Genomic DNA, 144179 nt, shown 5'->3' with positions numbered 1-144179 from the left:
ACAAACAGCAACGGGGACACTCTGTACCCAAGCTGGGATAGAGGACAGCAGAGTTCTGACAGCAACAAGGGCAACCCTAGACAAATCGGCCACTCTGATGGTGTGACACTGACCTGGCTGGGTTCCAACAACCAGTGGCCTTTGCATCAAAGTCTGGAAATTTTGGGGAAAGAAGTTTAAATGCAAATCAACAAGAGTAGAAAAAATAAGAGAAACCAAATGGTGCCAGTGAAAAACCCAGGCATCCCTTTAATTTTAAATCATCCAACAGCGGAGTAATATGATGTAATACTAGAGATTTCAGAAACTAAATTGCTACACAAATAACATGATCTCATATCACTTAGTGATGGGGATGTATTCTGAGAAGTTGTCTCTAGGCAGTTTCATCACTGTATAAGTCACCTTTTTGTTACTAAAACAAACACATGAGCTGACTAACATATAAGGAAGAAAAGGCTAGCTTACTCAATTTTGTAAGTTTTAGCTAGTCCATAACCCATTGACCCCAACTGTTTCGGGGCTGTGGTGAGCCTGTGCATTGAGACAGGAGATGTGTCAAAGCAAAACCATTCACTTTGTGCCTCGGGGGAGAAAAGGAGACAGAAATGACTGGCTACACAATCCCTGTCAAGGGCACAGCCCCATTGACAGGAAGTCCTTCCCTTATACACGACCTCTTGAGGACTCCATCTCCACTGCCACCTCCCAGAAGTGCCTTTCGTCAGGCAAGGCTTTTGTCACATACACCTGTAGGGGACACCTAAGGTTCAAATGAGAGCAGCCATATCATAGAATGTAATTCCACGAGCTAACAGAACCATTACAGTAACTGAAATGTGATATAAACATATACGTTGTCTGAACTATATTTAATTTATGATCGAATAGTGAAGCCAGTCTGGGCAGCTGTGTGCCTTTCTTTGGATCACAGAGACAGTTGAGATGAATACAGTTGGATCCATCATGGGTGAGATTTTTCCAGAAAAGAAAAACAAGCATGAAGGGCAAGGGAGCCTTGAGTATCGTCAAAGGGTATATGCAATGTTGTTGAACTCTGAGCTCTGCTGGGAGGCAGGGAAAGAGGGGCCAAGACAAGGCCAGGACACCATGACCCTCGTGTTTTCAGAGGACTGAAGATTGGCCTCAGGCAGGAGGAGGAAGAAGCAGGGCTGAGAGAACGTCGGCATCAGTACCCCTGAATGTGGAGATGGAGGTGAGAATCAGATCCAGTGCATGCTCTCTCATGGGTGGCTGGAGGAGGAGGAGGGACCAATCAGGCAAGAGCTCGAACAAGCTGAGGCTACTGCCGTGTGCATTGCCATGTGTGCAGGGATGTCCTGGAGGGGATGGCAGTGCTCGGAGGCCAGATGCTCAGGCTGATGTGTGACAGGAATGACCAGGAATCACATAAAGGACAATGATAAGCAGTGGTAGAGCTGAAGAAGTAGGATTACAGGACAGAACAGCAGCCTTAGGCAGGAGCAGAAACCAAGAGCAAGGAGTCCAGGAGTTCTGGGTCCTCGGTACAGAGACACAGAAGGGAGGGTGTGAAACCCAAAGGCAACAGCAAGGAGTGTCGTAGAGAGGAGGCAGAACCTTTGAGCACAGATGAAACTCGGGGGGATGGAGAAGGCTGGGGGGCAGGTTTCTTTTATGAAAAAAAAAAAAGGACCTGAGAAACAAACCCAGAAGTCCAGGGCATTACTGTTAAATACAGACAGGAGAGAGCAGCCCATAGACTGCAGAGAAAATACCTTAAACATCATATAGGAAGATAGACGTGGGGGAACAGGCCTGTCCAAGTTCTTCGCGTCCCTCTAAGTATGGAACTCAGAAGTGAATTCCAGGAAACATTTGATGACTTCCAAGTATCATGAACGGATGACTCCCTTTCCTCTAGACTTGTATACATACCCACGGTAATTAATGCGGGGTTTAAAAAGGTGTCAGGGCCCATTCCAGCTTGTTTTTAATGTGGGCCCCTCTTGTAACATGCTACAGCCAGTTGCCTCTTCATCTATTTGCATAGCTCATTTCTAGATCCTAAATATACCACCACCCTGCATTTATCTTGAGAAAGTGTCCTGGCCACCCTTCTTTTTTAGCAGTGGTTATTTTAAAGCTCTCTGTGTCAGCGGGCTGGAAGTGGCCTTCCTCTCCACCGGGGTAGTGGCCAGTGTGCTCTGAGTTCCCTTTATGCCAGTGTTGTGCTTGAGGACACATCTGCAGATGTCCCCAGCCTCGCTGGTTGCCTGCCAGGCTGGCTGTTGTTTCCTTGTATGAGGACACTGCAGTGGTGGCTGGGTTTAGATCATCTTTATTCTGCCTTTTGCCAGGATTTAGATAACCAATTTTGCTTCAGATCTTATTTCAGGCTTGTAGATATGTATAAACAACGAAGATTTAATTTATCAGAACCCGTTCTATCTTTTTAAATTTTATATGAATTGATGTCTCAGGGTGTGCTGGATAAGCATGACTGACAGTTTGATGGTCTGGAAAAGTCCTGGGAGATTAACAAAGCACGCTCGAGTGTGTCTGTGACGCCATTTCTGGAGACCATTAGGTCATAAGGGCTGTGTCATGATAAGTGGGTTAACCTTTCACAGATTCAGAATATGAGGGTGTTGTCACGCATTGATTAAACATAGGACATGAGGGCTAGTTGGAAGAAGCATGCCACTTAAGGGTGTGCCCTTAGGGCCTATCTCTTGCCTTCCTAACTTCCTCCTGTTTACTCCCTTTTCTTGTTTGTCCTTATTTCCAGGCTGTCATGATATGAAGTGAGCCCTTCTGTTCAATCATGCCTCTCCACCACAATGGACTGACATTCCTGAAACTATGAACCAAATGAAACTTTCTGCCTTTGAGTTGATCACAATGGGGAAAGCAATTAATACACAGGCTCTAACTAACCATCTAGGAGCCTGTGAGGTGTTGGTGTAATTTGCACTGAACAAGAATACCACTAAATAGTGAAAGAAAGCCTGTAGGCAGAGTTGAGAATGATGGAAAGGATATTCCAGAGCATGTACAAGTCTTCCAAGACCCAAAGGCTGGTGCCTCTTCTCCTGTGCTGGCCTCGCCTGTGAGTCACTTTTAAACGCTGTGACAGCCATTCTCATGTAAATCCTCTTCCCTATAGTCCTCTTCCCTATATGAAACTGTAGCCCCACTGAGGGAAGAGATGCTGACCAACTTACTGTTAGTTCACCCGTAGTATCTTATATATCTTACAGAATGATATTTGCTCAATATTTATTTGCAAATAAGCATTTGCTCAATATTTGTAGACTGAACGAACAATAGAGGGCACTTGCAGCAGAAGGGAGTCCAGCACCAACTTGGATTTCTGTTGGGTAAAATAATTTGGTGCTAATGGAACTTGTATTTCTTTATAAGTAATAACTTTAAATTTTTTAAAATCAAAAGCATTTGGTAAGTAGAAATTAAGAAGATCTGGTGAGTAAGGAAACCCTGGCATATTTCCTTTAAAGTAATGGGGTAGTCTGGGAGTCACACACCTCCCTTCCTGTTTCAAATCTGGACAAAACGCAGAAATGACTGCTGGGCAGTTCAGTAGGTCCTCACCTCATGTGATAACAGCAGGGCAGAGAGGATCACATGCTTAGAAGCCTGCCTCCTTTTCAGGACTTCTAATCAGTCTTAAGATGTGCAGAAAAGCAACAAAACATGCAAGTCAGTACTTAAGGACAAAGCACATATTAAAAATAAATAAGACTACTCAGGAAAAGTTACATTGATTCACCATTCAAAGTTGATATTTTGTATGCTGTCACTACACTTCATTACCTAGAGCAGGCTAGGAAAGCTGTTACCATCGAGAATAGCTTCTGCACCATTTGTTCCCATTAATCAGTAATCTTTGGAGGGTCAGTTGATCTAGTGCACTGAGCCCTAAAAGGTTAACAGAATCATAGGATTCTTCATATACATCTTGGCCATTTTCTGTTCAGAACTAATATAATTTCTTAGTTAATGCAAAATGCATTAGCTACCTATCTGAAAGACAGCATCTTCTTGATGTTGTTCATACTACATGAAATGCAAAAGAACAGAGGAGGAATAAAGACTGGGAGAGTCACAGCCTCCCACAGCTCCTCTTCACCATGGCCTTCTACATGGTAACTCACCAGGACTGGTCTATCTAGATGCTGGGCTTCTCCACTCAACTGAAGAAGACAACAATAACTTCAGCCCATTGCCTGGTTGGGTCTGGCACGATTTCTTCAATTACAGATTCAACGACTCTAGAGGGAACTTTGAAAGGTGGGAGACTACAGAACTGGTGTAACCATTGTGGCAGCTTGGATTGGGCAGGGATTCTGGCACCCTGAGCCAGAGAATACTAAGTGTTACAGTTTAGATAAAAAGGTATTCTGGCAATTGGGAGTCAAGGACACCACAGGTCACAGTAAGCATAGCAGCTTACAGTCCTGCTCCAGGGAAAGGTTTCCCCAGTGTAACAGCTCTACTCCAGCAGGAAAGGGTTTCCCAGGGATTAGTTCTGGTCCCCTGGAGTGTAGTATAACAACTCCTTTTCTGCTTCAACATGGGCAGGTTCCCCAGTGAAAAGTGTTAATGTCCTGCTCCTCTCTGTCCCGCCCAGGGTCCTCTCTGCTTCTGGGAAAGAAGGTCTCACCCAAGCCTCATTCAAGATTCATTGGGAGGGAGGAATCCAGGAGAGTGGCTGTCCTCTGCCAGGATGACAGATGACAGCTGGGCAGCCTGACAGCCAACTGACAAACACGTTGGCTAGACCTCCTGCTAGGGACTGGTTTCCTGTACAGGTTTAGGGTAAGATTTGGCTCTAGTTTCAGGGCCGAAGTGTGTTTCTTTCACTGGTCCTTTTTAGCCTTTTGGCTCTAGTTTCAGGGCCAGGGTGTATTTATTTCATTGGCTCTGATTCCAGAAACAGTGTGTTTCTTTAGCACTGGTTTCAGGGTCAGAGTGCATATCTTTGGTTCTGGTTGCAGGGTCAAAGTGTGTTTCTTTGGCTGGCCATTTATCCCTTGAAGGGTGGAACCAGGTTAAAGAACATCATTACTGACCCATGATAAATCCTTTCTGAGTACTAAACACAGTGATCATCACTTATTAACACTTTTCTCTATGTTAGGTATTATGCTTAATACTAAAACAGTGTAAGATTTCTTTTCATTTTGCACACTCTGGGGTTTATTATTGCCCTCATTTTAAGGATGGAGAAACCCCAGATTGTGAAGGAATAAATGACTTATCTAAAACTCACCTGGTTGGAAAATGGTGGAGTTTTAACATTAGGCTAGACACACATTATCCTTAAACCATGGCCCAGTGTCAAACTTGGAAGACAGGGCTGCCACCTTGGGCCTTGGGGCATAGGAGTATGGACTTGAGTTTTAAATTGGTTGTCAAAATGCGAGACCCTACTCATTTCTTTTTTGCTTTTAGAGACAGGGTTTCTCTGTGTAATACTCCTGGATGTCTTGGAACTCACTCTGTAAACCAGGCTGGCCTCAAACTCACTGGGATCTGCCTGCCTCTGCCTCCCAAGTGCTGGGATTACAGGCATGTGCCACCATTGCCCATAAGCCCTACTCATTTCTAACTATCCATCTTTATCTTTACCCAAGATATACTTGGTGGAAGGATGATCATGCAAATATTCCTTAGAGAAATAGGTTCTGGGGGCAGACCAACTAGAAACTGCTGCAGTGAAAAATCACCACCAAAGACTTAGACTTTACAGTAGAATCTCAGCAGCTCAGAAGAGCCTGGCAGTAGGGAAACAGCACCCACTCTGGTGTTCCTGCACTGGTTAGTGTGAAGGTCCTTCTGTTCCGTTAGATCTGCTAACTGAAAGGTCTGGGTCAGGGCTCAAGGGGACACTAAGATAGGTTGCTAGGGAGTGAGTTTATTGGAAGAGTTATTAATACTGCAGACAGACAGACAGACAGACAGACAGGTAGGTAGGCAGGCAGGTAGGCAGGTAGGCAGGCAAGTAGGCAGGCAAGTAGGCAGGCAGGCAGACAATGATATATTGGGGACTCGGAGGAGAGTTCAGACATCATCGCTAGTCAGAGTATAGGGTAGGGGGTGTGAAGAGAGAAATCAAGGTCTACACCACAGAAGTAAAGGTCTTTCCTTACATCTTTCAAGTAGGAAGGTTTTGCAGCATAAACCTACAGCCAGGCTCTCTAATTCTATCCCTGAGTGAGTGAGGAGCAGATGGTATGGCTACCAATAGCCCCTTTGATGTAGACTCACTTTCCTAGATGTCTGTTATCTAGGGACTCAGTGTCTCAGTAGGTGCCTGTGCATATCTGTGACAGGGAAGAGGCTGTTGCATGTACTGTGGCCTGAGCAGCAGCTGGATTCTACTTTATGCTATTACACTAACAGCCCTTAGGATTTGGATTCTGTAGAACATACCCTGCTGTCTCCCTGGGCACCACATTACTTGAATCAAGCTGGACTTTGCTCTGCCCCTTTGGAGCCAAAAGCTTTGGTTTCTCGCTCCAAACACATCTGGCTTCACATTCTTTCCTGCCCTTTAATTAACATTGCTGTTGTCCAAATTAAAAAGGAACAAGTTACATGCAACTTACATGTAAGCTACAACAAGTACAAGTGTCACGATAAGCCAGGGAATGAGAGGAAGGTGGTGAGAGCAGAGGAAAATAGAATGAATGGGAAACAAGAGGTTCAGAGCTCTACAACTATTTCCTTAGTGACACGACAACTTCCAGAATGCATTCACAAATTTCTCTACCAATGAACCATTCCAAAAGAGTTAGCATGATTTTGTGCGAAAAAATTGAAACTCAAATTGAGAAAAACTACATCTGACCATAGGATTATAGCTAGTCAATAAAGCACGTTCTGTCATATAGCTTTGTGGTGTATTGATTTTCTATGCAGACAATTATTAGCTCATTTATTCATTCAGCAAATATATATATTTGAGCACCTGTTCACTGCAAGGATCATTTTCTAATAGTTGATTAAGAACCTAGGGCACTCAAAGGTGATGGTGCTATGGAGAAATACAGCTAAGAATACACCTGTAAAATAGGGGCACGAATTCAAATTCAGTCAATGGATGTGGGGAAACATGGGAGGAAGGCATTTGACCAATTGAAGTGTTCTGTTCTCCTCGCCTCAGCTATTAATTGACTGAGGAATGGGTGCGACCCTAGCTAAGCCAGGCACAGTCCTCCCAATACCTTTCCCCATCAGGTAATGGGGGTGGTTTCTCTCCTTGAGAGATGCTAACCTTGAAGAATGTGAGCCTGAGCCATCTGGAGGCCATCTTGCCTTTGTCGAGGAGAAATGGTACCTGAAGGCAGAAGTGGAGAAGGAAGAGTGAATCTGAAAGAGGAGGAAGCAGAAAAGTGTGTAACATCATGGCTCAACCCTGGATCTGTTTCTACACCCTGCTATAGTCTACGGGCTTTCTAGTTAATCAAATCATGTTTTCTTTCCATTTTTGCTCACATGAGATTCAATTAAAAATTTACATCTTGATCATTTAAAACAAACAAACAAACAAAAAAGGGAATAACCCTGTTAGGCATGACCTCATTTCAGGAGAACACAATTCACACTGTTAAAGTGGTGACGTCAGAGAAGGTGGAATGAGGCAAAGACCAGAAGTATGGTTATTAAATATTTGCTATTTTAATAGTTGCAATTTTTTATTCCCTTCCTTGGCTTTATTGTTCCCCTCTCTTCCTTCCTTTATTTCCTCTCTCCCCCTCTCTCTTTTCTTCTTTTCACATGCTGCCGACTTTTTAAAAAAGCTTATTTTATTTTATGTGTGTAGGTGTTTTGCCTGCATGTATATTTGTGTACCAAATGTGTGCCTGGTGTCCCTGGATCCCCTGGAACTGTAGTTACAGATGGTTGTGAGCCACCGTGTGGGTACTGGGAATCAAACCAGGGTCCTCTGAAGAGCAGCCAGTGCTGCTCTTTGAGCCACTTCTTTGGTCCCATGCCCCTTACTTTTTGTCATCAGTATTTTTAAGTGCTTTGCTTTTCTGAACACAGGTGTTCAAAAAATTCAGGATAGTATAAATAAGAAAGCAAAACTGCCCTAACATTTTACCACTCCAATTTTAGCAAAAACCACATCAGTTTTTACTAAAATTAATCACTATGTACTAGAGTCACACACTTGGAATTTAAAAAAGAAGGAAAGAAAGAAGGAAAGAAGGAAAGAAAGAAAAAGAGAAACACAGCATCTTTCTGTGTATACTATTCAACAACCCACTTCTCCACCAGATAGTACGTCTCATGACCCTTTAAGTCTATATTTTTAGTTATTCTACTGTGGTCTAAAAGGCAAAGATGGTATAAAAATGTGTATGTTAAAAATTTACTCCATTTTTGTTCCTGCCCACAAAATTCTCTTTCATAATAAAAACAGGGACTTTCCTCATGTACTCTTCCAATATAATTTATGTAAATGAAGCAAATACAGATTTACATCATTTCCAACATCCCCTTTTCACACAAGGGGCTCCATCTAACACAAGGGTCTACAGTTTGCTTTTCATTTAACACCAAAGAGGTAAAAATCTCCTGTGTTACCACAGGAGTCCTGTTCAGATTCAGGCATTGGAATGTGTATGTAGTAGTGTCTATTTCAACTGCTCTGCTATTGATGGAGATTTACTCTCAATCTAAAATACAAGGTATCACGAACTTTAATTAGAGTGTGTCTAAAACAGAATTAAAGAACAGATATGAGCTGTTTTCTGAATATTAAAACTGAAGTCAAAGCTAAATATGTTACATAAAGGTGATAAAGCCTTTTATTATTGTTGTTCTAAATATTGTGGTTCCTAGGCAAACATTTGTGAAGGAGGAAACTTTTCATGTCTGTTTATTATATTACGAACAACAAGAATTTGCAATAAAACTTATTCAAGTTGGGTGGTAGTGGTGGTACATGCCTTTAATCCCAGTACTTGGGAAACAGAGGCAGGCAGATCTCTGTGAGTTCAAGGCTAGCCTGGTCTACAAAGCTACACAGAGGAACTCTGTCTCAAAAAATAAAAAATAAAAAACAAGAAAAAAAACCAAAAAACAACAGCAAAACAATCTTATTCAAAAATCATGAGTTTATTCAGGTAATGAGTAATTTATAAGCATCTATCTGGCCAAGATTATTTACTTCAACATGATTGGTAAAGTTAGCTTTAAATTCTATATTGAACTTAGTTTCTCAAAAGGAAGAAAATTAATCATTGCAAGAATGTGTGTAAGGCTGATCTTTAAAATGGTATCTTTGGAGTGATAAACAAAAACAGATAACCACAAAAGTGAAAAAAAAAAAGAATGAGCGAATGAATACCAGGCACATGTAAATCTCATGCCACCTGCTCCTTACAAACATGTGTTCGGTGTTAACCTTGCCTTGCACAGATGACAAATTGGGCCAAAGAGACTGATGTCGTGCCAGAATCGCACATCCATTAAGTCTGAGAGGCAGGGTCCCACACTAACTTCTCCCAGCCTCTGTTCTGTGCGCCTCGCCAGCACATTACTGATTCTCTGTGAACTTGATTGCATGTGGCCTGTGATCATTTATTTGTTGACAATTCCTTTCAGATAAATCACTTCTCTTTAAATTAAAAAAAGACAAATCATTTAAGAGTTTGCAGCTCACAAGAGTAGGCTAGCTATCTTGTGTGTGTGTGTGAGTGTGTCTTCAAGAAAAAAAGCAGCCTTGAGAACCATGATGTATATTAGAGATGGGTTCTTGGTTTCTAAACTTTAATAGTGAGGCAACAGATTTTTGCAGACAAACCATAGTGGCTTACAAAGATAAAGGCAGAAAGATACATGGAGAAAAATCACTTTAGCTAACAGTCTGTTTCCTCTGAAGAGGAAAAATGGGGTAATTAAGGATCCCATCTCCAATTTCCTGTAACACAAGCATACTGGACAGGGCTGGCTACAAACTGTCACTAGCAGAATGTTTATTAGAGACTGATGCTGGAAAATAAGTGTGAGAAAGTAGGGTCCTGCAAGTCACACTGGAAAATCTTAAGCTCAAGGTAGCGCACACTCTAGATGAGATTATACAGGTTAGGAAAAATGTAAAAGTTGAACATGCTCTCTTGGTTCATTAACCTCATCTTTATATTTGTCTATGAAAAATTATTTCAACTTGGAGGTTCTGTATAAAATTTGTCATCACTTTCTGTGATAATAACGACAGTACATACTCATTTGTATGAAATGATATGAAAAATGATGTCAAAACAAAAATATAGGACTTCCCAAGTTCCACCTAATGTTTGGCTGTGAGACTCTGCATCTGCTCCCATCAGTTGCTGGATGAAGTCTCTCTGGTCTCTTTGATGACAACTGTAGGTAGGTTTTGTGACTGGGTTGGTGTCCCAATCCCTCCACCTGAGGCCTTGCCTAGTCATAGAAGATGGCTGATTTAGGCTTTGTGTCCCCCAAGACTCCTTTGCTAGGGTTATTCTAGCAAATTCCATGTAGCTTCTATTGCACCAGATTTCCACTTTGCCCCCTATCAATTCCAGTCATTTTCTCCCAATACTTCCTTCCTCTCACTTGATCCCCACTGTTCTTAATTCCACCTACCCCTGGGAGATTTATCCCACTCCCACTTAAGCCCTCCTTGTAACTTAGTCTTTCTGTGTCTGTGGGTCATAGCATGATTATCTTTTATTTTACACTTAATATCTACTTACAAGTGAGTACATACTGTGTTTGTCTTTCTGGGTCTGAGTTACCTCACTCAGAATGACTTTTTTCAAGTTCTATCCATTTGTCTGCAAATTTCATGACATCATCATTTTTAACAGCAGTGGAAGAGTGTTCCCTTTGCTCCACATCCTCACCAGCATGAGCTACCACTTGTGGTTTTTATCTTAGTCATTCTGACAGAAGTGAGAGGTATCGCTGGATTTGCATTTTCCTGATGGCTATGGATATTGAACATTTCTTTAAGTGTTTCTCAGCCATTTTGTGTCCTTTGTTGAGAATTCTCTGTTTAGATCTATACCCCATTTTTTAATTTGATTATTTAGTTTGTTGGTGTCTAGTTTCTTGAGTTCTTTATATATTTTGGATATTAGCTCTCTGTCATATGTGGAGTTGGTGAAAATCTTTTTCCATTCTGTGGGCTGCCATTTTGTCCTATTGATGGTGTTCTGTTAAGAGAAGCTTTTTCTTTGCTAGCCGCTTTGGTTTATCTCCCGCCAGTTGCCTGGGCTCTGCCGCTTTGTAGTCCCCAAATAAATACACAAGACGCTGTATTAATTATGAAGCTGTTGGCCTTTTCTTGTTTCTTACTGGCTAGCTCTGACTTAAGTAATTACCCCATAATTGTTAATCTAAGTATTTTTCTTACCGGAGAATAGTTCCGGGCTTCCTACCCCATGGCGGTTACATCTCGAACTCTCTTGTGTTTCTCCTTCCCAGAGTCCTCCTGGACTCCTAGTCCCTCCTATATAGGTTTCCTATTGGCTCAACAGTACTTTATTGACAAATGCACAGGACTTCCCCCAACATCTCCTCTTTTCTGTTTAAACAAAAAGAAAGGTCTTAACTTTAACATAGTCAAATTATATATAACAGAACAGTTATCAAATAAGAACATGGTTACAACATTTTGTCTATTAACATTTAGCAAGATTTAAAGAAAATATCATCCATCCCATCCTTGTGAGTCCAAAGTCCTATATGTAGCTTATCTTTTATCATAACTAAGGAAAGCTATAATTATAGCTATCTGTCTTCAACTCCATCAAAGACCGCAGAAGGATAATATATAAACACTAGGATTGACAGAGGTATCTTACTGCCTGGACAGTCACCCGAAGTTCCTCTGTAACGTTGGGGCATCCATCTTCAGCCCATAGGCCACAATGTGTCCAGAAGATTTCTCAGCAAAGCAGGAAATTTCAAACTGTCCATCTGCATTGGCAGTCTGTCAGTCATTTCTCTGTCCTGTAGAAAGTCTCATAGACTCTTCATGAAGCAGGAACCCTGTAAGACTGAGTTCAGCAGTCACTTTCCTGTGGGTCCTGCATGTCCAGATTATACAACAACAGTCAAGCAGTACAGGCAAGAGCAGTTTCTTGCCCAAATGGCTAATCTTGCCATGTTGAAAGCAAACTTCATAACGAGTTTCTTCAATGCCCATCTTCCTCTCAGATGTAATTGGTGCTGCCAGGAGCAGACATTTCTCATTGTCAAGAAAAACCCTAAACCATTTTAAATGCCATTTTCTGAAGGTCTTTGAAAGGTTTGAAGACTGTATATCTATCTCAAATACATCTCTATATATCTAGAAAACCTAACTTACCTAACAATAAGATCTGACTCTTATAAGTAACTATCTATAGCCTGTATTTAATTATGCATTACTTTTTAAAAGATCAGTACACGCACAGTACTTAATCAAGAGGAGAAGCATACATGTCACAAAATTGACCTTGAATTTGTATCAATAAATGAAAAATCATACCCATACCATAATTCCCCTTTTTTCCATTAACAAGAGATCGGCTGTGATCATTAGCCAATTATAAACAATCCCATTTAAATGAAAACAAAGATTTATAAACAAGATGGGAATTAGGACGTCGCTCATTCCAAACTGCTTCATGCTGGAAGGGGGCGCTGTTTATACCATGGGGATCATGACAAAACTCAGAAACCTGTATAAGTCCTTATTTTAGTGGTCTGTAAAGCTCCATCATCTTAGCTGTTTCAGTTGTTGGAACACCTGGTCCACTGCTTCCGGGGGTCTTTGGTTCGTCAAACCACAGAAGCCTGGAAGGAATCCTCAGCTTTTCATTTTCTGTGGAAACATAAGTAAAATCTCCTTTTCCAAGTAACATATCCTTATACTTAAATTTTGAAGTCAAGGCATTTTTAAAAGATAGAAGTTGGATTAATTTAGCAGCATTTATAATCAAGTGTACTTTAGTAGCAGTTCCTTCTTGAGCAATGAAAAAACTGAAAAACACAATAGCGTACAGTATCCAGACTCTCTGTGTATTTTCCATCTTTATGTGGCTTATTTATTTATCTATTATTACTTTATTTATTTTACTTTTATTTATTTTTCTTTGAGACAGGATTTCTCTTTGGAAATCTGCCTGCCTCTGCCTCTGCCTCTGCCTCTGGAGTAAATCCTACCGGCGTGTGCCACCACAAACGCTGGCTTTTGTATTTATATACCACTTTGCCGTTTCATTTTCTCTCTCAATCTCACATATATTTTTAAACACACTGTAAACCTTTAGAGGTTTTGTTCATCCAAGTCTGACTTTACTGTAAATCTTTATGTTTTTCTGGCCATGTGTCTTATCTGTAAAACCATGGCTGTTTTAAACTGCCGGTTTTTCGTCAAGATGGTAGGCGTAAGAGTGATTCCAGCTTACCACATTAGTCCATGCTGACCTCCAGCAAAAGCTGCCACTTCCAGCTGTACGTACAACTTTTCAATTGTTAGCAGAGTCTCTTAAAACAACCTTGCTGGTTTTTTTTTTTAATGCCGAGTCAGGAAGACTCCAGTAAGCCAGCCACGTGAATCTCGGCTTGTCGCTAGCAAAACAGAGCCCACCTGAGAAAATGCTGCTACCAAAAATCTGTGCTTCTCTCTGTTCTTCTGTTTCTAAAATTCCTTTAAATCTTTTGTTATTTTGCGTGGAAATTCAATCCCGCTCCTGACAACCATTCTGTTAAGAGAAGCTTTATCTTTGCTAGCTGCTTTGGTTTATCTCCCGCCAGTTGCCTGGGCTCTGCCGCTTTGTAGTCCCCAAATAAACACACAAGACGCTGTATTAATTATGAAGCTGTTGGCCTTTTCTTGTTTCTTACTGGCTAGCTCTGACTTAAGTAATTACCCCATAATTGTTAATCTAAGTATTTTTCTTACCGGAGAATAGTTCCGGGCTTCCTACCCCATGGCGGTTACATCTCGAACTCTCTTGTGTTTCTCCTTCCCAGAGTCCTCCTGGACTCCTAGTCCCTCCTATATAGGTTTCCTATTGGCTCAACAGTACTTTATTGACAAATGCACAGGACTCCCCCCAACAGTGTTCTTTGCCTTACAGAAGCTTTTCCGTTTCATAAGGTCCCAATTATTAATTGTCCATTTCAGTGTCTGTGCTACTGATGTCCTATTTAGGAAACTGTCTCCTGGGAAAGCGTTCAAGTCTATTCACCACTTTCTCTTTTTTCGGGTTCAGTGTAACTGGGTTTATGTTGAGGTCTTTGATCTACTTGAATCTTGTGCAGGGTGATGGATATGGATCTATTTGCATTCTTCTACAAACTGACATTCAATTGGACAAGCACCATTTGTTGAATGCTTTCTTTTTTCCTTTGTATTTTTCTAGCTTCTATATAAAAAATTGGGCATTCCTAGGTGTGTGGATTTAGGTCTGGGTCTTCAATTTGATTCCATTGGTCAATGTGTCTGTCTGTTTTTATGCCAATTCCATGTGGTTTTCATACTACACCTCTGTAGTACAGCTTGAAATCAGGGATGGTGATACCTCCAGAAGTTCTTTAATTGTATAGGATTGTTTATTTATCATGTTTTTTTGTTTTTGTTGTTGTTGTTCCATATGAAGTAGGTTTTTTCAAGGTTTGTAAAGAATTGTGCTGGAATTTTGACAGGGATAGTGTTGAATCTGTAGATTGCTTTTGGTAGGATGGCCATTTTCCTCTGTTAATCCTACTAATCCATGAGCATGGAAGATCATGAAGGGTTGTTGGATTTTGTCAAAGGCCTTTTCAGCATCTATGGAGCTTGGGAAGTCCAGTGGAGGACAGGGAGGAAGGATCAGAGGAACCAGAGGAGAAAGAAACACCATGAGATCATGGTCCACAGAATCAACTGACTGGAATTCATTGGGGCTCATAGAGATCAGGGAACCTGTAATGGTTGACCTAAGTCCTCTACATATATGTAATGGCTGAGCAGCTTGGTGTTCTTGTGGGACTTATAACTGTGTGTGTATGTGTGTGTGGGGTTGTTACTGACTGTTTTGTCTGCTTATAGGACCCTTTTCCTCCTATTGGGTCACCTTGTCCAGCCCTAATATGATGGTATGTGCCTGGTCTTATTGTAGCATATTATGCCATTTTTGACTGAGAGGCCTGCTCTTTTCTGAGGGGATACAGGGGTAGGGAGTGTTGATCTGGGGTAAAGGTGAGTTTTGAGGAAGAGACTGGGGGAGGGTACAGTAGGGATATAATGTATAAAGGAAGAATTAAATAAAAAACAAAACAAGCAAATAAACAAAAAAAAAACAAAATGCATATGCTTGGGGCTGGGAATGAGTCTTAGTTGATAAAGTGCTTACTATGCAAACATGAGAGTCTGAGTTCAGATTCCCAGTACTCAGGTAAAAAGCATGTGTGGTGTCACGTGCCTGTAACCACAGGGCTCACTGGTCAGTGAAACCAGATGAATCAGTAAGCACCATGTTTGCTGGAAGACTGTCTCACAAAATGAGATGGAAAGCAATTGAGGAAACCACTCAATATCAACCCCTGGCACCCATAGGCATGTGTACATGGACACAGACACACAGATACACAGACATACAGACATACATACAGACAGACAGACAGACACACACACACGACTAAGTTGGTTGTAGCAATGTTGTGTCTTCTATATTTTAGAGACTGTTCAATGTAAGGGCTATTAGTGTTTTGAACACTTATTGAAAGTCTGTTGTCTGAGAGAGATTATTTGAGAGAAAAGGGATCAGAAGCCTGTAAATTGCTTGGATTCTCACCTCATTCTTGCATACTATTTTCTCAAGTTTCCAGTGATAGATGTCTCCCCAGTGATTGTCATAGACGAAAATTGTAATTTTTCTAAGACTACTTAAGCACTTCTAGCCTTGACTGAGCTGAACACTTTGGGGACACATTTTTATTTTTCCAGAAATAATTTATAACTAGTTTCTGGGTTTGCCAATAACTGGAATGTGCATCAAATAGTGCTTTTCTGTAATTATGTTTGTGTTGGCATGCTATTATATGATTATCAAATTTTAAATTACTATAATATACAAGGGAGCATATATTTTATAATGCACTAATTACATGACCCACAGAATATTGTAATTTGCAAGGAAATGCTCGCCTGTGAGTGTTTTCCAAATGCATTGGTGGGAAGTCAGCCCTTGTCGCTCCTCAGCTGCAGAGCACTTACCAAACCCAGGGTGAATTTGAGCAGTGCCAACTTGCAGCACACAGAGCTGGCTGTTATGCCAGACTCTGCTGGTAAAAGAGTGTTAGCCACAGCCTGGCTATTCATCTTGAAAAGAGATCCAACTGAAAGCAGAAATATTAGAAGGAGGGAAAGACTATAACCCCAAGAAAGGATGGATTATAATTGAATTAGAACTTTTCAAATCTGTCTATTTGGCCACTGTTCCTTTGCTATTTTTTTAACCTGAAAACCATTTACACTATTGTTATTAATTTTCAATTCACTGCAGTGTTAGCTGTAGTTTGAATGTTAAATGTCCTTCAAAGGTCCACATGCTACTGGGATACTATTGACAGGTAGTGGAACATTTAAGGGGATAGTTCATTTGGCATGTGCACTTTAAGGACATAATGGGACCTACTTGTCTTTTTTTCCTTCCCAGAAATCATAAACTAATAATAACCCTCTATCCCTCTATTGTGAACTTCCACCATGGTGGTTTGTGCTGCCAGAGATACAAACAGGGCTGAGACAGCATGAACCAAAAACTCTAAACCCATGAAATAAACTAAGTCTTTCTTTTTTATTTTGTTAAAGTGACAGGAAGCTAACATAATGTCTAATCACAAAAGGTCAAATAACATATGTGTATGTATATATATAGAGTTGTAATTTAAGTCAGATCTGGAATACAAAATATTTTGTGTAATCTCAATGGTAATAGGAAGTATTAGTAGATGCGAGCAACGGGGCAGGATCTACAGTAACTGACCTGGTAACTGGCCTCTAGCTTCTAGGGCTACTCTTCAAAAGTTGACAGTGAATGCCACCGTGTGACTTTTAATTCCATAGTTGCCATGCTCAATAAGATAAAAGAAGCAGTGGAGATAATGGTTAATGATGTATTTCACTTGACCAAATATACCTAGCATTTGTTATTTAAACATGTGTGAAAGTAAAGTTATCAATAACATATTTTGCATTATGACTTAACTGACTTTCTGTTCTGTGTCTTTCAAATCCAATGTGTATATTATGCCTTTAGCACACCTTAATATCTAGCCACATTTCTAGTACTCAAAACCTCATGTGGCTAGTGAATAACATATTTGGGAAGCTCTGCTCTAGGTGGACTTCCCAAAGACTGAACCACCTGCTTCTTTAAAATTTTGAAGGCAAAGTAGATTAACAGATTTTTAAAGCCCATTTGTATTGAGGCATAGAACACACAGAGAGATGCACAGATCACAAGTGCATTTTGATGACTTGTCAGAGAGGACACAGTTGTGGGCCTGGAGAGATGATTCAAATGTTAAGAGAATTTGCTGTTCATGTAGAGGATCCAGAACCCACATGTAGGGGCATAACAGCTTATAACTCTGGTTTCTCCTCTTCTGGTCTCTGTGGGCTCTTGCATGCCTGTGTTGTACCTAAACTCATGCAGGTAAGCACATGTACACATAAAATAAACAAATAAACGTTTAAAGAAATGAATGTAGATTGTTAAGAGAAACCCAGTGTTGTACCTGCTCCCTTAGATTTTCTAATAAAACCACATACATTAAAATGTTTTCTCCCTTGCACCTACTTCCAAGCTACACCCACTTACATAATCAGAAAGAAGGTATTCCCAGAATGTTGAAAGCCAGTCTTTTTCTGTGGTACAGTTTTATCTCTGGCCATGAACTTGGATAATGGAGCCTTAGAAATATAAAAAGTCCTCATGGTACCAGGACAGAAAAGGAAGGTTAAGGAGTGACATCAATGATTACTTAAAATTTGATATGCATGAGACCCCACACACACACAAACACATTACATTCTCTCTCTCTCTTTCTCTCTCTCTCTCTCTTTCTCTCTCTCTCTCTCTCTGTCACACACACACACACACACACACACACAGACATACACAGAATACAGATCAAGTAAGTATGCTTGCATGCACACATACACCGAAAGAACATTCACACATGGTTTCTACATTTTTCCTGGTTCTCACTCAGTTTTAACCATATGATAATGTGGACTCAAATAGCTTCTTAATCTGCTTTCTTTCTTTACAGTCATTAATCTATGGATGAGAAAGTTCTCATTTATATCAACTTTCATGGGATGCTGTGAAGACTGTAAATGTTTTTAGTCAGATGGGTTTCCTCTTGTAATAAGAACTGGGTATACCTTTTATGCCCAATAAACATTTTCATAGGTGGGAGGGGAAGAGGCAGAGCAAATATCCAAGTGTTTGTGTAAGTCTGCAATACTGGCTAGGCCTAAGGTTACTGGATTCAATGTCTTTCTGGAATGTGATAGATGCAATGTTTTACTTTAGAGGAGGGTGCAGGAAGGGTTCGGATGAGTAAGCATGAAAGCGGGGAGTCAAATACTGCTCAGTGCTCAGCTAGAGATCAAATTATACACACTCTGCTGTTTCCTCCAGGAGTTTTCTGTGGGGGTGTCAGAACCTTCCTCTGAGAGTGGTCTCTCTGGGAGCACACACTTCAACTGAATAGAAACCTTCATTCCCACTATGAAGGGTGTGGCACCCTCCCTATCTCTTTCTGGCTCATCCTTCTATTGGAGCGACTTTCTTCAGAGTTAAATGTGTCCCAGCTATTTTCAAGCACCCGAAGAATGAAAGATATAATGAGGGCTAGTCTGGCACATTGCTATTTAAGTGGTTAAAGATAGAATAACTAAAACCCAATCTTTCCATAGCTTTGTGACATTTTTGCCACACCCAGTTCTGGAAAAGTGAAATGATTCTACAGTGCTAGTGAGGAGAGAATGAGGTTGTATATTCTCTGTCCTTTTTCATAGAGTGTGACTTAACCACTGCCATGTCTACATGTTTGTATGTCTGCATGTGATGGAGTGCCTTATTATCAATGAATTGGAGTGAGCCCAGGGTATTAAATATTTCCGGTTCTACACAAAACTCATGGGGGGTTGTTGCTTGCCTAAAGACCTCCTCTAGGAAATTCTGAGTGGAATAAAGACATCAGAGCATCCAGGAATGAAGTGAGTCAACATAGCCATGATATTTATATGCAAAGTAGATTGGAAGACAAGGAAGAGCTGAAATTACTTTAACGAAAACAATGTTGACTGGTAAAAGCATATAATGCTGTGCTGCCTTGAGAGCTCTGTGAGCTCCAGTAGGGCAAACAGAAGGAGAGTGCTAACTTATCTGCATTTAGCAAGAAGGGACAGCTATCTCTGTGAAGGGTGTCCAATTGCAGGAGGAGTTAAGGCCTGGGATAACCCTATGAAACCCAGCAACCTACACTTCAAACATGAGGCAGAGGAGGAAGAGAGAGATGGCGACATGCAAACGCCAAAGAATCCAAAAACAGGCTCTTCCTCTCTGGAGAGCAGGCAGAGGACACAGCTGAAACCTCAGAACCCTGCTTTGTGTACACTCTCCTCTAGCTGAGCTCATCACCGTGAGTCCCACCCCTTCTACCAATCAGCCGCTCTTGGTTACATATAAAGTCAGACTCACAGGTGCAGGCAGTGGTGGGCGAAGCATTCACCCACATGGTTTCCAGATACACAAAAATCAGTTCTGGTTCCAGGCATATTTCCCTGACACCCTTGTTCTCTCCCAGTGACCTTTACTTCAGTAAATAACATGATCTTGTCTCTGGTTACCCTGCCTCTCTCATGTCAGTGCCCTGGTTTCTGTCATTCACCAACCTCGGGGGTTCTAGATCCTGTGCATCTACATCCATCTACTTCCCTCTGCTCCTCCTGACTCTGATGATATTATCTCAAAACAAGATTTCTTTCACACCAGCCATTTTCCTGCACCGAACTTAGGGCCTCCTCCTGTACGCCAACTTTTACAGCGTGAATAGGAAATGTCCCTCGCAAACTCACTTGAACTCTTTGTCTCCAGCTGGTGATACTGTTTGGAAAGGTTGTAGACACTGTAGCAGTGGGGAACATAGCTAACGGAAGTAGATTCCTGGAGTTAGGCCCTTCCCAGTGTCATTTCCCCAGCTCCTTCCTCTCCTCTCTACCCATCTACCACGATGTGAACAGTGTCTGCACCAGGCTGTGATTGCCACGATGCTCTGCCTCACCATGGGTCTGGAATCAACAGGGCCAAGCACTGTGAACTAAAGCTTCTGTAACTGTGACCCCAAATAACTTCTTCCTCTTAAGTTGTTTATGTCAGCCATTCTGTAATAGTGATGGGAAAGCTACTAACACATCAAGTAACTATGAAAAACACAATCTGTCACAGCTTAAAACCCTTCAGAGGCTTTCTGTTTCTCTAAAATCAGCTTCAACACACGAGGCAGCCTGCACCAGGCTGTGCATAAGTGGCCGATTCTACATGCCCCCCACCCCCGTGCATGCACACCACATACTCTACATTCTTCTGCCCACCCACTGTAGCCCCTTTAATATCCTTTCATGCCACAAGCCTTTGTGTGTACTGACCCATCTGCCTACATGGCTCTCCTCGGGAGGTATCTCTTACTCCCAGATCTAGGGTAGGAGCCACCAGTATGGGTATCACTGTTCAAATCTTCTCTGCTGATTACTAGGAATCATAGGAACAAGGGTTTCCCAGATTCCTGTACTTTTGTGCTAAACATTTGAAGCTGGCAGGGCCTTAGAAGCCTTCAAGTGAAGACCCTCAGACTTTCTTCGAATCACTCCAGACTTCTGTTTCTCTTTCTTCCTCGCAGTGGGTCATAGACGCTAAAACTGCTCTTCCTCTAAGCAGAGTATATAATCTAGTAGGGTCAACAATCTCCCTTTCCCTCTGATGACTCCTGTTTCATTTCAGAGGGATTCAGTGTGAGAAGGAAAAGTTGCTGCACAGTCAGGCCAGGGAGAATCTGATCTGGCAAACCTTGGCTCACATCCTTTTATTCAATTATATATTTATACATATTGACTTGAATGGGCATTAGAGTGATAGAGGTGGGTAGGGAAAGGAAAGCAAAGTTCCTGAAATGGTGGCTTCTTGTTGCCAGAAGACAATGCAGGGAAAACAGCTGGAGGCACAGATGAGGAGGACCCAGCCCTGCAAGATACTCAAACCAGGCTCTGCGGAGCTGATTACATACTTAGGACATCTCCCATTCCAAAGGAATAACACTGTTACTCTTACTCTCCTCTGGATTGGTCTAATATCTTCCAAACATTATGATTCTTTGTTTATGCCAGGGAATGAACTCATAAATTGGGAGCCATCACCCCAGTGCAGAGTATCTTCATGATAGCTGAGAAAGGGATCATATCCTTCTTGCTGTACAATATATAGCTGGGGATAAAACAGATACCCAGTAAGTGAAAGTTTGCTGAAGAATGAAAGTAATAATGTTTGAAAAGCTAGCCAGTCATCCCAGAAGAACTAGAAGGAAATACCTAAGCAAAGATATAATGAATAATAGGGACTCAGGAATCAACCCAGGTTTAGTAAAACTTGAGGTTGGAGACACAGATATCCAAAATTCTACCTGGGCTCAAGACCTCTGACACTAAACACAGGTTTGTTTGTTTTGAGGGGGATTGGGGTGCCCTTACTTCAGAGAAGCTGGCTACAAATGTAAGGGTTTCCACAAACTCTTTTAGAGTTGGTATTTGCTGGAGAGACAAATAGGGAACTCACAATGGCACTATAATTATAGTTATAGGTCTATTGTGACAACAGACACAGGTCAGAACCAGTTAATGGAAAAATCTCATAAGGTAAAGCCTGGACCTGGGAAGGTCTTATAAACCAAGGATCCATGGTTTTAGGGAGATGGCATCTCCCCTGCCCTATGATGATGTATGGACACACACACACACATGCAGTGTGATGTTGACATAAGACCTAAGAAGCCCCCATATTGCTTCTGGGGTGCAAGAATGTCCTTTTGGTCCTATACTTCCCTAAGTACACAAAAGCCAAAAATTAAGGGAAAATAGACTGATTAGACAGGCACTATCAACATAAATATTGTATTTTTTGCTTACTGTAAACCTCATGGTATAATTTCCTATCAAGAATATAAAAGGCAGAGAGAGGGGCAAGAGTTAATATTACTGATTATGAAAATAGAAGGCAATGCAGCAGAATTTAATTCAGCCAAAGAACACAATATTCTTGCCTTACCTGTTCCTAAAGATTTAGAGTTCCCAAAGTGTTCTCGATGCCCTACCCCTTGGATTAAGCCATAGTACTAAAAAAAGTAAAAATAATTAAAAAACTGAGTGGCAATTAACAGAGACAAAAGATTATTCAACTGGTTTTATTTAAGAATTAAATTATCCTAGAATTCATTTTTTCAGCACAGCAGAAACATAATTTACATAAAATTGATATGCTAATTAAGATTAATCTTGGAAATCTGCTGTGATATACTTTGCTAATAAGCATTATGATATTTTCTGAATTTGAAAATTCATTATTGAATAAATAGCATATTTTTGCCGATTTTTCCACTTTAATAAAGGCAGAAAGTATGGTGTGGAAAATTAAGGAGAAGAATTTTGTCCTATCAGAAGGATGTGTTTAAACATATTTATCCATCAGTGTGGTTTGGGCATTGTTGATGCTCCATATGCTGTAAAGTTGGTCCCCACAGTGGTAATGATATGAGACTCTGAAGAGAAGGGGCTTAGCTGAAAGTCCTGAGATCACTGGAATTCCGATTACAAGAAAGGATCAAGGCATTTTCCCAGGGAAGCTGTATTGGTTACTTTTCTATTGCTATGATAAAACACCATGATCAAGAAAACTTATAGAAGAAAGCATTTAATTTTACTTATGGCTTCAGAAGGGTAGAGTCCATGATGGCAAAGAGAAGGCATGGGGCCAGGAACAGGTGAGAGCTTTCATCTCAAACCAGATGTAGGAGGCAGGACACAGGGAATAGTGAAATAACTCCTTCAACAAAGCCACACCTCCCAATCCTTCCCAAACAATTCCATCAACTAGGGACCAAATAGTCAAATATACAGGGCTTTCTTAGTCAGAATGCCACAAAAGCCCTTGGTAATAGTCAAGAGAAGACAGCTATAAAGGTAGCAGACTGTACCAACTTTTGTTTGGGCTTCCTGGATTGAGATACAGTTTCTGTGTTACTTGTATTATGACTGCCTGCCACAGGCTCTTCGCATACCATGTGCTATACTGCTTGGATCTTGAGCCTCCAAAACCATGGACCTATTAAGCCTTTTTATTTACATAAGTAGGGGCCAGTGAAGTGGCTAAGATATTAAGAGTGCTTGCTTTGAGCCTGATAACCTAAATTTAATCCCTAAAACCCACAAAGTGGAAGCAAAGAACTGACTCCTACAAGTTGTCTTCTGACCTACATATATACTAATTTTACTACATATGTTCTACGTGGCTTACGTTTGTTCTTATATATGAATTGCTTTTTCCTCCTTTTTCCTTTATAAATCTTCTCTTTAAGCTTTTGGTTTAATTACAGTGTATCTTGGTACATTATTCTTTATTTCCCATACTCATTGATTTGTCAAAGTTTGCAATCCTACAGGTTTGCAGTTTTCATGAGATTTAAAATATTTGAAGTTATTGTCTTTCCAAATATTGTCCTGTTCTCCCTGTCCCCTGGGGAGCTCCAATTGTATTCATGAGTTCCGCATTGACTAAGATCATCCACTGTCAAGCTGTCTTTCTCTCCTTGCTTTGCATCATAGTTCTTATTTCCTAGGCTTCAAGTTCAACAGAATCAAAATGACTATTAATTCTACCTAACAATTTTTTAAATTTCAGATTTTGTATTGTTTTGGAACGAGAAATTTCTTATCTGTAGTTTTGTTTCTTTCCTCATTGTGCTAATGTATTACTTGAAGTTTTTTTTTTAACAAGGAATTTTGACAGACCTTTTCTGCCAGCTTCATTATTGCTCTCATTCTGAGTCTATTTTAGATTAGCTGAAGTTTTTCTTCATTTATATTATGCACTTTTTTGCACATCTATTACCTTTTATTGGGTAATGAATGCTATCAACATTATGTTATTGAGTCTACAGAGATTAATGGAACTTCTCTCTTGGCCTCTGAAAGTTTTGATAGTTGAATCTTCTGTAATAATCTGACAGTAGACAAGTAGGAAGAAAAGGCACACAGAGTTATTATATGTACCAGGATATGAGAGGATGTGAGTACCCAATGACTCAACAATGTTTAGAATCTTCTAGATCCTTTCAAGAGAAGAGATGGAAGTCAAGATGCAATTATTTTTAAGAGGAAGAGTAAATTATTTAGGGAGGAGTGATGAATGGGCCTATAGAAAAAATAGTAGCCCAGGACAGAGTTCATTTGGTTTCTGGCTATAATGTTTATTTTGATTATTCATCTGTGAGGTAGGCTTCTCTGTTTTATGACATAATGGTGAATATGACTTCTCTCTCTCTATCTCTCTCTCTCTTCCTTCCTTTCTTTCTTTTTCCTCCCTCCCTCCCTTCCTTACTTCTATCCTTCTTTTTTCTTTTATAAAAATCTTGTTCTTAAGGATAGAACCCACAGCATCATACATGCTAAGTAAGTACTCTAGCCTGGAAGAGTGCTTACTTAGCATGTATGATGCTGTGGTATCATTTTTTATGAACCCCAACAGGTAACTTAATCTTTCCTAAAACTTATTATCATTGATTGTGGGTTTAGTTATGACTAATAAGCAAGGTCTTTGTGGACCAGCATGAACTTTCACCCTTCTGATGCCTACCTACAAGTGTGAGGAAGGAAGGAAGGTCTCTAGCTTCCTATGATTGGTGCTATTTCAACACTGTTACTAAATTGGGGGAGTCTGGATCTTTACTGAGTTTTGCAGGGTTTTAGTATGGTCCCTCCACACTAGCTAGTTAAAAAAATCAAGCATCTCCCAGTTCTGTATGAGGTTTGTTGGTCTTTTTTGTTGTTGTTTTTGTTGTTGTTTGTAGCCCCTATACATAGCCACATAGAGTTTGACTCTAGACAATATTCAGCATACAGTAAAAAACTTGACAGAGCTGTGATGGTTCAAATGTTCCCTCAGGATCACATATGGGCAGTCAATCTTCTATATGCTAAAGAAATTTGGGTTTTTGTGTTTGAGCGGGTAATGGAGATTTTGATAAAGTCATTAGAGTGAGGCTCTCTGTGATGAACTAATCACTTTATGACAGGAAGAAAGATGTAGGCCACTACATGTTTGCTCTGCCTATTGCTACATTGTGTTGAGGACCAAGGACCACATAGAGTGCTAGCATCTTGCTCTGGGACTTCTGAGTCTCTAAAACTATAATCTAAATAAACTTAATTCTTTATAAGTGACTAACTCTTGCATTTTGTAATAAGCACAAAAACCCTTCAGATTAACACAAGACCCCCTACCTCTGTGAAGATTCTACTTCCTCAGTATCTGACCTTCAAATCCCACTTACATTGTCATTTCCAAATGCCAGTACTTGTTTGATGAGCTCAGGTAGATACCAGAGGTCATATCTCTATTTTGGGCCAAAACAGCAGTGGCCATCAGTTTCATCTCATTTATTGTTTTTTACTTCTCTCCAATATCACAGTCCTTACTGTTTCCCAATACCAAAAAAATCCCTGTTTCTAATATTGTCCAGTCTTACAGTTATTTATGGCTATGTCAGTTCTAGGTATTTAATCATGGCTGTAAGAAGATATCTGTGTTTCTCTTTATTGCACTGTTGAGTCATTGAATCATCAAATGAAAAAGGAATAATCTGAGGACTTGGATACATGAGCCATTTTAAGACAGTATGAGTTGGATTTTCCTGATCCTGTTCAACAAAATGCATACCCTAAGTAACACACCATACAAATACCAGCTCCATGGCTCAAAGTGAAAATGTGAACTCACTATCCTGCTCTTTATCTCCACATTTATCTCAGCAGCACAAACATTGCATTAATCAGGTCTGTTGTTCTCTACTCACAGTGGGTACCTACATATGATTCAGATGTTGTGCCCGACATGAGTAAAATTCCTTCTCTCAGGGAACTAATAGTGTGCTAGGGGAAATTTTACCTATAAATGAGGCCAATACAGTTGGTTGTGTGTTGAATTATGTTCCTTTATGTTCCTTTCAAAGACAGGATCAAGGTCTTACTTCTGGTACCGGTGGAGGTATTTGGAAACAGAATTTTTGCAGAGATAATAAAGTTAAGACAAGGCCATGCCAAATTAGGGTGAGCCCTAATCCAATGGCTTATGAGACGAGGAAAATTATGAACACACCCCCTGTGAAGAATTCCATATGAAGGTAGAGTCAGCAGGACAGAGAGATGGCACCGGAAGACTGGCAGAGACTGGCATAATACATTCATAAATGGGGGTGTCACAGACTGTTAGCAACCGCTGGAAAGAATCTTCAAGAGGGTGGGGTACTCAATTTGTGTGGTGATATACTATTTATGATTTATTAAAGCTTGCCTGTGGGTATGGAAAGCAAAGCCAGCCACAAACCATAGAGCCAGGTAATGGTGATACACACCTTTAATCCCAGCAGCAATACTAGCTAGCCATAGAGCCAGGCAGTGGTGGCACACACCTTGAATCCCAGGACTCAAGAGACAAGCAGATGGATTTCCGTTAGTTCAAGCCCACACTGAGTTACATGAAATTGATCCAGTCCTAAAGAGAAACAGCTCATACAAAGGTGATCTCAGCACTTGGGACCACTTCCCTTTAGTCCTAGGATTTGAGAGATATTAAAGGAAGAGGCAGCAGTCTGGGATTGCAGTCTGAGGCTTGGTGGGGAAATTTATTCTCCAGCCATGCTGAGGAGAGGACAGCCCTTTCAGCCTGAGGTAGAGGTAGATGGCTGGCTGCTTTGCTTTTCTGATCTTCATCTTGCAGTTTAAACCCCAATATCAGTTACTCATGCAACAAATTTGGGTTTCTAGATCTCAAAACTGTGTAAGGATTTGCTTGTCTTTAGGAAGCCATTCTATTCATTTTGGTCTGGCAATCTTACAAAATGAATACACAGCAACAGAGGAAGTACACAGTGAAGGAGTAGCCCAAGGGAGCTCATTTTGCTTTTCTAGGTTGTGGAGCAAATATTGAAACTGAGTGGAGGACCCTCTCTCTAGATACTAATCTAGGTACTTCATACCACTCAGGAAAAACCACAGAGGGAAGGACAGCAGTAAAAGATTTGAAGAAATATGGTCACAATTTTTCCAAAGTTGAACAAAAGATAAACAAAAGTTTATGCATATTAAGAGTTCCAGGTTTTTTAAAATAACAGTTTATGCTGGAGAGGCTGGAGAGAAAGGGGAGCACTCCCCCACTGCTGATGGGAGTGCAAACTCGTACAGGCACTTTGGAAATCAGTATGGCAATTTCTAAACAAGATGGAATCAGTCTACCTCAATATCCAGTAATTCCACTCTTAGGCATTTACCCAAAGGATGCACATTCATGTAACAAGGACATCTGTCCAACTATGTTTGTAGCAGCATTATGTATAACAGCAAGAACCTGGAAGCAACCTAGATGCCTCTCAACTGAAGAATGGATGAAGAAAATGTGATACATTTACACAATGGAGTACTATTCAGTGGGAAAAAACAATGGAATCTTGAAATTCTCAGGGAAAATGGATGGAACTAGGAGAAACCATCCTGAGTGAGGTAACCCAGTCACTAAAAGACAAACATGGTATGTACTTGTACATATATATATATGAAAATAGAGCAACGGATTACCAGCCTACCATCCACACCTCCAGAGAAGCTAGGAAACAAGGAGGACACTAAGAGAAACATACATGGTCCCCCGGAGAAGGGGAAAGGGACAAGATCTCCTGAGCTAATTGGGAGCATGAGGGGAGGGGAGAGGGAGTTAGGAGAAAGTGAGAGGGAGAAGAGGAGAAGAGAGAAGGACATGAGGGAGCAGGAAGATTGAGTCAGGGGAAGAACAGAGGATAGTAAGAAAAGAGATATCACAATAGAGAGAGCCATTATAGATTTAAAGAGAAATCTGGTACTAAGGAAATGGTCAGAGATTTACAAGGATGACCCCAACTAACAGTCTAAGCAATAGTGGAGAGGCTATCTTACATGCCCTTCCCTCATAATGAGATTGATGACTACCTTATATACCATCCTAGAGCCTTCATTCAGTAGCTGATGGAAATAGAAGCAGACACCCACAGCTAAAACTGAGTCAAACTTCAGGAATCCAGTTGCAGAGAGGGAGGAGTGATGAGCAAAGGGGTCAAAAGCAGCCTGGAGAAACCCACAGAAACAGCTGACCTGAACAAGGGGGGAGCTCGTCGACCACAGACTGATAGCTGGAAAACTAGCATAGGATTGATTCAGACCTCATGAACATCAGTTAGGAGAACTGGGCAATCTATGGGGCCTCTGGTAGTGGATTAGTATTTATCCCTCGTATACGAGTGAACTTTGGGAGCCCGTTCCACAAAGAGGGATACTCTCTCAGCCTAGACACACAGGGGAGGGCCTAGGCCCTGCTCTAAATGATATGACAGTGTTTGAAGATTCCCCATGGAAGGCTTCACCCTCCCTGAGGAGTAGACAGGAGATGGGATAGGGGGTTGGTGGGGGGCAGGGAAGGAGGGGAGGGAGAGGGAACTGGGATTGGCATGTAAAAGAAGCTTGTTTCTAATTCAAATTTAAAAATTCATTAAAAAAAGAGTTCCAGGTTTAAGCAATAAGATGTATTTCTCATGCATACCAAGCTCATTGCAACTATTGGTGACCTCCAGAACAGTTGTCCTCTGATCAACAGGATCTGCGTTAGTTTGCAAGCCAATGTGTTCCTCACCCCCATCTTCAGTATGGCTTCAGTAAAAAACACTTCTCACATGCTGTCTTTGCTCCAGAGTCCTGTCTTCATGGCAGACACAGCCCTGCTTTGATTGGTCTGCTGGCTCCCCTGCCAGTCCTGATTCCTTTCCCTTTTCATTTTATAACATTTATTCCACAATAAAAATTAGTTTATTTCAATAACACATGTTTGTTAACTTACAAAATAATGTCATCTTTCAAAAGTGTGGATCTTGGAACATTCCCCCTTGCCCCGTTGATGTCTCCTTATTTTCAATAGTGTCCCCTTCTACTTTCAAAGTCAGATTCCATGTATGAGAGAAAACATTCACTGTTCGTCTTTCTGATTCTAAATCATTTTACTTAGAGTACCGAGCTCCAATTGCACCCATTTTCTTATACAAAACATAATTATATTCGTCTTTATGACAGAATAAAAATTCAATGTGCCTATTTACTGCTTTTTTGAAATTCACTCGGTTTTTTTGGGTGAACATGTAGGCCAATTGCATAAGGCTCACAATTAAAAAAAAGTTCTTAATTCTGTCACCTCACCTGCTTACTGCAGAATCCAGCCTTTGTCTTTTCCATTTTCACATCATAAAAAGAATTAAAAATCAAGGTGAAACCAACTGAGAAAGCTGTCATTTGGATTGAGAATATGTTTTAATGTAGGCAAGACTAGGTGAAGGCTAGTGTTCATTACACAGAAACAATTATAATTTTGTTAGGTGCATGGCATAAATCATAATTATAGGAACACTTCAGTGTTTGGGGCCTTCAGGAGGACAGGAATTCGTTCTTTCTTTCCAGATATATGCACTATTGGTGTTTGTGCTAGCCAGGTATTTTCATGGTGATGAAAATCTGAGAGAAGCAACTTAAAGGAGGAAATATTATTTTGTCTATAGATTTCAAAGGTTTCAGTAAAGGCTGGCAGGATCCATTCCCTTGAGTTGAAGTGAAACAGGTCCTTATAGCTGTAGGGTGTGTGGTAGAAAAGGGGGCTGCTCATACCATGGTGCTTGGAGAGAGAGAGAGAGAGAGAGAGAGAGAGAGAGAGAGAGAGAGAGAGAGAGAGAGAGAGAGAGAGAGAGGAGAGAGGAGAAGGAGAAGAAGAGGGGCATGCTTTCTTCAGGTCATTTCCCCAGTGATATAGTTGTCCCCCTAAGATCCCTACATTCTACCTCCTTGTAATAACACCATCAGCTTGAGGCCAGTCTTTACTCGTGAGCCTGTTGGATACATTTTATATCCAAAGCTCAGCCACCGTGCTGAACACCCCAAGAATCAGAGCTTCCTTGCATTCTCTCAGAGTCAGGTGAAAACTGAGTAGAGGAGGAACACATCACCACCCTAGCATGGTCTGGGTTGGCAGACTTTTAAAGACCTGGAAGGACAGAGGGCTGACACTCTTTCATGTTGAAGAATAAACAAGGTTCACCCAAGTGACTCTGGTAAAGAGGTGACAACAACAAAATCCTTGTGGCACTTTTCTGCTATGGGGCTTTTTTAGAATGGTTACTAGATCATTCAAATAAACACACACACACACACACACACACACACACACACACATATATATATATGTATATATATATATATATATATATATATATATATATATATATATATATATGTTTTATCTCTGTCCCAGTTCAGTGTAGATTCATCTGGCAGGAAAACCATGTGGCAACATCAAGACAGAGGCCATCTCTGTTCCTGTTTGCCAGTTACTGCCTGAGCTTTTCCAGGACAGAAAGAACAACCTCAAAGTTGATTTTTCTTTAGACCCACTCTCCCAAAAGAGTGGCAAATGGCATTTCTAATTCAAGTAGGAGAATTCTTTGCCATGCTGATGACCTTGAAGACACAAGGTCCTTCCTGCCCTTGCTTATTAGCCATACAAAGCCTCTTCCTGGGTGAGACAACTGGTATACCTACTTCTGCATTTTCTAGAGATTGATCTCCACAAACAGCAGCATAATACTCCACTGGGTGCTCACCTTACTCTTTTCACTTGATATCTGTTACAGAATATCCAAAATCAATACATATGTGTCATTTTTTAAACATCAGAACATTATGTCACAGGTGAGCAAACCATTATTTATTAAATTAGCCCCTTTCTGATGAACACTTATTTTGATTTCATTCTCTTGAAATTACAGATAAAACTGATGTATTCTTGAACATGTTTCATTCTTACATGTATAAGTAGGAACATTTGATATTTGCTAATAGCTATTTTACAGGGTTTTTATTTATTTAAAATCCCATCACCTTAAGAAATACCTGCTTCCCCTGACTCTTGTTACAGACGGTGTAGTCAAACTTTTGATTTTTTGGCATTCTAACAAAAAATACCATACTATGATTATGTATTACATTTTTCTTACATGCACAACTGCTATATTACTCTGCAAGTTGTGCTTGGAATGGATTTAGGAACATCTTACATTCAGTTTAATGTAAACAATGCTCCCTTGAACTCTGTGATGCCAAATTGGCACATCTAATTGTGATGATCCTGCTCTGTGTTAGGCTGAAGCTTAGTTAACTTCAATTCCATAAGACTGAGCCACATACAGTTCTTTTTTTTGTTGTTAACATTCTTGTCTATTTTCCTTCCACACATTGTTTGCTTTTTATTTTTATTTTCTGGATTTTTATGTTTGAAATGATTGTCATATATTATATAACATATACTATAGTCTGAACTAGAATCTTCCCTTAGTCAATAATCACATTTATGTTCCCCCTTTCCTATATATTCACCACTATACTCTGCTCATTTTCATTCCCAAGTACCTTTTCATCCTCCCTCCACTGGACCCCTCCCCTCAAAAGTAGTCATTCTTTTTCTCTTATATATGAGGAAGATGGCCTGAAATCTGTAAATTACTTTGGGTAATATGATCATTTTCACAATATTAACTCTGCTAATGTAGAACATGGTAGTGGTGATGGGGGAGTCCTTCTGTGTATATGTAAATAAAGCACTGTTGGCCAACAGGGAAGCAAAATAGGTGGGACTAGGAGTCAAGGAGGATTCTGGGAAATGTAGTCAAGAGTGAGGAGTCGCCATGTGATCCTGTGGGGAGAGAATGCAAGTCTGGTGTTCTCGGTAAGATAAGACATTATAAAAATATATATTAGTAATTATGGGCTAATAATTAAGTTATTGCTAGCCATTAAGAAACCATAGCAAATGGCCAATAGCTTCATAATTTATATAGTGTCTTGTGTGTTATTTGGAGCTAAAGCAGTGACAGGACCCAGGCAGGATCCCACAACAGTGATTTTTCTATCTTACATTGTCTTCTTCAGTTTCTTTCTTTAGTGTTTTACAGTTTTCATTGTAGCCTTTTACCTCCTTGGTTAGATTTTCTCAGAGGGATACTTTTAAAGCTACTGTAAATGGGCTTATTTTATAATTTTTTCACCATATATTCCCAATCGGTTTATAGAAAATGTTCTGGGTTTTATATGTTGATTTTGTATTTTGCAACTTTCCTGAGAGTGTATGTCTATATAATCCTAGCAACCAGCCAGATAAAGACAAAGGACAATATCAGCACCAAAAAAGTCTCTTGTGTGTCTTTTTCAATCAACATGTTCCAAGGGCTTGTATTTATTGTGACATAGAATGCCATGAATGCTTGGCCTATTTCTATAACTTGAATAAGTGGCCCCAGTGACACACATCCTCCAGGAAGGCTGCGGCATCTAAACCTATCCAAAAGTGTGACCAACTAGGGACTAAGTTTCACAAGACTGTGACTATGGACCACATTTCTCATCCAAACCACTATACCATCTGCAATTCTCATAATCCAACATCAATCATTCCACATCCTCTCCCTGTCTGAAGAGGATCTGATGGGGCATGTTCTTCTGTATACATGTTTCTCTTATTGGTTAATGAATAAAATACTGTTTGGCCAATAAGGCAGGACAATAGACAGGACAAGGAGATGAGGAGAATTCTGGGAAAGGTAGGCAGAAGAAGACCTTGAAACAGGTGCCATGTAAGGACCAAGAAGAAAATACACACCAGGTGTTCTCCAGTAAGATAAGACCATGTAGAAATAGATTAATAATTAAGACAGAGCTAGTCAATAAGAAGCCCTAGCCTTCAGCCAATAGTTTAATAACTAATATAAGTCTCTGTGTGTTCATTTGGGGCTGAAGCTGTGGGACCTGGCAGGACAAGAGAACAACCAGCAACAAGGATCTTGGGTAGTCTAGTAGGAGCCCGTGCTCAGCTTGATTTTTTTCATTGCCATCTGCTGCTCTTTTCATGTGCAGTCTGTCCCCTTAGTCCCCACCCCACCCAGTGGCCCCTGAGATTCAGTTAAACCCTGGGCCTTAATCATTAGCAACAAATATTGTAGTCACCTTGATGCAGAGGAGAGGGGCTTGGTCTTGCTTCAATTTGATATGTCAGGCTTTGTTGACTCCCCATAGGTGGCCTTACCCTTTCTAAGGAGCCAGTGAGGTGTGGGGAAGGAGGGGGTAGTGGGAGGAGGGAAGGGAGGGGGAACTGTGTTTGGTATGTAAAATGAATAAAAAAAATTTAAAGGCTGTAGTCTCCCAGATATTAGCATTCAAATTTTTAAGGGTGAAGGCTATGCCATCTCCTCTACATTTGTATCCCTTCCTTTCAAAGGGTGAATAAATAAACAGGACAGTCTGGATAACACCCTAATACTCTCTCTTTTTGATAAATATTTGCTTCTACAGAAAAAAATTTCCTATATGGCAAATCCCTACTTCCTGACCAGTGGTCTTGAGATATAGGTTTTTGCCTAAACTGGGTTCCCCAGAAATGTAAATGTTTCACACACAAAATTCTCTTCTTTAGAGCTGCTATTTTTCTAAGCTAAGTTCAAGGATTACACTGAATGTGATTGTAAAATAGAGGTAAGTAATGACTTTAATATCTGTTCTCTTTCTTCATCTACAAAAACAATTCTGTTTTTTTTAAATGATATATTCAACTTATTAAATAAGTAAATCTAATCCTTGCCCCACAAAAGAAGTGTGACTGCAGCCTTCATTAAAACAACAATAAAAGCAGAAACCAAGATGTTCCTGTTCAAAATATAGATAAGAGAAGCAGAATGTAAAAACTTTCAAATGAAAGATTGAGGCTCCCAGCAAAGAAAACAAGTAGGTTATCTGATTTTATGACAAAGATGTTTGTGGATAAAGAGAAAGGATTGGAGATATGATATGGTGTTTTTATTGCTTTTCTCCCTGTGGTCTTAAGTTACTTCTTTTTTATAGCTCCAGTAATATCAGTATTCTGGGATAGATGAGGAGGCCAGTAACCCATATTTCTTGAATTGCATCCAGTAAACTGGGGAAACTAATAGGGACATGAAATTCTTACTCAAAGAATTTTTAACTTATATATTCTCAGTACTATGTTTCGATCATCTGAAATTGTAGCATTCCACAGTGAGCCATTTGTTCCCAAATTCTTTATACACTGTGGTAACACATAGCCTTTACTTTGACATACTCAACAAGTTTATTTTCCATGTTCATTCCTACCAGCAATTCTAAGGGCTAGCAGTCTATTTTCACTCTGTCACTTAAACTTTTATTTCAATAGCTTATTTGCCAGCCAGAAATACTTGATCTGGCTATTTTCTTATGTACATTTAAAAGTTTTCAAATACAAAAAGCAAAATTTCTGTTGCTTGTCTTGAGGTATAGGAATTTCTATGAAACTAATATATGAATGTTTTATTTGATTTAAATTTTTATTTTCAATTGACTTTATAGCACAGCACAACAGAGTTCAACCAAGTAATTTCAACCATCAAACAATTATCCAGTAGTCTTGACTAATTCACATTCATGGCTAAATATATTTACAAACATTTGCCTGTAATTCACTTCCAGATCCCTGATCACAAAAATTGATTCCCATAGCCACACTTTTAAAGTCAAATCAATAAATGATCTCTGAATACTTTTAGCAGATATGGAGAGTTTTCTTGACTTTAGACTCTAAGAGGAGTTTTATTTTAACTGACGATACTTCAAGGATCATCTTGGAGCAATCAAATGGTAAAGAGTTTATGTTGGTTTATGGTGCTAGTGGGATAAGAGTCCATGATGACAGCCGGCATGGCTGCTGGGGCAGAGTGCTGAGAGCTCACATTTTGAACTGCAAACACAAGCAGAGGGAGTAAACTGGGAGTAGGGCCAGTGCTTAAGTTCCCAAAGTCTAACCTAAGTAACATAATTCCACCAGTAAGGCCTAAGCCTCCCAAAGCCTCTCAAAACAAGCACCGTCAACTGGAGGCTAAAGATCTAAATACATGAGCCTGTGGGGGACATTCCCATTCAAACCATTGCGAATGATGATAATTTTCCAGTTCTGTTCCAGTTTGGATAAGAAAGCCCAAGAGATTCAGAATGCAGCGCTTCATTCATTCCATGTGCCTTTGGACTTCCTCATTGTAGAGCAAAATAGGTTAAGGGAAGGTCTTATAGAAACCTTCACTTCCTGCCAGCCCTCTGTCTGTCTTAATGCAGCCACACAATCACATACACATCTCAAGTCATTCAGGTTATTCTGCTCTGGACTGCTTAGGTGTAACGGTTCCTTCCTTAAAAGGCCCAGTGTTCAGCTTCTGTTCTAACATGGGTTCAATGCGCAGAGACAAACTAGAGAAAGTGGTTCCCATCGAGGGACTCTTCCTGTTGTTTATCTAGCAGCATGGGTTCCACATTCCATGCAGAGAGAATGCGGGCAGAGAAATCATTCTCTGTCATTTTCCACAGAATGAGATGTCATCTCCAAGACATGTGTTGGCACAGACATGTGCTATCGCTCTTTGTCTCAGAGTGGAATGACCTCCTATTTCCTTTTCAACTTCAGAAACTTCAGTAAACAAGTTGATAGGCCCATGGTGCAATTACAGAAGCCAAATTCAAAGCCAAAAGAATAGGAAACCCAGCCCAGGAACCAAGGTATTGGTCCTTGTAGCTTGATTTACTAAGTTAAGCTGATTGTGAAGGCTTGGAGTCAAGTACACAATGGTATTATTTACATTGAAGTTCTACCATTCAGGCTTTCAAGTAATCTTTTTTCTGGGGTGACTGCCTCTCCTGTGATGAGATTGTATTTTGCCCCATGGATGCTTACTTAATAGCATGACCCTTTTGAATAGCCAACAGGGCTCCCTACTGGTTCGTGACCTGCACACAGTGTTAGTCCCTACAGCCTTTAATATTTTTTTTCTTCCCTGGTACAAGAAGACAAACGAACTGAAATTGTGCCAAGATTTTGCTTTGACCATAGCATGAGATAAAGAGGATTTACAAGCAAAGAACTCTCTTGAATGGCTGCCAAAAAAGCAGATAACTTTTAAATAACACAGTGTGGTAGCAGAAAACGCCTGTGGCATAACTACTGTTGCAGGATGGAGGAGCTTCTCACAGAACATGTTGGCAAACTGTGAGCTTAAGCTCTGGGAAGAGTGAAAGGCTGTTTCGAGTTTATGGCTTTCCCTACAGTAAGCGGAGTAGTACAGAAAACACAAGTCTTTGATTTTTATTACTGATCTTTGACCAATTTCAACTGTTGTACAATCAACTATGTGGCTAGTTTAGTTTGAATGGGCTTTAATTCAGTACATAAAAAGGAATGTGCTCTGATTAAATTAACTAAAATACGAATGTACTTTCTTAATTGAATCAGATTTTGGTATACCAATAGAATAGAGTAGACCATTTTCTTCTTTACTTTAAGATTGTCTTAATTCAAGTTTCTTTAACAAGTAACACAGACTGGATGCACTAAACAAACATTTATTTTTCACAGTCTTGGACTATGATGTTCAAGGTCAGGTTTTTTTTTTGACACATTTGGGTCTTGGGTCAGTGACCTGAAAGGGATTTGCTAGAGTCAACAGGTGCCTTGGTGTAAAATAATGATTAAATATTTTAAGTTACATATTTATAATAAGGAAAATCAAAATTAGCATCTCCTCTACGAGAATTTATTTTTAGAGCAGAAACCCTACAGGCAAAAAGGGAGCAGGATAATATATTGACACTCCTGAAAGAAGAAAAACCTTAGTTAAGAATATTATATCCAACAATTCTGTTTCTGGAAGACAAAAAACTTCCTCAGACAATCAGGATTGTAGTGAGTTTATCAGTATTAAACTAAGCTTACTAAAGACCGTTAAGGTTGTCTCTAAGCTGAAGGAAGAGGATGTTAATTACCAATACGAAGAGGATGTTAATTACCAATACTGAAGCATTAAAAAATTACAGAGCTCACTGGTGAGATTAAATCCATTCAAAACCCCGCATACTTAAATACTGTAGCAATATTGAGGTTCAAGCTTCAAGATAAAGATCAATGAACAAAACAGCTGGTCACTAGCTCTTACTCTACCTCAGAATGAAAGTCAATCCCCCAAACCTCAGACTGTAACTTCTCCTTAGCATGTCTGGAGAATCTTCAGACTTCAACGTCTTCTATTCTCAATGTGGCTATAGAATGAGTGCCTTCTGCCCTCATTGTGGCTGAAGAATGAATGCTTGGTCTGAGACCTTGGTCCTGTCTTATATACCTCTCATGAGTCCTGGGATTAAAGGTATGAGATCCCAAGTGCTGAGATCATCTTTGTGTGAGTGGTTTCTCTTCAAGACTGGACCAATTTTGTGTAGATCTGGATGGCCTTGGACTCACAGAGATTTGTCTATCTCTTAATCCTGAGTCTTAGGATTAAAGATGTGTACTGTCTTCTTCTAGCTTCTGACTGCTGGAATTAAAGGTGTGTATCACCACTGCCTGATCTCTATAGCTTGAGGCTGGCTTTGCTTTCTGAATCCTCAGGCAAGCTTTAATAAATCATAAACAATATATCATCATAAAATACCTTCACATTGGTGGGGAAATGGACTCAATCTCTGGTATCAAGGTTTAATACTGAGATTATTGAGAGAATCTAAAGCTATAATGACATGGTCATGGAAATAAATTATGAAAATCTGTACGTTACTCCAGCAAGAATATAAATACAAGGGGACAGTGAGTGGAAGTGTAGAATGTGTGAGGCAGTCAACATTATTCTTAGCTTCAAATAGCCTGTGTCAGGTATTTAATATGAGGCCTGGAGTAAGCAAAAGAAACAAATCCAATGATACCATTGCAGAAGCCACAAATCAGGAAGGGAAAAAACTAGACAGGAAGAAAAGAACAAGAGATCCACAAAACAAGTAGCCTTAGAAAGCCCTTATCTATCAACAATTACATAGGACTGTTTACAAATGAAATTCCTAAATCCAAGGCATCTCAGGTAAACAATCTGCCATTACCTCATGGAACTAGAAACAGAACAAAGTAAATCCAAGGTGAGCCAAAGGAAGGAAATAAAGACCAGAATATAAACAGATAAAATAGATTTTGGTTCAGTAGAAAAGATGTGTGAAACTGAAAGATGGTGTTAAAAATTATATTCTTATTGATGGGGTTATCCTTCTGTGTATGTTTTTCTTACTAGTTGATGAATAAAACACCGTGTAGCTAGTGGCCAGGCAGGAAGGATAGGCAGGGCTATCAGAGGAGGCAAATTCTGTGAAGTATAGGCAGAGAGAAGTCTTGATGTGAGCCCTGGAAGAGAGGACATGTCTGGCATTCTCCAGTAAGTCAAGACCATGTGGATATACATAGGGTTAATAATTAAAACAGAGCTAGCTAATAAGAAGCCCTAGCCACTGACCAACAGTTTCATAATTAATATAGCACCAATGTGTTCATTTGGGGCAAGGCAGCTGCAGAACTGGGCAGGAAATCCTGTAACATCTTATTCTCTGTGTGTGAGCGTTTTGCTTTCATGTATGTCTGTGTATGCATGCAATACCCGTGGAAGCCAAAGGATAGCGTCAGTTCTCCCTGGGTCTAGGGAGTTGTAAGCTACCACATAGATGGTGGGGATTGAACATGGTCTTCTGGAAGAATAGATAATGTTCTTAACAATGGAGTCATTGCCCCAGCCCACAAAATGACTTTATAAAAGAAAAAAGTGACAAACTCATTGCTAGACTAAAAAGAGAGAAGATGAAATTTTACAACTAAAAATAGCAAAATAGCATCCTCAGGTAACATCACATAGCGTCATGTGCATGTGGACTACATGAATAGAATTCATAGAACTAACGCTGAGATCAGTGGGTACCACAGGGGAAGAGTGTGGTTGTGGAGAGAGGAAGTAGGGGCAAATAAGTTCAAGAGATCTGCTGCAAACAGGGTGACTGATATTTTAGCATAAGCAAGAGGTTCATTGTAGATGCGAATAGAAAAATATGTCAATTAGCCTGATTTGATTATTCTACAATGCACACACAAATCCAATCATGACATTGTACCTCATAAATAAACCTGGTTATTATTTATCACTTAAAAATAGAAAACTTAGTAAAAATTAAACACAGAGGGATTGGGAAGAGGGCTCACTGTGCAAGGAACCTGCTATGCAAACGTGATGGTGTTCAGCTCTCCAGCACCCACATGAATGTCAGGTGGGCAGGTGCCCTCCCTGTACCTCTGGCCTAAGAGGGCAATGAAGGGGCTCCTGAGAGCCAGCTGGTCAGCTAGGTCACCTGCATAGGTGAGTTTATAGGTGAGTTATGCGCTCCATTGAGAGACCCTGCCTCAGTGAATAAGGTGGAGTGTAGTAGAAGAAACCTGACAATAACCCTGGGTCTCCACGTCTAAGTGCACACAGGTACACCTACAGACACACACATGTAGCATACGCACATGTGCACATATCACACACATATGCAAAGAGGAAAAACTAAGAGACATGTCTCAAAGAAAGGTAAGGAACTCCTAAGGAATGACACCTGAGGTTCACCTTTGGCCTCTACACATGTGCACATGAACCTCAGGAGTCCAGAGGACATAGTACCTAACTTAAAGGGACTCCCATTCACCAAACAGGGCAATTACAAGTAAAAAAAAATGATTGCAATGGAATTAGCTCTGTGTAACATGTTGGAAGCCCATGTGTTTATAGGGACATTTAAAAGGGAAACAGCCAAAAAGCATTCATTCGGAGGTGCAAGGACAATGACTTATCTGAAAAACTTGCGTTTTGAGGGGTACTCTATACTATATCCTGTATTCCACAGTATTTTTTGTCTGAGTTGTATTTCATACCTCCTGTATGAGATGTATCTCATAGCATTGCCTGTCTGAGGTGTATTTCATGGGAATACTTCTTAGAATTGCAGCTAACAAATTCAGAAATAGAGAAGTGAAAAGAAAGAATAGAGGATATAACTAGAAAAATAAATCTTTATTGAAGCAGGGAAAGTAAGACTATTTGTAGATAAACTCATTCTAATAAATCTACCCACAACTTACCAGAACTAAGGAGTGGGGTTAACAAGGTCGTATCTTATAAGATCAATATATGAAATTCAGATTTTTTACTAGAAAATTTTAACATTGCAAATAGTGTTCTTTGTAATAGCATAAAAGAATCGACAGAATTCTTAGATGGGAGCTTTTAAATACAAGTAGGAGACCTACAGATGCAGAGAGAAGTCTTAAAATGCTCAAATGGAGAGAGATATTGTGTCTGTGAATTGGAGAACTCAGTATTATTAAGTTACCAGGTCTTTCTGAATTTATCTTTGGACTTCATGAAATCCTAATCAATATGCTAGCAGGTTTCTTATAGAAACTGACAAGCTATTTTCAAAATGTCTAGGAAATGTAAAAAGACGTAGGGTGGCCCAAACCACTTGAAAGGGCTTCTCAGACTCACTGGAAAGCTAAAATAATGAAGACACTGTAGTTATTAGTAACTGAATAGAAATATTGATCAAAGAACAGAATAAAGCCCAGAAACAAACCTGCTTACAAAAGATGGATTTATTTTTGAGAAAGATGTCAAAGTAATTGAATACATAAAGCAGAAAATTTTCTTATAGTGATCCTGGTAATATCTAGACATTTGTATGCTAATCATAGTGCTTAAACTACCCACAATATCTACAAAAGTTAACAGGACATGAAGCTAAACATAAGATCAAAACTGTGAGTCTTCTAAACAGAGGCAAATGAGATGAAAACCAAAACAACAAAACAAAACATAACATAACAAGGGGGGCTGGAGAGGTGGCTCAGTGGTTGAGCGTACTTGTGCATCTTGAAGAAGGCCTGGGTTCCCAGAATCCACCTGGTGATTCAAATCTCAAATATCTGTAACTCCAGTTCTAGGAAACCCAATACCTTTTCCTTTTTTTAAGTGACAAAGAAAATAATTTATCTCAGAGTAGGCAAGAACTTCTTAGATAAAAAGCAAAACAAAACAAAAAAATCATCAATGAAGGTAATCTAAAATGAAAGAATAGAACTCCATCTAACCTGAAAGCTTCTGGCCTTTGAAAGATACATTCAATAAATAAAAAGGTAAAGACCTGGAGAGATGGGTCCATGGTTAAGAGCACTAACTGCTCTTCCAGAGGACCCAGATTCAATTCCCAACGCGTTCATGGCAGCTTTTAGCTGGCTGTAACTCCAGTTCCAGAGGATCTGATGCTCTCTTCTGGCTTCTTCAGGAGCTGCACAACATGGCGCACAGGCACATAAGCAGGCAAAATGTCTATACAAATAAAAAATTAAAATTAAAAAGGAAATGAAAAAGACAGAAAAGGCAGTGAGAACTATTTCTAAATTACATTTCTGACACAACTTAAATACAAAAGAATTCTTACGTAGCTAAACATATACTTCACTGAACATAGGAGACAGTCATCATTCCACATGGGAGAAACATACATTAAGAATCAGAAGAAGAGGACCAGCAATGTGACTCAGCGTGTAATAGAGTACAAAACCAGAGACCCTGGTTCAATCCCCAGAACCCACAGTATAGTGGACAGAACTGACTCCTGTTAGTTGTCCTTTGACCTCAACAGGAGCACTATGGCACACATTCCCTCTCCTTACCAAATAAAGAAATAAAATTAAACAGAACCCAGAAGAGAGGCCACTATCCACCCACTGGAATGACTACAATTGGAAGGATGGACAATCCCAAGTCCTGGAGAACACACCGCCCAACTGGAGTTCTCACCTATTTTCAGATACAGTGTAGGTGTTGGGAAAGCAATTTAGCAGGTTTTCATGACACTAAACACAGACTTGCCTTACAACCAAGAAATGAAATTCCACTCCTGATATTTTCCCAAGGAGAAGGAAGCATGTTCTTCCCAAACCCTCGTATAATAATAGCTCAGAGAAGGTGGATTAATACCAGCTCCAGATTAGAAAATAATTGGATCAACATTCAGCAACCATATATGCGGTTCAATAGCACTAGTCAACAATGAAGAGACACCAGGGACAATCCTTAAAAACATGGTGGTAGATTAAAGGACACAAAGCCACATGCTGTATAGTTTCATTTACAAGACATTCCAGAAAGAGCATATATATATGTGTGTGTGTGTATATATATATGTATATATATGTATATATATATATATATATATATATATATATATAGAGAGAGAGAGAGAGAGAGAGAGAGAGCACTTCCAGGGAAGTAGGGTGGAGAGACAGGTTTGATGCCACAGAAGCATGAAGGATACCTGAGATGACAGAAATGTTCTGTGTTAAGGGTGACAGTTGCTCACACAACTGTAAACCCTTGTCAAAGCTCACCAACTGTGTGTTTTTAAACAAACATGACCAAAAATGAAAATAAAAGCATACTGAGTCAAGAGAAAGTTTATGAAAAGATCAAAACAGCAGTTTATTTCATAACTTTATGACTTGTTATAATACTGTGTTTTCGGGACCTGGCAATAAAAAGGTCTAGTCAACCTCATTTCAAGTCTGTCTTTACCATTTATTAGAAAAATGACTTTGTACCAATTATTTCACCCATACCTCCTAAGATTAGGGTGGGACTTAATGAGTCACATTAACCACTCATAACTCTCTGGATCAGGATAAATATTCATCAAATGTCCATTTTGAAGATCATTTAGAAATGACACTTGCACATGCACACACACACAGTGCTTATAACGAAAATAACAGAATTATCACATTCATAACATACAACAATGGTGTAAGATGAGGAATATTTTCTGGTGCCTGGAGAAGTTGTCGAAGACTTTCTGGGAGAACTCATGATGATAGATGTGAAAACTGAGTAAGTGATGTTCAGGTCAATTAAGGGAGCCAAGGGCAGAGAGTTCTGAATGTCAGTCATGCTGCATGCCACCTTGACGTGGAGGGAGACAGCAAAAAGAAAGAAAAGCTAATTAGACTTGCATCTTACAGGGGTGACTTTGATAATCCTAGAAAAGAGCAGCTGAAGCAAGGACCAGGCTCCAGGACTAGAGACATCCAAAGACAGACATATTCTGAGCATGGGTTGTGGGAGTGAAAAGGTAAGTCCAAGAAACTGAGAATCTGATATCTGAGCATGAAGGAGAATGAGTGTCAGGCTTCATGTCTGAGCAGCTAGGAGGAAACTAGTGACCTTAGACCAGTAGTTCTCAAGTCCCTAATGCTGTGACCCTTTAATATAGTTCCTTATGTTGTAGTGACCCCAACCATAAAGTCTTATTGCTACTTCTTAACTATAATTTTGTTATGAATCATAATGTGAATGTTTGATATGTAGGATATCTGATATGCCACCCCTGTGAAAGTGTTGTTGAAACTCCAAAGGGTTTGAGACCCTATGTCTCTACCTTAGACAAAAAGAAGAATCAGGGAAACTGTGCATTTAGGTGAATCTTTTTGATGCTTAAGGGACCTGTGAATATCAGGTGAAACTATACAGCAAGTGAGAGGACATTTGAGCCTAGAGTTCATTATCAAAGCAAGTGGAAGCAAGATTGCCCTCCATTATATAGTGTGGGAGAGAGTCAGGAATATAATGCTGAAACATAGCAAAATGTCTGAGGGTATAGAAAAGACCTTAAATAGTGGTTCTAAAACTAGGAAGATCAAGGGATAGCACAAAAAGCCTGAAGTATCCAGAAGGAGCTGCTGAGACTGTCCTGTGTACAGCAATATCAGAAAACACAAAGAACAATAAACATCCTATTAATCTAAGCAGTGTTGGTACCTCGAAAAATCAGACTTGAATGAAAAGTTAAAAATGTGAAAGTATATGGCGCAGGCTACTTTCCTGGAGAGCCATGAACAGGAGCAAAGAGATAATTAAATGGCAAGAGACACAGGTTGTTATGGTTTTTTATAAGATTTACTTAAAGGCCCATGGTTTCATAACTTGGTCCCCAGGATGACATGTTGTTGGAGGATCCCACAGACCTTTTAGAGGTGGGTGCTAGACCCTGTTTTTTTTTTTTAACTAAGTCTCTATCATTCAGTTTTATAGATAAAGATTCAGAAGCCAGATGCTGGGGTGAAAACCTGCTAGCTCAGAGAGGCAGAGAAAGGCACCAGCTGCTTCCTTTTCAGCCCTCGTCCCAGAAAGAGAGCTTTCTCCTACATCTCAAACAAAAACCCCTCCAACTCAATGTCTCTCCCTTCTGCTGCCTGTGCATCTCTCTTTCTGTCCTCCTGACTTCCTCTTACACTCCGTTTTTTTTTCCTTTCAACTGGTTGCTTGCTCCACCTCTTGACCTATGGTTGATTTTATTAAATTCTGTTTACAAATTCAAACAGAAAGTTCTTAGATTAAAGGTGTGCTAGGGCGGAGCCACACAACAGGTAGAAGCAGGCTTTTCCAGTGATTAATGCAATCACAGGGTTCACAGTGTGACCAAATATCTTAAAGCAGGACCCCAGCCCTCTTCTGCCTGGCTTTTGGCTCCTAGCTTGTGAGGTGAGTGCCTTGCTCTTCATGGGCCCCTCTATGATGCATTGCCCTAGCCAAAGGATGTCACCTCCAGAGCCACGAGTCAAAACAAATCTACCTTTTTATGTCTATTGTTTCAGGTATTTTGCTTTAGTGATAATGGAAAGCTCAGTAATGAAGATGAAGTTTTTAAATTTTTATTACTCTCTTTCCTTCCTTCCCTCCCTCTGTGTGTGTGTGTGTGTGTGTGTGTGTGTGTGTGTGTGTGTATGTATGTGTATGTGTTTGGCAGGGCAATACATGCACATGGAGGTCAGATGAAAATTTTATGGAGTTGGTTCTCTCCTACTCAGGTCTCCATGCTTGCATCACAAGGGCCTTTACCTGTTAAGCCATTTTGCTACACCTTAAAGGAAATTATGATTTCATTTTTATTTTATTGTGAGGGACAGAAGAGATTATTATATTCATATATATGGTAGGACTGAAAAAAAGAAGCAAATGTATTATATTAGTAAGAAATTAGTCAAGGTCTAACTAACATATAGAAATCACATGTGATATTAGACCATAAATACTCTGATAGAAAGAGTTGTTAAATACATAAAATCTGGTTGTTAGGTGACTAAAATGGTGGGAAGAGAGTATAGAAATAAAGTAGCAACTGTGAGAAGCATCCAGCACTGTTAGTGCTGAGGTGACAAGGAGGACGGTGGGAGATGGAGTCTACAAACACAAGGGATGGGGAGATTGTCTCCTCAGAGCAACTGAACGATCCTTTCTGGTGGTTGCAATGGGCCAGGCTGAGTTAGGTAGAAACGAAAGAATATTCTGCGAGTTGCATACAACCTGGCAGATAAAAGGTGCTTAGAAAAGCATTGCATTCCCATCCATGTACTAACCAGGCCCGACCCTGCTTAGCTTCCGAGATCAGACAAGATCAGGCGTGTTCAGGGTGGTGTGGCCAGGCAGTGGTGGTGCATGCCTTTAATCCCAGCGCTCGGGAGGCAGAGGCAGGCGGATCTCTGTGAGTTCGAGGCCAGGCTGGACCGACAGCCTCCAAAACAATACAGAGAAACCCTGTCTCGTAAAAACCAAAAAAAAAAAAAAAAAAGCATTGCTGGGATAGAATGGGAAGGAGCTATTGGAGCAAGTTTGGGGAAACTGGGGGAAAAGAATAGAGAGGTTGGCAGCGGAAATGGGATAGAACGGGCAGCCAGTCTTCGGGGTTTTCTTGTGTCTTTCGAAGAGAACAGCAGACATTTGAGCAGTGGAAGGACAAGACCAGAACAATGATTTCTGGAGGACCGGTACATCTGCGTAGAAGAAAAACTGGGAGGGAAAACCAGAGTCACTACCTGCAAGGCCAAACGCGATGGCTTGGACTGTGGTGGCAGGAAGTGGGAAGGAACCAGAAAAGGAAGGGAAGGCTCCAATTAACTCATAGCTTCTTTGCTCAGTGTGGCTGGGGGGCAGAGAGCGAGAGAGCAAACAGGAGCGTCTTTATTTGGGCCATTATAACTGCTATGTGAAGATGAGGAAAAGAGGCAGAGAAGGAGATTTTGTGCCTTGTTATTCTTGCCACGGCACGATTAAGGTTCCTGCGGGATTGATGGCCCGGGTGCTGGACAATAGGCGCCTTGGAGCTTAAGAGACAATTCTAGGCAGAGCACGCAGGCGCAGCCCCGTGTTGCCTAGCAACCAGAAACAACACTGACTGGCAGAGGCCAGTGCAGCGTGTTAGTTGTGCCAAGCCACTGCTCTTAGGGACTCCATGCAGGTAAAGGCAGGCCAGGCTGTTCACCTGCCCTGAGGGTTGGAGAGACCCAGGACCGGAGGACTGAACCAGCTCTTGTATTCAGTGCACAAGAGGGAACCGCTGGGACAAAGGGAGGAGACACCTGAAGATCTGTCCCAGCCATCACCCGCAGTTACCAGCAGTACCCTGAACTTGACAGGGGGTGAACCTGAGACTCCAAGAGGGACCTGAGGGTCCGAGATCCTGTCACTTGACTGTAAGTGACTCTTGAGGCAGGACCCTACCTGCTCCAGCCCTCCTCTACTGCTTTAACTCTGCTCAAAGCCAGTTTCTGCCTTAGGGAATATCTGAAACTCAGAGACTGAGGGGGCAGCGAGTGGGGGACACAAATGACAAACAGGGAGATAATGTGGCTATGAAAGGTACAATTTTAAGTCAAACCCACTGTCATAATCAGTTTAATGAACCAAGTACCTATGCATTCCATTATGTTCCAGCTATACTTGTATTCCTAAAGAAACTGAGAGGTGGGTGAATTTTTTTTATGTACAAACACGTTCATTGCAGCCTTGAACCATAATTCCAGAAAACTGGAAATGGGAGGGTAGATGAGTAATGGATTTGAAAGCATTATTTAAATTATATGCTGATCCACTGAAGACAGTAGGAAGATAAATGGCGATGGAAATGCCCTCTAAGAAGTTCTTAGGAAAATGGTCCTAGGGAAGGAAATTGTCAATAGGCAATAGTTCAGGAAAGATGGTAAAAAGCACTGTAGAAAACATACACACACAAAGGAACTATATCAAAATAACACAAATCTACCTGAGCTTATCTTTGGGTGAATTTTCTTTTGTTCATGTGCTCTTCTTTGTTTTCCAAATTCTTGAAAGTGAAATGTCTAGTTTTCATGAATAAAAAAAATTAGTGTGTGTGGCTAATTACTCCCACCTATACCAGTGGTTTACTCCTGACATCCCAAAGACCTATCTCAATATAGTGATAAAATTCAGTCACCTCTGATGACATGATGTTGCCCAGTGCCCTTTCCATGGCTGCAATGTTGTGAGTCTTTACCTTCTGCAGACATCATTCATTATTCTGTTGTTCACAACACTACCCTGGAATAGGAGACGTGAGTCTGAGGCCAACTGAGAAAACCTCAGACAACTTTGTGTGGGTGTAACTTGTTTCCTGAATGTTCTTCAGAAGGAATTATTATAGTTCTCTATGTAGCAGTTGCTGCTGTATCTTAGAAATGCTTGTAAACGTACCTTAACCTATGGAGTTACCCCCACAGCTAGAGGTTGACTCTATGACAGTTTCTCGATGTTCCAGAATAATGTCTGTGTGTCTTTTTGGGTGAAACAGGATCAAAGTCAAGGGGCCATAGCCCCTCATGCATTTATGAATATTTGATAATTGAGAAAAATGTTGGCTCTAATGCATGAAAAGAAAACAGAGAACTAGTATTTTAGTGTTTTGTTTATATTATATGCCCATACATTTGAAAACAGTTTTCTCATTTTATAAGAATTTTCAAGTATCCATGCTAGTTGCTAAGTAATTTCAAAAGCAAATCCTGATGAAAATGTGGGGGCCAGAGAGATAGAGATGGCTCAGGGGTTAAGAGCATTTGTTGTTCTTGCAGAGGATCATGTTTGGTTCTCATCACCCACATTGTGGCTCACAAGTCTCTAACTCCAGTTTCAGGGAACCAGCACCCTCTTCTGATTTCCTTGGGCACCTGCATGCACATAGTGCACATACATGAAAACAAAACATCCCCACACAAAAATAAAAAGATCTAAAATATATTTATTACAAAGTTATATTTAATGGAGAATGTGATATCTTTTAACATTTTAGTATACTGGATGAGGCATAAGGTACCCAGGAAGAGAATAAGCCTACCCAGTTCTTCTCAGGCCCTACAATTCAAGTTAGGCATATGAAATTGATGTCTTTCAAAAGCCTCTGAGTTACTGTGATCATGTGGCCTTTAAATGCATTCAATGCATTCTACCCAGTGTCTCTAAGACCAGGAACAGCTTTTGAGTTCTGACAGTTTGAACTAATCCTGGCATTGAAGGCCCTCACTGGGGATTTCATGCATCCAGAGATTGCTCTTAAGACTGGTAAGTTCCTCCTCTTTTTCACCAAGGCATTACTCACAGGAATAATAGAGCCAATGACTTTCATAACGCCTGCTTTGCAGCAAGTCATGTGGATCTCAGAGGTTAATCTCAGGTCCAATATAGGTGGTATGTAAACGTGCTGTGCTATTGCTCATTTAGTCCGAAGTTAGGTCACAAATACAGTCACCTTTCTAAACTGAACAAGACACTGATGCTTAACAATCTTGTCATAAGTTCCTCAAAAGTTGGAGCTTCCAACAGGGACATGTGTAAGAGTTTGTGAACTTGCAGCAATCCCTAGACGAACTGCACACTTTAATTGGGTAAAGATGTGAAGAAGAACACAGACCCGAGAGACGGAGGGTGTACACACTTAGGATGTGAAAATCATGGGTCTTTTTTGCATCTTTTTTTCTAGGATGGGTAAAAAGATAAAGAAGGAAGTTGAACCTCCCCCTAAGGATGTGGTAAGTTTCTGGTGCAAATAGCAGCAACACTTTAACCACCAGTTTTAAAAATAAATTGTTTCGACAGTTTGGCATGTACGACAGTATACATGAAAGCATGGTGGCCCAAGTCCAAACTCTGACTAATGATAATATTAGTCAGAGAAACCTAACCAGAATATAAACAAACATTTACAACATTGTCATTATATAATTAGCACAATTAAACAGCGATTACTAGCTTTTCTAGTATGTAGATAGTATGTTTGCAGTCTAGTTAATGGATAAGTAGTTTCATTGTATCCTTTCAAACACTTCAAGTTTATAGTCACTAGCCCCTCGTTAATATGAATTATCACAGAGAATTTTGAAAAACTAAAGAAAAGTTATGCTGCAGCACTTACACACTTGCGTATAGCATCTGCTGATGGTCTTGGACATGAGATGTTCCATATTGTCCAGTTGGAGAGTAGTCTGGGGTCATCAACTCCCTCTCTTCCACATGTTAAGCATAAACATGGCCCTTACAGAAAGCCCTTTTTGCTTCTAAATGCATGGTTTATCTGTTCTCTTTAATCAGCACCAAAAGCCTATATTATGGGGGGGGGCGACCTAGGATGATACTGTCTTTGGAGTCTTTTTTCAAAACATTTGTTTGATGTGCTTGTCATCAGACAGAATACAAATAGAGATGAGGAATTCCCAAGTTTGCAAGAATTGGAAAGTACTGCATAAAGTTGCCCTCCAGGTTGGGGCATGCGGTCAAGGTGGAAGCTTTGTCTCAGCATGGCTCCTTATAAACTGCATTAATGCCTTTGACCAAGTTGCCAAATATGACCAAACTATTTCAGTTTTCTTTATCTTTGAAAGGGGAACTGCACTCTCTAACTCACTTGCTCTATATTATTGGTCCAAAATAAATTAGATAAAGTTCTCAATGCTTGACATATAATGCAGTAAATATTATTTGTTATTGTAGGACTCCCCAGGACTCTGCTCTCTCTGTCTCTGTTTCTCTCTGTCTCTGTGTCTCTGTGTCTCTCTTCTCTCTCTCTCTCTCACACACACACACACACACACACACTGGTGAACAACTAGATATATGATACTTTAAAGTAGAGTTATGATGAAAGTTACTCTACCAACCATTTGTGCCCATTTGTGCATTGGGTACATTTCCAGACTGCTACATGGTTCAGGGAGGATGTGACAATGGCCACCTCAGAGGAATGAATACCCATTCCCAACAATGAGCACTAGCAGCATCAGGTGCTTAGAGTAGTGTCAAGCACTAGCGTCCACTCCAAGTGCCCCAGAGCTACATGAGAGTGGGGCGTAGTAGTGTGTGCTTACAACAAACATTAGGACTCCAGACGTGGAGGAAGGAGGTTCAGTATTTTAAGGCCAACCTCGACTACACAGTGACACTCTGTCTCAAAAAGGAAAAAAAGACAAAAACAAAAGCAAAGCAAACAAGTGTGATCTGTGAGCACCATATTGGAAAGACAAAATGAGGGACATCACTGTCTCTTAAGTTCTGTTGGATGGTGGTTTCTCATGACTGTATTTCCTTTACAGAGCTTGCAGACTCTGTACGCCACTGGTCTCTCAGCAGACTGGCCTTAAAAAGCAGAGTTGGTCAGGTGCTTCTTCTTACTTTCATTCTTTCTGTGGTAATTTTGGCTCACCACTCATTCTATACAGAGCGTGACATTGTAATTTCACAACAAGCTTGCTGGTGACTGACTACCTCGTGGGGAAGCAGATGGGCTATGTGATTACAGCTCAGTATTATTTATTTAGTCATGCAGCATTCTGTTACAACCATCATTTTATTCTCAGCACCTTTTTAAATAAAAAATTACTATCACGCTGTAGGCCCTGCAGGAGAGACAAATACCACGCCAAGTGTCTCCGCTGTCTGCCAAGCACAGGCATTTCTACCACAGAGCAGGATCTGTAGAGTGTAGCTCTTATGGCCTCCATCTTCCTTTATGCATCTCATAATCTATATTGCCTTGTTCCTAATGATGACTGGAAGGCACAGCGGCATATCAGTGTGTTGACTAAACCTCCAGGAGAGATTAAATGTAGCTTGTTTATCACTCTCGTTTCAATGGATTTTTATGTATTCTACCTCTGTGAGGGCTGCAGTTGTCATAGTGTCCTCACATGCAATCATTGAAAGGTTAGCTGTGTGTTTCTAAAACGAGTTTTAAAGTATCTAAATGTTAATTGAGATTTAGTGCTCTATGGTATGACTCTAGTCTCAGCTGCTCTGGAGGCTGAGGCAGAAGTGTTGCTTGAGTTTGGGAGTTCAAGGACAATCTGGGTAATGTAGAGGAAGCTAAGGTCAAAAGTAAAAAGCGGTGGGAGGAAGAAAGGCCGCTTGGGAGAAGTCTCGGTTGGATGGCACATAAACATGAGGACTTGAATTCAGATCCCAGAACCCTCAAAGGAGTTATGCATGATGCCTCTCATATAGAACCCCAGTACTGGGTAGGGGGACACTAAAGGAGGGGGAGACAGGTAGATCCTTGAAGCTCAATGGCTAGTCAGTTTAGTCAAACCAGTGAAAACTAATAAAAGAAACATGTCAAACCCTGAGCTCCATATGCATTCATACTAATATGTACACAGCACACATACAGAGAAAGAGAGAGGGTGTGGGGAGGGTGTGGGGATGGGAGTAGGAATAGGTGGAGAGAAGAAAAGAGGAAGAGATATATTAGAAAATTAACGATCTGAAATGGGGTAAGTCTGTTCTGAGTGTGAGCAGGTGGGGAGCATAGGCAGCTGGAATGCTGGGAAACTGCTTGAAGTCTCACATATCTCAGCTGTGATCCTCAGAGAACGGGAGGCAGGCAGGGAACCTTGTGAAGGGAACACAAAAACTCTGGACACTTTTGCCTGAGATTTCAGTGATAGGGTGCACCTTTTGAAGCCACTTAGTGGTTGAGGTTTCCTGATATGAGAAAGCAGTTCCCAGATAAGTCACCTTAACTCCACAAACTGAACTCAGGGGCCTCAACAAAACACGTGGTCCATAGCTTCAACTGCCATTAAAGAAAGAAATGGAATGATGAAGAAATGGTCATTGGCAGGTGACATGGTGGTCACTGGTGGTAGCCTTAGAAGTGAGCCTTTTGGAGTTTGATGAAAGTTAAGCTCAGCTTGGATATGTGCAGCCAGTAGAAATGGAGAAAAGAATCATTTCATCATGTTCTTTACCATGAAAGGGAACGGAGGGTAGGGGAAGAATAATATCTAAAGAAAGTTTGGGCTTTGTTTCAAAATAAGAGAGATTTGATTAGAAACTGTTGTCTGGAGTCTATAGCACAGAGAGCCAACTAGGAAGGACCAACAGCAGAGAAGTCTGGTTAATGACCCCCTGGAGACTTTAAGTTCTATAAGTTCTAAGCTGTCTGGATGGAACTATACTTGAGCAATAGTATGCATTAACTACTAAAGAGCTACAAACTGAATGGTTTTCAGAGTTCACATGAGTCTGGGAATCAGATTGTTGGTAAGAGAGTCTTTTTGAATTTCTAGGGCATTATTAGGCAGTCTCCAGAAGTGCCCTGCTTTTATAGTATGGCTAACCTTGCCATATAGTAAATGCTTTCCTGGATTTCCCATAGCAAGGTTTAAAAATGGTCTTGAAGTAGACAACATTGACCCAGATGTAGGATAAGTGCTTGCTATAGCAAAATCCAATGTCCTTTAAGTTCCCTTCATCCCCATTACCAAAGAAAAAGATCTATACACTCAACTACATAGTTTTCATGACATTAAGTAGCCAATAAAAATAATTAAGGATGAAAAAAAGGAAAATGTGAATCATATCAGGAAAACAATCAATAAACCATTAGAGGAAATAAAGTAGGAAGCTAAAAAAATTCAGTTACCAAAAAAGAAAACAGGAAAAAGAACAGATTAGGGAAAGTGGAGACAGATAGCAAGATGGTCAATAAAACTAATCATACCAATAATCATACTATAAATAAATGTGGAAATATTTTTAAGGTGAGAGACTGTCAAATTTAATGAAAAGATAAGATCCAAGAAACTTTTAAGGAGAGCTCAGCAGGATAGAAGAGAAAGAAAAAGAAACCTTTAAGGATACATGGACACATATAGGCTAAGAGTGAAAACAGAAAGATAAACATAGCATACAAACACTAATCATAAGAAAGTGAACAAAATATAATTACAGAACAAACACTTTTATCAAAGAAAAGAGTGAACATTTCAAAATGATAAAAAATTTCATTTTTAAGGAGAAAATGTGCTTAATAACACAAAATTTTAAAATACAAAAAGGGGCTATTCTATATTGCATAAAGATAAAATATGCAAACACAATATGTTTATCAAAAATCATTATCCATATCCTATAAAGCAATGCTGACACAAAGGAGGTCTAATGAAGCAGATACTCTGTTATGGATACAGGTAAATTGATGGTGGGACTGCAAAATTGTAGAACTACTTTGGAAAACCATGGTACTTTCTTGTAAAGTTAACTACACACACTTGCCATTAAGCCAGATCTCTCTCTCTCTCCTCCTCCTCCTCCCTCCCTCCCTCCTTCCCTCCCTCCCTCTCTCTCTCGCTCTCCCTCTCCCTTCCTTCCTCCCTTGCACTCTCTGTGTCCAGATGCATGTTCATGTGTTGTTAATGAATTTGGAAGCTAGAGGTCAACATCAGATATTTTGCCCAATCATTTTTCACATTTATTTTTTTGAGATAGGTCTGTCAATGAACCTGGAGCACATTGATTTGGCTAGAAAGTCGCAGGGGCCCTCCTGTGTCTACCTACCCAGCACTGAGATTACAGGGTGTTAAGACCTAGAAACTCTTTATCAATGTTGAGACAGTACTGTCCTAAAACATGCCACCAAGCCTGATGACCTCAGTTCAATCCCCAGGATACACATGATTGAAGGAGACAGCCCATTCCTCTGAGTTGTCCTTTGGCCTCCCATGATGTATTTACACAGAGAGGGAGAGGGAGAGGGAGAGGGAGAGGGAGAGGGAGAGGGAGAGGGAGAGAGACAGAGAGAGAGAGAGACGGAGAGAGAGACAGAGAGAGAGAGAGAGACAGAGAGAGAGAGAGAAAGAGAAAGAGAAAGAGAGAGAACATTATAAGAATGTAAAATAATTTTCAAAAATCCAACAGGCTTTTCTCCTCTGTGTGATTTTTTTTTTCATTCTGGATGCATCCTTTTAGGTTACATCCATCTCCCTTTCCTTCTAGTTTCACACAATGAGATCACCTTATACTCCCAAACATACTAAGATGTACAAATAGGAAGGGTCATCCCAAAGGACTAACTAACACTTAGAAGTCCATTTGCCTGTATCATAAACAGAAAATCTTCCATCTGTCTCTGGAAATGGAAGACAACAATTTGCTCCTTGCCCACAGAAAACACCAATGCTATGAGTTTTGTCTTGCTTGTTTTTGCCACACAAGAATTGTCCAGACTCAGCATGACACAGGTCTCAGAATCCTACAGATTTCCTCTGTGCTATGCTACCATTGCCCTTTTCTGGAACGTACTCAAGTTTATATGTTATTATATACATTTCCTCCATTTTCATCATTGTTCTTGTTTCACTTATGATATTCTTGCTTTTCCATTAAGAGTCCAGTAGCTGCAATGGACATATTGAGACAAGGCACCAGATGTACTCAAGGATTCTTGCGTGAGGGCTTAGAATAATAGTAATACATATTTATTTTAGTGAGCATCTGTGATGTGCCAGAAAAATGTGCTAAGTGCTTCATCATAACCTCTCTAACCCTCTCTTGATTATTTCAGACATGTACTATTATCCCTAGAACAAAGAAAAAGGAAGCAGCATTCTAGAAGCTTCAGCAACTTGTCTGAGACAAGTTGAGAAACTGCATCTGTAACTCTAAACCTTTTCTCCCTTCCCACTCTTCTCTGGGAATCAGAGAACTGTCAGTAGTCTTTAAGACTTTTTCTTTAGTTTTATTCTAAGTGTACAGGTGTTTCACTTACATGGATGTCTGTACACCTCATACAGGCAGTGCCCACAAAGGCCAGAAGAAAACAACAGACGTGCTGAAAACAGGAACTACAGAGGTTATGAGCCACTACGCAGGCGCTGGAAACTGAATCCGGGTCCTCTGGAAGAACAGCCAGTGCTCTCAACCACTGAGCTATCTCTCCAGCCCCAGGGCTTTCTTTTTGAAATTGGAACTTTCCATTTCACCTACTGGGAGTGATCATATTCTTTCGCAGGCCTCCTGAAATTTTAAGCCACTGTTCATTTTTATGTGACATTTAAGAATTACATGTGACCCTGATTATTTGTTTTGCATTTCAGTTCGACCCACTCACAATTGAAAGCAAAAAAGCAGCCACCGTGGTGCTAATGCTCAACTCTCCGGAGGAGGAGATCTTAGCCAAAGCTTGTGAAGCCATTTATAAATTTGCTTTGAAAGGTTTGCATTTGTTCAGTTTATTTTTCTATCTCATTTCTATTTACTGCAGACCAGGCCTTTCTTCACTATTATGTAACTTACTCCCCATTGTGAGCAACATTAATGCCCAACTTGAAGGCAGTGTCCGTTCCTGCATGCTTTACTCCATTTCCAAGGGTTGATCACAGCATAGAATAGTTATTTAGACCACTTTGTAGTAGGTAAAATCATAGAACTCAGGCACATGCCTGCCATCTCAGGGTTTCGGAGGTGGAGGCAGGAGGGTTGTAAATGCAAGGCTAGCCTGGGCTATGTAACAAATACCCTTGTCTTTCCCATTACTTATTCACTGGCTCACTCACTGACTCAATCAACCAATAATAATAAATGCCACAGAAGCAAAAGGAGTCACCATTTGAGCAATAAGAGAAACTTGCATTGGGTCATAACCCAAAACATAAAATAAATATCCCTGTATACAAACAATATTGATATACAGCATTAAACTCAAGGCTGCCACCACCCCATCTCCATGATCCCTTCCATACAGTACCCTTTCACCCCAGTATTCTCCATTTCCACTTTGTTCCATTGTCTTCCACACACCCTCTCTTAGAGACTCCATTTACCAGTCTCATTACCCTTTTCTAGTTTCCTTGCTTTTACCCATATTTCCTCTCACTTAGATGTGCACTTTAGCAGTTAGAGGCTACAATACAGAGAGAGAGAGAGAGAGAGAGAGAGAGAGAGAGAGAGAGAGAGAGAGAGAGAGAACACAGTATTTGTCTTTCTTGAGGTTTTTCTAGTTCTGTCCATTTTCATGTTAATTTTATAGTTTCGTCTTCCTTTATAGCTGAATAAAATTCCATTAAAATAAAATTTAACAACAGGGAGAGAATGATGCATTGAATTAAAAAATAAAAACCAAACTACATGCTGCCTTCAAGAAATACACTTAGGATATAAGGGCTCAAATACAAGATGAAAAGAGATAGCTCATGAAAAAGCTAATCAAAATAAGCCTGGAGTGGTTATAGTAATATAAGAAAAATAAACAGTGAAGGAGCCTGAGGTCATTTTATTATGATAAAGAGGTCAAACAATCTGAAGGCTGCAGAAAATCTTCCCTAGCTATGGACCTAATAGGACCTTCCAAATGAGTAAAGCTGGAATTTTGAGGAGAGATAAGCATCAACAGACACTCCCCAGAGACAGGATTCAAGACCTGCTTATCAATAAATGAAAGAATAAATAGACCACAAGTGTAAGAACGGGGGAGATTTGACCATCGATACTAATGAATTTAACCTGGTATTGATGGCATAAGACAAGATGAAGCAAGTTTTAAGGGATTCTAAACTATTAAAAATATATCTTCATATCACAGAGGAATCACATTAGAAATCTATCATACCAGATATTCTGGGTCATCATATGTTTAATCATAAGTAAATACTCAGAAGGTAAGAGACACACTCCTATGTAACTCATGAGTGAAAGAAAAGGGGGAGGAAAGTGAAAATTGAAGTTATCTATAAAAATTCATAGAATGCTGTTAAACCAGTGTTTAGATAAAAATGTATTGCACTATGTTATAGAACAAGTTTTGGGGTCGGGAGGTGGCTCAGTAGGTAAAAGTGCTGCCCTAAGTTTGATCGCTAGAGCTCATGTAAAAGCCAACTGTTCTCTGACTTCTATCCATCTGTGTGTCCTCACGCAAAATACATATGCACACAAGTACACAAACACATATACAAAGATACACTTTTAAAAGTTTCAGACTATCAGCTTCAGCTTCTTTTTTAAAGAAAGCAATGGTAAAGGAGAAGTTAAGCTCAAAGTCAGTAATAGATATAACAGGTATCTGAAAAGAAATGAATGGAACAGAAAACAATAATAAAAATCGAGCAGAAACTGAGATCTGGGAAAAACAAGACGAGGCAATCTTCAGCTCAGTATGCTTTTAGAACATGAGTGAGGATTTTGTAAAGAAAACACTAGCAAATTAAACACAACAACTGAGTTTCAAGTGAATATCCCAAGATTTGTTTAGCTTTGAAGGAGTAGTCAAGGTGTTGTATCTTCTGTGATAGGCAGAGAGAGAGAGTGTGTGAATATCCAGGGCACCAGAGGCCTCGGGTTTGTTCTAAGAGAAAGCAAAGGATGAAATGCAAAGGGCAAACGGAGGGTCGGAACCCCAGGGAGACAGAAGGCATTCACGTGGTCTTGTTTTACCTGTGGTGCCAGGTGAGGAGAACAAAGCAACTCTCCTTGAACTTGGAGCTGTGGAGCCTTTGACCAAACTGCTTACCCATGAAGACAAAATCGTAAGGAGAAATGCTACAATGATCTTTGGCATCCTGGCCTCCAACAGTGAGTAGCATGTTTTGAAATGAACAAATTCTCCTTCTTTCAAAGCTAACCTTAAGGGATTTGTCTAAATCTTACTTAAGACAACTTTACCAGCAGCAAAAGACGGAAGCGCAATGTAGCAAACGGTTGCATAGTTTTAAAAGACATGTTTGCTCACCCTGTGTGAGTCTGCACGTGAGTACAGATACCTGTAGATGCCAGGACCTCTTAAAGCTGGAATTGCAGGTGCTTATGAGGTGTCCAATGTGGGTGCTGGGAGCCAAACTCAGGTTCTCTGGAAGAGCAGCAAGAGCTCTTGAACACTGAACCATTTATCCAGCCCTCCAGCCCAGATTTGCTATTTTAATAGGTTTTTAGCAGATGTGGAGATAAGTATAAAATCTTACATCAAAGTTAGTGATGATGTTCCAATCTGACAGGTTAGAGAAAAAATTATCTCTTAAAATGATTTCACCCCACCCCTCAGTTAGTATAGTGCAATTTGCCTGCACACATGTCAGTTATGCTTCATATAAATTTCCTGGTATATGAAGCCCACAGTAGATTTTGATAAAGTAACTTTCTAAAATTGCTAACTACGGCTTGTATAATAAATTTAGTTGTAGATGTTGAATTCAAATTGTATAAGTTGAATACCCTTGAATCAGATCTATCATTTGATTTAAATATTCTCATTTATTTAGAAGTGTGGCATTATAGTATTAGCTAAAACATGATCTTCTGGTTTTAGAACAGCAGTTTGACAGAACCATACCAACACCAGTAGTCTCTTCTTGAGTGCAGGATGTATTTGTCAGGGCATAAGTCACTTCTCTGTGTTTTAGGGTAGTTTATAAGGCACAAAGTCTATAACTTACAAAAGTTTCAAAAAGTATTTTGAGCCAGCATCTTTGTAACTACAAAAATATTTAATGATACTCTTAATAGAGAATTAATTCAACCATGAAACAAGGGTAGACAGAAATATACCCAACTCTCCAGTGACAGTGTTGCACCTGCTGTGCAGCCTGCATCCGAGAATGTAGCGAGTTGGTCAGGATAGATGACACAGAGACCGGTCAGTTGCTTTAAGAAAACTTTATGCTTCCCAAGTCAGCTTAGGAGGAGACCCCAAGTCTGCTTAGGAGAGAAGTCTCTCCAAGAAAAAACGCTTCCCTTTTTAAGGACTTCTGCCATCCATCTACATACAATTCTCCAACCGAGCTCTCTCACAGCTTTCCCAGACTTCTCACCCTCCTGGCTGGTGGTTTAATGTCCGGCCCCAGAATCGGGGGGAGACACAGCAGGAAGCAGGAAGAGGCATCTAGCCATAGGGGGTGTCAAAGTCATGGTGTTTCAGTGAGGGAGCCCTTATCTGAGCCCTATCAAGAGCTTTATAGCACTGAATTGTTTTCAGTAAACATTATCTCACAGCTGCCTGCTCCCAGGCTGAAGGGGAAGTGGGTTTCTGTTCAAGGTCTGGTGTCCCCACATGACAGTATATGGCTAAGATCATCACTTTATCCCTTGCAGTAACGTCTACAGGTTACATCATGGATTCTTCTCTTTCTGTCCTCAAATGGCAGTTTTTCTAGACAACATGTGATATACACAGATATTTACAATTTCCATGACCTTTTCCTGTTCGTTTTTGTTCTTAATTTCTACTATTTCTCATACATGTTTATTTATTCATCTATCATCTAATATATAAAGTATTCATTTCTTGAGAAACTCTCCAAACTGTTGGTGAAAATTCTCAGTTCAGGATATAGAAATTGCATTTTATGGATGATTTTGTGACCCTAAATTACTAAAAATTATGGGATGGGGTGATGTCTCAGCAGTAAAGAGTGCAGAGGACCAGAGTTTGATTCTCAGCACCCATTCCAGGTGGTTCATAACTGCCTACGACTTCATATAAAGGGGGAATCCATGGCCTCTGACATCCCCTTGCATCTGCACTAACATACACATACTCACACACTTTCTCTCTCTCTCTCTCTCTCACACACACACACACAATTATTTTTTATATTATTTTTAAAAGAAATATTTCTACATTTGGGTATCAAGTGAGGGGTTCTCTGGGACCTCCCAGGGCCCAGACCTAACCCTATAAGCTGGTTTTGATCAGTACTAGGAGGACACCACATCCAATGGGGAGAGCACTGTTGCCCTCAGGCACCCAGTAAGTACCTGACTCTCTGGTCTGAACACAAATGAACAAATGAACAAATGAACACAAATCGGGTGCGATGAACAATTATGGTAATAAAAGGCTTTCTTTTGATCTCATGCATTAGATTTTAAAAGCCATTATTTGACTTGATTGATTTTGTATTTGATGATGTGACCAACACGTGGTATCCCCAGCTGCTTGGGAAGGACTCCTTTCCTTGGCAGAATCAACATGTCACACATGTCCTAGAAAACTTGGATAGAAAATGAGCAAGTAGCCATGGATCCTAAGAGAGTCATGCCTCCAGGCTAATCTGTAAATGAATGCACCTCTGTACTGCTCAGTGACGCATTGTTGACATGTCCAATAACAACAACTACCACAGATGCTCCTTAGAAGCATATGTCTTCATATTCCATGAACAACTGTGTTCATGGCAGAGGAGTGGATGTTTCAACAGGATGCTGGTGCTGGAACTTGGTGTGAGAACAACTCTCCTTTGACAACCTCCTTCTCTACCTCCTTTTCTGTTTCCTCCTCCTCCCTTCCCTCTTTCCCCATCCTCTTTTCTTTCTCCTCTTCCTCCTTTTCCACTTTCTCTTCCTCCCCCTTCTCTTTCACTTCCTTCTCTCCCTCCTCTCTCCACTTTCTTCCTCTCCTTCCTCTCCTTCCTCTCCTTCTTCTCCCTCTTCCCTCTTCCTCCTCTTCTGGAAGTCACTGGGCTGTGTGTCTGGGCCAAGCTGGAATGATTTAAAAAGACATTGAAGTTACTTTACTGGATCTTCTTTTTTTGTCTGAAACGCAACTGTGTGAATTAGATGGCAAAACCAAGATATTGGGAAAGTAATCAAGGCTGATATAGTGGTGCCCACCTGTGTTAAGAGAAGCTTTTCCTTGCTAGCTGCTTTGGTTTATCACCCGCCAGTTGCCTGGGCTCTGCCGCGTTGTAGTCCCCAAATAACATACAAGACTCTGTATTAATCATGAAGCTGTTGGCCTTGCTTGTCTCTTACTGGCTAGCTCTGCTTTAAGTAATTACCCCATAATTGTTAATCTAAGTATGTCTCTTACCGGAGAATAGTTCCGGGCTCCTACCCCATGGCGGTTACATGTTGACTCCTTGTGTTCCTCCTTCCCAGAGTCCTCCTGGACTCCTAGTCCCACCTATCTAGATTCCTATTGGCTCAACAGTGCTTTATTGACAAATAACAGGACTTCCCCCATCATCTCCTCTTCTCTGTTTAAACAAAAAGAAAGGTCTTAACTTTAGCATAGTCAAATTATATATAACAGAACAGTTATCAAGTAAGAACACAGTTATAACACACCTGTAATGTCAGTATGAGAGAGGCTGAAGCAGGGAATTGCAGTGAGTTTGGCCTGGTCACCATAATGAATTTTTAGCCCTCCTGGGACTACATAGTGAGGCTCTGTCTAAAAAGTAAATGCAATCAAAACAGATCTGATGAAGTTAGATCAGGCATTAAAGGTGCTAACAGATCTGCCTTGACCAGAAATCATAGGTTGCACCCTACTTAACCAAACACTGTTCACCTGGGTCTAGATGGATCAGACTTTCCATCAGTTGCCATGGTTAAGGAACTTCACTGTTGGCCGTGGTTGGTGTTGCACGCCTTTAATACCAGCACTCGGAGGCAGAGGCAGGTGGATTTCTGTGAGTTTGAGACCAGCCTGGTCTACAAGAACTAGTTCCAGACAGTTTCCAAAGCCACAGAGAAACCCTGTCTGGAAAAAACAAAACAAACAAACAAAAAACAAAAAAAGAACTTCACTGTTGAAAAAGAAGAAACCAAGACCAATCTTGTGTTTACAGTGCTTGGAAGAGCAGCTTTCCTGGTATGTTTTTTCTGCTTTAACAACAAGAAGAAGGATTTGATTCTTTGAACAATCTAGTGTCAAAATGAGAATAGAACTGGGTCAGCAGTTCACAGAGCTGCAGTGAACGAGAACCATCCATTAAGCAAGGAGGAGTGACTTGGCAGATGGATGTTCTCCTGGAGTGGTTCTTGTGCATCTCTGGTCATTTGGTCTAAATTACATGGCACGAAACTCTCTGATGAAGATTTCTAGCTTGTTTTGGCAAAGCATGGTGTGATGTGCACCCGAGGCCAAATGAAACATGCAGCTATGGGCTTTCCATGTGATTGCCAGTCACATAGAAAGAAAGCAATTGAGAGTATACAGGAGCTACCAGGGTCTGCATTAAGGTCATATCAAGAAGTTTTGAAGTGCCTGGGGATGACATACATATATACATACATACATACATACATACATACATACATACATACGGAAAGTGATTGGAGATCTACAATTCCAGAAATAGTAGACTTTTTTCAAGCATCTAAAGATAAGGAATTTTGGTACAGTTGCCAGAAAAATTGTTCTGAATCATGCACTAGCATCAGGACAGCACATACTGAGAACGAGTGTATGGAATTTGGTTCCCAGAACCTTGCAAGGATTTAAGTATTATGCAGAGGCTGTTACCTATCAATCAGTAGAGAAAACGCTTCTTAAAACTCAGTATTGGATCATAAATACTACCCCTTACTGCGTCCAGCATAGCTTGGACTGGAAAACTGACTAAGTTGATATAGGAATGGAGAAATGATAGGCATGCATACAGAAAGTCTGGCATCAGGTGAGCTGTGCTCACTATGATGGAGGGCAGCAACTTCTACCCAAGGAACCCAGAACCTCAGTGAGTTTGTTATGTACAGCACAGAGAGAAGGGCTTAGCCAGTTATAGGAGGAGGCCTTTGTAGGGGAGCAGTCTCTAGGAAACTGTAGCCAAAGCTTTCTGTAAACTCATCATTGACACATGGGCTAGAGAAAGGCTTTGTCAATCCCCTAAGCCTGACCTAGAAAAGGCTTTGTGAATTCCCTGAGCCTGGCCCAGAAGAGACTTTGTCAGTTCCCATGGGTCTGAGGCATTGGGGTCCTTCTCAATAATACGTATTCATTCAGGACTACCTTTGCTTCCCACAACATATCACTTTGGGACACTGCATGTCCTGGAACCTACAAAAGCTACGGTGTATGTGCTCCACCTTTGCCACTTGCAATAGAAACAGAGAAATAAGAAATTTTGACACATTGAAGAAAAGCCACAGTTCTGAATTCCTCATGAAAGGGTGTTCAATGAACACCAAACCTATTCAATTAATAAGGATAAATTCATCTAGACAGTTCCTTTCAGTGACTTTTCCTCCAATTCTAGTGGGGTTAATCTTTTCTTACAGATAAAGGAAATGGACCAGAAGTTTCTAAACTAAAGAAACAGAGGTGTCTTTTTTTTCCTAAAAAACTGGAGTTAAGTCAACAAGAAATAGAAGCATACCAGACTCAGCTTAACAGAAAACACAGACAAGCCAACTTCAAAAGCCAATGCATTTCTTTCTAGCACTTTTGACATCTCCAATAATTAAATTGAGTGTAAGGAGATAGAGGATGAGGGAGAAGGGGAAAGGATCAAGGGAGAGGGGGAAGCAATATTTGATTGGGCGTGTTAATTAGGGTAGCCAAAAGGGGGCTTTTGATTGCTGGACTTCAATACTTTGATATCTGGATCTTGGTAATAGGCCTCAGGAGGCCAAATAAGGGGATAGCCTTGATGACTAGCTTTAGGAATGTAATCTAATGATTTTTAGCAAGGAAGAAGGAATGGGGAAAGGGCAGGGCCTGGCAGAGTCATGTTTGCCATGCTCAGGCCTGCTAGAGCATGACACAATGATTAAAGGAAAAAGGATCATGAATTTGAGGAGCGGGGGCATGAGAGGAGATGAGGATGAAGGAAAGGTGGAAATGATGTAATACAACACTCATATATAAAAATTTCAAACCAAAAAAATAATTAAATATAGGACAGTGTAAGTTAGCTTTTCTGATATGTTCTAGGTATGTCTAGCATGGCTGCTGTCACCCTTTTCGGTGTTGATCAAAAGGCAGACACTAAATGGTGTCCAAGTGGAGTCATCCAACCTGGGAATGCAACCTTCCACTTTCTTATTGCTGCTTAGACCTCAGTATCATTATCCTTACTCATGAAATCAGATAGAAGCACTTCTCTCCACAGCAAATGCCACTACTATTTTAACAAACACCCATATTTTGTGTCTTCCTTTGTAGGTGATGTTAAAAAATTGTTGAGGGAGTTAGAGGTCATGAATGCTGTTATTGCTCAGCTTGCTCCAGAAGGTAACTTTGCATACTATATTTATTTCCAAAATGGAACTGATTTCCTTTTGCATTTTATTAGACTACACAATGTAAAGAGTTGATGAGCCATCCACTATGAATTGTCATTATGATCTTTCAAGCCATGGCTCAATTTGAACTTTTCAGAAAGTGTGGTGTGAGCAAGATTTATGGATCTTTGGATTCTAAAGCCTCTGTGTTTGTATGGTGTGTGTGTGTGTGTGTGTGTGTGTGTGTGTGTGTGTGTGTGTGTGTGTGTGTGTAGCCCAGGGCTTTGCATAGGTCTTCCATCACTGTAACATATCCCACAACCCTGGAACTCTAGCACTTTCTGTCCCAGCCTGCCAAGCACCTGGGATCACAAGTGTGTGTGATCATTACATCCCTTCTCAAAGCCTATTGTAAAGTAGAGCTTCTGTAAATAGCTAATCCTTTGTCTTGTTTATTTATGATATATAGAAGAAGTGGTAATCCATGAATTTGCAAGTCTTTGTCTGGCAAACATGTCAGTAGAGTACACAGGGAAAGTACAGATATTTGAGCATGGTGGACTGGAGCCACTCATCAGACTGCTGAGTAGCCCAGACCCGGATGTGAAGAAGAATTCTATTGAATGCATCTACAACTTGGTACAGGTAAGGTTAGTTTGTAAACAGTGTTTTGGTGGCAGGGGATACAACTTAGAGCTAAAGTGCTTGCCTAGCATGCAGGAGTCTCTGAGTTTTAGTCTCAACACCATTAAAAAAAGAATCTTTGGGCAAAAGCCCATTGTTGGGGTGGGGCTGGAGAGATGGCTCAGAGGTTAAGAGCACTTGCTGCTCTTCCAGTAGACCCAGGATCAGCCACATGGTGCTTACAGCCATTTGTAACCCTGGCTCAGGGGGATCTGATGCCCTCTTTTGGTCTCTGTGGGCACTGTACGCTCGTGATACACAGGCATGTAGGCAAAACAACCATATATATAAAATACTTTTTGAAGCCCATTATGGATTTTATCTTTTCATTTCAAAAGAATTTTCAAACTCACTAGTTTTGCATAGTTGTTCTCAGCACATTTAGTACTCATCACTCAGAAAAAAAGATAATGGAAATCCCATTATTCGATTTTCCCATTTTATAAGTAATTGTCTACCACATGGAAAGAAATATATTTCTGTTTTAAAAGAACACAATGACACACAAATTAAGGTGGGATTCATGTGAATCCACTTTGTTTCTTTTAAAATGGAAAATCTATAACTCATGACAAATCTGGGAAGTGTCAACATAGAAGCACAGCTCTCTTCTAAAAGGAAATACAGTTTATTATAAATGCAAACTTGAGTGGCCTTGGCCTGCTGAACAAGGAGTTATGTCACCCCAGGTCCCATGTGCCCATGTGGAGGCAGGTGCATGAGGTTTTATAGTAAGCAGAGTAAAGAAAGTCACAAATCAAGGCAAGTTTCAAATGCATAGGTAGGCACATCAGAAATTCAGTTTCAGCAAGACAGGGGCATCCCTCCTATAGGTCTCAGATGGTATCTGGTGACATTGTGGCTTTGGGTTGGTAGCAGCTTGTAAACTAATCAATCTCAAAAGATTTTTATCTATTAGCCATGGTATGTGAGTTCTGACACAGAGGTGGGCTAAAACTAGCACAAGATAAGGTAATGAGGCTTGCTCTGGACCTGCAATGTTCCAACCTGTGCTACCATCACTGCTGAGATAGCATCAGCCTTCACAGACAGCTTCTTTTCAGAATTCACACTCCCAAAGAAAGCCCCTGTGGCAGTCCTGATGGGCCCAGAGGAGCAGAAGGTCAATGACCAAAGCTTTGGACTGTTTATTAGTGAAAAAATCCTGTCATCTGAGTCTGCTCGGTGCAGTTCATTATTCACAACAGTAAACTGCTATCGTCAGGCTGCTTTCCTATAACAGAAAATACCTACCATCCCTCTCCCCACTGCACTGTTCCCTGTGTCCTGCCCTCACCCACAATAGGTCAGTTAGGAAGGCTTACCAGTCCTCTCCCCGCCCCTGCTCAGCGAAAGGACTGACTGAGAGACATCTCTAGGCAGTGGATGGAAAGAGACTCAGGAAACCTTGGCCTCAGCTGGTGTTTGCAAGGTGACCATCTCATGCTCCGAAACAGACATCCTCTGAGGAAGTCCCTCCCCTTTCTGCTGTTCCTGAGTCCATGGGCTTTCCCTCACCATCTCTGCTTACTTTCCTGTTGTGATAAAACACCCTCACAAAAAGCAGCTTAAAGGAGAAAGAGTTGGTTCCGGGTCATAATTCAAGAGTGTGTAGTTCATCTCCGTGGGGAAGTCAAGATGGTGGGAGCATACAGCAGCAGGTCACGTGACATCCACAGTCTGGAAGCACAGAGCATGAATTTGCATGATCAGCTAAAATTCTCCATTTCATAGAAGCCAGGATCTGCTGCCCAGGGACTGGTCCCACAGACAAGATGGGTCTTTCCACATCAGCGAATGGAATCAAGATAATCCCAAATGCCTCTCACAGGTGTCCTCACAGGCTTGTTTTCCTGGTGATTTTGTATTATTTGTAGTTGTCAGTTAACACTGTCTGTCCAACTCACTCAGTAACTTAAAGCTTCCCATCCACAGAACTGGGGTTTTAATCTCACGACTCCTCCTGGGAGCTAAATACCAAACAACAGAAAACCAGTTCTGAGGCTAAAGGTTCAAAGTTGTGGTGTTAATATGACTTATGCTCAAGAGACTGGGCAGAACCATTCCTCTACTGCCCAGCTTTTGCTAGCAGCCAGCACTCCAGTCTCTGCCTTTGTCATTTCCATCCTTGTGAGGACGACACCACTCTGTCTTGTCTAATTACATCAGCAGTGACTATCTTCCCAAACATGGTCACATTCTGAGTCCTCTGGGACATGATTTTAAAGGCCACCTATAAATTTTATGCTAGAAGGAAGCTGAACATTTAGAGGTTAGGTAAAAGATAAGGAAGGAAGGAAGGAAGGTAGGAAGGAAGGAAGGATAAACTGAATATGGGATTTTTCTGGCTTTCCGTGTGTGTGTGTGTGTGTGTGTGTGTGTGTGTGTGTGTGTGTGTGTGCATGTGTGCGTGTGTGTGTGTGTGTGTGTGTGTGTGTGTGTTGTAATACACATTTATTCAAGTGTGTACACATTTGTGAGTGTGGAGGTCAAAGATCCTCTGGTTTTCTTAAATTATTCTCTACCTTAGTTCTTTGAGGCAGGGTTTCTCACTAACTGGAACTCAATGATTAAAATAGGCTGGCCAGTCAGTGAGTTCCAGGAGCTAGACAGAATACAAGAACACTGCCACTCTGGTTTCTTTGCATGGGTTCTGGCTGTCCAGATTCATCATACTCAATTGATTGAGCTACTTCCTCTCTTTCCACCTTCAATGCTATTTAATCACATCTGAGGTTTTTTTTATGAGATCTTAAGTATCTCAAGTAAAGGTTATGTATTTGAAAAAACCCTGCTATAAATTTGCACATAGAAGGTTATTTACAGCACCAAACACATGCAGCTATTTCACAAACAATCCCTCACAGATAAAGAATCTATGCTGTTATTTCATCAAACACTGTTTGAAACAGTATATCTGTGTGAAAAGAATTGTTTATAGAAGTTTGCAGCAACATAAATCTTGCAGGTGATAGGTAACGTTGACTTCGTGTTGACTATGTATGTATCAATAATTATTTTATTCTGTCAGTTAAGAGTTGTTTTTTTTGTCTATGAGTTATTTTGGAATCTGGAGTCAGAGATGGAGAAATTATAACATAATAATGTTCTCTGCCAGAACAGAGACATTCTCCATCCTTGAGAGCATTTTGTTGCAGAAATTATTAATGTGTTCATTTGCATTTCATGCCAGGATTTTCAGTGTCGGACTACACTTCAAGAACTAAACCCAATCCCTCCAATATTAGAGCTCCTGAAGTCAGAGTACCCCATTATCCAGCTGCTGGCTCTCAAAACCCTGGGTAGTATCACATGTGATAAGGAGTCTCGGGCAATGCTGAAAGACAATCAAGGACTGGACCAACTCACCAAGATCCTGGAAGCCAAGGTATTTGCAGTATTCCTGTTCACGAGGCTCTCTGAGATGTTGTTAAGAATTAACCTTTTAATCTCTCTATCCATCATGATTGTCTGTGGGATGAGGCAAGAGGAGCAATTTACCTTCTAAATACAATGGAGGTGAAGCTGCACAGATCCCAAGGAATCTCTCTCTCACTTCAAGAGTGTGTGTGTCTCACATCTGCCAGTTACAAAAGTCAATCTATCAGCTTGCTGCAGACCATTTAGCTGTATAGATGTGGCTCAGATCCATGCTGAAAGAGTCCACAGGCTTAATTCCAAAGCCAAGTGCCTATATGTAGATTTCAGATCCACTCTCTCTACTTCAAAATATTGTACCATAAAACTCTATTTAGTGTCTTTTGTAAAATAAGGAGAGAGGCACAATTTAAGAAAATAAAGACTCCTTGAGTAATAATTTATTAAGTTTAAGACTAACCAATTATTATATTTTTCTCCTAAAAAAACTACAGACCTCAGAGTTTGATACAGACATGAGGAAATAAAGTACACTGTCAAAAGCTGTCCTGATACAAGCCTGTTCCCCCCCACCACATCCATCTACCTCTGATTCAATCTAATACAAAGCAACCATCCTGTGTCCATCAGAAAATTCACCCCACTTACCCTAGAATGAGTGCAAGGTCCATGTGTGACATTTATTCTTCTTAACATTCAGGAACTTAAATCCTATGTTGTAAAGGTAATAAAACAAATCCTAAATTATAATAAACTATTTCAAATTGTATGATAAGAAGACAAGAGAGTGAAAAACAAACTCATATATTTAGAACACACAAATACAAACAGACATAGGGAAGCATCCCTACCAAAATGAAGAAGAAACACTCAGGCAATTGCAACTTTCATAGTCATAACATTGTAATGACTGACAGCCACCACTACCTCCTTTCATTAGTCTAGGTTCCTTTTGCCCTCAGCAAAAGCTTCAATGGATCAGAGCTCTTAACTTGTAAGATGACTCACTTTAATTACTGAACACTAGAATGGATTGGGTAAGTTTATTTGCCCAGTTGGTTTTGGGGTGGGTGTGTGTTTGTGTGTGTGTGTGTGTGTGTGTGTGTGTGTGTGCCTGCATGCTCGCATACACGAGTGTGAGTGTGTGTAGACAGCATCTCAACTGTGTAGCCCCAGCTGGTCTGGAACTTGCATCAGTCATCTTGCCTCTGCCTTCTAATTGTTGTGACTAGAGCATGCACCACCACACCTACTTATTCATTGTAAGTTTTGAACAGACTATGACATTGTTTTTTTCACTGACTTTAATCACAGTGTGGTAATAACAAGAGATACACTAATAGGTCTCATATTTTCTAGACATACCTTTCCTTTTATTGGCAACCCAACTTCCACTTGCATAGAAACTCTTCTTTGCCTATTGATTTGGAGGTTATAGCTCAGTGGTAGAGAGTGTGCTTAGCATGAACAAAGCTGATTCTATACCCAATATTGCCCAAAAATCTATACTTTTTTCCCCTGGAGATTTTAGATTTGTATTTGGTGGAAGATAATATGATCAATTTCAATTCACTGTAATTACTGGACATTTCTTATATTATTTTATCCATAAAACATTTTCAAGTAAGGGAAATGAGAAAAAGTGAGGCAAGTGGTGGGAGATGAGTTGTTAAGAATCTCTGCTTCCCTGGGCTTCTGTCAACACAGAATTGATCACATGGCATTCTGATGATCCCACTCTTCTTGTAGTAAAATCTGAAGAGTAATTTTCTTCAACACAACGCAGTGGTTTGAATGTGAAATGTCCCGCATAGTCTCATGTGTCTAAACATTTTTCTCCCCAGACAGTCATGCTATTTGGGAAGGTTGTAGAACCTTGCAAGAGGAAGTGCATCACTAGGGGCAGGCTTTAAGGACTTAGAACCTTGTCCCACTTCCTGTTCTCACTGTGTTTCCTGACTGCTCAGGCAGTGTGAGTGGCCAGCCTTACCTTCCTGACCATGATGAACTGTTTCCCCTTGGAACTGTATGCTGGAATAAAGCATTTCTTCTTTAAGTTGCCTTGGTCAAGTATTTTGTTGTAGCAACTTGTGACGCAACCAAGACAACTTTCAAGTTGTGTTTGTTTTTACTGTTAGGAATTGAATGATCTTCATGTAGAAGCACTTGCGGTGATAGCCAATTGCCTGGAGGATATGGACACAATGATGCTGATGCAGCAGACAGGGGGCCTCAAAAAACTGCTTTCATTCGCAGAGAACTCGACAATTCCTGACATCCAGAAGAATGCAGCCAAGGCCATTACTAAAGCGGCTTATGATCGTATGTGTCCTCTTAACATAATTTCAACACACTTTTTCCTCTTGCATTTTTAATTTTGGTGAATACTCATAAACACTAGAGCATCAGCCTACTTTAAACACCCCTCTGAGAAGAGCAGGATATGTAATAGTTAGAACCCAAACATTTCACAGCCAACAAGTTAAAGTGCAGATTGCTTTGTCAGAGAGTTTACAAACATAATACCACTTAATTGTCATCTCCTTTTTAAAAAACAGTTTATTATGAGTTCATTTAAGCTTGAAGCCTTTATTTCTCATGAAATTGGAATGATACACAGGGTTTTTGTGAATTGAAAGTGTTGTTTTGCAAGATCCACACTCCGAATGGCATCCAAGGGCTGTTAAGTTTCAGCTGGAAGCTAGCAATGCCGTGTCATACAGCCACAAAAAACAATATGCTTGTGCTATATACATAATACAGTTTCATTTCTTCAACAAGATGTGTTGTCATAAGCCTGTATAATAGGAGTGATGAATTATGTCCCAAGCACTGAAGATGCAATGATAGCCCTAATTTATGAATATATAGGGGGTTTTGTAAATAAAAGATGGGAACTTATTTTACTCCTTCTGCATCACTACTCATAGAAATGGTGGCAGCTTTGACTGTTTCTATGATTTATATTCTGAACATACATTCTCACATCTGTATATGTGTCTCTGTATATATCATGGAGAACATTTTTTAGCCCACACTAGATTTCCTAAAGGCTTTTTTAATGCAGCAAACACAAGCTCACTGTGTAGTATATAGTCAGCATAGTAGGGTTCATGAGTTACACTGTCAACACCAAATCTCCATGCAGGCTCTAAAATTAAGATTTTTTTAAATATTGGAAATGTATATGAGGGGGTGCAGTAAAGAAACTTCTGAAATGATCTCTCCATTACTGGGACTGTTTTTTATTGTGAGTCAGAACATTCAGAGGGATCTGGAAGAGCTCAGGGCAGAGGGAAAAGAAAGCATACTGGACATGGCCAGGGCAGTCTGCAATAGACATCACAAGAGAGAATACAAACAATAGTGAGCTTGGCTGGGGGTCGGCTGGGGCTAAGTGAGAAGGGTAAGGATGCTATCGTGGAGGCTTTGAAATGTTTAACAAGTATTTGTGAGTAGGGGCTGTAGGAGCCCGGAGGTTGGCATGGGCTTTGATTTACAACAACAGGCCAGTGAAGCCATTTGTCCCTTCTGCCAAAGGTAGAGGAAATGACTCCCTTTGGAAAGGAAAACCTGTTTCACAAGTTCCTAAGGGATGCTGGCTTTTATCTAACTGCCAAGAATCCTGTATACTCTAGCTGGAACTCCTTTCTAGATATATGGACTGCCTGAGACCCAGCAGGTAAATGTGGACTTACCCTGGTTCTACCCAGAGGAGCTTAGATGTTGTCACACTGGGCCAGTTTTGTTTTCATTCTATTCCAGGACTCTTGATGAAGTGAGGCCCAAAGAGTGGTGTAAAGACAACCAAACAGTGTCACACCCAACATGCTTTGCCCATCTTCCCTGAGGACTGGTGTGGCTGAGTCTTTCTAGATTTGTTGCAGCCCCTACTGACGTAGGTAGTTTCATGGTGATTGTATAAAGTGAGGACATGACTGCTTGCAGGTATGGTTGAGGGGAAGGTGTTTTATTATAGATATGAGGACGAGTACAGCCAGAGACATCTGGAAGCAGGGAAAGAAAGTAGTGTACTGAACATAACCAGCAGAGGGGACTTGGCCATAAGAGGAGAGAGAGAGATGGGGAGAGCAAGAGAGGAAGGCAAAAGAGAGACAGTGAGTGCATGGCCCAAACATCAGGGCTATATAGGAATAAGAAGCTGGAGGAAATGAAGCCCACGTGTTGAAGAAGATTAGACTAGGGGGCAGGGTGAAAAGATCCAGGATGCCAGCATGGATTCTGTAACAGATACTTGTGATGCCGGGAGAGCCTGGAGGCCAGCATATGATTTGGTATATTAATAGGCACCAGGGATAACTATTTGTCCTGAGTTTCTTTGGGACCTGACAGTGATCAGCCATGGAACAGAGCATGGGTGGGGCAACAGGCAGTATTCCTGGAGTACCAGGCTCAGTACTAGCCCTGATACTACTACTGTGGTGACCTGCTTATGTGGCCGTGAGTGAAGAGCAGCACCTACAAGCCTGTCCATTCATCTATTCAGTCATGATTTTATTGACACAAACTGAGACAGGCAAGCAAGCAGGCACTCACAAAGATGTGCCAACCATGCTTGTGCAAACACAGGATCACTGTGGAAGACAATTGTATGGAAACTCAGGGTAGAGAAGTCTTAGGTTTCAAGAAGAGCCTTACAAGTCCAGATGTGGAATTGAGAGTGGAAATTTCCTGGGCAAAGAAGATCTGGGTGGGATGTTCACTGAAAGGAAAAGTGTGTTAAGGCTAGCAGAATATAGAAAGTTCCAGATCTGAAATTTGCAGGATGCCTGGTGAATGGAATGCAGGAGAACACTTGAGAATGTTTGTTGAGGCTAGGGAAGCAATGAGGAATAGTTGTAACCCAAGATATTTAACATCAAGGAAGAGCCACTGAAGAGACAGGGTGGGGAGACAGCATTGCACTCTGCATACTGTAAAGATGAACACTCTTGCTATAAGGTTAAGAAGAGGTTGGACGCATGTATTGTTCAACTCAGAGGACCAGGAGGATGTTTCTATGGTGATCTAGGTGAGGTAAGATGATTACCTGGGAGGATTTGGAGGTGTAGCTGAGAGATAAAATACTGTCTTAGCATGCATGAGGGGCAGCAACACATACACAGAGAAAGTATCCTGACAGAAATGCAAATCACATGCTTTCTCATATGTATAAGCTGCAGAATTGATCCCACAGGAATAGAGACTAGCACAGTGCTACCAGAGTCTGCAGTAAGTCTGGGAGAGGGATGTGGAGAGGGAAAGGTTAATGGAAACAGCCCTTATGATATCCTACAGCACAGCAGGATAAAATGCTTGACAACAGTCAATAGAGAACATTTTTAGTGTTCCTAACTCAAAAAAGGGTATCTGAGATGGCGGATCCCAGTTACCCTGACTAATTTACTACACATTGTATACATGTACTGAAACACCACATGGGACTCTGTATAATTACTATATAATTACTGTACAACAATTAAAAATAAACTACATTAAAAAGCATGTACCAGTGCCTGGGGACCGCCACAGAGCCTCTCCTCCCAGCTGGAGTCACAGACCCCAGATTCCTGGTTTTCTTTTCCAACAACTGGACCAGGTAAACCAGGCCCTGCATCTGGGCCTGCCTTTCAATGCCTGGGGACTGTCAGAGAGCCACCCCTCCTGGTGGGAGCATACACACCCCAGTTTCCTGGTCTTTTTCTCCACCCACTGGACCAGTGCCTGCAGACTGCCAGTGAGAGCCTACCCACCCCAGATTCCTGGTCTTCTTCTCCACCCACGGGACCAGGAAAAGGAGAACTACCAGAGTATAGGACTTGTTTCTACTCACCTAAAGGGAACTCTGGTCCCCTAACCACCAGACCAATAAGGGGCTCTTTCTGCACCCACTGGAAGAAGGGATGGGAAAGAGACAATACAAAAACACACTCAGCAACAGAAATACAAATATGACACTGCCAGATTGTAGAGATTCCACACCAGCAAGACTCCAATATTCCAATGCAAATGAAGCAAAAGAGAAAGACCTTAAAAACAACTTCCTGAAAATGATAGAGGCCCTAAAAGAGGATATAGGAAAATCCCTCAAACAAACCAAAAAATGCAAGAAATGGAAGGAAAAGACAGAAAATGCAAGAAATGGAAAAAAAGAAGCCAAAAATGCAACAAATGGACAAAAGACAAAGCAAAAATTGCAAGACACAATTCAAACAGTGCAAAGGTTGAAAACTGAAATAGAGACAATAAAAAAAACCACAATCTGAAGGAAGGCTGGAAATAGAAAAGCAGAGCAAATGGTCAGGCATTATAGATACAAGCATAATCAACAGAATACAAGAGATGGAAGAGAGAATCTCAGGTGTTGAAGATACAGTAGGAGAAATTGATTCATCAACCAAAGAAAATCTTAAGTCCAACAAATCCCTAACACAAAACATCCAGGAAATATGGGACACCATGTAAAGACCAAATCTAAGAATAATAGGTATAGAAGAAGGTGAAGAAAACCACCTCAAAGGGGCAGAAAATATATTCAACAAAATCATAGAAGAAAACTTCCCCAACCTAAAGAAAGACAAGTCAATGAAGGTATGAGAAACTTGCAGAACACCAAATAGAGTGTACACAAAAAAGTTCCCTTGCCACGTAACAATCAAGACCCCAAATATACAGAATAAAGAAAGAATATTAAGAGCAGCTAAGGAAAAAGGCCAACTAACATATAAAGACAAACCTATCAGAATTACACCTGACTTCTCCATGGAAACTCTGAAAGCCAGAAAGTCTTGGATAGATATTCTACCAACATTAAGAGACCATGGATGCCAGACTACTATACCCAGCAAAGCTTTCAATCACGATAGATGGAGAAAACAAGATATTCCATGACAAAACTAGGTTCAAGCAATAAATATCCAATAACCCAACCCTACAGAAAGTTCTGGAAGGAAAACTCCAATCCAAGGAAGTTAACTACAACCAGAAAAACGTAGGAATTAGATCATCCCACTTTACCAACAGCCAAGAGAATAAAGGGTGGAATTCCACACATAATTCCACCAACAACAACCATCCCTCAATATTAATGGTCTTAACTCTCCCATGAAAAGACACAGGCTAACAAAATGGAATCGAAGACAGAACCCATCCTTCTGCTGCATAAAAGAAACACACCTCAGCCTCAAAGACAGACATTACCTCAGAGTTAAATGTTGGGAAAAGATTTTCCAGTCAAATGGACCCAAAAATCAAGCGGAGGTAGAAATCCTACTATCTAACAAATTAGACTTTAACATAAAATCAATCAAAAGAGATGAAGGAGGTCATTACATACTCATCACAGGAGAAATCCACCAAGATGAAGTTTCACTTCTGAACATCTATGCCCCAAATACAAAGGCATCCACATTTGTAAAAGAAACATTACTAAAACTCAAATCACATATAAAGCCCCACACACATATAGTGGGAGACTTCAACACCCACACTCAACACTAGACAGGAATACCAGACAGACACCTAACAAAGAAGCAAAGAGACTAATAGAAGTAATGACCCAATTGGGATTAACAGACATCTATAGGACATTCCATCCAAATAAAAAAGAATATACCTTCTTCTCAGCACCACATGGAACCTTCTCAAAAATCGACCACATACTTGGCAACATATCAAACCTCAGCAGATTCAAAAAATTGGAATAACTCCATGCATCTTATCAGACCACCATGCATTAAAATTAGAATTCAACAACAACACAAATTGCAGAAACCCTACATACTCATGGAAATTGAATAATGCACAATTGCACCATTCCTGGATCAAAGAAGAAATAAAAAAAGAAATTAAAGACTTCTGAGAATTCAATGAGAATGAAGACACAACATACCCAAACTTGTGGGTCACTTTGAAAGCAGTGCTGCGAAGGAAGTTCATAGCATTAAGTGCCCACATGAAAAAACTGGAGAATAGTTACACTAGAGAATTAACAGCACAGCTGAGCTCTAGAACACAAAGAAGTAAACTCACCCAGGAGGAGAAGATGTCAGGAAATAATCAAACTGAGGGCTGAAATCAATAAAGTAGAAACTAGGAAAACAATACAAAGAATCAATGCAACGAAGAGTTGGTTCTTTGAGAAAATCAACAAGATAGACAAACCTTTGTCCAAACTTACCAAACGACAGAGTGTTTGTTAACATGCAAATTAACAAAATCAGAAACGAAAAGGGGGACATAACAACGGACTCTGAGGAAATTCAGAGAATCATCAGATCATGTTTTGAAAACCTATACTCCACAAAATTCAAAAATTTAAAGGAAATGGACAATTTTCTGGATAGCTATCACTTGCCAAAATTAATTCAAGAACAGATAAGCAATTTAAATAGACCTATAAGCCCTATGGAAATAGAAGCAGTCATCAAAAGTCTCCCAACCAAAAAAAGCCCAGGTCCAGATGACCTCAGTGCAGAATTCTACCAGAAATTCAAAGAACATCTTATACCAATTATTCTCAAAGTATTCCATGCAATAGAAGCAGAAGGGTTCTTGCCAAACTCTTTCTATGAAGCTTCAATAACCTTGATCCCCAAGCCACACAAAGACACAACTAAGAAAGAGAACTTCAGACCAATATCCCTAATGAACACTGATGCAAAAATACTCAATAAAATACTGGCAAATCGGATCCAAGAACACATCAAAACAATCATTCACCACAATCAAGTAGGTTTCATCCAGGGATGCAGGAATGGTTCAACATACGAAAATCCATCAATGTAATCCACCATTTAAACAAGCTGAGAAACAAAAATCACATGATCATCTCACTAGATACTGAAAAAGCCTTTGACAAAATCCAATACCCCTTCATGATAAAGGTCTTGGAGAGATTTGAGATAACAGGAACATATCTAAACATAATAAAAGCTATATACAGCAAACCAACAGCCAACATCAAACTAAATGGACAGAAATTCAACAAGATTCCACTAAAATCAGGAACAAGACAAGGCTGTCCACTCTCTCCATACCTTTTCAATATTGTACTTGAAGTTCTAGCTAGATCAATACGAAAACAAAAGGAGATCAAGGGGATGCAAATTGGAAAGGAAGAGGTCAAGCTTTCACTATTTGCAGATGATATGATAGTTTACGTAAGTGATCCAAAAAAAAAACTCTACCAGGGAACTCCTACAGCTGATAAACACTTTCAACAAAGTGGTAGGCTACAAGATCAACTCAAGGAAATCAGTAGCCCTACTATATACAGATGATAAAAGGGCTGAGAAAGAAATCAGAGAAACATCACCCTTTACAATTGCCACAAACAACATAAAATACCTTGGGATAACACTAACCAAACAAGTGAAAGACCTGTATTGCAAGAACTTTGAGTCTTTAAAGAAAGAAATTAAAGACATCAGAAAATGGGAAGATCTTCCATGCACTTGGATAGGTAGGATCAATGTAGTAAAAATGGCAATCCTGCCAAAAGCAATCTACAGATTCAATGCAATCCCCATTAAAATACCAGCATAACTCTTCACAGACCTTGAAAGAATAATAATCAATTTTGTATGGAAAAATAAAAGACCCAGGATAGCCAAAACAACCTTATTCAACAAGGAAACGTCCGGAGGCATCACCATCCCTGACTTCAAGCTCTATTATAGAGCTGTAGTCCTGAAAACAGCTTGGTATTGGCACAAAAATAGACACGTAGACCAATGGAATCATGTTGAACACCCTGATTTTATGCCATACATGTATGAACATCTGATCTTTGGCAAAGAAGCTAAAAATATACAATGGAATAAAGAAAGCATCTTCAACAAATGGTGCTGGCATAACTGGAGGCTGGCATGTAGAAGAATGTGGATCCATCCATGTTTATCGCCATGCACAAAACTTAAGTCCAAATGGATCAAAGACCTCAACATAAATCCAGCCACACTGAAACACTTAGAAGAGAAAGTGGGTGGTACCATTGAATGAATTGGTACAGGAGACTGCTTCCTGAATATAACACCAGTAGCACAGACAGTGAAATCAACAATTAATACATGTGACCTCCTGAAACTGAGTAGCTTTTGTAAGGCAAAGTACACATTCAACAAGACAAAAAGGCATCCCACAGAATGGGAAAAGATATTCACTAACCCCACATCTGACAGAGGTGATCTCCAAACTTTGCAAAGAACTCAAGAAGCAAAACTCCAAAACACCAAAGGATCCAATTAAAAAGTGGGCTACAGAACTAAGTAGAGAGTTCTCAATGGAGGAGTCTAAAATGCATGAGAGATGCTTGAGAAAGTGCTCAATATCCCTAGCCATCCAGGAAATGCAAATCAAAACAACTCTGAGATACCATCTTACTCCTGTCAGAATGGCTAAATCAAAAACACCAACAACAGTTTATGGTGGAGAGGATGTGGTAAAAGGGGGACACTCCTCCACTGCTGGTGGGAGTGCCAACTCATACAGCCACTTTGGAAATCAGTATGGAGATTCCTCAGAAAAATGGGAATAAGCCTACCACAAGACCCAGCAATTCCACTCTTAGACATATAACCAAAAGATGCACATTCATACAACAAGGACATCTGTTCCACTATGTTCATAGCACCATTATTTGTAATAGCCATAACTTGGAAGAACCTACATGCCCCTCAACTGAAGAGTGGATAGAGAAAACGTGGTACATTTACACAATGGAGTACTATTCAGCAGAAAAAAATAATGGAATCCTGAAATTTGCAGGCAAATGGATGGCACTAGAAGAAACCATCCTGAGTGAGGTAACCCAGTCACAAAAAGACAAACATGGTATGTACTCTCTCATATATGGATTTTAGACATAGATCTGGGGAGTGCCAGTCTACAATCCCATGGCCAGTGAGTCTGAGGAACAGAACCTTCATCCAATGGCTGTTGGAAGCAGAGGCAGTCTCCCACAGCTAACCACTGAGCTGAACTCAAGGAACCCAGTGACAGAGAGGGAGGACTGATGAGCAAAGGGGTTAAGACTGTGCTGGTTCAACCCCCAGAAACAGCTGACCTGTCAATGGCTAGCTCTTGAATCCCAGACTGATGGCTGGGAATCCAGCATGGGACTGATCAAGACCACCTGAATGTGGGTGTCAGTGAGGAGGCCTAGGCAATCTATTGGGCCTTGGGTAGTAGATCAGTATTTATCCCTATCATACAAATGGACTTTGGGTTCCCATCCAACAATAAGAGATGCACTCTCAGCCTCGACTCTTGGGGGAGAGTCTAGACCCTGCCCTAGATGAAATGATAGACTATGAACACCCACATGGAGGGCCTCACCTTCCCTGGGTAAATGAGGGGGTGTTGGGGGGTTGGTGGGAGGGTTTAGGAGGAGGGGAGGGACCTGGGATTGACATGTGAAGCAACCTTGTTTATAATTTAAATTTAAATTTAAAAATAAAAAAGCATGTACCATCCTTCCGACTTTGACAAGTGTGTGTGCATACAATCAAATCATCAAAAATCTTAGGGTTTGGGAGGGATTGGTGAGTTAACAAGGTTGTTGTACAAGTTTGAGGACCTGACTTTGGATTACACCTGCAATCCCGCCAGTCTAGCCAAATTAGTGAGCTCCAGGTTCATTGGGCTTGGAGAACAATAGAGGAAGATATCCACTGTTGACCTCTGGTTCTCATACATATAGATATAGGCATGTACATTCCCTGTAAATGCACATACGTTCATATACCACAAGTGCACACTCACTCAAGTCTTGTGTATGTTTTTTTAACATGATTTGGAGTTGGTCATAGAAAGGGTAGACAGACAGATAGACAGAGGAATATATATAAACATATATATATATATGTGTGTGTGTGTGTGTGTGTGTGTGTGTGTGTGTGTATACACACACTGGTGCCATGACACAAATGTGGTGAGCACAGACTCAAGGCACTATGTGAATAGAACCACCAGTCCTATTCTTGTCCCACAATATAATGAAATGGGAACTCAAAAGAGGTGCAAGTTTGAAGAAAAGGAAACAAGTGCCTTCTTTAATATTCTGATCAAATACTGGTAGCATAAAATTCACCTCCATACCTACATTGTTAGGTGCACAATTCAGTGACGTTAATTACATTCAACTTCCTGGGTCCCTTCCCACATGCAGAACATCACCCAGAATGCCTCAGCTCTGCTTGCTTCTCTCTGCCAGCCATTCTTCTGCTCTGTCCTTACACATCTGACTGCTGTAGTCACTTTGTGCTCCTTGGATCATACAGAACTTGTCCCTTTGTGGCTGTGCGGCACTTAGCATGCTGTCCTCATAATACCCATTCATATAATGACATGTGTCAAGATTTCCTTGTTTTTAAGGCTGAATAATATGTCTTTGTTTATGCACATTTTGATTTTCCATTCACCCACTGATGGACAGTGGGGTTGCTTTTTCCCTTTTAGCTATTGTGAATGCAGCTGCTTTGAACGTGCGTAAACAAATATTTCTTTGACTCTGCTTTCCCTTCTTGTGGTATATACCAGGAAGGCTTGCTAACTCATATGCTAATTCCACTTTTTTAATCTTTTGAGAAACTTCTATGTTGTTTTCTTTAACAGCTGCACTGTTTTTTTTTTTTTCATTCCATGGACCACGCCCAGGGTTCCAGTTTCTCCACATCCTGGCCAAAACTTGTGACTTTGTTTTTAGATAGCAGCTGTCCTACAATGGCATCTCATCATTGTTTTTATTAATACTTCCCTAATAATTAGCAATGCTAACTAATTTCTTCACCCTGTTATTAATCACATGTGTATAAGTCTCAGAGAAAAATATCTTAGTCGCTTATGTGTGTACATGTGCTTGGCGGCCAGGAAACAATCTTGAATGTTCCCTCAGGCACTGTCCACCTTTTGTTGTTGTTCTTGCTAGGCAAGGCCTCTCACGGGCCAGAACCTACCAAGTAACGTAAGCTGACTGACTAGCCTGCTCAAGGAATCCACATGCCTCCATTTTCCCGGTGCTGGGATTACAAGCATGAGTCAACACTGCTTGGTTTATTTTTAATGTGAGTTCTGGAGATCAGACTCAGGTCCTTGTTGACTGAACTATCTACTGAGACCCGGTTTTTACTTTTATCTTGAGACAAGGTCTCACTAAGTACCCAGACTGAACTTGAACTTACCCTGTAGACCAATCAGGCCTTACACTTGTGGCCCCTTTTTCTCAGCCTCCCAAGTATCTGGGTTCTCAGGCCCACCTTTGTTTTGTTTGGACAGAGTTGTGGGGATTCTTCACTTATCATGGATACCAACCACTTACCTATGATTATCCAATATTTTTCCCATTGTGAGGTTGCTTTTGTCCTCTTCTGATTGTGTTTTTTGTGGTTTTCATTTTGATACAGCTCAGTTCATCTATTTGCAGCATCATGTCCAAGTGTGTGCTACTGAATCCATTGTCATGAACTTTCTCCTATTCTAAGGTTAGGTTTCATGCTTTCAGCTCTTGCATTTGGTTCCTGGCCTACTGTGAGCTATTTTTGCATGCAATTTAAGGATACACCCAACGTCTCACTTCTGTATGCATATAGCCAATTTTCCTAGCATCATTTGTTGGAATCCATTTTTTTTCTTTGTAACACCAAGTAATTCAGGCATATAGTCTCTGAGCTCATTGTGGCACTTAATGTCTTCTGGTTCTACTTCCTTATGTTGGTCCTAAAATAACTACATTTCAGCTTCAAGTCGTGTCTCCTCTGTCTTAATTTTAGGATCTAATGACTAAATCTGTATTGACTTCGCCTCCGCCTTTGTCACTGTACCCTTCCCTTTAGCCAGGACTGTCTTAAACTCAAGAGCCCTCCTTCCAGACTCTTCCCTCTGCATCATATCCTCAGGCTGAGCATCCTGTGATGATTCTCAGCTCTTCAGGACTTCCTTGTGACTCTAAGATACCCCCTCCCCAAGCGTGTACACGAATATCATGAAGATCATTTAAAACAAATTAGCCCTGACACTTTCTATAATACAAAGGCAGTCTGACTAATGATGGTTTTAAACTTCAGTCTTAGGAAGCAGTGTTTTAGTCAGTCTTTACCACATTGGCTAGAGGGGTCAGACCTGGAGAGATGACAGACAGTGATTTCCAGGCCCCTTTTTGAGTCAGGACAAGAGTTCAAAATCTTTCATATTAGATTGTGATGGGTTTTTTTGTCGGAGTTTTAAAATAATTGTTTTTATTTGCCCTTTTTAAAATTCAAGTTTTGCTTTGAGATTAGCATGGCATTTTCTAGAATGTAATCAATGTATACAAGTGGTCTAGCCCACCCAAACAAGGCTACTCTGCTTGTGAATGAACAAATACTTACTAGATGGCCACTGCTTGCAAGGCACCAGTCCAGGAGACAAGTATGGACCCTGGGAGTAAGGAGTAAATGACTGTTGTTGAGTAGACAGCAGATGTGTGTTCCTGTAGGATGTCAGATTGTGTGTTCATATTGTCACTGTCTAGTTACTCTAGTTGGCCCATCACAGACAAAGTGTATGTAAAGATGCCTCATGCTGTATTGTTTCTGTTGGTTTTCTAGAGGAATGCTAAGTAACTTTAATTCACTTAATACTGTCTTACATTCACTTCTAATCATATTCATTAAAAAATTCTCAATTGTGCACTCTAGCTTTAAGTTCTAATTTGATACTAAGATCAATAAATATTATCAAAAGTAGTTTGTAAGAGAGTTCATTTACCAAATAGCTATGAGTCTCTCTTTTTAAGGAATCTCTTTACTATGACATTCCATTTTATCTACATTTCTAATCTAGATTTCCAGGCAAATAGAGTCTATCTCAGTATACACAATCAATTTACCAAGCTAATGTTGGCTTCCTTTTGTATTTTGTTTCTTATTTGTTTCTCAAATTAAGGTATATTTTTCAGTTAAAATTTTGTTTTGCAGATACCCAAGAGTGCTATTTTTTCAATTTATTGCAGTATATTGATTTAAATTTACTATTTAAAATTTATCACAGTGTATTTATTGGGGAGTGAGTAGACATGTATGAGTTGAAGGACATCTTGTTAGTCAGTTCTGTGTGTGTGTGTGTGTGTGTGTGTGTGTGTGTGTGTGTGTGTGTGTGTGACCTAGGGATCAAGCAATCTCAGCAGCTTAGTTGTATGTTTGTGAGTCCTTATCTATGAATGTGCTTGCTGTCTTTGGACGTGTTTGACAATTCATCGAGGTCTAGAAATATTGGATAACATTTCTCCTTAGCTCTCTTTGAATCTTGCTTTTTGTAGAGTCCCAGCCAGATCCCTGACTAACTTTTCCTATTTTATGTCTGTTTTCATCTTATATTTGGGTAAAAACATCTTTCCATTAAATTCAAAAGGTCTAGGGCTAGAGAGGTGACACAGCAGTTAACAGCACTCACTGCGGGCTGGAGAGATGGCTCAGAGGTTAAGAGCACTGGTTGCTCTTTCAGAGGACCTGGGTTCAGTTCCTAGCACCCACATGGTAGTTCACAACTGTCTGTAATTCCAGTTATAGAGGACCTGATCTCTTCATAGAGGCATTCATGCAGGCAAAACACCAATGCACATAAAAATAAATAAACTTTAAAAAAAAGAGCACTCACTGCTCTTGCAGAGGACCCAGAACACACATGGTGACTCACATATGCAAATCCAGTCCCAGAGATCCAGTGCCTTCTGGCCTTCAAAGGCATCAGGAATGCACATGTGTATAGACATGCATGCAGTCAAAATACATATACACCTAAAGTACAAATATTTATTTAATTAGGAAAAATAACACATTTGACAAGTAACTCAAATGTGTCTTCGTCTCCCTTCCCACACTCTCTGCATGCGTGTATTCCCTGCAATGCAGTAAATATTTATTCTACTGTATTTTGTGTTCTTGTCTTTGCTTAATCTTTATTCCCTGTGAAGTACTTACTGTCTTTAAAGCACTTCTGTCCTTTTCCTTCCCTTCCTGCCCTGCAATGGTAGAACTTCATTGTTACTGTAGACTGCAGACTGCTCTGCCATGACCTGGGTGCAGCTAGCAAATGAGGCTCTCACAGAGCCTTTGGCTGTGTTCCCTATCAGCTGAGATGTCAGGGAAAGCCTTTGGTCCAGGTTTGGATGGTGTCTGGGGTGTTCTTGTTCTGTAGCACTACAGCATTACTGTTCTGTATTCTGCTGGTGTCACTACTAGCCAGGTGGAGGTTAATAGGAGTGGAGCATATACTAAGAGGTGCATTATTTTGACCAGGGATAATTCTCTTGCCCCACAGTCCTCTTTCTTCTTCTTCTTCTTCTTCTTCTTCTTCTTCTTCTTCTTCTTCTTCTTCTTCTTCTTCTTCTTCTTTTTAGTCAGCCTCTCTGACAGACAAACTTAAATAGCTCTACCTCCTCAGCTTCTCTGCATTGCTAAACTCAGCTAAACTCACCAATCACAAAAGCAGCCTTGTAGAATTTGACATGAGTATGACATACAGTATTCACTGTATCCTTAAGACAAATATCTTCCTTCCTTTTATGCTCTAACTCTGTGGGACACCCACTGTTGATGGTCACCTCCTCCTTACAGTTGTCTTCCTTGCCATTTCTAGAACATGTCTCTCACTTAGCTCTTCTCCCAGTTGTCAAGCCAAAACCCTTTGCATTGGATCCATCATTTCAATCCTAAACTTGTCTTCTGGTCTCATGTCTTGTTCCTTCTAAAATCTCCCAGAGAGCTCTCACTTATGACTAATGTCTGCACCACTTCCTTCTCTGCTTGCAAGTAGCAAATCTGTCTCTAATTCCAACATGCCTGCTGAATGTCTGCCTGCTGCTTCTTATGGCTCCATGCATGGCTTCCAAACTCATGACTTCCAAGCACATGCAAATACTGCGCCCAAACTCAAGCTTTAGTAGAGTCTTGACTCTCTTTGAGAATCTGATCAGAGTAAGCTTTCCAACATTTAAATATGGACATTATTCCTCATGTAATCTCAGAGATATGTGGATTGTCTGAAGCTATCTCTGCCTCACAGATTATAGCCTCTAAATGAGGAAAGCAAGGACAAGCAGTATCAACTTGGCACATTCTCGCTCTGATGGTGTCACACATCCTTTGGTTAGATTTGAACTTGCCCCGTCTCTCTGGTGTGTTGTATTCTGCAGAACATGATTTATGCTAGGCTATGGTTTTGAATTCATTTGCTGTGGTTTTGGTCCTTAGTGTTTGGATTCAGGGAAATCTCATTTCAACCTGTTGTTGTCCATGCTCTTTAAATGGTTAGATTCAAAAAGAAAAATCAAAATGTTTATTTCTACTCTTTTTCAAGGTGCCAGTGAAATAACTGGTTTCTCTTTCTGGGCCTATAAGAGTAAGTGTGTGTCTACGTGTGTACCTGTGTGGGTACACATATGTATATGCATGTGTGTGTATCTGTGTGTATATGTATGTCTGTGCACATGTGAGTATGTGTGTGGAGGCATATGTATATGTGTGTGCACATATGTGTGAAAGCACACGAGTATCACAGAGCATATGGAGGTAAGTGCACAGCCTCCGGTGTTGGTCCTCACCTTCTCCTTCTTTAAGAAAAGGCTTCTGCTGCTGTTTGATGCCATGTGCACCAGGCTAGCTGGTCTCAGATCTTCTAAAGATTCCCCTGCCTTCTCTTCCCATCTCCTCAAAGGGGTGTGTTGGGATTATAGAGACCTGTGTGGGACAATGGCTACTTCAGGGAATTGTCAAGGACAAGTATTCCTCCCCCTTCTTTATGTCAGCACACTGTTATTTTCAAAGGGCATTACTCTGTTTGTAACATAACTGTCTAGCATCTGGCCTTTCTGTGTGCTCTGGGGATTTGAACTCAGGTCATCAGGCTTATGTGGCAAGTACTTTACCCAAAGAGCCATTGTCCTAACCCTGAGACTTTTGACAAATGTGATTTAAGCTCGTAAAGTCCATTCTGCTTTAAACATATTTCCAGTTTCCTGCAGGAGACCTTTATAGACACTCTTACCATAAATTTTAAAACCTATGCATAAACTCAAATAATCTGACCCTGCTACTATGGGATACTAGGCAAATATTAGAGTGCCTAACAGAATGTCCATTTCTGGAAGGAGTAGGATTTCTATCTACTCTAACATCACTCAGTGGAGTTTTCCTGTATTCTCATATCTCTCTCTCTCTCTCTCTCTCTCTCTCTCTCTCTCTCTCTCTCTCTCTCTCTCTCTCAGTTTTTGGGACTAAACCAGTCTCTTGGACATGATGGGCCAGTGCTCCACAACTGAACTATACTCACAGCTCTAAATGTCATATATTTACAATTCTACTTTTGTGGCTGGTAACTTTCTTTTGTCCTTTCTGGCATGTTCTCCCTGAGTGGATTCTGCCTTTGGTGACTAAAGGGACACTGGAAACCTCTGTCAAATCAAATCCAGTGGGCACCTAGGTGGTTTAATTTTCTCAGACTAGGAGATCTCTAGAGAAAGAGACAAGTTCATAAACATCCATGCTTTCTGTCTTAATAAACCCACAAGAGAGGACCCGCTTCTGATGGAATGCACAGGCCGTTACAATCTCTGCTTTGAACTTCTCACTTTAGTCACATTTGTTAACAGAACTGTACAATCGAAGCAGTAGGACCAACCTTCCTGGGCCTCTGCTGGAGGACCAGGTGGTGCCTTCATCCCTTGCTGGGTTATTTCCTTCTTATTGGGTTATTAATTCTGTCTACTTGTCCACAACCCCAAGTCACCTCTCCTTGTGTGCCTAATAGTAGACCACTCTGTTTCCACAGCCTACCTATATTTCTTATCTGTTTTTCATATTAATTTGTAGACGATCTTGACCTCCATCTGCTAGATTCATTAGACAAGCTTTATTATATCAGCTACACTGCTGAACCCTCAAACATAGCAAGGACTAAGTCATCTCTAGTCTTCCTGTATTGAAAGCAAATAATTAGGTAGAAATGTAAAGTTTTTCCCAGTTAGAAAGTGCACAAAGTAAGAACTTTCTACTTTGGAAGAACAAAGCTACTATCAGTCTTATTTTGTAATGTGGTTTTTCATTCTATCATTACAATAACTTTTTTTAGATGAGTATGTGTGTGTTTTCATTGTTTTTCAAAAGCGGTTGAGACATGTAAACAAATGATACTCATTTTTAAAGTTTTGACTTGCATTTCCCACTGTGGGAGGCAGGGTCAGGATGCCTTTGACCTGGCACCAGTGGGAAGGAGGGAAGGTGTTAATTGTGATCTGGTGCTAATATCTCAGCGGGAGCAAAAGTGGGGCAATGGGCACTCCAGAGAATGGACAGGGACAGGTTTGTGTCTAGCTCTAACCCTCACCCTTCTGTGTTAGCACACTGAGTATTATTTTCAAAAGGCATTACTCTGTTAGTAACATAACTGTCTAGCGTCTCTATTATCTGCATAATTAAAGCACAAATACTTCTTGGTATAGTGATTCAGTGGAAGTTCTTGGTTAATATGTTAATTCATCTTTTAAATCTATTATAGCCACACCGCAGTCAGCACTTTTGAGGTTTGGTGAACACAGCTGGATTTTGAGAACAGTACCAGCAGGGCTGAGAAACTAATTGTCCACAGTGTTAATTTAAATTATTTTGTAAAAATCTAATGGCCCAAAGTATTTACTTAAATTATTTTTTTAACTTCCCAGTTTTTACATATATACTGAGTTTTTTTTTGCAGGCAACAATTTTGCGCTTGAAAGTTGATCTTTTCACATTAATTACTACTGTATCTTGTCAGACTTTTCCGATAGAATCCATGCTGGATGTTCTGTTTAGGGTTTGATTCAGAGCCACCGGGGAAAGCTTAATGATACAACAAAGCCATTTTTTTAATGTGGTCAGTATCTGGAAAAAATCTCCAGCATGTTTTTAAACTAATAAGGAATACGTATATTTAAAAATATCTTAGAAGCCACATACTTTTGATGTTATTAACTAAAGCTTTTTAATGAAACACCACTGTTCTCACCAACCTGAATGCCTGAGGGAGGACAGGAGCACAGGATTGAGGGGCTCCCAGGACGAGGCCAGCCACTTGGGACCCCATCTGGGGATGGATGGGCCAAGGCCGAAGTCTTTGTAAACATGACTGAAAGCTGCTGTGCAGAGAGAGCATGTGAGGAAATCATTGTCAGAGAGAAGCAGAAAGTAGAGCTTAACTTATCAATGGAGACCCCATTAGTCTTTGTTTCTGAAAATATTGCTGGGGAGAAAATGAAAACACGTCTAAGTAATTAATTAGTTCCATGTACAGACTGTATTCTAAAGTATTGTCAGTGTTTGGGGTAGCAAATCCTTCCCATACGTTCATGTTCTCGGACTGCAGAGCCAGACAGTCTTGTAAACTGGCGTAAGAACTGACTTTGTCAAGAATATGATTTTCAGGCTTTACAGTGATAATGGATGGAGAATCAAATCAGCAGCCAAATATTTAAAGAAACCAAATATAACTTAGGAAGGAATTATTTCTCAGCTGTTTCTAACCCCCTCCCCCAGCCTTTTTTAAATTTTTTAAATTTTAGAATGAGAAGAGCACAAAAATAACCTTACTACACTAAATTTAATGTTCTGGTTTGCTGTTCCAATTTAGATTGTCAAGATATTTCCTTCAGGATACTATGAGATTGGCATTTATTAAAAAAAAAACCAGGACAAGAGAAAAACTGTTTAAAGGATAGAGACGAACAAAAATCACTTTGGGTTTCAGGCTGGAGAAGTCTCCTTGGCAGATGGCTTGCTTAGTAGTCAAGGTTCCTAAGGTTCTGCCCTGAGTATCACGCGCGCGCGCACACACACACACACACACACACACACACACACACACACACACACACACACACATTGGTTTGAAATGTAATGTTTTACAAGGTGGGGGAATACCATGATGTGGATATAGAAGAGTGTTTTCAAAAGCTAAAGTATTCCGGCATTGTTTTGTACTATGCCTGTGATAACTCAAGCGATTTCTGTAGCCTTTGCTATTTGAGCATGTCCAGTTTGGAGGAAAGACACTTGAAGGTTTTGAACGATGCTGAGAGGAGGCAAGCCCATATGTCACTACTCACTTCTCTTCCCTCCTCCCCTTTGTCCTTCAAGTATCCAGTTCCTTGATCTGTACATTGTAGGCAGTCTTTATATTGCATTTGATTTTTAACAGAATATCAGGCCTCTGTGCTTAGTAGTGGGGAGAGGCTGTGTGACCACCAAGAGCTGACTCAGCTCTTGGTGAGTACCACGTGCTTACAAGTTCTGAATGTGTGCATCTTACCACACGGTGCTCCCTACCACAGTGCTGCTACACAGCAGATGGGGGAATATGGAATAAATGTGGCACCCATAATCCCCTTTGCGTCCTGGCTGTGTTCTGAAGGTTAACTAGGTACACATTCTGTTTAGTTTAGGCTTTTGATCATTAAAGGTAGCAAATGGCGTATATTTCTGTTAAGTGGTAAATAAAAATACAGTTTTTACCAGAAGAATTATGACTTGCTTTTCCTTTTGATTTATGAAAGCTGAAAATAGAAAAGTTTTTCATGAACAAGAGGTTGAAAAATGCCTGGTGACCCTCCTGGGGTCTGACAGTGATGGAACCAAGATTGCTGCTTCCCAAGCTATTTCAGCCATGAGTGAGAACTCCAGCAGCAAAGACTTTTTCAACACCCAGGGTGAGTAAATCAGCGGGCAGAGCACCATTTTTTTAGTTACTGCTCTCTAGGCTGTGTGGAAGGGTTTGAACTCAGGGCTTACACTCGTTTCTCCACAGGGATTCCACAGATAGTTCAGTTGCTCAAAAGCGACAATGAGGAGGTAAGGGAGGCAGCTGCCCTGGCCCTGGCCAACCTGACCACCAACAGCTCTGCAAATGCCAAGTAAGTGCACCTAGCAAGTAAGTGAGCTCCAGAATCGTCCTAGCTCCTTTCCCCCCATCACTGGGATTACAGGCATGTGCAGCCATGCCTGGCGTTTGCATAAGTGCTGGGATCCAGACTCAGAACCTCATGCTCGTTCAGCAAGTACTGTATCAACAGTCTCCCCAGCCCCTCCAGCTAACTCGCACAACTTTCACTTCCTATGCAAATGAAAGTAAGCCATGATAGAAATATTCTTGACAACACTATTAAAAATGATAAGTTTTAAAGAGTTTAAAGATCCATTTTGAAAGGATGTAAACATGAGATATTAGGAGCATTTTAAAAAGTGAACTAAAGGCTGTGTGTGTGTGTGTGTGTGTGTGTGTGTGTGTGTGTGTGTGTGTGTGTATGATTTAGGAACCCCGTGGAATGTGTTTTGTAATTTTTAAAACTCATTATCTAAGTAGTCTATCACTAATGAGATGAAGGCTTTGCCATCTTCGCTGAGTTGCCAGGGTTCACCCTTGTGTAAATAGCTAAGCTGGAAACTGAACCCCACTGTGTCTGACTCCAAAGGCCATGTGCCTTCAGCCACAGAAGGTAACACAGCCTTGCAAGACAGGAATTTCCTGAACTCGGGTTTCATAAATAAGATAACCCTTTCCCTCCAAGCATCTTACTTAGTATGCACACTAACAATCATTTCTTATCTGTGTGTGTGTGTGTGTGTGTGTGTGTGTGTGTGTGTGTGTGTGTGATGGTCTGGCTAACATCGCCCTTTCTAACTTGAAACATGCTCGTCTTCACCTGCCATAGTCCTTCTTGACCTTCCTTCCCCTTTCTCTACTCCCACGCAAGCATTTTATAAGTTGCTAGCTGAATGACTAAAATCTAAACATGCCTTGGGAAAGCCTAGCAAAACAAAGGGAGTTCCTCTGGCAGAGGCAGTCGGAATCGCTTCCCAAGCCAGGGTCATTACCCTCTCCACCAAGCCTCTGACACAGTAAGCACTGGTTTGAAGACAGCAGCCCTACGATCTCAGAAAGTTTTATCAGCGACATTAAAATCTCTCCGTTGTCCACTTGGATTCACAAGGCATGTTTAGATTTTAGTGTACAAAGCCACATTCATGACTGGTAACCTCAAAAGAGGACTTTGGACCCCCAAGATTGGAGTTGTTGGTGACTGTGAGCCACTGTGTGGGCGCTGGGAATCATACCTTGGTCCTCTGCAAGAGTAACATACGTTTTAACTGCTGACCAACTCCCCAACCCTAAACTCCCCAACATATTTTTTATAGTATGTCAGTCTTGGTATATTTGTGCCAGATGCTGAAAACTGGAATCAGAAAATATCCTATGGTCAACCAAAAGCAGGAAGCCAGCCTGGCCAGCATGGAGATCCTTCTAGAATGCTAATAACTCAACAAATATCTAGCAGAAGTGACAGCAAATATGATTGGTTATTTTTAATAGAAAATGTTTTCTCCTTTGACTATATTTAAACACCAGTTAGCACAAACCTGGCTTTTCTGGGGTCCTCAGAATCCCCTTTTGGAAGCAAGCTATATCATCAAGACTCTCCCAGTATGAGCTATCTGCTACTGGGGTGGCTGCATTTGTGTTTTCCTGACTGCTTTCTGTGGCTCATCATGAAGGAAGGAGGCAAAGCCAACATTGAATCCAGGTGCATTTGAGAGCTATAGGACACCTACTCTTTTCTAACCTAATTAATTTGTAACAAAGAACTCTAATCGCCATAAATTCTGGGGGTATGTCTTGAGTTGTCCTGTCTCCCATAGTCACACCTTGGTGTGCCTAAAGTGAATTTCTAATTATTTTTTAAAATAATAGTTTTTACTTATTCTTGAAATTTTCATACACTATATACAATGTACCCTGACCATATCCACCCCCATTCTCTCTATCCACTTCCTGCCAGGACAGAACCCTCACCCGCATCTCCTTCCCAGCTTCAACTGCCTATTCACTGAGTTTGTGCTGCCCATAGGGGGACATATAGGGGGTTAGCCACGGCCACCTACTAAAGGCCACCCACCCCATGGAAAAGTGATTGATTCTCCCTTCCCCATCAGCCTTGCACTGCTCCTCAGCTAAAGTTTCAGAAGCCCCCTCTTTCTCATGCTAGAATTCCTAATCACCGTGACTTTGTGCAAATACCCACACCCACTATGGGTTCACAGGTCTGCACACATCATATCCAGAGGACAGAATTTCATACCCCCTTCCCCTTCTCCAGCTCTTATATACTTTCTGTGCCTTCTTATGAGATGTCCCTTGAGTCTTGTGTGGGGTAGATAGCTCACCTAGGGCTGAGCTGTCACAGTTATTTGTTCTCAAATCTGGGCCATCTTCTGGAGTTAAGGGCCTATTATGGAACCTGAGTGATATATGGGTAAAACAAAAGTACCGACTAAACTAAACCAAGCCAACTGGAAAAGGGAAAAGAAGAAGAGGGCAGAGAAGGAGAAAGAGGGGGAGAAGGAAGAGGAAGAGAAATAGGTAGCCAGGAAAACTATACTTTGAGGTGACTTTTTTTGCAAAAGTGACTAATGCATTTTCATTCTAATTTTTATGATCTAAAAATGGAACTTTTACAACCTATCTAAAATCAATCTCTCATCTAGTATATTGGATCTCAGGCCACAATGTTTCTTGTTTCTCACATGAAAACACATTCACCTATAACAATGATGTGTAAATGGGACACTTTCTCAACAGCATTAGCAAATAAATACCATGCTCATCCAGGCCCTTTTGTGGAAGGTTTTCAGGGTTGAAGTGTTTTAATAAGCACGAGGATGCTGGCTGGCTGTTAGGTGGTCTCTATGAATGAGGCTTCGTGGACACTCAGGCTTTCTGGACCTTTCAAACTTCATGTGCCCAGTTTGTAATGAGTTTGAATGAAGACTCTACACTGCTTCTTTTATCCCCTTTTGACTGTATAGTCTGCTGCTGATGCCACGTTGGGGGAGGGTTTGGAGGGAGGATGGGGAAAGTGGTGGGGTGTTGAATCTGTGACTGTGAAGTTTTCAGCAGTGCTGTTTTCCAGGACCCTTATGGGGCATGGGGTCACTCAGCCTTCGCTGAGTGCAGATTCTGGGGGAATGTTCTCTGGGGGTTTCCAAGGATTCTTTGGACCCTTTGTTGGAAGACTGCATTCATTCACCTTCAGTCTTTGCATGGACCTGTCTAGCTGACTCCATAACTTTATCCCTGCCAAAATCCCCTTGAAGCCCCTGCCATTCTGTGAATCAGAAGCCTGGGTGCCAGGAAACTAGCCTTACCTAATTTTATATGAAAGCCCTAAAGGAGGGTGTGTTTCTCAAGTGCATGTTCCAACTTCTCAGAGGCCCTTTCTATCCCACCTGCCAAGTTCTAAATGAGATTGTAGCTTACTTCATTAACACACTTACAAATCAACATTGCAGAGAACAACCAAGAGCAAAAATAGGCCAAAAATACGTTCTGGAAGTCCTTTCCAGTTCCAGAAGTGTTTTGCCTAGAGCATCTTGAACTGACAGCTCTCCTGCCTAGAATGTTTCTCTAGAAAGCTAAGTCAGATCACCTTGGGAATGCAGTCTACTATGTTGCCTATCCCCATTAGCTTACTATCTCCCATCTTGTGTGACTAAACTATTCGCTGAATTGCTATGTAGAGTCTGTCTCCCACTACCACCAGATCTGTGGAGGGAGAAGACTTTCTCCATTTATTGACACATCCCAAGCATCTAGAGCAACACTTTCCGACAGATAGATAAGGGTAGGGTGGGAGAGGAGATAAGAGGTGAGAGAGAGAGAGAGAGAGAGAGAGAGAGAGAGAGACAGAGACAGAGACAGAGACAGAGACAGAGACAGAGAGACAGAGAGACAGAGAGACAGACAGAGAGAATCAACCCAAAGGGGAAATGGGAATAGTGATGGGGAAACGGTGGTGGCTGGGAAAGCTGGAGGACCTGAAGAAGAGAAAACCCACTGAAAAGTGTTTCTTTCACTAATGGAGGGGAAGTTCCAGTTGGGGGGTTGAGGAGCATTCTCCCTATCTCCAGAAAATACTTCCAAGATCTTCAAGTTTTCATTCCCCATGGCAGTTGGACACTGAAGACATCTGCTGCCTCCATCAGACTTGGGTCAGGTAAGCCTAAGGGAAGATCGAGCCTGGAGTAGGAGCAGCTGCTCCTAAGGAAGATGAAGACGGCGAAACGGAAGAAATGACTGCAGAGGATTACTGGAGAATATCAGGAGGGGTAGCCAGCAGCAACCGCCCCAGTCCTTTAACAGAAAAGCCCGTGGTTTCTACAACCAGAAACTGTAGAAGCGAAATACAAGATGTCAACTTGGAAATGTACATGGACCAATACGAGTCAGGGACCTGCTTTGAAACTGGGATGTGGGTGGGTGTATAGTTAAAAAACAGTTTAAAAAGAAAAAATAATGAAAAATTTAAGACTATATTTGAACTCCTTTTTACCTTCTCTTTTTGTAAAGATTAAGTGGAAAATTACTATTGAATTTGAGTTTGAAACTAGAAGTAATCTTTGTTTTATATACAAATTTCAAGACATTTGCTTGTTTTGCAGTATTTCATGTGGTTCATTTCCAAAGGTAACATGATAAAGAAATCGTAACTGATTTTTTTTAAAGAATCACATTTTTTAGGCACAACTATTAGCACATTAAAAGGGAAAAGCTATGGTGTCAGTTACTATCCTGACTTCATTCCCTAGTCTTTAACCGATAAGACTCCCAGGAACGTTCTTCTAGAGAAAGTGGACATTGTGCTGAAAAGAAAACATTACTAGACTATTGACCGATAGTAAATTTAAATGAAATTATACTAGCGCCCCCTCCTTTTCCTTATGGACATCCTATACCTGGTATTGCATTGCCAAAACAGAGTGCAGACTTAGGTCTTACATACACACACACACACACACACACACACACACACACACACACACACCTTCCCCACCAAATGTTATGTGCACTACTGAGTATTTGAACTAGCCTACTTGGCTTGAATGGACTTTGTCTGCCTTCGTAAGTCTTCTAAGTACACCATTTGCTATCAAAAGAAATCGGCATTTTGCATTTCTCCTGGTTTTTGTTTCTAGCTCCTGTGATTCCAGCAGAACTTGAGGCAAATCCTAAGGACGGTGATTTGAAATATAACCTACTACCTAAAATCTAAATGTACATACAGTTTTAAGGATTTGGTTAGTTATTCTTTTTAAAAGATTTGACTTGCCGGGCGTTGGTGGCACACGCCTTTAATCCCAGCACTAGGGAGGCAGAGGCAGGCGGATCTCTGTGAGTTCGAGGCCAGCCTGGTCTACAGAGTGAGTTCCAGAACACCTCCAAAACAATACAGAGAAACCCTGTCTCAAAAAACCAAAAAAAAAAAAAAAAAAAAAAAAAAGATTTGACTTAAACCAGGCAGTGGTGGCGCATGCCTTTCATCCCAGCACTTGGAAGGCAGAGGCAGGCGGATCTCTGTGAGTTCGAGGCTGGGCTGGTCTACAAAGCTACACAGAGAAACCCTGTATAGAAAAATAACAAACAAACAAACAAAAAAAAGGTTTGAGTTCACACACGCGCGCGCACGCACACACACACACACACACGAAACAGAGAGAGAGAGAGAGAACTGAGAAGAGGCACTCTCTGTGTCTTCTCTGGAGCAGTTATTACTAACCTGTTAGATCCAACTTGAGCTGGACTCACCAGTGCAATTTCACAGCCTGTTTTAAACATATAGCAGTGACCAGTGGCATCAAAAGCATACTTTAATTACTTAAATAGAAGGAAAGCAAACACATACTTTTCTAGTCTCTTGCTACATATAGTCTGTAGATTTGTGTATTATAAAGCTTGTTTAGTAAGTTTGTGTTGTATAGGAGTGATTTTTAAAAATGTGACAGTTAAGTGCATGTTTAAAAGCATAGTCATAGACAAAAAATGATATGGTGGGCATTGGCTTCCATGGATTTTTTAAAATTTCACTTTGACAAAGTTCATAGGCATTTTAGTAAAGACATTTATCTCTTCCTATATTGAGTTCTCGTTAATAACTTTTGGATCTAAAAAAAATTTTGTATCAAAATGAACATTGACATTTTTAAAGAGTGACTGTCTTTAGAAATGTTTAATCTCAGCAATATTTTTGATATTACAGATTGTACTATCATCAGTAACACTAATAAATATAAACTTTAATGAGGCAAAAAAAACTTTTGGATCAAGTAAAGATTTAGTGGTTTTCTTAATAAACAGTAAAATGGCCATAGTTTGCCTATGTAAATGTAAGTTGTCGTGTATCTTGATGTCACAAAATCAATAGAAACTAGTTATGCTACCTACATTCCCATTGCTTTACTTAAGTGCATTACCAACCACTCACTCGCTTGTGCATGCTAGCTTTGCATCTGTGGATAGGCGTGCTTCTTTGAAAGTTATTACCTGTTTAAACAGCTCTTTACCGCCAAGAAAACTAAAGCTGCCTCCAAATGTAGCACCACTTAGATCACAGAGGCACCTTGAAGTCAATGGTGGTTCCTTCTAAAAGCCTTCTCTCCTTACTTTCCATCCTTTATTTTCTGCAGAACAAAGGTTAAGGAGTAAGAAGCAATGGACAGGAATCAAAGTACTTATTTGAAGGGTAGTGAAAGGCAAGGAGCGCCAGGGTCACCTGTTAGAAGTGAACGGAGAAAGAAGTCGCTTTAAGTGCAGAAATACAGTGGGAGAGGTGAACACAAGCCCAGTTAGAAGAATGGATGAAAACGGAGATGAAGAAGCAGCAGAGAAGGCTGTGAATGGGTAGCCCCTGGTTAACTTGGCACTGCTCCTCTTTCTCCGTATGCTGCTAATCTATTTGACAGTCCTCTGTGCGTAATGATTTTTGGAAATGAGAAGCTATTAATTTTTGGACGCAGGAAATAACTTCAGTTGAATTTCATGTTTTATTTACTCTGTACTTTTCTACCCAATTAATCATTTCAAATTTTTAAATGATGTATGCAAGTGCAGAGAGAATGATTTGCAGTTGACGTCCTTCTTAGTAGCTGGTCCTATATGTGATGAGAATAGTTTAAACAATTTATAACGTCACTGCCATCTGTTGGATCCGATCAGAATTAGAGTTTTTGAAGTTGTTCCCAAGAAAGGAAAGGATTCAATATCCTTTTGTTCTGTTTGCACTGCTAACTAAATGTACACATTGATAAATCATGGCAAGACTTAAAAGTAAGCATAAATATTGGTTGGGCATTTTAAAACATTACTTTTTTTTAAAAAAACAAAAGATACAAGTCTAGCAAATAGCAGTGAATAAATATAGAAAGCAATAACTACAATCATTTTAATACCTAAAGGAAAGTGAAAACTGGTAACTAAGGCTCAACTCTTCACAGGTAACAGTGAGTTCAACCATACTGACCTTGATTCTTTGTAGTCAGCCCACCTTTTCTCCTTGGAGACAGCTCTAAAGACCCTAGAGTTTCATAGACCCCTTCCTCCCCATTCCCTTGTGAAATGTCCAGCTTTTTATGTGGCCTCTCCATTACCCACAAGAGCATCAACCCAAGAAAGTTTTTAATTTTAGCATATAAATTGATCACTTAAAATAATAATAAATTGATTAATTGTTGGGCTACCTCAAGTCTTCACAATAGTAGAGACAAGTCTCTAGGGACTGCTCTACTTTTGTGACCTCTGGCCAAGACCACAAGAGCTGACCACAAGAGGCAGGCCCACAGGGCTCCACACAGAGATAGATAGAGTACCCCATGTTAGATGTGTGCCTGGGTGCTTTGTTAATTTTCAAATAGCTTCAACTGTATATCTGAGTCAATATGAATGACAGGTCATTTTGTAGTATTGGGTATTAAAATTTCTCTTGACTAATACAGAAACAAAGAAAACATTCTTACCCATTAAATAAAGCTGGACAAAGGCAGGTAATACCACTTTAATGCTCATGAAAAATAAAAGTATTATGTGGAGAAAATTTTTAAAGGTATTCCCAGTGTAGATTTTTAAAGACTATTGCAAAAATCTGTACCACAAGCATGTCTCAAGACAAGTCAAGGACTCAGTTAGTGACCATGCTATGTGACAGTCCTGAGACAGTCAGAGATGGTCGGAGCTGAAGTGGGAATTATCTCTGACCTGTGCAGAAAGTGTGTGTGTGTGTGTGTGTGTAAATAAAGCTGGGGTGGGGCTGCTAATATGATACGCTGTGTTTATTTGTTATACCGCTTCTTTGTATGTCTTAACTTGCAGATGTGGTGCTGAATATCCCTAGAGTCGCCGATATTTTATTGTAGAATAATGACTGTAACAGAGAAAGGGATGGCTGGTTATTTTGAAGACAAGAAAACAACAAAATACATCTGTTAAAAGTGGCCACACGCCACGCCTTCCCTTCTCCCCCGGCATCTCTTGCAGGGAGGGAAGCTGCACACCCTTCCGAGATGGCTGCAGTTGTGTGCTATCGTCCTTTGAGAATTACGGCCGGACCCACTTCTCCGCAGCGCTCTGATTCACTTAGGATAAGTAATCTCGGGACTCAAAACACTTAAAGAAACATTGGCCATCGAAATGACCCACGAAAGACGCAAACTCAGCGCATAGGTTTGATGTATGGGTCGGACCTAAAGCCCAAGCCGCGCCGTTATTGTCTTTGTCGGGTAGGGTTTTTCTTAAGAAATTGGTTTTCCGAGTGATTTCCCTTCACCCACGGCTGTAGGAACCACGTCTTCCTACTGCCCCCTAGTGGCGGATCAGGAGAAAGTTGGGGGAGGGGCAAAAATGGATGGCATGCTCTGTGTTTTAATGAAACACACACTAATTTAATTTGAAACACTCTGGTGAGCCTAAAATAATATTTTTGGAACATTATTAAAAGATTGTGATCTGGAAAGCATTTCATTGTGATAGTACTCTACTGCTAAATGCACGGCTACCAGATGTTTGTGTCTGTCTTTGTCCCTTTCTGAGGTGCAGTCATTTCAAAATGTTTTGACACCTTTTTTGTTTTGTTTTGTTTTCTAGCGGTGGCTGAATATCTGCCGTGCTGTGTTATCACAGGGACAAAAGCAGCACGTTTGAGCAATAGACACTAATGAATCCCATTGTAACAGAAAATATTATTTAAAATTTTTGTGTAAATTTGTTGTAAAATTCTAGAAGCTTGGCAGTCTCCCAATAGAAATGAAAGGCAACATGAATTGAGCTGGTTTAGGAGGGCTGGCTTTGTTTTAAGAATGATCCTTTTTTAAACTATGGGTGATATTTCATAGAGCTCGGTACTTTAGAAGTCCTCTAAGAGCCCCTGAGATTAGACAGTAGGTAAAGGCACATGTAGTAAACCCAATGTCTTGAGCTGGATGCCCAGGTCCTACCTAGCGGAAGGAGAAACATGACTCTCAAGGGTTGCCCTTTGACCCGCACGTGTACACCATGGTGCAGATACACGTTTGCAATAAATAGTAATAAAATTTTTGTGATAAAACAGGAAGTATCTTCATGACATGCTCATGAATTATTCCTGTATCCCTTTCTTCCAAATTACCGAGTGGCTGTTTCTTGCATCCACCCTTTTTAGCTCCTCTATTCCTGACCACATGGTAGTATTTTGTCATTAATTTGCTTATATTGGCTGGGGAAAAATCATGCTGGAGTTAAAAGGCACCTCGAATGAAAAACTGAGTTTTCAATAAAACTGCTTGATTCCCTGTGCCTACTTTGTGGCAGCGGATGCTTGCCAGACCTTGACAAACAGTTTGAATTTGATTAGCTACCAGTTTTGTGAGGCTCAGTGAATCTCATAAAATGTTCAATTAGAAAATTATCTGCGCCGCTTTTATTACCTACAGAGCAGGGCTGATATTTGCATAACATTTTAAAGTTGCTGGTACTCTCTGGTTTCCGGCATTACTGATTTCCACAGGAAATTATCAAACAGATTGGATATCCTTAGATTACTTCTCTTTTAATTTGAAGTCTATTTAAACCTATACGTTAGTTTGTATTCACCCTTGACTTTTCATATTAATCACTTGGGAATAGGCCCTTACTGCTGATTAATTGTGCCTCCATGGAAAGGCTCAGATCCGATTGTGGAGAAGCTGCCTCCATTCTAGTCCCACAGGTCTATTTTGGCTGTCTGGCTGAAAAGTTGTCTGAAAGTGAAGGGTTCAGCCTCACATGCAAATGGTGAAATATGGTCTTATTTCCTGTGACCCACAAAAATCCTCCTGCTAGTATCTCATGGATATTAGATTCTGTTGCTGTTGGTAACTGGCTAAGCACCCCAGTGGAGTGTATCTTTGGATCCCACTGCTGTCTTATGTGTGAAGGACTGTCCTTGTCGTTGTCACGGGCAATTATTCACGAGCAAACAGAGGCATGGTACTTCTCCAGGTTACAGAGGGAGGCAGGACACTCACACCGACACAGCATCCTACCCCTGCCTGCCCCTCTGTGGCCTGCACCTCTGTGGAGCTGGGGTTCTCTCCACCATTGCAGTTTTTTTCCCTGCCTCTGTTGCTCAGCAAATGTGGGAGGCTCCTGTTCTCTGTGTGGAACTTAGTCTGTATCTCTAATCCCGTCCTTTCCTTTCTCTCTGCCTCCCCCTCCATCTTTCCCCTCCAAACTCCTCTCTCCTTCCCTCCCATCTTCTCTGCCTCCCCTAATTTCTCATTCCTTGAACAACAAAATGAAGCAAATACACCCTACATTTGTTTTCCTTGGAGAGGGAAGGCAGTCACAGAAAATATTGTTTTCTGAAAATATTGTACTGCTTGAAACAATGATATCTGGACATGATGGTGCATGGCTGTAATCCCAGCACCTGGGAGGTGGGGGCAGGTCATCTTTGACTATGTAGTGAGTTGGATGGAGGCTTGCCTGAGCTATAGGAAACATGGCTTCAAGCAAGCAAACAGATAAAACAAATACCTTAATGATAAATGTGAAGAGAGAACAGATTAAAAGTCACGCTGTTGGGATTTTAATCATGTGCATGTTTTTAACCCCTTCACAAACACTTTATATCTGTCTGAATTGTTTCTCAGCTAGGAAATAATAGCCGGACTGTAGGTTGCCCACTGGCTTGGACCTGTTAGTCACTCGTGGTTTGGCAGGTGTCCTGGTTCTTCCAATCATCTCTTCTCTTCCAATAGGGACTTGAGGGGTCTCCCTCTCTTTGGCATTCTGCCCTTTATCTAAAAATGCATCTTTGGGCTTAGGATCCTGCTATAATAACATAACCACTTTCTCCCAGTGCTTTCTGAGTAGGGTGCTGCTCTAGCTGTAGAGCTGCAGTGAGGACGGAGACAAAGGCCCTGGGGACCTGCCCTCCTCGAGCTTGATATAAACTCACAACCATTATTTTGAGACAGTGCATGGCTAGTAGCTCAGGTTATCCCAATGCTCCTGTGTTAGCTTCCCAAGTGCCAGGATTACAAGCAAGCATCAGCACACCAGTCATCTTAAAATATTAATTTCAAAAGTGACAGAAGTGTAAGTGAAACAAAATATCACAATGTCATAAAGAGACGAACAATCCCAGGGTCTTAAGAGGGGCCCCAGGGACCTGTATGGAGCTAATAGAGGAAGAGGGACATAGCTCGGTGCTGGGGATTTACATTTTTTTCAGTCACGCCAGAGCATTCAGTGTCCTTATTAAGAAAATAAAATGATATCTTTAATTAACATGGGATGCTATTCTGTGTCATTTACAGATATCACAGACCAATTTCCAGGGGAATCACAGACATTTGATAACTGCAAAAGCCATTTATTCTGAGCAGCCAAGCACCTTGGCCATCATTCCTATTTTATTAGGAGCCAGGGCATCTATGTAAAATGAAGAGAGTTGTTCTCTCCCCATGGCAGGTAGTTAATTACTGGCAGAGCAGTCTGGCTTTTGAAACCGAGGCTGGTGAACATGTAAGGAAGTGAAGAATCGTGATTGAATAGATAAGTCAATAAAGACCACTCGTCACTCTGTGTAAGAAAATTACATTTGATTCCCTTGGACTTTGATTGGCTGCCTCCAAACATGTAACAAAAACAACCTGGGCTGTCTGTAGAAGTGCTAGGCTAGCATGCTTGAACTACGATTGCGTAGTTCTTCATGGAATTAAGTAAACAACCTATGAACATAGTTCCTCAGATTGCACAGAAACCACAATGTCAGAGATGCTGTAAGAAAAGAACACTCTTGGAGCCTCAGAGCAACATCCAAGGCAAATCATTAGGATACAATCCACTTTCATGTATTTCTGAGTATTTTATTGCATCTTTGTTTTCTGTGTCTTTGACTAACACTTCATAATAAGCATTTTCTGCTTTAAAATCTCTCATTTTAAGCATATGCCTGCAATTGTGACTTCACCCTTTAGAGTCCAAGGTTCTTTAAACACTATTTAAAGGAAGAAATCTTCTGGGCTAGTTTTGTCAGCCCTGGTGCGCTGCTGTATTTGGGGGGGGGCAGGGGAGGAGGATGTGCCAGCAATCTGAAGCTGAGGGCGGCTGCCAGATGATCCCTGTTTTCAACTCCAGAGAGGACAATGTACCACATATTTTGCCTTTTTGGTTGCGAGCCTCCGCTCTAACTGTTGAGCCATCTCTCCAGTACAACACCACACTTTTTGGATCATTGAAAACTGGCAGGAACAGGAAGAGAGTCAGGACTCCTGCTCTCTGCCTTCTAGCTCTGGCTGTGGTAACCAGGAGATGTCCCACACCTGCTTGTCAGAGGTGCAGCGTCACCTGCACAGGCCTCCTGTCAGCTGGCACAGCCACAGGTGCCATCCTAAGCCTGGCTGTGTGTGCCTCTCTCTACCATGAAGCCTGCCTGTGCCAATATGTCTTCCTTGGTGCGACAAAACTTGGAGACATATGAAAAGTCATGCTGGTGGAAACGGTTGTAATCACTGTTAACAAACAAGGTTCTTACTGCCAACATTACCATCTGTTCCACCGGGTTCCACATATTACCCTGTATGTGGGCTCTGTTAAACAGATTTCCAGAATGCCCAAGGTCGCCCTTGATTCATGTAACCAGCCATTACAGATCTGTCGAACACGACTCTCAAACCAGGAGAAAGATCCAATTTGTGACACACTCAGAACCATTGTTTGCAAAGACAGTGACTCCCCCAGTACGAGAAATCAGCAGGCTCCTAAGACATCCTTTGTTTAAAGGATAAAATGTCATTACTTAATCTCATCTGAAAGCTGTCTCAGTGTAGCTAGAGCACTGAGGTGAGGACTGGATGAAGTGGATGCAATCCAGGTCAGCCTGGACAAAGAAAATGGGCCCCCAAGTGTGCCCTCCCTCGCTGTCCCTTCTCAACCCACCCAAAGGTTTGCTTCACTACCTTGAGTTAATCCAAGGCATTAAAATATTTTGGTCTCCCCAAGACAAAATAAGGGGCAAACATTGACTCTACGGAGCCAGTGTTGGGCAGTAGGCACGGCAGAGGAGAGGGTGATTGTCAAGGAGGTCACACCAAGGCCGCACAGAGCAGCTGAACAGGTACTGAATGGGATGTAGTTCTTCAGGAGGAAATACAGGAGGGCGGCGGTGGGGAAGGGTGTTTAGAGAAAAAGGGAACATCAGTGCAAACATACACGTGTGAAATAGCATTGTAAGCTATCTGTTGACGCTATGATTGTAATGGAATTTTTTCTTTAGTGAAATCTGGTATCCATTTTTGGGGGGACGTAGTTCGCTGCTTTTGTCTGTTGTTTTGTTTTGATTTTTTTTGTTTGTTTGTTCAATTGATTATAGGTTTGGGGAACTCCAGTGTAAAACTGCTGAATTCCATGACAAATGCTGTGAAATAACTACATTTTGCTATGTTTGATTGTGAATGTTTGTGCCAAAACACTGTTTTATGAGTAAAAAGAAATGTGTATATTTAATAAAGGTTTGAGTGCAGGTTTAAAAAAAATCACTGAGTTTGGGGATCTAGAAACCTTTTACTGAGGAAAAGCCATTTGCACCAAACTGGAAAGGGATTATCTGAAGAGAAGGATGTGTGTGACTGTCCCGAGGTAAGATACCGAAACAGGGACAGGAGAGGAGTGAGTGTGGGGTGACAGAGGGGGCAGGGCCAGGCGTGCAGGACTTGGGGAGCTGCGTGAGTGGTTCAGACTTTATCCTGACAATGGGAAACTGTGAAAGTTTGGAGTAAGCAATATGATTATAATTTTAAAATATTGCATTATCAGTAAGAGAGAGAGGGTTGAAGGAGCATGAGACGTATTAGGTAAGTCTAGTTGTGTTCCTTGCTTCACGATGGGCTTATACTCCCACAAACCCATTGAATCCAAATGCAGTTAACATACCTAACCTACCTGACATCATAGCCTCCTGACACCGCACACTGTGGGGTACCAGGGAGGGGATAGGCTGAAGCAGGAAGAAAAGAGTGCAGGGAGTGAGAAGTAGTGGATTGTGGCATATATTGAGATATTGCCAACCTGGCAAAATGTCCAAATTGAAAATCTGTAGTATGGTTTCTGTTGAATGTCTGTTTTGAAAAATACCAACTCAAACTGTAAGTCAAGGGCCATTTGCCTGTGTGGACCGTCTATATTGATGTCAATCCACATGAGAGGGAGTCAGTTTGGATTTAGTTGGAGGATGAAAAAAAGAGATTGAGATGAGAAATAGTGGTAAAGGGAGGAGTATTCAGGACCTGATGAGGTTGGACACACTGAACTGCTAGACCACACCTCTGTTCTTCACACATACACACAGATGTTTTTACTCATCTCCATATTTGTTGTTAACTTGCTTTTTAAAATTTACACTTAAGCTCATTTAAGTAAACTCCAACTGGATGGCAATGATTATAGTAAATATCAGAAAATATTTTCCAACTATTGTGGTGACATATGGCCCTATAATTCTGGATTTCACAATACAGCAGTTTGACTTCTGTCTCATTTGCTTGGATAATGCTTCAGGAAACTGAAACAGGTTTTTAAAACATTACAGCCTTTGGTTTCTGGATGTCCCCATCAGAAACAGAAAAAAGTAAAGCAAAATATCATGGATTTGAAAGAAACATGATGAATGCAAAATTTTAATATACAGTTTTATATTCTATTCCTGTCACTGTAGTTTGTTTTTAGGCAACAAGGGTTTGGTTTCCTGCCACAAGTTCCTTTTGGTAATTGGTTTTAGAATGGAAACTTGAGGCAGAGAGTGGAGGTCCAAGGCACGCCTTTCTAACCAGGCCTGAAAGTTTGGTTTATCTTTGGGAGGCTACTCTGCTCAGGGCAGTAATAGTTATCTTCCACTGTGCACCAGGAACTTGGACTTTTTAGGCAGCTAGGTTTTTGTGTCCTTTCTTTCATTGTCTTTAAAAAGAGCAATGACAGGAGCCATCCATAGACAAAGGTAAGGCATGTCTTTCCTATACAATGCAGAGCACAAGGACTCGGGACTCAGGAATCCCTCGTGGAAACCCCTAGTCTTGACCCATTATTTCTTAGTTTCGTTGTTGCTACTGCTGCTGCTGCTGCTCTTCCTCCTCCTCCTCCTCCTTCTCCTCCTTCTCCTCTTTTTTCTTGCTAAACACAAGCTGAGTCTTTTTATTGTTTTTATTCCATTTCATTACTTTGCCTGATGTTTTGCCTGTGTGTGTATCTGTGTACCACTTGAATGACTAGGGATACTAGAAGAGGACATTCAGTGTCCTGGAACCAAGTCCTTTGCAGAGAAATAACTGTCCCCAACTAAGTGCCAAGCTATCTCTCCAGCCCTCCTGCTTCTTAGTTTGTTTTCATGAGAAACTGAAAAAATAAAATGAGGTGTGCTACCAAGTTTCCAAGAATAAAAATCCCAACTACTTGACAAAGGAATCATGTATCTTGGGCAAGATATGCTTGTAGTGGTTAAAGATTCAAAGCATGTGACACAAGGAGCTGGGTTGCATTGTGCCCAAAGAAATTAGTCAGAAGAAGAGGAGTTTTGAAAAGATTTCAGTGTGTGTCAACTAGAAAAATACATTGAACTTGAATTTCTGGGGGTTGGCAGGTAGTTTCGTGGAAAAGTATATATAAAGAAAGCCCTGGGTTCTGTTCCTGGCATGTGCACACGAGCCACACACACACACACACACACACACACACACACACACGCGCATGCATGCGCATGCGCATGCACATTCACGTATAAATGCTATAGAAAAAAATTTTAAATTCAGTATTTGAACTGTAAATTACATAAGTAAAATATGAGAAGTTCCTATTAAAACCATAAGCTCTAGGTTATTCTTATTCATTGTTCAGCTCTTTGACTAAAATCAAATATAAAATCTTCCTTATTTATAAAACCAAATGACGGGCTGGAGAGATGGATCAAGCGTTAAAGGCTAGGCTCACAACTAAAAATAAATAAATAAATAAAACCGAATGACTACTTAAGAGTATTTTATCCCAAGGAGAGGAAGCTAACACAGGCCTCCAGCTACTATACTCAGATGTAGGGCCTTCCAACATGTTTATACAAGTCAATTTTGGTAACATTTTCCTAAAGAAAGAAAGATGTCACAGGAAGGGTTAATTGTATCCTAAGAGCAAGAAGAAGCATGGAAATGAAATGTACACCTTGAAGGCAACAAGTATATTGGAAGGACTGACCTATATAAGCCAAGGATGCAGGCAGGCGGGCCTATGGGTCAAACCTGCCAGGCCGTCATTAACCCTGGGCTTGGTTCTCTTTCCCTCTGAGCCCCTTTATATGATCATCACAGCCCCCTCTCTCTGAGGACCACTGCTCTCCCTACCCAGATTTCTTTTGTCCTCTGCTCTGTGATGGACAAGACAATTGTCCTAACTTTTGTCTTTGAGGACACAGGTCATCCCTCATAGTAAACGGATTTAGATGATATTATCAAATTAAATGCACAGGGACATTGGAGGCTAAACCAGACAGAATTTTCTTCTTCTTCTTCTTCTTCTTCTTCTTCTTCTTCTTCTTCTTCTTCTTCTTCTTCTTCTTCTTCTTCTTCTTCTTCTTCTTCTTCTTCTTCTTCCTCTTCCTCTTCCTCTTCCTCTTCTTCCTCTTCTTCCTCTTCTTCCTCTTCTTCCTCTTCCTCTTCCTCTTCTTCTTCTTCTTCTTCTTCTTCTTCTCCTTTTTTCTGTTTTATACCATACTAAATGAAAAACAATACATCCACTATAAATTTGAGATGTTCAAATTTGAGATATTTATGTTATTGAAGCCTCAAATTTTTTGTTGACTTGATCACATTAGGTAAATAATTGTTGTTGTTGTTAGTATTATTAATGTAATTTTGTGTTACTGGGCATTGAAACTAGAGCTGCATATGTGCTAGGTAAGTGTTCTACTACAAGGCTACATTTCCTGGGCTCATTGTCTGTTTCCCTTTTTCTTTTGAGATTGTCTCTCCAAGTAGCGAGGGATAAACTTGAACTCACCTCACAGTCCAGACAGGCCTTGAACTCTTTGCTGTCCCCACAGCTGAGATGACAGACCTGGCATGTCTGACCCCTGTGGGCCCTTCAGACCAGTGTTCTCCACATATCTCATTACATAGGGTTATTTTTCAGGCACTTAACACATGTAGTCCCTCCCATCAAATGTGTTCAATCTTTAACCATCACAAGCATGCTTGGGCCAAAATACACAACTCTTTTGTCAAGTACTGGGGGTTGCAGTTCATCAACAATGAGGGAACCAAGGCATCAAGAACCAGTGATATCATACCCACAATCAAGGGCAGACAGCTATGAATTTAGCCATGAATGTTAGTGCTCAGTGGCTTACCCCACTCATACAGTCATGCCCAGGGAATGGTGCCACCCATGGTGATCAAGTTTTCCCACCTCAATTACCAGAATCAACCCCCCAAAGACATGCAACCAAATCAGGACACCCCCTCATTGGACTCTTCCCAGGTGACTCCAGGTTGCATCAAGTTGACAATTAATGATATTGTCACTGAGGAAATCAACCAAACAAACACCAAGGACCTAAGAGATGTGAAAGGTTTTGATTACGCATTTTTCTGTAAGCCTAAGAAAGGATCCCTGGATTTCATTCATTTTCCCCTGATTGCACTTAGGTCACTAGCACCCCATTCTGGGTTCATTGCATGACAAATCATCCTGTTTCTAAAATCGTTGTCTCTGTGCTCATTCGAGTGAACTCGGTTACAAACTCCTCTGATACTGCCTTGAAGTGAAAGAATAGCATTCCTTTCTCCCTGCTGTGCACAGTGCTGCTGCAGAAGCTGAGGCTATTGATCCACTGATCAGCATCCTGTCGAGCAAGCGGGATGGAGCCATCGCCAATGCTGCCACCGTGCTGACCAACATGGCCATACAGGAGCCTTTGCGCAGCATCATTCAGAGCCACGAAGTGATGCACGCGCTACTGGGCCCACTGCAGTCCACCAACACAGTGGTGCAGAGTACCGCAGCGCTCACCGTGGCTTCCACTGCCTGCGATATGGAGGCCCGCAACGAGGTGAGGCTGGACTGGTACATGATTTGTAGTCATTCCATCTGCACAGACCACTACCCAATCTTCTCTGCCTGTCCTCATTCCTGTCGGCACGGTTTCTTCCCACCCATCTACGGGGCGTCCAGCGAGCCACGGGGTATTTTTTAACCTACTACGCTGTGCCAGGCACTTGCTGGACGTTGGAAATGTGATAGGCAGAAACAGTGCTGTGACCATGCTTTTGTATGCTAGCAGAGGGGTCTGCCTAGCCTGGGACACTGCCAAAGATGCTTTCCTGCTTTCCCTACCCATACTAACCCTTTAGCTTGTGACCCTCCTTACACCATTGCAAGGTCCCAGTGAGTAAGAGAGAAGCTGGTAGGCTTTATATACAAAAATCCCTGCATGACCTGCAACAGCATTTCCTAGAACGTCACAATACAGAAACACCTGCTGTCCATGTCAATGTGCCTTCTTATTTTACCTCCTTTTCTCTGAATGGAAAGGTAGTCTCCCCTTTTATCCACCTGGTAAATTCCTCCTCCCGTTCAAAGCCAGCTCCTCAAGTGGCCTTTCTCCAGCCCTCCAGTTTGGCTGGACAACCCCCCCCCAACCCCCGCCAGCTCCTGTTACTCCCCATGCCTTTCCTTGTCTTCCTACTCCACATTTTATGGTTCTTGAAGGAAAAATTGTAAACTATTTCAAGCTTTTGGGAGAAGAATGGGACTTCCTGCCCAATGTTCATGTTATTACTATATATCTGGTCCATGATGCTCATTTATGTATTATTTATCTACAGGGTCTTGCTGCATTCAGGGCTAGCCTCTGGCCTGGGTCTCACCATCCTTCTTCCTCTGCTCTGAGAACTGAGATTACAGATGTGGGCATCCACACCTGACTTTCATAATGCCTATTTGTTGAATAGCTGCTAAATGAATGGATAGCAGAATTAATAAGTTAGCTCTCTGCCAAAAGAAGCCATGGCATTAGATTTCTATCTTGTTTTATACCCAGAAATCACTATGGTCTGAAAACTGGCTTCCTAAGCATCCCGTGTGTCAGATGAACCAGTGGGTTCTGTGATGATGATGCACGATGTCCCTGTGCTTGTTTGACTTGAGAATGCTTGAAAGTGGATCATTGCTCACATGGGCTCTCAACTTTAAACACTGCCTTTGACACTATTTTCTGGAATGTTCTTTTCATTCTCTAGACTGAGAGAGTGTAGTATTGCATCTCAGACACAAGACAAGTACTGTTGTTAATTTTAACTCTTTGGGGACCCATCATCCAGCTCCCAAATAAATACACAGTCTTATTCTTACCTATGAATGCCTGGCCTTAGCCTGGCTTGTTTCTAGTCAGTTTTTCTTAACTTAATTATCCCATCTACCTTTTGCCTCTGGATTTTTATCTTTTCTCTGTTCTATATACCTTTCTTTACTTTTCACTCTGTGGCTTGCTGTGTAGCTGGGTGACTGACCCCTGACATCCTCCTCTCCTTCTGCTCCTTTAGCTCCCTGATCTTCTCTTCCCAGATTTCTCCTCCTTTTTATTCTCTCCACCTGTCAGCCCTGCCTATCCTTTCTCCTGCCTTGCTATTGGCCATTTAGCTCTTTATTAGACCAATCAGGCATTTTAGACAGGCAAAGTAACACAGCTTCACAGTTAAATGCAACATAAAAGAGTGCAACACATCTTTGTATCACTAAAACAAATATTCCACAGCATAAACAAATGTAACATACCTTAAAATAATACTCCACATTTAGATCTTACATTTCCTAGTTGAATTTCATACCTAGAAATTGTTTAATGGTATAAATAGCATAACTCCATCCAGCTTCTTTCCTACTCTCTTTTCCTTCTCTATCCCAAAGAGACAACTTTTCTATCTTAAAAATAACAAAACACAAGCCCTTTTCTACAAGAACTGCTCCAGCACAGCATTGACTATGCTGCTGACCTGGGCTATGGTTTGTCGTGGCTTGTGTTTGCCTGCTTAGAGAAACAGTAAGCTCTGGCCACAGAATGTGAACATGTGTGTGTGTGTGTCTCTGTGTGTTTGTGTGCATGTGTGCCTACATGTGTGTGTGCATGCATGCATGTATGTGTGTGTATGTATTTGTGCATGTGTACCTGCATGTGTCTGTTTGTATAAGTGTATGTGTACCTGTGTGTGTCTGTGTGTTTGTGTGTGTCTCTCTCTGTGTATGTATTTGTGCATGTGTACCTGCATGTGTCTGTGTATATAAGTGTGTGTGTACCTGTGTGTGTGTGTGCATGTGTTACTTTCCTAGTGCTGCTATAATGAATTACAAGTGTTTCACAGGTTAAAACAAGAAAAATCTATTACTTTACAGAAACAGAGGTCAGATCCCCCAAAATGGGTCTTAGAAGTTAAAACCAAGAAGTCTCAAGTACTTTGCACTCTCTGAAGGCTTTTTTTTGGAGGGGGAGGGGGTATTCAGTTCCATTGACTATTCCAGTTTCTAGAGCAGTGGTTCTCAATTTGTGGTTCTTGATCATTTTCAGGGCGGAACAACCCTTTCACAGGGATCACATACCAGATATCCTGCATATCAGACATTTACGTTATGATTCAAAACAGTATCAAAATTACAGTTATGAAGTAGTAACAAAAATAATTTTATGGTTGGGGTCAGCACAACATGAGGAACTGTATTGAAGGGTTTCGGCATTAGGAAAATTGAGAACCACTGTTCTAGAGATACCTGCATTCTTTGGCTTCTAGTCCCTTCTTCTCCCTTCAGAGATTATCACACCAGCAATGCATCCCACCATGTTCTTTCTGCTTCTGGCACTCCTATCTCCCTCTTGTTGGAATCTTGACAATGACACTGAGACTACTTGAGAATGCAGTGTCATCTCCCAGTCTCACCATCTTTATCACATGTACAAAGTCATTTTCAGGGGTAAGGGGACACATTTATGTCTGTGGGAACCAAATGAACCTTCAGTGTTCAGGTGCATGGTGGGTAAGCAGAGTATCCCACATACTGCAGGAAGGAGATGCCCCCATCCCACAATCTCAGGGAATTTCTGAAGAATTCTAGAATGACTTTCCTTGGGCTTCTTAGAATTGGAAACATGGATTCTTGTAAAGATTGGCAGACTTCCTCCTGAATTTAATAACTCTAAATTGATACATTCTAAAATTGCCTTTGCACAGTTGAAACCTTTGCATAGTCAAATAATGAGATTTTCTGAAGTATGAATGTTGATTTTTCTATTCCTCATGGCCTGCTGAGGATGAAACCCAGGGATCTAGTCATGGCACGCAGTGCTCTAGCCATAACCCACATTGACAGGACAGCCCTGAGATTTGGTGATAGGGTCTTGCTCTGCAATACAGGCTGACCTTGAACTCAGGAGCCTCCTTCCCCTGCCTCTGAGAACTGAGATTACAGGTGTGGACTGCCAAGCCCATTTCTATACTCTTAACATATAAATTTTGGTTTTTGATTGTAGTTGAGGAGCTGTGGTGGTCTGGAGCCCCTGGTAGAGCTCCTGAACTCCAAGAACGATGAGGTACGAAGACATGCCAGCTGGGCTGTGATGGTCTGTGCCAGCGATGAGCTGACGGCTGTTGAGTTATGCAGGCTCGGGTGAGTGGATGTCCCTTTCGCCCAGCTCAGGTGTAGAACATGAAAGAAAGAGGCAGACCCATCAGGCCCAAGAAACATCGAGTAGAGGCTGCACTGTCATTTAGCCTGGCACTCAGGAGGAATCACCTGGGGGCAAGACATCTTTGCTTTCCCGTCCACCTGATGGTGCCCTCCCCGAGTGTTCCCCATTCATTTTCAGTGTTCCCTTTTTTACTTCACCCCCATAAATGGTTCTCTTTCACCTTTGCCAAACACAATCCTCTTTATCTCCCAGACTCAAGACTGAAATAAACTGGGTGGGACACTACTTTCATTTTTACTTGCCCCCCCCCACAACACCAAACTCACTCAACATCTGGATTTAATAGAATCCTCCTTCCAGATCACTCTTTCCACAAGCTGCAGATAAGCTTAGTTATCTTTAGCATAGCAGCAAGAGAGGTTTGGAGGATTCCACAGATTCTCAAGCATTTGTTCTTAATACATAATTTGGTAACAAAATCTAGGCTCTCATACTCTTTTTTGCATTACATGAGCGATGAAAGGAAAAGCCAGGGCCAGACTGGTTCACCGCTGAATTCTACTGAATCTTTAGAGAACAGCTAACTCCAGTGCTCCTCAAACTGTTCTGTGAGACAGAAAGGACACTACCAAATTTCACTCTATGAAGCCAGCATTAACCTAATTCAAAACTGGATAAGGATGCAACGATAATAGAAAACAATAGACCAATCTCCCTGATAAACATAGACACAAAATTTCTTCTAACCTGATTTCAAGAGCATAAGAAGATTAGACACCAGGTGGGCTTGTGTTGTAACAGGGAGTGGCACTATTAGGAGGTGTGGCCTTGCTGGGGTAGGCTTTGTTGGAGGAGGTGTGTCACTAGGGTGGGTTTTGAGGTCTCAGGCGCTCGAGTCGGGCCTAGTGTGGCATTCACTTCCTGCTGCCTACGAGTACAGATGTAGAACTCTCAGCTGCCTCTCTAGCACCCCGTCTGCCTGCATGCCACCATTCTTCATGCCATGATGATAATGGACTGAACCCTGAACTGTGAGCCAGCTCCAATGAAATATTTTCCTTATAAGAGCTGTTGTGGTCATGATGTTTCTTCATGACAATAAAAACCCAGTAATAGACACAGAGTAAATAAATGGATTAAAAACAGAAGTCACATGACCATTTCAGTCGCTGGAGAAAAGGCATCTGGCAAAGCTCAACATCCCTTCATGGTTAAAGTTCTGAAGAAATTAGGGCAGGGGGAGACCATACCTTGTACCAGGCTCTTCCTTTTTGACAACCAGTTATCCAGTCATGGCATGGAGACTTCTTACTAGTTTTGAATGCTTGGCCTAATTTAGGCACGTTTCTGGCTAGCCCCTTTAACTTAAATTAACCTGTTTCTTTCTATCTACCTGTTGCCTTGGGGGTTTCTTGCCTTTCTCGCTTCTGCATATCTTACTTTCACTGCTTCTCTATATCTGGCTGGCTGGTGTCTACCTGGCTTTTTGCCCTGAGAGTCTCCCTTACTCGTTTCCTCCTCCTCCTCCTTCTCCTCCTCCTCCTCCTCATCTTCCTTCTCCACCTCCTCCTTCTTCATGCTCCTCTTTTCTTCTTTTGTGAGCCTAGATTTCTCCTCCTATTTATTCTCTCTTCCTTCTCTCTGCCAGCCCTGCCTATCCTTTCTCTGCCTGGCCATTGGCCATTCAGCTCTATATTAGACCAATCAAGAGCCTTAGGCAGGCAAGATGAAAGAGATGCAACACATCTTTACACAATTAAGCACACAACCTTTCATCCTTACACAAATGCAGCACAAACAAATGCACTACACAGTTAAAATAATATTCTGCCACATAAACACATGCAAAGCATCTTTGTCTAGTTAAAATAATATTCTACAACAATACCTCAACAGAATTAAGGGAACATATAACAAACCTACAGCCAACATGTCTAAGTGGAGAAGAACTAAAATCATTGTCTCTGTAATCAGGAATAAGACACAGGCAGCTACAGTGACTGCTGAGATTCCACAGTGCAGAGTCTTAGCTACTGCAACAAGAGAAAGGAAGGAAGAAGATACAAATAGGAAAAGTCAAATTCTCCCTGTTTGTGGACAGCTTAATCTTCCATTTAAAAGATGCTAAATACTTCACAGAAACTCTTAGAACTGACAAATACTTCTAGCAAGTAGCAGGATCTAATTTCGACATCCAGAAATTAGTAGCTTCTTTATGAGCCAACATTAAACTTGCTAAGAAAGAAATAGGCGTGAAACAAATCATATTTACAATCATAAAAAATATATCTAGGAATAAACATAGCCAGTGAAGTAAGAGACTTCTAAAATGAAAATTTAGGACACTGAAGAATGAAGTTGAAGAAGACACTGTAAGATGGGAAGACATCCTATGCTCTTGGTTTGGCATAATAATGTGAAAACATCTATATTTCAGAACCAATTTGCATATTGAGCACAACATCCATCAAAGCTCCAGTGTCATTCTTTGCAGAACTAGAAAAAAAGATCCCAAAATTCATACGAAAGCATAAAAATTCATAAGAACCAAAGCAGTACTGATCAAAAAGAGCAATGCTGGAGATATCACAATAGATTATATTAAATTATAATACAGAGCCATAGTAACAAAACCTATATGGCACCCAAACAGACCAATGGAATGCAATAGAGGTCCCAAATAGTAACATTCATAGCCATAGTCCCATGATTTTTTGACAAAGATGCCACAAATACACATTGGAGAAAATATAGCATATTTGACAAACGACACAGGGAAAAATGGCTATCCACATGTAGAAGAATGATAGGGGAAGTCCTTCTGTGTATATGTTGTCCTATTGGTTGATAAAGCACTGCTGTAGGGAAGCAAGATAGGTGGGACTAGGAGTCAAGGAGGATTCTGAGAAATGTAGTCAAGAGTAGGAGTTGCCTGGGAGGAGAGGGTGCTAGTCTGGCATTCTTTGTAAGATAAGACCTTATAAAATATATATTAGTAATTATGGGTTAATAATTAAGTCAGAGCTAGCCATTAAGAAACCATAGCAAACGACCAACAGCTTCATAATTAATATAGCCTCCTGCATGTTCATTTGGGACTGATGCAGCTCAGGAAGCAGGCTGGTGGGAAGAATCTCATTACAGAAGAATAAATAGATTCACATTTCTTATACTGCTGAAAGAACAATTCAGAGGATGTTGAAGACCTTAATGTAAGACCTGAAACCTTGAAACTGATAGAAGAAAACAAACTGAAATACTTCTAAGTAAAGGCTCGGGCAAGAACTTTCTGAAAGAGACTCCAATAACATAGGAGATAGACCCAGGAATTCACAATGAGATAGAAATTCTCATTTATGCACAGCAGAATGTGCTTACAGGCATGAGCAGACAGCCTTTAGGGGAAAACAACATCTTCAATAACTACATAACAGATTATAAGGATTAATAACTAGAACATATAAAAACTGTAAAGATTATACATCAGAAGACTCATCCACTCAATAAATAGGCTAATGAACTGAATAGATAATCCTCAAAAAAAGAAGTACAAATGACTAACACATTTGTGTTCACCATCCTTAGCTATCAGAGAAATGTAAATTAAAGTTATTTTAATACTCTGTTTTAGCCAGTCAGAAAAACTGACATCAAGAAAACAAATGACAGTAAATGGTGATGAGGCTGTAAGGAATGATGACCCTTCCTACATAGCTAGAAGGAATGTGAACTGCATCCAAAGTACTGAAGGGAAACATACGACAGAGGCCATTCAATGTTCTGTTGAGAAACAGAACCGGCCTAGATGTCCATTAACAAACAGATTTTTAAAAATGTGGGATCTTATCCAACTAGTAAGAAAACTGCAGTTGTGACATCTGAAAAAAAAAAGTGGATAGAATTGGAAATCACTGAGTGAAACTCAATTTAATCTCAGAAAGACATGCACATTTTTCTCCTATGTAGAACCTAGATTTGAATTACATGTATATGTGCACCTACATGTGTGTGTTTAAAGAGACCCTGAGAGGGGAGGAAGAAAACTCAAGGGAGTGATGGGGGGAAAGAGAGGATAATAGAACACATGTGACATATGGCATGTGCCATGTGTTCTATTTCAGAGAGTGGGGACTCTCTAGAGGTGAAAGGGAGCCAGCAATGGAGGGGCAAGGAGGACGAGGAAGGCCAGTGAGTGTGCAAATTAGAATAAAGTGCAGTGGCACATACATATGAAAACGCCATAATAGAACTCATTAGTTTCTATGACAACCTAAAAAAAATCTAAGAAACGACAAAAAACAATGTTTCCTTAAAAATACCCATTCGCCTGTTTTCTGTTGCTGCGGCAATGCCTTAGGAAGAGGAAGGATTGTTTTGGCTCATGGTTTCAGAGGTTTTAGTCTGTGGTTGCTTAGTCTTGTTGTATCTGGACCTGTGGTGAGGCAGCACATCGCAGTGAAAGCATGGAGCCAAGTGGGCTGCTTACGTCATGGCACTAGGAAGAAAAGGGGGAGGGGATGGCTCCCAAGAACCCTTTTAAGGACACACACCCATGACCTATCTCCTCCCACTAGACCCCACCTCAATGCTTCCATCACCTCCCAACAGTGCCACAGGCAGTCAACCAAGCTTTTAATGTAGACATTTATCCAGACCACGTCCTACCAACTGTTTGAATGTGAGTTATTGCATGGCATTTGTGTTCTCAGAAAACACTGCTTTGTCTTCATAATTCTGTCAGTTTTACTTCGTTTAAAAAGGTAGGGAGGCACTAACCTTTCCATCTCAATTCTTCACTCAGTAGCTTAAAGATTATAAATGGGAACTCAATGTCAGCTGGCTTGTAGAAAACAAACAACAGGCATTTTTGCCATTTTTTTTCTAAAAATTTTTTTTCGTTGACAGGGCTCTAGATGTCCTTGAAGAAATTAATCTGTCCGTAAGTCGGAAAAATAAATTCAGTGAGGCAGCCTATAATAAATTGCTCAACAACAATCTTTCCCTGAAATATAGCCAGACTGGCTATTTGTCATCAATTAACATAATTAGTGATGGATTCTATGATTATGGTCGGGTAAGTGATAGCATTTACTTGTGTTTTTACTACGATTTTGCCTTTAATCATGATGCCCTTACATATTTTATAAGCTCCAAACACACTTTACAATTTTACAGATAGGAATGTGAAAATCAGCACTTTAGCCTGGACTACTACTGGCTATAATATTTTGCGTTCTCATACGGTTTTAACCAGGTTCTGTTTTACTAGTAATTTGAGTCAGCTTGTTAATTCAAGTTCAGTTACACCCAGGACTCATACAAACCACCGAGAAATTGCTCCACAAAAGCTTATTTTATTTAACGATGAGTAGTTTTGAAAGAACTACTATAACATCAGTACAAAGATGCTTCAGGAGAACAGAGGACAAGAGCTGGGATCCAGCACAGAACACTGACGCACAGGGAAATGCTGGCAGAGAGGAGGGCATGAGTCTTTGAAACATTCAATGAAACTGTCCTATGTAAAGGAGAATTATGAGTCACTCACCCTGGAAGCATTACGTTCCTGGTATTGCAGGCTTTCACTATGCCAACAGACAAAATAGATAAAAGATCTCTGCTACCATGGGACCCATGGGAGGACACAGAAAACAGGAAATGTGCCAGAGTTTGGTGGGAGGTAAACGAGAGTAGAGCAGAGTCAGGATGAGGGCATCCACAAAACTATGAGGCAATAAAGCGGATAGTTGCCATTTTCAAAATGGTGGTGAGGCAGCCCTCACTGAGAGTGACATCTGAATAAAAACTTGGAGACAGTAGGAAAGTTAGCTTGGCAGCTCTCTAGGGAATGAACTTTCTGGGCAGAGGACTAGGGGCAAATGTGTCTGGCATGTCTAAGGAATATCATGATGGAAGACAGTGTAGGAACAGAGCTGATAAAGTGGAAGAATAGAGATTATGTCAAGTGGGTAAAGGAGCCCAGATCACAGGATTCACAAAGACCTCAACAAGAGCAGGACCTCAGTCTGAAGTGGGAAACGGGGCAGGACCCTCTATATAACGATAGGATCTGTTTTAGTTTTAAAGAATTACTTTGTGTTGTTTTGAAGATTATGAGAACGATCTTAGATGGGAATGGAATCTATTGCTTGATCAAGAAGATCCAGAAGTTTATCTAGTTTGCCCTCTTCTCTCAGGCTGACAAAATTATCCTGGAATCACTTCTATGCCCTCCCACTCTCAAGCAGCCTCTTTTTCTTTGATTAGTATTGTTATATATACATAGTGTGTGTGTGTGTGTGTGTGTGTGTGTGTGTGTGTGTGTGTGTGTGGTGTGGGTGTGGGTGTGGGTGGGTGGATGGGTGGACAGACGGATGGATGGATGGATGGATGGACAGAGAGAGAACCTGCTGAGTCCATTTTTATTGCTTGTGTGTATATAGTTTCAGTGCTGACCACTCCATATTGGATAACCACTAAGGGGACTTGTACCTGGGAGAGGTTAGTCTCCTTCTCCCAGCAGTCATTAATTGCCTGTGGTTCTTTGTCTAGAGGTAGGACCCCATGAAATTTTCTTCCCTCTGTGTTAACGTGCCCATGAGTGTTTTGCCTGCACAGATGTATGTGCACCATGCGTGTTGTGTGCCTGGTGCCTGAGAAGGCCAACAGAGAGCACCGTACCTTCCAAGACTGGAGTTACAGACAGTTGTAAAGTGCCACGTAGGTTCTGAGAATTGTACCTGGGTCCTCCTCAAGAGAAGAGAATGCTCTTAACTGCTGAGCCATCTTTTCAGCTCCAGTTTCTCTTTAGATAAGCCCACAATTTTTGAGGAATCAGTTTCAGTTCATCATTACTTTTACAGATAAAGTCCTCCCTGGAGTGTGTAGATAAATTTTGGACAGAAATACTTCCAGGGACTATCACAGCTACAGTATGGGATGACTGAGGAAAAAACAGCAAAGAATGTGGGTGCAAATGAAAGTGTGTCTGCTAGCTTTTGGCTTCCAGCTCTAATTATGCATAGAGATTATCATCTATCTATCATCTATCTGTCCGTCTGTCTGTCTGTCTATCATCTGGTCTGCCTTTCAGTTGTCTCTGTGTGTGCACATGAATGAATTAGACTCTTCAAATGTCACAAACCCTTTCTATCGGCACTCATGTTTAAACCATAACGACGCAGAGAACCCACTTTGGTGCTCACATTATCTTACAGATAAATCCTGGCACCAAACTTCTGCCACTGAAGGAGCTCTGCCTACAGGAGCTGAATGACCAACGCGCTATTCTACTGGTCAACAGTAAATCCGATGTGTGAGTCTTTGGGGCAGGGGTGTTAGGGAGGGAAGCTCACAGTTTCTGTTTGTCAGTATGCAGGTATGTGAAAGTTCCCAGTATGGTATCTTCCCAACTATATCTAACACTGTGAAAATGAGGGCTGGTCCATAAACTCAGCCTGACATGGAATAGCCTGTATTTCCCATTGATTCCATGCTAGCAATTTCCAGTGGATTTGGGAAAATAACCACAAGAATGTAAAATGTAGAAAATATTGATAAGTCTCCAGAAATAATGTAGTACAGTTAATTACCACCCATCATTTCTCTTTAAAATAAATAAACGGTAGAGCTAAAAATTAAAGCGTCATTAAAAAAAAATAAAGGGTCTCCTTACACAGTCCAGGTTGGCCTTGAAGTCACAGAGATCCACCTGCCTCTGCCTCTAAAGTGCTGGGACTAAAGGTGTGTACCACCACACCTGGCTTTTAAAACTGGATTGTTCATAGCACAAGTTGGCTTGAGACTCCTTTTGTAGCTAAGGATGGCCTTGAGTTTCTGCCTCTGTCCCTGAGTGGATTACAGGAGTGCACCACCAGGCATGGTGGCTGTGTGAAGAAGATCAAACCCACAGCTGTGTGCATGCAGGAAAAGCGCTCTGCCAGCCCCAGCCCCAGCCCAGCTAAACACTAAAAAAAAAAAAAAAAAAAAAAAAAAAAGATCCTGTGAGCCTGTATATCTATGTACTACCACTATGATATATATCTCATACAAGTATTTCCTGCTCTGAAAAGGATTGACTTTATTTTGTATTAACCTCTTCTTTGTGCTTTCAAAAATGTATGGTGTCATTGAGAGTCTTCTGCAAATATGACATCCCCAAGAAATCTGTTTTATAGGACAAAGTTAGTGTTGACACATTTTAGTTTGTACCTAACTTGAAATGTGTGACATTTTAGTTCTCCACCTCCATCTATGGAGGATAAATCGTCAGATGTTGGCTATGGACGAAGCATTTCTTCTTCATCTTCCTTAAGAAGGGCAAGCAAAGAGAAGACCACGTAAGGACGTAACTTATCAACAGTCAACTAACCCCCTACACGTGAAAGACTGGGGTTTTACTTTAATTAGATTTTTAGATTTTTGGCAACTCAGTTCTTTTGCTTCTTATGGTGATCTAGCTGCATGATTGCTTTGTAAACTGCTGCAGTAAAGATCTCTGGGGCAGGGGGGGGATGTGATGTGGAGGACCTGTAATTGGGTTGAGTTGCCCTGAACTGTGGGTGGATTACACCCTAACTGTTGCAATGGTGATCAAACCCAATCACAATGGGAGAGAAACAACCTTCTAATAGTAAAAATACCTTGTAAATGTAACCTTTGCCACAGTTAGCACCACCAGAATAAGATGTATCCTTTTCAAATGACAAAAAAAAGAAAAACTGTTTACATTTTAGTGCTGGGTTTGGATCGCCCACAGAAGAAAAATCAGAGCCCGCATCAGGACGAAACACTGTCCTTAGCAGAGGTGCCGCCAAAGAGAAAGGATCAAGGTAGGAGATGAATTATCTTCTTCTCCCAGGTACAATCATGACAACCCACAATTATGAAGCAAGGGTCAGAAAGGGAGATGTAGGTTTTGTTTATTCTGGGCTGGGTATGGAACCCCGGCGCCCCCATGGTAGGCAAGGGCTCACACTGAGTCACAACCTAGCTCCTAAAAGTTCCTGTTTAGTAGCCACCCCTTGGGTCTTTAGCAGCCTAGTGCCAGGGTTTGCCTAGCAAGTGTTACAACCTGGCTTTGGGCCCTAGCACTACAGAAGAAGTTCGTCTTTTGAAACCTATGCACTGAATGAGGTAAAAACCCTGAGACGTAATTGTGTCTGTTTTGTTCTGTGCTGTCTTTGAAAGATGCACCCAGAATTTCTTCTGTCTCTGGAGAAGTCAGGCTATCTTGGTAACCACCACCATCAAGCACTACAGTAGCTTCCATTTAAAAAGGACAGTGAAGGTAGCAGTTGTCCTCAGCTACTGATGAACCCCACTCTGAAGCATCGAGGATGGGAGGAGGCGTATCTGTTTCCAGCAGGCCATGGACCTGTGTCCTTTCCTAATGACACTCTCTCCATGTTTTCCTGGCTTTGTCACTTACTCTTCAGGAAGAAGCAGTTCAAAGACAGAGAGAAAGAGCTAGCCTTACGAATGCAACAATTGCAGTGTGCTTTGTGCTTCTATGGTTTATGAATTCAAAATTCCTACTTGGGTCTGGGGATATGGTTCCATAGGTGAAGTGTTTGACTAGTATGCATAAATACTTGGGTTTAATCCCCAGTAGGACGTAAATACAGCATGGTGGTTGACACCTAAAATCTCAGCACTTTGGGAAGTCCACAGTTGGGAAGCAGGTATGTGGTTGAATTGAGAGATGCTAGTCAACCCACACTTCCTGCTCTGACCTGCCTGGGCCCCTGGGACTTGGTCTCTCCATTCTTTCTGAGACACCCTGCTCACCCCTATCCAAGCATATTTGATCTGCTTTGATCTGCCCCCACATGAGTATGGGTTCACTGAAGACTTGTCTGCCTTAAGAGTACATGCCTTTAAGCCCAGCACTTGGGAGGCAGAGGCAGGCAGATCTCTGTGAGTTTGAGATAAGCCTGGTCTACAGTGTAAGTTCTAGGACAGCTAGGGCTGTTACTCAGACAAATTCTGTCTCGAAAAACTGAAAAACAAAACAAAAGAAAGAAAAAAGAGTGTCATTTATTGAACTTGCTCTTTGGCATTTGTTAAGGGGGAAAAATTACTAAAGCTAAAAAGTACAAAGAATGACTGTTGGAACCTGGGTCATCTTCGAAATGGGAAGGCTGAGCCTTACCTGAGACTCTTGCACACTTAAGTTCCTGTGAATTCCTTGCAAAGGGGCTGTGGTGACCATCTAGGGAGATCTTCCCCTTCCTCTTAGAGGATGTGCTAATTGGTTGTCTGTCAGCTTGAATGGTCTGGGGAAAAGGGACCTCAGCTGAGAAAACGACACAAGCAGATTGGCCTGTAAGCAGGTCTGTGGGTCATATTATTATCCTTATTATTATTATTTGTTGTTGTTAGTGGTTGATGCTGAAGGACCCCTCCTATTGTGGGCAGTGCCATTCCTGGGTAGGTAATCCTGGGGTGTATGATGAAGCAGGCTGAGAAGGCCATGAAAAGCAAGCCAGTAGACAGCATTCATCCATGGCTTCTGCTTCAGTTCCTGCCTCTAGTTCCTGCCCCAACTTTTTCCCTCTATGATGGAGTATGATCTGAGAGATACAAGCTGAGATAAACCCTTTTCTCCCCAACCAAAAGTTGCTTTTGCTCCTGATGTTTATTACAACAACAAAAAACACTAAGCAGGACAGAGGGTCACCTGCTCTCCGGTCAGTTCCTCTCAGTCCCTCTCAGCTGGTGCCATCCATCGTAAAAGGCTGGCAAGGTGGTACCCTGGGGTGCAAATGGCAGAAAAAACATTATATATTAGCTGGAGACACTGGCAAAGCAATGATAACATATGAGGTGGGGCTGCAGGATTAGGACAAGATGTTGGGAGGAAAGATGCCGAGCTGGAAAAGGACTCCAGGGTTACACCAGTCAGTGCCCAGGCTGACCACCGAGAGTGCATGAAGAGGCAAACCGAGAATCTACCATGCTAGGAATGACTGGAGTGAATAGTAACTCACACGCGGACATGAGTACTATACCCCAGGTAGAGCTTTTATTTAACATTGCACAAAATTGTCTCTTGTTTAAGACCCTAGGGAATTTTAGATAGGGAATTTGTGTAACTGTCCCCACACTCAGACAAGATAACAGTTGAAACTTCCCAGAACCCTAACCCTGGCATTCTCCATCTAGTTCCCAAGTCCTTGAGGTTGACAGGATTTGGTGGTGGTGTTTTCCTGTGGTTTTTCTCTTTCCAAGGTCTCACTATGTATACCTGGTTTACCCGGAACTCACTTATGTAGACCAGATTGGCCTTGAACCCACAGAAATCTGTCTATTTCTGCCTCCTGAGTTCTGCCAATAAGGCGTGCACCACCAGGCCCAAACAAGGATAACTTTTATGGGATCACTGGTATGTTGCACCTGGTATTGATGTTTTCTACCCAGCATGATGCCTTTAAGATGGTTCCAAATTATTTTGTGCATTAGTAGTTTATTCCTTCTTATTCTTGACCAGTATTTCATTGTAGGGGCTTACCCTACATACCCATCACTTATCTTATCGAAGGACATTTGAATTGTCTCTAGTTCCTTTTTAAATATTTAATTAACGTTTAATATAGCTTACAAAACAATGAGCTTTGTCATGGCATTTTCATACATATGTGTCACTGCATTTTGTTCTAATTCATTTCCTTCCCCAGTTACCCTCTCTTTATTCCTCTATGCTCTTTGGATTAATTCAGACAACAGTTAGCGCTTGGTTACTTGTTTGACTGGATATGGGATTTTATTTTGTTTACTTTCAAAGGAAAGGGAGGGGAAAAAAAGAGGAGGAAAAAGTGAAAGAGGAAGAGGAGGTCCTGGCAGTGCCCAAAATGGCGGAAGGCAGCCCCGACAAGGAGTGGTACCCTCCTCCCGACCCCGAGCTCTGTGTGTATGTGTACGAGATAACCAAGTCCATACTGCCCATCCTCAACATTAAGGATCAGATTGAGGCGCTTGCCAAGTGAGTCTCACCCCCTCCCCCATCTCCCTCTCTCTTCTATCTCCGTGTATACTTATTTCTGAGCTTTTAAAAACCTCAGTGGTTTGCTTTTTGTTTTTAAGTTAATTTAGAATAAAACCAACAAAACAAACCGCCTGAGCTCTGACTTCGCAGCAGAAGCGCAATGAATTAAAGGCGCTCTTCATTTCTGTTAGTCTGCATTTCTGTGAAGTTGCTCAGAGACAAACGCCTGGATTTTTTGGGTTTTTTTTTTTTGTTTGTTTGTTTTTGTTTTTTTCTAGCTAAGCTGTTAAATAGCGGTTTTGGTATGATTGTAGAGAGGTTTTGAGTGAATTTGTGTTTAAAAATTAAATCATTCCTTAGGTGTATGGGGTACTCATCATTTAAAGGCATCCTGTTGTGAATTCTCTATAAACTCACTCATTGTTTTTCGTTTGTTTGTTTAGACACTAATAAGCACCTGTTTTTCTGATGCGTGTCTGCTAGTTTGTTTGCTATTGCTCTCGGGTGGGCTGTGGGCATTCTGAGAACTTGCTGCAGGGCAGACCAGAGCTCCGTGTAAGTCTCCTCATTCGTGCTGTGCTTGGGCTCATTCGGTAAAAGAGGCCTGGAGTTGGACTGTGGGAGCAGGAAAGATTAGAAATGGGGGATGGGCTCCATGATTGACACAACCAGCAGGGGGGCTTCTGGCTCCAGCAACAGCTGCAGTCTCTGTGGGAGCTCTATCCACTCCAGGTGGGAGTCAAGTAGCAGTCCTCAAACCTGGAAGTGACAACTGCAAACCGCACAGCTGCACGATCGCTGACTTCTGTCAGCCAGGACTGGGGAGAATGAGGGAGTTTGGCTACCGAAGGATTTCCGTGTCCTTGAGACGTGATGACTCAGGCGGAACTCTGATTCGAGTCTGGTGAACACTTGTCCCGTGCTTCCCAGCACCGTGTTGCCTCTGAGGCTCTCCTCATCACCTCCAAACCACCAGGTTTCCAAACAGGCAGACTTCAGTTCCACCACGTGATAGGCTGTCACAAGATGGATGGATTGACAGCTCTGCTCCACCTCCCTGCCTCATGGCTTACTTAGGTTTTGTGTAGCTTTGGAGTTTTCCTTTGTTTTGGTTTAGTTGCTCTGGTTTGTTTTGTTTTGTCTTGCTATGTTTTAAGTTTTTTAGACATTATTTCTCATAGTACAGCCAAAGGCCAATCTTCCCTTTAAATTTTCAGTTTTTCCCCTGAATGTGCTCTTAGTTACAGAGAATTTTTAGACATGTATTTGTTGGCATTATCCCATGAGATTCTACTATGTGGTAAAAACCCTCAGAAACAAAGTATCCCAGTTTCACCATCTCCCACCCATCTGATACACCCCCCCATATATCCTTTCTTCCTCCTCTTCTTACTCTCTCCTTTCCTATCAGTATTACATAATACCATATCTTTCTTCATTAAAAAGATACATTTTAAATTTAAAAATTTCAAATTAAAAAAAAAACACTATGAAATTTACTTCGTATAAGCCCAGTCTTTATGAGGCAGAGGCTCCCAGGAGCCTGGGAAGGGCAAGGCCAGCCTGGGCCACATGCTGAGACTTTGTCTCAAAAGAGTAGGTCTCCCACCCCCACTCCCCATTTGAAGATGTCTATGAGTCTAGTGGGAAATTTGACTGAATTCCTCTTGCTTTTGAGTTTAAATGACTTGAAAGAAGAAAACCCACCAGTTAGTAAATACCTTCACTTTCAGACTATAACACTTCACACTGTTCTTGAAGTTACACTTATATTTAGTGTGATAATCATTTGGCTTGTGTTACACCCATTGGGATCATTCTCTTCTTTGCATTGAATTAAATCAGCATGATTTCAGTTTATGTATGTATTTGTGATTGTCTCAGTACAGTAAACATGATGGGTTTTTTCTTCCTGCAAGTATATTTTTTAAATAAAGCAAATAACCACAGGAAATGTAGTTTTTAATGTGTAATTGTATATATAATCATATATAAACATCCAAAGAGACTAAAACTGACTGTTTTCTATCTCAATGTAATGGGCACAGGTTTGTGGCAGATAAAATGGGTGGTAGAATTCCAAAAGAGAAGATGTCTGATTTCAGCTGGGAACTTCACATAAGTGAGCTGAAATTTCAACTGAAATCCAATGTTGTACCCATTGGATATATCAAGAAAGGAATCTTTTATCATCGAGCTTTGCTTTTCAAGGTATTTAAAGTATTTTTGTGTCATTTTCCATTAGGTTAAAAAATTTTGTCTTTATGTCATCAGACTGAGCCAGTTGCTAGCATTTAACTTGATATTGTTAATCTTTGCGTTTATACTTATTTAGTTCTAAATATTTGTGATTATATATGCATATAATCATATCACAGAGGATAAATAATGTAAAATTTGTATTAGGTAGAAAAGTAACAACTTTCTAAAGTATGTAACTATCTACACATTAAATCCTGGCAAGCAAATCAGTGATCCTTTTAGGGGATGCAGAGGGTATCATCTAGATAGAGGGAGAGGAAAGAGAGAGAGAGTGGGTATGAAGTTGAAGGTCTGATAGGAAGCATCAGATAAGTTTGCCCTTCATCCAGAAATTTTAATAACCACTACAAATTATCAAAGATGGGAGGTAAGAAGAATGTGATTTTGAAAGAGCGTTTAGGTTGCAAATGGAGCGGGGTGATGAATTAGCACAGACACAAACTAGAGACAGGATGACCTATTAAAAGACGCTTGGACAACAAGTACAAGTGACCTATATACTATGGATGCATTATCTGGAAGCAGAATGAAGCTGAGGAGATTTTGGATGTAACAACCAAAGGACTTGGTAGTTGCCTGAACATGGTGGGGAAGAATGCCTGGAAGAGCAGAATGACTCCAGGTCCTGGGTAGGCGAGCCTTAAGAGAGTAAGGTCTTTTGATCCACTGAGTTAGAACTGAGAAAAAACTTTCTGAACATCTAGAATAAATAATTAAATTCTGTCCATCTCCCAAGCACGTATAAACTTCTGTCTTAGTTACTTGTCTCCTTTCTATGGCCAACTACTGGACAAGAAGCAATTTAAGAGAAGAAGGGTTTGGCAGCAGCAGTTGGTACCCTGGCACCCACAGTCAGGGAGCAGAGAAAAATGCTGATGTGAAGCTCTCCTTGTTCTTCTCTTACCTTTATGGTGTCTGGGATCCCCAGCTCACAGGATGGTGCTGCCTACATTCAGAGTGGGTCTTCTCTTGTACTTCTTCAGTTAAACCTCTTTGGAAATTTCCTTACAAAACGCCCTGAGGCATATCTACTAGAGGATTCTAAAGTCAATCTAACTGACCATGAACTACTACCAGTCTACCACTTATCAATAACAACTAAATGCATCATTTTCAGTGAAAATATTCCATGTCTCATTCTGAAAGCCTCATGGGCATCTCATGATGCAAACTGTACTTAGTTATCTGGAAAATTCCCCCAAATCTTTTTTTTTTAATTTTATTTTCCAGTTTAAATTTAGATAAGAAACAAGGTTGCTTCTCAAGTCAGTTCCAGGTCCCTCTCCCATTCCCTCCCTTCCTCCCGAGCCCTCCCCCCCTCCCCCAAATCTTAACAGTCCAAAAAGCCCAACAACCAAAGTCTATTCTAAGAGTTTAACTATGATGTCTGTAATTTTCAAGTCACATAATTCTACCATATAATGTCACAGAATAATCATTGCTACCCCAAGAGGGAGGAACAGGAACATAGGAAGAGAAGATTGGGTCAAAGTAAGACCAAATCTTAGCAGAGAGCTAGGTGTTGTGGCTCTAGGTATTTGGGAGGCCCAGGCAAACAAATCTCTGAATTCGAGGCCAGTCTGGTCTATAGAGTGACAAGTAGGACTATGCAGAGAAACCTTGTCTTGGAAAACAAAAACCTCAATAGGGAAAACAGCAATCTTACACCACCATGTTCAGCATCCAGGGCTTATAATAGAATTAACTGGGCCTCTGAAGTCCTGCTCCTCCAGCTCTGTCAACTACAGCACATGACTGACCACTCCCTTGGACAAGCTGTGTCCTGTACCTTTCTTTGGCCAGTGACCCATGGTCTTAACATTTCCAACATCCTGGGGTCTCCACTTGTGTTGACTGGAATGAAAAATGTTCCCTATAGGCCCATAGGAAGTGGCGCTATTAGGAGGTGTTATCTGGTTGGAGTAGGTATGACTTTGTTAGAGGAAGTGTGTCACAGGGGGTGAACTTTGAGGACTCAGATGCTCAAGCCAGGCCCAGTGTCTCACTCTCTTCCTGCTGCTTGGGAATCCAGGTATAGAACTCTCAGCTACCTCTCTTGCACCATGTCTGCCTGCATGCCACCATACTTTCTGCCATGATAATAACAGATTAAACCTCTGAACTATAAACCAGCTACAGTTAATTGTTTCCTTAAAAGAGTTGCTATAGTCATGGTGTCTCTTCACAGCAATAAAACCCTAACTAAGACTCCACTATAGCTTGGGTTTATCTTCACAGATTCCCACATGGCACATTACAATGAGTCTTCCCTCTTCAGTTAATCCTGTCTGGAAATGCCCTCAGAGATGTGCCCAGGTTGTGTCACAAGTAGACAAACACTGTTGGCCATTGTCTTAGTTAAGGTTACTATTACTATGATGAAACGCTATGACCAAAAGATAATTGGGGAGGAAAGGGTTTATGTGCCTTGTTGTAGTCCATCACTGAAGCAAGTCAGGACAGGAACTCAAACAGGGCAGGAACCTGGAATCAGGAAATGATGAAGAGACCATGGGGGGGTTCTGATAATTGGCTTGCTCCTCATGGTTTGCTCAGCCTGTTTCCTTATAGAGCCTAGGACCACTAGCCCAGGGGTGGTGCCATCCAGAAGGGTTGGGCCCTTTCTCATCAATCACAAATTAGGAAGTTGCCCTACTGGCTTCCCTATAACCCAATCTTATGGATGCATTTTCTCAACTAAAGCTTCCTCCTCTCTGATGACTCAAACTTGTGTCAAGTTGAAATATAACTATCTAGCACAGCCACCATAATCTCATCACATCCATTCATATCTCACTCCTGTTTCACACCAATCCTTTCCATCATCTAAATGCCTTTCTTATATCCTTGGAATTCTTGCTCTGTGAGCTCTTTTTTTTCCTGTCTTAGAGCCCGTCCTCTTTATTAACTGTTCCTCCATTTAGAATCTAGACATGTCGAAGTCAGCAGTACATACGGAGAAAATCTAAATCTGTTCTCACAATGTCTACAACCACAGTTATGATTTCCCACTCTCATGACACTTACCATTTTGTGTTATTTGCCAGGTACTTGTTCATATAATTGCTAAGACTCTCAAAAATGGCAAATATTAAATTTACTGGCCTTACTTTCAAAGATTTTTAAAAAGTCAAATACTTGGAAAAAAGAGTTTATCCAAGACCAACCAGAAATGGAACTAGATTTAAACATGTTTTAATCTGGACTTTTATAAACCTCCCACATTGATTCTACTCAAACGTAATTCTCACTTCTGATTAAAATTTTGATCATTTTTTAGCACATACCTTATTTTCCCTAACTTCCTGTCCACTAGTCTCTCAGGAAGGACTACAGTGACCGCCTTGTTGCCTGTTCTTGCTTAAAACAACAAAAAATTTGATTTGTTACTGACTGTTGGGGAAGTTCTGTGTATATCTCAATAAAGCACTGTTGGCCAATAGGGAAGCAAGATAGGTGGGACTAGGAGTCGAGGAGGACTCTGGGTAGGAGAAACACAGGAAGTCGAGATGTAACCACCATGGGATAGGAAGCCCGGAAATTTCTCCAGTAAGAGAAATACTTAGATTAACAATTATGGGGTAAATACTTAAGTCAGAGCTAGCCAGTAAGAAACAAGCAAGGCCAACAGCTTCATAATTAATATAGCCTCCTGTGTGTTTATTTGGGACTGAAGCGGCTCTGGAAACAGGCTGACGGGAAGGCTTCTCTTTACATAAACTGACCATCCATTTTTCTGGACACCACTCTCTGGTTACCTTTGTCCTCTATTGCTATTAAAAATTGGATCTTCCAGGTGGTCATCTGTCCTACTTAGGGTTACTATTGCTGTGATGAAACACCATGACAAAAAGCAAGTTGGGGAAGAAAGGGTTAATTTGGTTTACACTTCCACATCATAGTCCATTGAAAAAAGCCAGGACAAGAAATCAAACAGGGGACTGGAGAGATTGCTCAGAGGTTAAGAGCATTGACTGGTCTTCCAGAGATTCTGAGTTCAATTCCCAGAAACCACATGGTGGCTCACAAGCATCTATAATGAAGTCTGGTGCCCTCTTCTGGTGTGCACACATACAAGCAGACAGAACACTGTATACAGAATAAATAAATAAATCTTAAAAAGAAAATGAAACAAAAAAAAACCTGACATGTATTAAAAAAATAAATAAAGTACTCAAACAGGGCAGGAACCTGGATTCAGGAGCTGATGCAGAGGCCATGGAGAAGTATCGCTTACTGGCTTGTTCAACATGGCTTGCTCAACCTGCTTTCTTACAGAACCTAAGACCACCAACCCAAGAGTGGCCCTACCTCCAATGAGCGGGGTCCTCCCTTTTCAATCATTAATTAAGAAAATGCTCTCCAGGCTTGCCTACAGCCTGGCCTTATGGATGCATTTTCTCAATTGAGGCTCCCTCTTCTCAGAGGATTTTAGAATAAAACTGCCAACACATTATCCAAGTCTCTTCTGGTTTTGCTTCATGAACTTCCCAGGGTAGGATCTTCACTTGCCTGTAAATAGTGCCTACATACCTGATAGTCACAATATTATAATTGCCTTCTTCCTGCTTGCAGTCAGCTGCTTTGCTTCCTCATAAGGCAAGAGATTTTATTTCTTCCTGTCTGCCTGTCTGTCTGTCTGTCTAAGACAGGGTCTCTCTACATAGCTCTGTCTGTCCTGGAACTGACTCTGTAGACCAAGCTGGCCTTGAATTTATAGAGGTCTTCCTGCCTCTGCCTCCCAAGTGCTGGGATTAAAGGTGTGTGCCATCACACACGCTTATCAATTCCTGTTTTTATAAGGGCAGTAATTTCTGGGGAGGGAGGTCTGACCCTATGAGTGCCTCTAAACCTAGTCACCTCCCCACAGATTCACCCCCAAATACATTAGAACTTAGGGCTTCAGCATATAGCTTTGGGAAGGCACACAAATATTCAGTCCCTAATGCCTTATGCCAAGCTGAATTCATTGCCCTCACAGGTTACCTGGGTCATGTAATTAATTACTCAGCATTCATAGGATGCACCCACTCTCTCACTAACTCACAAGGCTGTGTTCACTCTCTCACTAACTCACAAGGCTGTGTTCACTCTCTCACTAACTCACAAGGCTGTGTTCACTCGCTCTCCAGCTCACAAGGCTGTGTTCACTCACTCTCCAGCTCACAAGGCTGTGTTCACTCTCTCACTAACTCACAAGGCTGTGTTCACTCTCTCACTAACTCACAAGGCTGTGTTCACTCGCTCTCCAGCTCACAAGGCTGTGTTCACTCGCTCTCCAGCTCACAAGGCTGTGTTCACTCGCTCTCCAGCTCACAAGGCTGTGTTCACTCGCTCTCCAGCTCACAAGGCTGTGTTCACTCGCTCTCCAGCTCACAAGGCTGTGTTCACTCTCTCACTAACTCACAAGGCTGTGTTCACTCTCTCACTAACTCACAAGGTTGTGTTCACTCACTAACTCACAAGGCTGTGCTCACTCATTAACTCACAAGGCTGTGTTCACTCACTAACTCACAAGGCTGTGTTCACTGGCTCTCCAGATCACAAGGTCACTGCACACTGGAGGCAGATAGTTGGTTCTTCCTTTAGGTCACTACTGGCAGTGACCTTGGGAAAGTACATGACTGTAATAGCACTTTTTCATCCTGACTGACAGCCCACAGATATGGACACGAAGACTTCTTATTAATTATGAAAGTTTGGCTTTAGCTTAGGCTTGTCCCACTAGCTCTTACAAATTAAATTAACCTTTTTCTATTAACCTTAGTTTTTACCTTTCAGTCTTATTGATGTCTCGGCATAATCTGCGGGTCTAGATTCCTCCTCCTCTTCCTCCCTCTCTCTGGAAATCACTCTTATCTATCCTGCCTAACGATTGGCCATTCAGCTCTTTCTTTATTAAACCAATCACAGACACACATCTTCACACACTGTAAACAATATTCCAAAACACCTAACCTCAGATTCACTCTAGAAAATGGAGATAGTAATCTGTTGTAGTGGTTCAAAGTGCTTTAACAGGAAATAAGAGACATACCAGCAAATATTTCCTTAGAAAACATCACACACACAGTCTTTGCATCCTACTGGACTCCAGGGGTGATAGATTTTGATGTCATTTGTTGTGTGGTCACTGCTTTCTAGGCCATCTCCAGCTATAGTACAAAGAGTAACAAAATCAAAACCTAAGAGTCCTGGAGATGACCATAAAGTCTTCATCATTTTGACTTATTCCAAACTATTGCATGTAACAAATTCATTTAATTAAAATATGAATATATCCACTATAAAACATAATTCTGTTCTCCTGGTGCTATTTAGCCTTTGCTGAGTACTTACTCTTGGAACTTGGCACCCATTATTCGTCACACCACCATAAAGATACCATGATTCTTCCCAGCTCACAAAGGAATAAATGGAAACCTGGACTTGCAAACCCCTTGGCTTATAGTCACTAGTTGATAAGAATCTGGGTTAAATTGAAATGCAAACTAAGGCACTCTAACCAAGGTCTTCTATTCATTATAGTGTGGCTGAAAAAAAGTGTAAATTACTTTTAAGATACTTCAAAGAGAGGGGGGGAAAACCCCTCAAAGTCAGGGGGATCAGGGATCTCCAGAGAGATACCTGCAGAGAGGTAGCTACTGAAAACCAGAGAGCCGGTTGCAACTGGGAGTCTCCTTCCCGTATCACACAGTGGACTGGCTAGAAATGGGACTTGTTCTAACTCACTGCCCATTACAGCCAAAGAGCAACCTGGGCTGCGGACAGACTGATGGGTACATGGGCTGGAGCACTGGGGCAGCTCGCCTCCAGCCACCCTATCCATCTTGTGCTCCACTGCATTAACAGCCGGAAAAGCGCCCTTTCCCAGAACACTCTGGCACGCATTGAGTCTACAGATGGCAAGCCATCAGGGCCAGCCAGTACTTGGTTCCTTACACAGTATCCTCCATTTTCCAGCTTCCAGGCCAACATTTTCTTTGCATGTCTATGTTTACCTCTCTCCAAAGGTAGGTCTCCCACTAAGGATCTCTTTCCACTTGCTTGACTATGGCCCTGAGCCCCAGATATCTTGTTCCTCCCTCAGGCACTGGCTGACAAAATCGGTGTGGGCTGCTCCCTGGTGCGTGGTGAGTACAGTCGAGCATGGAACGAAGTGAAGCTGCTGAATGAGACTCGGAAGGGCATGATCGGGAGCCTGCCCCCACCCGAAAAGTACGTCGTGGACCTCATGTTCTATCCGGGGTCCCTGCTGAAGCTCCGCAGCAAAGAGGCCGACTTCTACTGCTTTCTTTAGTCACCAAAGGAACACAGGAGCTCTCAAACCGGAAATTGTCCCCACATGCTTTCTAAGCTGATTTGATAAGTTCAAATAAAGGTATTAGAAATTATTTGTGTGTCGAAATAAGCTGTGGATGCGACTGTCCGTTTTTCCGGATTCCAGGTTGCAGAGTTCGGGATCCGTCAGTGCCTCAGATGCTCCCCATCCTCACACAAGAATACTTCGCTTGAAACCGTCAGCCCTGTTGGAGCTTAGGAATCATCAATGAAGGTGCTCTGCAACTGCTTCATGTGATGGAGTAGGCTTGTCACTGACCCCTTGGTATCCAGAATGGGTCAGGTCATATACTTGGTTTAAATAAACTCAGTCGATTTGTACAGTCTCAGTCACCTGTCTGTCTTTAAGATTTGAGACTCGAGGCTTTCAAAGTACTTCACTTCATTGTTGATGTTTGTTTGGTTTATTCATTATTTGACTTGTATTGATTCTCTGTGATTTCCCATCAGGAATTCCCATCTCACCCATCTCCCTATACCATTGCATTCACCCTCTCCCCCCTGCAACATCCCTTTCAAAACAAAACCAAATTCAAAAGAAAAATAAATAAATAAAAACTAAACAAAACAAAGGAACAAAACCAAACCAAACACCCCAAAAGAATCCTGTCCTGGAAGCTGGAGTGTGACCCATTGGGTTACACAGTTTACCCTTTATCCATTCATCATTATTTGCAAGTGTTCATTGCTATGAGTGATTGATTGGTCTGGCTCGAGGCCCCTGGCTTCTGCTAAGCTACCAATAACCTGCACTTACCGGTGCTCCTCCTGGACCTCCTGCTGTCATCCTACTTACTGGTGCTCCTCCTGGGCCTCCTGCTGTCATCCTACTTACCAGTGCTCCTCCTGGACCTCCTGCTGTCATCCTACTTACCAGTGCTCCTCCTGGACCTCCTGCTGTCACCCCGTTTTGTGGAGACTGTGCTGTTCTGGATCTGTAGGTTTGTCTCCTTCACATGTCCAGCACTTCACAGATGAGGCAGATGTTATGGTGTGTCAGCTCACATCCCCGGTCCTGGGCCTGGGTGGAGCTGGGTTGCTCAGGCCACCCTCATTGTCACCACCCAGGTGAGCTCTCCAGCGCTGCCATGGCTAGCTCACCCAATACAGCCTGCAACAAGGAGTGGGACCATTTCTCCTGCTCTAGGACTCAGATCCTGGTCACCCAGTGTTGTGGAATATTATTTTAAGATGTGTGTAACATTTGCTTTAGCAATGCAAAGACGTGTTGCATTCTTTTATGTTGCATTTGTTTCACTCTGTAAAGCCGTGTTGCTTTGCCTATCTAAGACACCTGATTGGTCTAATAAAGAGCTGAACAGCCAATAGCTGGGCAGGAGAGAGAAATAGGCAGGGCTGGCAGGCAGACAGAACAGATAGGAGGAGAGATCAAGAAAAAAGAGCAAGAAAAGAAGGAGGGGAGGACAGGAGGATGTCAGGGGCCAGCCACTCAGCTACACAGCCAGCCACGGAGTAAGAAGTAAAGTATGTAGAATAGAAAAAGATAAAAGCCCAGAGGCAAAAGGTAGATGGGAATAATTTTAAGTTAAGAAACACTGGCTAGAAACAAGTCAAGCTAAGGCCCAGCATTCACAAGCTAGAATAAGCCTCCAAGTGATGTGTTTGGGAGCTGGGTGGCAGCCTCCCAAAAGAGTAAAACCCCTGACAACAACCACACTCACATCATCAGGGCCAGCTCTACTGTTTTGCCCTGGTGAGGTGCAGGGCCCTCTCTCCCAGCTGCTGTAGGGGGTACATAGGGGGTGGAGCAGACAGGGTCAAGTCTCCTGCTCTTACCCCCTCAGGGCTGGCTCACCAATGTCTCCAGCATCAAGGGCAGCTCTAGTGTGCTGCCCAAGAAGAGTTCAGGGCCTAATCTCCCATGTGCTGTAGCTGCTGAGGGGCAGGGCTAGTTCTCCCACTCGTGTGACTCTGGGGACCAGCTATTTCACCTGCCACAGAGGAAATGAGTGAGAGGGGACAGATCTGTCTCTCACCCGTGCCATCACATGGCAGATGGGGGTAAGGTGGGTCAGCTCTCCTGCTCTCATGCCCTCAGGGTCTGCTCACCTAGGTCCCCGACCACAGGTCAGCTCTAGTGTGCTAACCAGGTAAGGTTCATTCCTATCAGGTGAGGGGTGAGGCCATGTTTCCTCAGTGCAGAGAAAGGGGAGGATGGGGGTTGGGAGGACAGGGGAGCCCACCTCTCCCCTTAGGGAAAGGGCCAGTTCTCCTGCTGCAGTATCTAGCAAGGCTGAGGGCCATCTATCCCAGGTCTAGTGAAAGGCAGGGCTGGATCAGCACAGCATGGTTCCAATGACCACTGTGCTAACACTGGCCAGGGACATCATCACAGACCACAGCTGCAGCAGGACCATAAACCCAGACATGGACCTCAGCACCAACTACAGCTCTGACATCACCAGGACCCCGGTGGCAGCATAGGTTACCCATATGGAGTATGGCCTCAGCAGCAGCATGGCCCTCAGGTACCAACATGGTCTCCAGTGGCTGACCAGAATCCAGCCATCCACATGGACCTCAGTGGTGACAAGGAGCCATGGACATCAACTTAGACCCTGGCTGCTATAGGGCCATGGACCCAGATATAACCCCATGGTAGCCCTGGATCAGATGACTTCCTGGTCCCAGGTGACAACACAGTCCACTTAGATCAGCATGAGCCTGGTGGTGGCATGGCCCTTGGACATCCTCATGGCCACAGGTTGCATTCAACACCCCAGGCATCTGTGTGGCCTTTGGTGGCAACATGGACCAGGAACATCAACATAGACCACAGCTGTGGTAGGACCATGGTCCCACATGGTCCTAGGCAGCAACCTGGGCAAGGACGGCACCATGGCCTCAGGTGACAGCACAGGTCACTCGGATTGGTATGTCCCCCATTGCAGCATGGCCTCAGGTGACAGCACAAGTCACTCGGATTGGTATGTCCCCCATTGCATACACATCACAGTGTGTGTCTGAGCACACACACACACACACACACTCAGACACAACTCTGTAATTTTAAAGCATATAATTCTTTATGTCGGAATAAGCTTTTTTTTTCCAGTGGCATGGTAAATTATATTTATCATACCAAGTTAATGAATTGGAGTATAGATTACAAGGCATGAGCCCATCTCAGCATTTTTCAAGCCTGTTTTGATTCAACAAACACCTAGGTGGATTATGAAGATTTATAAAGTGTAACAAGATGAAAATGAATGAAGGACAGAAGCACAGGAGAGAGCACGGGGAGCCAGGAACGAGCTGAGCATGCGAACTGCATTCATGAAGACTGAGACAGAGAAGCTAACTCCACCCCAGGCAGCTGATGAAGAGGTAACACTGTCTGTTAGGTCATTAGACCGGGGTCTAGACAGGGGACCTTCTCAGAGTTTCTCCTACTGGAGCTTCTCTGAGATGAGCAAACATAAATAGGAAGAAACCAGTTTCGCCAGTTATCAGAGCAGAATGAACTAACAGTGGTGAACATGTGCTCTTAATTTGCTGCTGACCAAAGCAGGTTTTGTTGGTTTGTTCCTTGCATCTTTGAGACAATTCCGTGCAATGCCCCTCTTAGGTTCTAGGTAATTATTGAACAGATGTAGTTTCAATTCTAGTCTCAGGCAGGTCTTTAAAGTTCGAGAACCATGTAGTTTAAGAACCAGCCAATTACATGAAATAATTCGCAGAGGCAACAAAGGCTATGAAATGCCTGTAAATGAACTTCAGAGACATGAGAGAGAAATAAAATTTCCATGACTACATGACAAGACAGACTGTGCTTTTTTCTGGGAGACAATGCAAAATGATATTAGCACTTCCCACATTAACACACGAGCAGTTTTATTTCCATTAGAATCCCAATATACCCTCTCTGAACTTGGTAGTAAAAATCCATCTAGAAGAATTCATGAGTATCCACACTACTTTAAAATGGAGTGATACAAAGGGATTGGCTTCCCACTTCCCATCACATATTAGAACTTGTATTGAAAAGTAATTAGAAGTCAACTGGTATGGCACAAACAAAAAATCAGAAGAATTAGGACTCCAGGTGAAAACAACTAGGTAGCAGCTTGAATTTATTATTATAGATGGTTAGAACTCACCATGTGATTGCTAAGAATTGAACTCAGAACTTCTGGAAGGGTAGCCAGTGTTCTTAATCTCTGAGCCATCTCTCCAGCCTCTCAAATTTATTATTACAAAAGTAGTTTGTTTGTCCATCAGGAATGTGGCAGTTTTATCAATGAATAGTATGTAGTCTTAGCGTGGAAGACCTCTACACTATGTGACAGAAGAAGCAAGGAGCCACTGAAGAACATACATAAGTTCTATGTGCTACACCAAACTTGGAAATAAAATGCACTTCAGTGAATAAAATTGCAGACAAGGAGGAGGAAATGTGGCATGTGTAACAGACAAAAATGTTAATATCCTTAATAAGCAAAGGTTTTCTATAAATCACTAAGAAAAAGATAGTCCATTTGGAAAACAGACAAAAACAAGTGCATGTTTCTACCACAGCAACAAGTAATCCCCTAATCTCAATCACTTAGTTAGAAACTGCGGTGTGCCACTCGAATCTAAACTGTACTGTAAATGAGCACGCATGGCTGATGAGGTCACACTCTTTACCAGAACAGCTTTAACGTAACTTGGCAACTTCAGCGTAAAACATCATTTGCTCAGTTTGTCAGCAAGAGCAGATGAAAAGCAAGGCAAAACTGCTTTCAGTAATGAGTCCTGATCTTTTTAAAAGCTAGAGTTTCCTGCACCCATTTTGTGATTTGCCAGGTAACAGAGTCAGGATTGCAGTGAACTGAGGGAAAGATTGTGGTGGGCATGTCAAACACGAATCAACATATAAGGGTTTCCTGCACAACTGTGCAAGGCCCCATGCTGGCAGACACCTATTGGATGTGGCTACACCCCCAAATATTCATGTGCTGGAAGCTTGTCCCCCAATTCTCTGGTACTAGGGAGTAGTGGGCTCTTTGAGGTGTGGGGACTGATTGGGCTGTGAAGTCAGAAAGGGATTGATACTAACGCAGTGGGTTAAGGCTCCCAGGAGTGTCTGCTTCACCAAGACTAAGTTGCTGTAAAAGAGCCAAGTGTGACTCCCACCTCCCCTCAAACTCATGCTCCTATCATGTGATGCCTTCTATTGCATCTGTTCTCTGAGGATACTGCATGCATATGGTGCAACGTACACACACAGGCAAAGCACTCAGACACAAAATAAAAATGCAGACATCTTAAAAGAACCGAAGGAAGATGGGGAGAGGGAGGGAGGGAGGGATGGAGGGAGAGTTAACAGAATCCTCTGCTTGGGCTTCCCACCCCTGAACAGGTACCACAGGATGCTTGGAGTAGATAGTGCTTTCTAATGACACGTCATTTTCAGGTGTGTAATTTCCTTGGTTGGGGGAGCATGTTGTCATCTATGAGAAATGCTTTTCTTGTGACACAGAGTGATGTTGACCTTTTCTTGTTATTGAGGCAGAACCCTTAAAAGTCATCACTTGCTTCTCAGCATGACATCATACGGTATTCCTCTGCCCAAACCAGCCAACTGGAGATGAGCCGTGGGGCTTCTGAGACAATGCACACAGAGCCACTCAGAGAAAGAGCAATCTACACACTGATTGATTTTTAACTTCAGTGGAAACCTGACCGCGGACTTTGTGAAAATGGTTGCTGTTTGGGGTATATTCTGACAGCAGTAGGATGCTGTTCAGTCACCTATCTAGGACTTAGAAGAATTGGGTTGTTTGTTTCTTTGATTGATTGATTGATTGATTGATTGATTGATTGACTGATTTTTAGAGCCCAGGCTAGCCTCAAATTCGCAACCCTTCTTCCTCCGCCTCTTGAATACTGTGTGCTATAATGCCAGGATCAGGGTTTATTTAAAGGTACAGTTCTTCATTTGAAATCTCTTGAGTGTTGTATAGATCACTGCCAAAACCTTTTCTTAAGCTTTTACTTCTCCTAAAGTTGGGCTATAATGGGTTTGTCATCTTGAGAAATTCACTTTTGAGGACAGCCACCAAAGTGTCAGGTGTGACTCCCTTAATAAAGTAGATGCAAATGAAGCTTCCCCCGGGGCTAATACACAGTGCAGAGAAACAGTGAGATCACACCATGAGTCACACTGCTAACAAAAAGTGCACCATCAAAGGAAGCAAGAACGGCCTGTCCTAGTGGCTTCGCTCATAAATCGAATGAGCCTTTCCTACTGAGAGGTATCACGGTGACACTGCTAGCACGCGATGGCACTGGAGCCAGAACGGACATTTCATTCTGCTTGTCCCTTTCCTGAGCTGTGTTGTGTTGTAAAAAGTACTTAGTCCCTGCTTTGGCTATTGAGAAATAACAAATAACAAAAATTATGACAAAATGACAATAGCAATATTTTCATACTGTACATGAACACGTCAGAAGTTATTCTCCTATGCAATTTGAACACCTAAGCTGTAATTCAGTTAGCTCGAGATAAAATGACACAGAGATGTTAAGTAACTGACCCCTGGTTGCTCTGTTAGTAACAGGCAGAGCTTTAGACTTGGACCTCATTTGGTTTCAGGGGTAATGCTCTGAACCGTATGTGTCATTATGCTGCTAGAGAACAAGGCACAATGGAGCATAGAAATGACATGAGGTGGGGCCTGGGTGTGCAAAGCACACACATAAGTCTAATAAGTGTGTGTGTGTTTGTGTGTGTGTGTGTGTGCTTAACCTGATTATGGGGATTTTTCATTCTCTGTTATCTTGCTTTTGACTCCTGTATGGGGCCAGATAATAAGTTAGGGTCTCAGGCTTTGCAGAGCAAAATTAACCGTAGTGGAACATCACTGATGGAATGAATATATGTGGATAAGAAAGGGCTTTCTTAACCCGGTACTTGGGCACTGTAGCTAAGGATCAGGGGCATCCTTGGTGTCTCTGGGCTATAAGGTGGATCCACTCAATGGATGTTCCTGGCAACCCCTCACCTGTCACAGAGATTGAGGACATCTGGGACTGCTGTGTCTGCTGGTCCTGCCAGAGGCTGAGGGGCATGCTTGCAGAACTTGCAAGCAAGCTGCCACAGTTCACAGCTGCTACTCAAAGACACCGTACACCGGACTGAGTCTGAGACAGAGAACTCCATGATGGCAAAACCAAGTCATTGAATTAGGCTTCAGTGAGAAATGTCCTACAGGCCCAAGTGTTGGAGTCTATGTTCCCAACTACTGCCCCTGTTTGGAGGGGTTGTGGAAACTTTAGGATGTGGGCCTGATTGGAGGAAGTAGGTGGCTGAAGATGGGTCTTTAGGCTTTCATGTTCTTGGCCCCTCTCCCTTTCCCTGCTGTCCACCAGATATTGGCAGTCTCCTCTGCCATGATGTCCTATCCAAACACAGTCCCAAATAACCCTGGACAGCACCCTCTGCAGAAGTAAACAAAGAAAGCCTCCTCTTCAAAGCCTCCTCTGTCTTCTTCCTCCAGTGTTTGGGTTGGAGTCCCCCATTTTGTCCCAATTCTCTTTGCTCCCCTGTTGTTCTAGGGCCCAGGTGGAAGTCTAGAAGAGAGCAGCCTGTGCTAAAAGCCAAAAGGGTTCGTAACAGACAGCAAAGGTGGTGCTATCTTCATCTTCCGAGACTAATTACTAACGAGATTGGAAATTAAAGTATGCAACCAAGAAATGATGGATTGCCTCAGAGAGCTGTCTGCAGCTGTCAGCTCTGACAATGGGCGAGCTTCGGGAAATTTCTCATCTATACACCAGACCTGGGTGATGCATGATTACATGAGTGTATGCTAGCCAGCATCCCTTAAATTTAATGTCTATATGCATGAATGCTTTGGTTTCTTCATCTCTAAAGTAGTGTTGTTTTATTTTTCTTATCAGTGGAACCACATACTTAAAAAGAAGAAACTTTAGAGAAGAAAGGGTTCTTTTGTGTCCTGGCTGGAGAGGATGCAGTCTGTCATGATGGGAAAGGTGTGGCTGACTTTGTGGAGACAGGCATGGGAGTGGGGGATGGAGAACAGGAAGCATGGCTGGGCTCTAATCCCTAAGACTCACTGGAGGTCAAGTGTTCAAATGCCCAAGGTGTAAGGACATTTCCCACTCAAACTTAAAAGTAGGGATGTAATAACAGAGTCACTCTGGGGCACATTCTTGGGAGTAAACGAGACAGTGCATGTCTATGGCTAAATGCAGAACTGCAAATAAAGCCAGATCGACCTAGAATTTCAAAAGAGTTTATTGGGAGCTGGAGAGATGGATAAGTGGTCCAGAGAACTTGCTATTTTTGCAAAGATCCAGGTTTGACTCTCGGCACTGGCATGAGGCAGCTCCCAAACACATGTAACTCAAGTTCCAGAGTTATGATGCCTTCTTCTGGCTTCCTTGGACACACGTGCATATGGTGCACATAGATAAACTCAAGTACACACACACACACACACACACACACACACACAATAATAAACCGACTCAGGCCAGGGAAGCAGATCAGTGCCTTGCTCAGCCAACATCAGAGAAGTTCATCCTGCTGCAGATGGGAACAAATACAGAGACCAAACCCAGATGTGCAGAGAGTGAGAGTCCTTGGAATACTCAGCCCTAAACAGGAGGTGTCTATCAAATAGCTCCCCTCAGGGCTCAGGGAACCAGATGAAAAAGAGCCAGAAAGAGTATAAGAGTGTAAGGGTTGGAGGACACCAGAAAACAAGGCCCTATAAACCAACAAGATCAACACATCATACATGAACTCAGGGAGACTGAGGCAACATGCACATGGCCTGCTGGAGCACACACCAGGTTGAGTCCTAGAGCTGGAAGGAGAAGTGGACACATGTTCCCCATCCTAACCTAGATGCTATCTCCAATTGATAGCTACTTTTAAGGGAAAATTTAGTTCCCTCCATGTTTGTCTCACTGGGGAAGCAAACTACTCTCCAGTAGACTGAGTGTCTAGCAGTAGATGGCCAACAGAAAACAAACTCAAAGGGTGCCTTAGAGTCTTTCTCTTGCAATGTCATGTCAGGGCTTCTCCTCTTTTAATATTTTACCTTATTCTTTATTCATATGTCCCGCGCTACCGTCTCGCCAGCAAGAACGACGCAGAACACTCGGATCCTTCTGCAGTAAAGCTTTAATGCATCTTGAGAGATAGATGATCAGCTTCTTAGAGGGAGACCCCAAGCTAAGAAACCCAGCCCCTTATATAAGCCTAGGAGCTCCGAGTGAGACGTGTAGAGCCGGGATTGGTGGTTTGCACATCACCCCAGATGACGCCACGGGAGAGGCACAGCTTAAACGGTTAACTCCAACTGACAGCAGATGTCAGCGCCATCTTCTAACGGTTAACTCCAACTGACAGCAGATGTCAGCGCCATCTTCTAACGGCAATAGCGATAGCGAGGGCGGCTCCTCATATCTCCCCCTATTCATTTATTTTTGAAGCAATAGGACACCCACAACTTTGGAGTGGAGATAGAGGTCAAATCCCCATGTGCAAATTTGGAACATGTACAAAGCTCCTCTCCAGGGTCTTATCCCCAGAGAGAGCCCTGACCAGTCCGATGTCGTTTTTCTGGGGGAAGGAGATCATGACATAGAACCTTCATGCAAGATGACTTATCTCCCAGGAGAAAGTCGTTATACCGCAGACCTCTCCTGTGCAGTGCTTAGCCTTGCAACTCCTTGGGCTGCTGAAGCCTACCCACTCTATCCCGTGCAATGAGACTAGCCTCGTGGGGTGCAAGAGCTGGGAGGCCAGCGACCTATTGCTTTAACATGGTTAACCAAATGTCAGGGGAGGCTCCGTGTTCTAAGGCAGCAAGTGCTTGTGCCACCACCACTTTGTCTCTTTTGTTTGGGCTCTGAGCTTACACACCATCCAAAGCATCAACACTATTCCACAGCAGAGAACTAGGCTAAATGATCCTACCCCCACCCATTCCTTAAAATAAGAAAATGCAGATGAAATCCAGGAGGAGAGGCCTTCCATCAGAGAAAGATCCAGATGCGTCGAATTCACTTGCAGGATCGCCATTCTCA

At 41.4% G+C, this 144179-nt stretch overlaps 1 protein-coding gene across 3 annotated transcripts; it reads left to right on the top strand.

The window, feature by feature from the left end:
- Positions 1 to 46570: 46570 nt before the first annotated feature.
- Armc3 (armadillo repeat containing 3) lies at positions 46571 to 134164 on the top strand. Of its 3 annotated transcripts, XM_021234461.2 has the most exons (19): positions 46571 to 46868; positions 49169 to 49217; positions 55557 to 55674; positions 57901 to 58026; positions 64340 to 64408; positions 64868 to 65043; positions 68276 to 68470; positions 70599 to 70782; positions 90020 to 90172; positions 90271 to 90376; positions 108646 to 108895; positions 112364 to 112500; positions 117428 to 117596; positions 119740 to 119837; positions 120760 to 120861; positions 121258 to 121353; positions 124308 to 124505; positions 126557 to 126719; positions 133861 to 134164. In XM_021234461.2, exons 2-19 carry the CDS (start codon positions 49170 to 49172, stop codon positions 134068 to 134070), a joined length of 2598 nt encoding a protein of 865 aa, XP_021090120.2. In that variant the 5' UTR covers positions 46571 to 46868; position 49169; the 3' UTR covers positions 134071 to 134164. The 3 variants fall into 3 exon arrangements, with proteins under 3 accessions (XP_021090120.2, XP_040611351.1, XP_040611352.1); XM_040755417.1 differs by lacking the exon at positions 124308 to 124505; XM_040755418.1 differs by lacking the exon at positions 126557 to 126719.
- Positions 134165 to 144179: the final 10015 nt, after the last annotated feature.

This window comes from Mesocricetus auratus, unplaced genomic scaffold (assembly GCF_017639785.1).
Source record: "Mesocricetus auratus isolate SY011 unplaced genomic scaffold, BCM_Maur_2.0 Super-Scaffold_100013, whole genome shotgun sequence".
Lineage (NCBI taxonomy): Eukaryota > Metazoa > Chordata > Mammalia > Rodentia > Cricetidae > Mesocricetus > Mesocricetus auratus.
This window is presented reverse-complemented; position numbering and strand designations above follow the sequence as displayed.

Coding starts and splice junctions, on each gene's coding strand:
- Armc3 (XM_021234461.2), top strand. CDS start 49,170: ATGGGTAAAAAGATAAAGAAGGAAGTTGAACCTCCCCCTAAGGATGTG. Junction 90,173..90,270: donor AGACTTTTTCAACACCCAGG/GTGAGTAAATCA, acceptor GTTTCTCCACAG/GGATTCCACAGATAGTTCAG. Junction 120,862..121,257: donor GCAAGCAAAGAGAAGACCAC/GTAAGGACGTAA, acceptor TTTACATTTTAG/TGCTGGGTTTGGATCGCCCA.